The 144179-nt window shown below is 43.1% G+C and overlaps 3 protein-coding genes and 1 long non-coding RNA gene across 6 annotated transcripts in view; 2 read left to right on the top strand and 2 right to left on the bottom strand.

Annotated features, from left to right (window-relative positions):
* LOC140361159 (WW domain-binding protein 4-like) overlaps positions 1-7650 on the top strand; it is a 12406-nt gene extending 4756 nt beyond the window's left edge. The window contains exons 6-10 of the mRNA XM_072446824.1: positions 277-344; positions 3193-3268; positions 3347-3543; positions 6796-7010; positions 7120-7650. Coding sequence (XP_072302925.1) covers positions 277-344; positions 3193-3268; positions 3347-3543; positions 6796-7010; positions 7120-7324 — 761 coding nt within the window. The 3' untranslated portion in view covers positions 7325-7650. The remainder of the gene's footprint in view (positions 1-276; positions 345-3192; positions 3269-3346; positions 3544-6795; positions 7011-7119) is intronic.
* A 26356-nt stretch (positions 7651-34006) lies between these two features.
* On the bottom strand, positions 34007-71704 carry LOC140361161 (TSC22 domain family protein 1-like). Of its 3 annotated transcripts, none has more exons than XM_072446839.1 (3): positions 69582-71704; positions 40934-40985; positions 34007-34680 (listed from the first exon to the last, which is right to left on the bottom strand). In XM_072446839.1, exons 1-3 carry the CDS (start codon positions 71321-71323, stop codon positions 34414-34416), a joined length of 2061 nt encoding a protein of 686 aa, XP_072302940.1. In that variant the 5' UTR covers positions 71324-71704; the 3' UTR covers positions 34007-34413. The 3 variants fall into 3 exon arrangements, with proteins under 3 accessions (XP_072302940.1, XP_072302963.1, XP_072302951.1); XM_072446862.1 differs by lacking the exon at positions 69582-71704 and adding an exon at positions 44461-44753 and having other exon boundaries at positions 34243-34680; XM_072446850.1 differs by lacking the exon at positions 69582-71704 and adding an exon at positions 41263-41548 and having other exon boundaries at positions 34244-34680.
* On the bottom strand, positions 52119-64674 carry LOC140361177 (uncharacterized). The gene is made up of 3 exons (XR_011926955.1): positions 64262-64674; positions 63940-63998; positions 52119-52305 (listed from the first exon to the last, which is right to left on the bottom strand). It is a non-coding gene; the product is annotated as an uncharacterized lncRNA (long non-coding RNA).
* Positions 71705-105489: 33785 nt separating the features above from the next.
* LOC140361155 (transcription factor 15-like) lies at positions 105490-109978 on the top strand. Its single transcript, XM_072446808.1, has one exon. The coding sequence runs from the start codon at positions 105571-105573 to the stop codon at positions 106048-106050; it is 480 nt and encodes a 159-aa protein (XP_072302909.1). The 5' UTR covers positions 105490-105570; the 3' UTR covers positions 106051-109978.
* Positions 109979-144179: the final 34201 nt, after the last annotated feature.

Genomic DNA, 144179 nt, shown 5'->3' with positions numbered 1-144179 from the left:
CTCTGCATTTATCACTCACTCCGAGTAATCTTTCCAAATAATCTCAACAGGGATCTGGGTGGGGAAATTTTCTGAGCACTTCAGTTTCAGGACAATACAGGATTACCGGTACTCAAACATGCAGGAATCAATCAAAATACAACGGTGACTAAACTAATGATTAGAAAACACAGTTGTAACAAGGTTACTAAAGTAGATTTTGCATAATATGTCTCACATTTATAAGCCAATTTGAAATCACTGTACATGTTTTAGTGACCAATTTGTCAATAATAGAGACTCGGTGGGACAAACCAGAAGATCCAGGAGTGGATTCGAGTAGTGCACAGGCTGGAAGCGCTGAGGTGTGTCACTTCTCTTTTCTAGTATATACTAGGTAGTGCAGGGTAAAGTAAATACATTACACCATTATTCATTACTCAGATTCAATATTCTAATTGAGGCATTTTGACCAAACTGTGAAAAGATATATAATGTATACCTGAGGAGACCAGGAGTGGGATAGACCAACTGATTTTAGCAGCGGGAGGTAACTGATCACATTACAAAGACAGTAGACGTGAAAATTGATTCCGTGAGCTGTTTAACGAAAGTCAAAGCAACCAACATGAAAGACACAGTTTCTACCCTGCAGGCTAACGTGGCAGAGCTAACGGGTAGGTTTTTGGAGAATTACAGTTGCAGATGCAATCTGCCATGTGAAACAATCATGTGGTAAGACAAATCTTGAGGTCATGGAAATTATGTCAGAATGTTATAATTGTTGCTTAAAATAAACTATCATTCCTCATAGTCTCATCAGGAGCAACCATAAGAGGGGAGTGGCCATATAGGTCTCTAGCTGAATAACTTTTGAACAGAGTTTTGAACGTAAAGATAAAGATGTTAGATTTGTATTGATTTAAAAGAACATTTATCAAAAATGTGTACGTTCCCCAGGAGGCGACGTCACTTTCTATTCACCTTATTCCGGATGCCCGCCTGGGCGTCACCTATGGATCTATTATATTATCTGGATAGGGTATGGCTAGCCGCAACATGTCGCAAACGGCCCCAGTGGCCAGTTCATCGGTACTGCAGCAAAAGAAATCGTGCTGGTAGAACAGAAGAGGGAGAAGCGTGGTTAATATATATTTATATATATTTATATATATATAAATTAATAATCTCTACCTAGGCCAAAATTATACTCATACACAGAAATTAAAACAAGAATTATAAGAAAACTTTATTAGGCCCGAGCGCCACAAGCTGCCGAGAGGCCTATTAATCTCGTAAGGCCGTGCGAAGCACGGCTGCAAAAGTGCGCACGTAGTGCGCACGAAATCGAGCGCGAAGCGCTCGCCCACTTCCAAACACTCACTAACGCACTCCGTCACTCACGCACGCCCCGTGCATACTAATTAATAGTAGGAAAATGGAACATTACCGTTGTAAACGGGCGAAGCCCGTGCAAAAGTACGCACTAAACGAGCACTTTACATTGGGATGACGACCGCGAAGCGGTCGTCATCCCAATATAAAGCACTCATTTGCCCTAAGTAGCTCACGAATACGTTCCCCATCTCTTGCATGTTCCGTGCATATAAGCATGTAATGCAAAAATTGAACATTATTACTGTATAGAGGGCCAAAAACACAAAGTGGGCGGAGCCCACTCAAAATTAACGAAAGTACCCGTCAGTGACCAGGGACCCACACCATGAGGTAGGAAAGCGCGAGCGCTTTCCGAAAATGTATAGTTTATGATATTTGAAAAATGGGAAACATTGTTTTCGCATCGGAATATTCTTCTTCTTCTTCTTCTTCTCGGGACCAACCCCCCTATTTTTCACCCAGTGAACATTGACGAAAAGTCACAAAAATGTTCACACCTCTAAAAATCGTGCCTCTCTACATTCTGGCTATTTCCCTTTTCTAAAATAAAAAAAATTGGCGCGTCAGCGCCCCCAAATGTACCAAAAATGCATTGAGAGATGGGAAATGACCCACAAAAAATCTGATCGTAGAATCATGAAATTTGGCGCCGAGGTAGATGGTGACAAGAGAAGTAAAAAATATTATTACGGCAACGCCGTCCGCCCAACCAAATGTCGGCCATATTGCTTCAAAAATGGCTAAACATGACTTCGGAGTTTTTCCAAACGTCGTACTTTTACGAACTCCTCCCAGGGCGTTGGCCCTAAAAAGCTGAAATTTGGTGAAAATGCTACTGAGGAGTGGGACATCAAAAGTTATCCAAATTACATTGATACCTCTCACGGTCTCGGTGCGGCGAAGCCGCAAACTGTAGCTAGAATTTCAGAAATCTCCCATATTTAAAATTTCTGCCGTTTGCGCAGATAAAGTCCGAATTGCGTCAAATTAGAATCAGTTGTTAAACTCTTTGCCCTAAACCTACTTGAAGTGAAATAAATTCATTTGGCGCCACAGCGCCCCCTACAGATTTTATATGGAGGTTAAATGTTTAGTTTTGCGAAATTATATGAAATTTGACACACAACTCAATTTTAGCATCCCCATCAAAAAAGTCAATGAGACCCATGTCATAATTGTTATGGCGTTGCCGTAACGATGACCGAAACCTTTCATGTTATTCCAATGGGGAAATCGCCAGAACATGTTTACACTTTAGACTTTCACAAACTCCTCCCAGGGCGTCAGCCCTATTAACCTGAAATTTGGTGAGACTCATCTTCAGGACCATCAAAAGTTATCCACATTTTCATTCAAAGAGTCACGGTGTCTGTGCGGCAAAGCTGCACATTTTGCCAAGAATTCAAAATAAAATAGCTTTTTGATGGTAAAACAAAGGGGAGAAGATGTGACAGCGTCACAGATTCAGCAGTAGGCGTAATAAAAGGACAATTGGGGCGCGTTAGCGCCCCCTCCTCTTGCGGCGTGGCGGCGGTGTGGCGGCGGCGTGGCGAGGGCCGATCATTGCCGCTTGCGGCTATATTTTTGTATTGTATTTTCAACCAGCCTTTAAAATCTATATAAATGTCAAGATTTAAGTCAAATGTAAAAAAAAAGAAATTGTCTTATTGTCCATATTTTGAGGTTGTTTATTTTTTTTGTGATGTGATTATGATTTTCAAATCCATCTAATACAGAAAAATACAGAAACCCTGACAAAATAATTCAAAACAGGAGAAGAGTAACAGGAGATTAATCATAATTTGTCTCTATTAGACTCCTGCAGCATTTGTTTGGACAGAAGCTGTGAGTCCAGACGGATATACATATTACTACAACTCAGTAACAGGAGGTAAGCTAGTTTTTACTCATTCTACAAAAAGACCATTTCAGATTACACTGATTCTACTTTTTTCAATTTAACTTGTAGAATCCATTTGGGAAAAGCCTGCAGACTCCCCCTCCATTGTTGCGCTTGGGTCCAGTGAAAAAAGAGAGGGCCAAGAGGAGCAGGACGCAACTACAGACAAGGAGGAGCAGGACAAAAACGTTGAAGAAACATTGACAGAGGCTGAAGCCACCAAAGCAGCTAACAAAGAGTTTACACTCTCCAAAATGCAATTCAGGGTGCGTAGTCATTATTGGCTCGAGCCATTAGATGGCAAGAGCCATTGTTTTTCGCCAGTTTCTTATTGTGGTTAAAAATTGTTTCCGGGGGCTAGAAAAATGCAAAAATCGAGTTGTAAACAAGGATGGATATGCTTGTGAATGATATGAAAAATTAGTTCTCTGAGTTCTAATTTCATGGTAGAACTCAGTGAGTTCTAATTTCATGGTAGAACTTCGTGAGTTCTAATTTCAATTTTGTGGTAGAACTTTCGTGACTCACGTCAAAAATCAATTACCATGGGCCCAATTTGAAACTGATACGCCTTCGGGTATGGTCATCATGAATTTCAAACAAAATCACAATTTTTTAAAACTTCAAAAAATCTACGTTTCTTAAAAAAATAAACTTTAGTGGAGCATTTGTAAAGATTTTCAAGCTGAACGCAATGGTATGGTACTATGGTACTATGTTTATAGTGACTAGCTAATAAAATGGGTATCAAGTGCCCTCTCCAAATTAGATTTGTGTCATAGGCAGCTGAAAATATTTATAACGGGTTAATTTGTGATCGGGCACAATGCAACAAAATTGCGTTACTCACGCTCGAGTTTTATAGTGGGAAAAAAGTGAGTCAAAATATGACGCTCACACCAAAAAAAAGTTCATGTGAGGACATGTACAAAATTATGTTTTGACCCCGCCGTAAATCATACAGGAAGTCAGCCATATTGGATCAAACACTGGGTTGACAAAAGTGCACCTTGTCACACTTGTGGCATCTCTCTTCTACAGTTTTCATCGAAAACACTTCAAATGAATATTTAACAAAATCGCAAATTTTTGGAAAATTTCCCAAAAATCTATGTTTCTTAAACTCGGAACATCATGTGGAAATAACTCGGAACATCATGTGGAACGGGGTGCACGGTGGCAAAGGCGGTTAGCGCTCTTGCCTCCCAAGAAGGAGATCATGGGTTCGATTCCCGGACCAGACCAACATCACATGATCTCTCTGGGTGGTGTCTGCATGTTCTCCCCGTGTTATCGTGGGTTCTCTCCGGGTTCTCCGGCTTCCTCCCACCGTCCAAAGACATGCATGTGTTAGGTAAAAATTGGTAACTCTAAATTGGCCCTAGTGAATGAATGTGAGCGTGAACTGTCTGTAATGTCTATGTCTCTGTGTTGGCCCTGCGACAAGTTGGCCACTGTCCAGGGTGTACCCCGACTAAGGCCCGAAGTCACTGGGATAGGCTCCAGTCACCCGCGACCCCGAAAGGGAACAAGCGGTAGAAAATTGATGGATCATGTGGAAAACCCATCAGAACTCGGAACATCATGTGGAAAACACATAATTTTGTGGACAAATTAAACATCTCCAAATGGACCCATATGACATATTGGTTTCATTTGATGTCGTGTCCCTTCTCACCTGTATCCCGACATCTGAGGCAGTAGCAGTGGTTAGGACGAGACTGCAGGAAGACGCCACCTTACAGGAAAGGACCAAACTGACACCTCAACACATCTGAAAACTACTAGACACCTGTCTTAACACCACATACTTTCAATTCAGGGGACAATTCATGGATCTGCCATGGGCTTTCCTGTCTCTCCCATGGGCTTTCCTGTCTTTCCCATAGTGGCCAACTTGTATATGGAGCACTTGAAGAAGGAGAAGAAGGCCCTGACCTCCTTTTCAGGCATTGCCCCAAAGCTTTGATATAGCTTTGGTATAGCTTTTTTATGGATGACGCATTTGTAACACTCAAGAAACAAGAGCTGAAAGCCTTCCCAGAAAACATCAATGCTGTGGACCCGCATATCAGGTTTATAAGAGAAGACGCTAAGGAGAACCACTTGGCCTTTCTTGATTGTTCCACTATCAGAGGAGAGGACCGAAAGCTCCAAATAGAAGTATATAGGAAACCGACACACACGGATCAGTACCTGCTCTTTGGCTCTAACCACCCACTACAGCACAAGCTGGGAGTGATCAAAACATTACAACACAGAGCCCAAGAGGTGCCCACCAGCTCAGAGGGCAAGAGGAAAGACACATCCAGAATGCTCTCTCAGCCTGTGGATACTCGGCTTAGACTCTTAACAAAGTGAAGAGAAACAAAAAGCAGGACAAAAGGGAAACAGAACCAAGAAGGAAGGGTGTTTCTATCCCTTATATCAAGGGACTGTCCAAAAAACTGCAAAGAATTTTCACTACACAAAATCCCTGTTTATTTTAAACCAGGTGATGCCTACACAAAAACAGAGCAATGTAGTTTATTCTATCCAATGCAGTGTTGAAAATTGTATGAACATAGGTTAGACTAAACAGCCACTTCACAAGAGGCTTTATCAGCACAGAAGACACGCAAATTCAGGACCACAGAGCACCATGCATCTTCCTCTTAAAGCCACAAACCACTCTATCAAAGACAGTTGGGTGACGATTCTAAGCAGGGAGAAAATATGGTTTTGAAGAGTTAAAGAAGCAATCTTTATTTAAAAAAAAAATTAAAAAAGAGATAGAGAATCCGTCCTTAAACCGACATGGAGGCTTAAGATTCAACCTTCTGGTTGTATATAATAGTGTCTTGAAACCCTTGGGCCTTAGGGCATTCTGATGCTAATCAGGCACTCAGTGAGGAGGGAGCACAAGTTTTCAATAGGAGGTAAATAGATGTAAACAAAGTGTATTTTCAAGTGAATCCAAATACTCCCTTTATCTTGGCAGGGCTCAGAGTAGGGTAAATATCTGAGTTCCCAGACTTGATTTGCAGATTGAGAATGACTCTTGGATGGGAGTCGAAACGAGTCCAGATGACTACAACTAAATCTTTTTCTACAATACGTTTCTTTTCTTTTCTTTTTTCTTTTGGAAATGTTAATGGAGCATTTGTGAAAATTTTGAACCTAAACGCAATGACATGCTAATGTAGTGGTTAGCTAAAAATTGCTCTCTAGCGCCCTCTCCAAACTTGATATTCATATAAATTATATTCATAAAATACAATCTTATTTGTTGTAAACAACCTAAAAAAATTGTAATAGGACAGGCAGTGTATTTTGATTGTCAACCCTTGTAACAGATCTCATGACTAGACAATGAGAACATTACGCGCCACTGACTCATTAATTTTTGACACTCACTGCAAATATTCCGAATGTTGTGATGTCATCTGAATAACTGCCGTACCAAGATGAACAAGGTGGTTTAAATCTATAATAATGCAAAATATTTGACAATTAATTCATTGTGTTTGTGATTCAAGGAAAGCGAGAGGAAAGCAGAAACTGATCTTTCAGACCAGACATGTAACACTCCTGAGCAAGCGCCTAAAGAGAGTCAAGAGAGGCACAAACAGGAAGTAGAGAGTGGAACAGCTGTGTCCGAAGGGGATAAACATGACGAGACCCCGTCTGGAAGATTCAGACCTCCAAATCCCTATGGAACATGGAAGCGAATCAAAGTGCAGAAGGATCCTTAGTAAGTGCTCCTGAACCTAAACCACTCCACAATTCACAAACTTGAAAACCAGATGGTATTTTTTAGCAAATGTCACATGTCCTTTGTAATGATTTCTGTTCTTGTGTAGTGCTAACATAGACTGGCAGCTGCCTCAGGTTCAGGCAGCCGAAGAGATTGCTCCTGTAGAAGTTCCACCTGAGCCAAAGCATAAGTTCAAGACACGAGTGATCACGTCTTTAGGAGACAGTGCCAGCAGCGCTCCAGTCATGTTTAAGAAGAAAACACAGAACGGAAAATCACGAAGACTACGGCAACGGGACGAGGATGACTGAAAAGTGATGGAGAGCATTGTGCAGACTATTTTGGCTTCTATAAAAAAAACAAAAAAACATAATCTCATATTTTTATATATTTGACTTTGGACACAATAAATGCTAATTCAAATGTTTTAGGATTCCAACAACATTGTTTTACCTTCACTTTTCACTGTTACAGTATAAGCATAAAATTATTGTAGTTGTGAAATGTATATTCATCATATGAAATTGATCAATATATACTGTATAAATACTCAAAATGATAGGCACACAGAGTAACACAATAGGTAAGACAATAGGCTGTGTCATTTATGGTGAAAATGAGGGAATGTAAATTCCAGTATTCAGAGCCAGACAGTTCCACCCCCCAATATGTACCAGAATTAGAGAGTAATCTTCTTAAAGGAATTATGGAGGATTTTTTGGCCCCAAATCTGAGTCTCATTTCCTCGTGGCGTCGACAGCCGATTAGTTAATTCACTTGTCAATCATAGGACGCACCTACTGCACACCTGCAGTCTCGTTCTGGCTCGTCCCCAGCATAGCAGCATGTTTCCCTAGCAGTACATGCGTGGTTGATATGCTGGTGTGTGTTTAGCGAGATCCTTCAGGGTACAGTACAAAATGACAACGGAGAAAGACGAGCTGGCTCAAAAGAGACGGAAATCTGCAGAGATGAGAGATGCGATCCGTCACGCTAGTAAACAAACGCAAGTGTTGCAGCGAGGCTGTTGCGTGCTTCTGCATGGGGTGAGTGTGCACATGCGCACTTTTCAAAAAGGTACTAACAGTCGTTTGAGTTCTCAAATTAAATCCAAATGTAATTTTTGCAGTCCAAATTGAATGGAATGACAATGTTAAAAACAGTCTGCTGTGCATTGTTAATTTTTGTCTTAATATTTTTGAGCAGCAGCAGTCCCAAAACATGTGGCTGCCCCAGTCATCATTTCCTACTGAATAATGGGCAGTTTGACATGAAATTATACATTTTTCTAGCAAAATTCCCTCCAAACATATGCATTTGTGGAGATGTACAGTACATACACTTTTCCATTCTTCAAATTAAAATGACACTCTTTCCCATATATTTTAATGTAATTAGTCGAATGGCTGCCTGAATCATCAATACATTTATACAATTTAGATGGTATTCCCCTTGAAAGCTCCAATTTATAAGCTTTAACAAATATTTCAAGCCCCTCCAAATGACTCAACCATTTGTCATTTGCCACTAAGGCCTGAACAGGAACAACGTTACACTCAATATTTTTCCATTAAGCTTCATATCCTATCTTGTATACATCACACCAGTACAGCAAAGCTCTGATTCGATCTGAAATAAAGGCAAGGAAAAGGAGGCAAACCATGCCTCCTTTTCCTTTAGATAGTTGTAGAGTTTTGAACTGGGTTTTTTTTGCCTTGCCCTAGAAATCTTGAGATTTTATTCCAATAATCTAACAGCCGGTTGGGAATGGAAATTGGAACAGATTGAGAAATCTGGACAAAATATTCATTTTTTTTAGAATAAATATTCCTTTGACTTAAACGTATGGGATAAGAGTAATTTTTTGGAGGTCAGTATAACTTTCATACATATTTGGTTCATGAAAAACATTTTTTTACCTGAAGAAGGGAATACAGCTTGAGTGAATAAACAACAATGGTTGTTCACGTCTCATGTCAATGGTTTAATGACCGAGACGGAATCCGTAGCTCTCCGAGTGTCATATTGGCCGCATGTGCTTTCCAAAACGGTGACTTTAAAATAAAGTTATTAAGATAAGACGGCTGCGGGAGTCGCTGACTTTAAGATAAAGTCAATAAGATAAAACGACTGCGGGAGTCGCTGACTGAAAAAAGTCAATCAAGAAAACGACTGCGGGAGTCGCTGACTTTAAGATAAGTCATTGAGATAAAGACAGCTATTGTGGCTGATCGATAAAAACAGCTATGGTGGCTGATAAAGACGATTATGGTGATCGCACTAAGAAACAGCTATGGTGGCTGATAAGAAACAGCTATGGTGGCTGATAAGAAACAGCTATGGTGGCATAAGAAACAGCTATGGTGGCTGATAAGATAAGACGATTTTGGTGATCGCGTGATTTAAAGGCTGTAATAGCCAATAGATAAGGCGACTTTGACAGTTGAGCCAAGAAACACTTGGGTAGCATGAAATAACGGTCAATTTAGCACATAGGTATTAAAAAATAAAAAAAAAAGACTTATAGGTCCCCTTTAAGTTGTAGAAATGACTGTTTCAGCAACGGTGAGGGGAGTTTGCGCGTTCATGTGAGGAGTATGCACGTGCACAGGTTCAGAGCACAAGCTCAGACATTGGGACCATGGAGAGACATGGTTGGCACTAGGTCATATAGGGAATTGGACTGGAGGAAGTGACGACAATGCCCGTGACGACATGGCGAGGACGACATGGCGGGAGCCGGGCGGAAGTAAACAGGTGGTCGACTGTAGTAAACATGGCGAACGGTCCGGCTAATTCTGCTGATCCATCAATAATTTTCACTCTTGGGTCCAAACCTGAAGTTTACGATGCATTTGATGTGTACAAGGACCAAACAATGAGTTCCTGGCGGTGTTATCTTGCTAAAAAACAATTTAAATGGGCGTGCATTGAATGTAAAACAAAGAATTGTGAAAATGTAAATCACATGGGTCTGGGTTTAACCCTAACCCCTAACCCTAACCCCTAAACCTAACCCTAATTTTTAGGTTTACTTCGTTTGGTTAAAACTAGTTTATACTATGACTTTGTATTAGCAAAAGTGTAGCTAACTCATCCCAAAATTTTCTTTTAACTCGAGATAATAAAGCTCCGTGCAAGAGTTGAACCCGCAAAGTCTTTACACTAAATCGTGTCTCTAACCATCGGGCCAGCAAGTCCTTTAACTTGACACTGCGAGACAGTGATTTTATCTCTCTCACCACCATGTGTAGCAAAATGGTGTAGCAAAATGGTGAACCGCAAGTGATTTGGGCCGCAAGAGCGCCGCCATCTTGGAATTCGTCACGTTCTGTCCAATTCCCTATATGACCTAGTGCCAACCGGAGAGGTAGACATGGTAGAGAATGAAGAGAAAAAAGGTGGGGGCTTGGAGGACCCGGAGGGCGGAGCTTAAGACTTCCCTTGAGAGCTAAGAGGAGTCAATGAACAGAATTCGCCCTCAGACTCAACTGTTGTGATTTTGGGCGTTACAAAAATGTATTTAATTTAATTTAATTCACAAACATAGGAACTTGCTTTGATGATTCAGTGCAACATAAAACAATGAACGATGATGAAAACAACAAACCTATGTAAGTCAAAAAGATAAACAATTAAAATACGCTATAGGATAAAAAAGAAATCATGTAATAAAAATTCAAAATAAATGAACAAATAAATTAATGCATAAATAAACAAATAAAACAATCAAACAAACAAATGAAATGAATATACGATTCAAAATAAAACAAACATAAATAATTATTTGATAAAAAAAAAAAAAGATGAAGAATCCCAACTCATGTAAAAAAAAGAATTAAAAAACACAGGGAATGGAGACATGAGATCAATACTTCCGGTAAGTAACATGGGGAAAAGAAATGGAGACATGAGAACAACACTTCAGGTAAGTAAAATTGGGAAGAGAAATGCATTGCACACGAGAAGCTCTGTAGAAACGGAACTTAGACGAGAAGAAGAAGAATGGGAACACTGAAAGGTCGAACATCAAAGGATGTTGAACCAAGAGGAAAAGGACCAAGTCAAAGAAGGAGATGGAAATCGGCTCAAAACGGCTCAAAATACAGAGATGATGAGGAAGGCATAGACACGAGTGAACAAAGATAAAGGAAAGTCAAAGAATGAAAAGCAAAAGTCAGGTCAGATAGAACCAGAACCTACTATGCTCCAAATGCCTTTGATGGTGGACAGAAGTGGATGATTAGGAGGTTTCCAACCATTCCAATTCAAAAATCTATAAAACATAGCTGCTAAACTTCCTCCTCTGTGAGAGGGAGGAACCAAATGGATCGGGCTCTCAATAGTCTAAAAGCCGGACACCAGCTGGCAGCTGGGGACATCAGGGACATAATGGGTCAGTGTTGCAGTAGCTATGAAATCAAACAGCTTGAGAAACGTAGTGGACTACGTGGAGCACCAGATAATGTGCCTTTTGACCTTTGGCCTCAAAGACTTTATACAATAATCAAAGAAACATATCCTGATCCAGCCGTCAGCACTTCTGGCCTCACACCATGGACTCCCACTGATGGACCAGAAGAATGGTACCAGAAGTGTTTAAGTGGACCGACGTGACAGGAAGACACCTAATGAGATATTCAGATGGGAAAATAATATACATGAATGTTAAAGAACATCCTCCTCATTCATCTTGGTGTGGTTACTCCTAGATCAGGGGTGTCAAACTCATTTTGGGCTGCGGGCCGAATTTCAACGCTCAGGCTGGGTCGCGGGCCGAACATAACGTAAAACATAAAATAAACAAAATATATAAGAAATAAATAGCTTTATATAGCCTACGCTGTTTTTGAAGCAATTAATGGATCAATTAAAAGAAACTACAAACACGTTTGTTCTCATAAACTGAAATGTATTAAGAAAAACACTGTGCTTCAGTTTATGTGCATTACAACTTCAGAGTTGATCCTGATCTGTCCAGGTTTGTAGAGGATGTTTTCCTCAGAGCATCATCACAGAAGTTAGTTTTCTTGTTGTTAGCTCCACTTTTAGCACAACTCTAAGATCCACAAAACCGTCTTCTTTCTTTCTTCCACGTGTTTCATAAAGCCACACGTCTCTGTCCTGACTCAGATATCTGCTCTGAGGTGCGTAAGTGCTGTAAAGTGCGCAAACACGTGTCTCTCTGCACTTCTCCCTCCACAGCACACATGGCAGAGGGGCCGCCACCAGCGGCATTGTGGGACGTGTAGTTTTAGCGCTAACAACGGTTACGGATGTAACTACGGTTCTGTGAACAGAAAAAAAAAAAAAATATATATATATATATATATATATATATATATATATATATTCAAAATGTTCGGCGGGCCGGATTAAAACGGTTGGCGGGCCGGATGTTTGACACCCCTGTCCTAGATGAATGAGGAGGATGACAGAATCTAGGAGTGGGGAACTCCTAGATGAATGAGGAGGATGAGAGAATCTAAAGCTAAACGTTCTCATTTATTTAATACAATAAAATCCATAAAACTGTAAACAGATTTATAAACATCACATTAGGATCAGTTGAGCCAGTTCCTAGATTGTGAATTGTTCACTCAAAATGGCAGTAATACTGATTCAGATTCTGAATAACCCAAAGTGTTCTCTTGTGTACTTGAATGAGGACGTGAATGGTCCATTTCAAGTCCAGAAAACATGTCGGAGAGTGAGACTCTGGATATAGAACGTGGTCTGGAACAGATGTTCCACAGAGAAAGTTATATGAAATGCATTCCCAATTAAGTTGATTCCATTATAAAGCTCCCTTTCAGGACTTGACTTACACTGACTCAGTGTAACAAGCCAAGTTGTCTCCTTGAATTTCACTGTGGGAAAAGATAAAAGAAACGGTCTCACTTCTTGGTATACAGTGAAAATATACACAAATAAGGTATACAAAATACATACATATAGTGAAACCTTGTGACTGAAACTGTTGTTCAGATGGTTCATCTCAAGGGCTCAGGGCTGTGGACACCTGAGTCTCATGGAGATTCTACTGTTGGTGTAAGATATTTCTGTCAGTGTTTCAGAATTAAAGTAATCCATTATCAGTGTGTTCAAAATCTGATCTTTAACTGTAGGAGCCAGTGCCACAGTCATCTCTTTTATTACTGAACAATACCGTCTATTTCAAACTGAATTAAAACATTAACATTGTACTTATTTTTGGCCAATGATTGTAGATACAGAAAATAAGCTCATCTCCTATTCAAGGCTGTGGACTCCTTTGATTTTGCAGATTCTATTCTATCTCACAAGCATATCCATCCATCCATCTTCTGCCGCTTTATCCGGGGCCGGGTCGCGGGGGTAGCAGTCTGAGCAAGGACTCCCATACTTCCTCCTCCCCAGACACTTCCTCTAACTCCTCCGGGGGGATCCCGAGGCGTTCCCAGGCCAGCCGAGAGACATAGTCTCTCCAGCGTGTCCTGGGTCTTCCCCGGGGCCTCTTCCCGGTGGGACATGCCTGAAACACCTCCCGAGGGAGGCGCCCAGGAGGCATCCGGAACAGATGCCCGAGCCACCTCAGCTGGCTCCTCTCGATGTGGAGGAGCAGCGGCTCTACTCCGAGCTCCCCCCGTGTGACCGAGCTCCTCACCTTATCTCTAGGGGAGCGCCCAGCCACCCGGCGGAGGAAACTCATTTCGACAGCTTGTATCCGCGATCTTGTTCTTTCGGTCACTACCCAAAGCTAATGACCATAGGTGAGGGTAGGAACGTAGACCGACCGGTAAATAGAGAGCTTTGCCTTTCGGCTCAGCTCCCTCTTCACCACAACGGTCCGATGCAGCGACTGCATCACTGCAGCCACTGCACCGATCCGCCTGTCGATCTCACGCTCCATCCTTCCCTCACTCGTTAACAAGACCCCGAGATACTTGAACTCCTCCACTTGGGGCAAGGACTCCCCACCCACCTGAAGAGGGCAAGCCACCTTTTTCCGGTCGAGAACCATGGCCTCGGATTTGGAGGTGCTGATTCTCATCCCAGCCGCTTCACACTCGGCTGCAAACCGTCCCAGTGCATGTTGCAGGTCCGGGTTTGATGGAGCCATTAGGACAACATCGTCTGCAAACAGCAGAGATGAGATCCTGTGGTCCTCAAACCGGACACCCTCCGACCCCTGACTGCGCCTAGAAATTCTGTCCATAAAAATTATGAACAGAACGGCAGCCCTGGCGGAGTCCAATATGCACTGGGAACAGGTCTGACTTACTGCCGGCAATGCGAACACAGCTCCTGCTCCGGTCATACAGGGAACGGACAGCCCTGAGCAAAAGGCCCCGGACCCCGTACTCCCGGAGCACCCCCCAAAGGACACCCCGAGGGACACGGTCGAAAGCCTTCTCCAGATCCACAAAGCACATGTGGACTGGTTGGGCAAACTCCCGTGAACCCTCGAGCACCCGATGGAGGGTATAGAGCTGGTCCAGTGTTCCACGACCGGGACGAAAACCACTCTGCTCCTCCTGAATCCGAGGTTCGACTATCGGTCGGATTCTCCTCTCCAGTACCTTGGAATAGACCTTACCCGGGAGGCTGAGGAGTGTGATCCCTCTGTAGTTGGAACACACCCTCCGGTCCCCCTTCTTTAACAGAGGGACCACCACCCCGGTCTGCCAGTCCAGAGGCACGGTCCCCGACCGCCACGCGATGTTGCAGAGACGTGTCAACCAAGACAGTCCTACAACATCCAGATACTTTAGGTACTCAGGGCGGATCTCATCCACCCGGAGCCCTGCCACCGAGGAGTTTGCGAACAACCTCAGTGACTTCAGCTTGGGTGATGGATGAGCCAGCCTCCGAGTCTCCGGTCTCTACTTCCTCTTCGGAAGACGTGACTGAGGGATTAAGGAGATCCTCAAAGTATTCCTTCCACCGTCCGACGACATCCCCAGTCGAGGTCAGCAGGCCTGCACCCGCACCGTAAACGGTGTTGGTGAGACACTGCTTCCCCCTCCTGAGGCGCCAGACGGTTTGCCAGAATTTCTTTGGTGCCGACCGATAGTCCTCCTCCATGGCCTCCCCGAACTCCTCCCAGGCCCGGGTTTTTGCCTCTGCGACCGCACGAGCCGCGGCTCGCTTGGCCTGCCGATACCTGTCGATGACCTCCGGAGACCTACAAGCCAGAATGGCCTGATAGGCCTCCTTCTTCAGTCTGACGGCATCCCTTACTTCCGGTGTCCACCACCGGGTTCGGGGGTTGCCGTTTTGCGACCACAGCTCCGAGCAGCCACATCAACAATGGAGGCGGAGAACATGGTCCACTCGGACTCAATGTCCCCAACCTCCCCCGGGACATCGGAGAGGCTCTCCCTGAGGTGCGAGCTGAATACCCTACTGACAGAGGGCTCCACTAGACGTTCCCAACAGACCCTCACAATGCCCTTGAGTCTGCCAAGTCTGTCCGGCTTCCTCCTCCGCCAGCGGATCCAACTCACCACCAGGTGGTGATCGGTTGACAACTCTGCCCCTCTATTCACCCGAGTGTCCAAGACACGCGGCCGGAGGTCAGATGACACGACAACAAAGTCGATCATTGACCTCTGGCCTAGGGTGTCCTGGTGCCTTGTGCACTGATGGACACCCTTGTGCTTGAACATGGTGTTCGTTATGGACAATCCGTGGCTAGCACAGAAGTCCAATAACTGAACACCGCTCGGGTTCAGATTGGGGAAGCCGTTCTTCCCGATCACCCCTCTCCAGGTGTAACTGTCATTTCCCATGTGGGCGTTGAAGTCCCCCAGTAGAACAACGGAGTCCCCGGTCGGTGCACTGTCCAGTACCCCTCCCAAGGACTCCAAGAAGGCCGGGTACTCTGCACTGCTGTTCGGCCAGTAGGCCGCCACAACAGTGAGAGACCTGTCCCCCACCCGAAGGCGGAGGGACGCGACCCTCTCGTTCACTGGGGTAAACTCAAACACGTGGCGGCTGAGCTGAGGGGCTATAAGCAAGCCCACACCAGCCCGCCGCCTCTCCCCGCGGGCAACACCAGAGAAGTGGAGCGTCCAGCCCCTCTCGAGGAGATGGGTTCCAGAGCCCAAACTGTGCGTGGAGGTGAGGCCGACTATATCTAGTCGGTATCGCTCAACCTCCCGCACAAGCTCAGGCTCTTTCCCCTGAGCATATATCATATCATTTTATTAGTAGTAATTAATCATATTCATAATATATTGTGATACAGTACTTTACACAAAATATTGTTGTATTTATACAAACATCTCATGACAGACCACAGACCAGCACAACAAGAGCCCACTGATTAGGACAGTAGAACAATTCACGACAAAATTATTAACACATTGACTTTCAATGATTGAGGTTTTATATCAAACATAGTTCAATTAAATTTTTGTGACTTTGACCCCTCATACATTACGGCCAAAATAAAGCCCCAAACTCTTGAGTCATTGGACTCACACTACACCTTTAACAGCATTGAGGTACCGACTAGGTAGTTAAACGCCAGAGGATAAGCCATCCCTGCAACACTTCAGCCCTGGAGAACGACGGATCTCCCATGTGTCCTACGACCACGGTAAGTTGACTGAAACAGGAACGGTTTAACATAAGCTTGTGGGAAGACGGTTTTCCACCAAGGTTATAGTCTGTCACTTTTGAGTTTGCTCCTCCGTTTGAGGGTGAAAAGGAGCTTTCAAAGGCAAATTTTGGCAGGAGAGTATTTCAGTGAAGTGTTTGTCATCCCCATGTAAAGCATGGCTTAGTCGCTCTTCTTCCACTTCTTCCACTTCCGTAATACTATACTATCCACAACCTGTAATACTATATATATATATATATATATTATATGCTATAATGTAAAATGTAACATTATTATTGTATAGAGGGCCAATAACACACAGTGGGGGGAGCCCACTCAAAAAACATGCTCGTCAGTGACCAGGGACCTACACCATGATGTAGCACTTTCCAAACATGTATATTTTATGATATTTGAAAAATGGGAAACATTGTTTTTGCATCGGAATATTATTAGGCCCGAGTGCCACAAGCTGGTTTGAAAAAAACTTTGTGCGCGTAAATATCGAGCTCGCCCTCTTCCAAACACTCACTAATGCACTCCTCCACTCATGCAAGTCACGTGCATACTTATTACAAGTGGTAAAATTTAACATTATTGTAAACAGGCCAAAGTGTACATAAAGTCCACACTAAACGCGTGCTTTACATGGAAGCGGTTGTCATCCCCATATAAAGTGCTTATTTGCGCTGAGTCGCTCATTAATGCGTTCTCCAACTTATGCAAGTGATGAAAATCCTACCCCACGGAAGCCCGAGACCTTTTGAATTATGTATAATATAGGGTATTATACTTTGCGCATGCATCCTCCTTGATATCGATTCAAGAATTGTTCAAGAAATCAAACATGACTTACTGCAGAAGTGTGGGTATGTTTTATATCATATTTTAAGAGTAAATTAATGCACAAGCCGTATAATTGGCATTTTTAACAACTCTATAATCAGATATCTAAATTAATTAATTAATTAGAAATGAATTTGCTCGTTGATCTAAAGGTTTGTGGGAACGTAACCGTGACATTGACCCCTTTTCTGGAAATGAATGAACACTTAACCAAATGTGGCATATGAAGGTTTAATGAACAAATAATTAAACAGATAAATATGAAGCAGGAATATGCAAATGAGTCGATAACAATGGAAAACACTAGACATGATTGTTCTAGATCTATCTAGGTGTGTGTTAGAGTTAATTATTAAGATAATATTATCAGCCAGCCTGTGAAGTGCATTCATAAGAACGGACCAAGAAGCTGTGAGGAGATGGTCTACGTGGAGTCCAAGAGCCTGTGTGTCGTCCATGTCGCCTGTATGTCGTCCGTGTCACCTCCAGGCCTCAATCAGGGTTCACGCTGGCCAGAGCAGGGCTGCTCTGGAGCTCAGCTCTGTCTGTGTCAGGCCAAAGAAGGACTGGATCGGGCTCTGTGATCTGTGTTCTCCTTGGCTCTGAGGCGTTCCCCAGATGAAAAGGCCGTCGTGCTGATTCACAGAGGAAGCTGGTCTGGAAAGGCTGTGGACTTGAAAAGTTTCAAAAAGGTCTTTTGCTTGATTTTGCATGATGCAGTATCAATCACGTTTAAAAAAACGGCACAGAATACTCCTGGGAGAAGTTAGCTTGTGCATGGAATGTCCCATAGCTCAGCTTAGCTTAGCCTCGCCAAGCCAGAGGCCTTCTCCCCGGGTCCTTTGTCATGGACCTTGCTCCGATGGAAACCGAATGGAACTTCAGATGGAACTGACTGTCTTTCCTGTGTCTTTCTGACTTACCCCTGCAGGGGTTTTGGCGCCGTGGCTTCAGCCAATCAGACGCTGCGTCAGAGCTGATAAGGGAAGAGATATGTAAAGTCATCTGGTGCAATGTGGGCCCTCTTGTTTAGCATTAACATTAGGACACAATAGTTACAAAGGTAAAATTATCCACAAGACAATCTATAAAACAGTTAAATTGACATGTAAAACACGATAACATTCTGTACAGTAAATCCACTTGTGGACAATGTCTTTAACCAGATAGTTGTTTACTAAAACCACTAAAACTGCATAGTCTTTTAGCGTTTAAGCTTTTGTCTTGGGGAAAGGATGACTCTCGTGAGTGTAGGGTAATTATACTCGTTTCTTGCTCACACATTTGTACCAAGATGGAATGTATATTCTCTGGGACTAGCCATTTCATCGTGGACAACACGTGTAGCACTTTAGGTAGTTATTGTTCATATTTATATTTAAAAGGGCACCATCTGAAGCTTGTTCAGCAAAACATTAATATCTACTCAGTCTCATTCTCTGAAGGGGAGTACACGATTCATTGACCGACAATTATAATTCTATAAAGATCAATACAAAGGCTCTATAAACCAGGATGGTTTTGTGTGGTTTAATAAACAAAGATATAAAATCAATTAATGACACATTTGGTTAGACAGGCTGTGCCTGGGCTCAACTTAGTTAGAAGAAATGCTGGTATTAAGAATTAGGTTTTGATTGGTTTTAGGGAATAATTCAAGGTCTTTAAATGCCACTCTGTAATCAGCCACTCTCAGGTCTCTCGTGTCCAAGGAAGGTGTGGAGCGAGGCCTCCCACGTCTCTGCGTTCTCAGAGTCCTTTGCGATCCCTCCATGATCCCTCCATGATCCCTCCATGTTCCCTCCATGTTCCCTCCATGTTCCCTCCAACTTATTCTCAGTTTGGGCAGTTTTAACTCAAACCAGCAAAAATGACATGTGACCATAATAAAATACACAACATTGTCAACAAACACACATCAATAGCAGGTAATGAGAAAGTACATTAAGTACGACATGAACACACTTCAAACCAGTTCTTGTGGCAAACGAAACTAAAACATGATTTAGTCACAAGTCTAGATCACACAGTCTGCATCAAGTTGGTTTAGATGTGAAATATAGTCATTAAGAAACGTAGTCCTGAGGAATGTCTCTTATCAGATTCAGAGGGAGGGGCTCCGGTGAAGACAGTGTCCTCTCCGTGGGGGGTCATTCCTTTACACCCAACACTATGCTTTGATTTCTGCAACTGTGTTGAGCTGTGAAAAGGTATTATCTTTCAAAGGTCTTTTTGGGACCTATGGGTCCCCTACATGAGTTTATTCGAAAGAAGTAATTTGATGGAAACGTTTTCAACATTCAAAGTGTCTCTGTTCACGTTCTCGGCTCCTGCAGAGGGCCATAAAATCTCCACGTGGAAAGGTGTTAGCTGATAACACCTTTAGCCCGCATTCCTGTCACCATGGCAACAGGGGGGTCATCTGCATATCCTACAATAATATGTGGTTGCTGTGGCAACGCCTATGGTATTTTTGCTAAAAATATATATATATATATATATATATATTTTTATTAGGCCCGAGCACCAGAAGCAGACTCATCTTTAGGAGTGAGCCATCAAAAGTTATCAAATACATTTTTTAAAGTGATACGGTCTGTGCGCAGAACATTTAGCCAAGAATTTTAAAAAGATTGCTTTTTGAATGGGAACCAAAAAATTTGGTTCATCCGAAATGTAAAAAATGTTGTACAAAATTATATTTTGGCATGCAGATTGTGATAAAATGTGAATATATGATTATATTTCTGTGATGTATTTTATCTGCATAATAGTGATATATTATCTGCATCATTAGTCTAAGAGAAAAACGGGTGTGTGACAGCATTTGTTTGTGAAGGGGTCGTAAAGATGGAGCAGGGGGATATTTGCCCCAGGGGGGCAACATTTAATGTATAATGTATAATGTATAATTGACATGACAGTAGCTGAAGAAACACAATGGCATATTATACAGCCAGTGTTGTTTGCACTACCTAAGAGTGTCTTTTTTTATCTGCTGCTACAACATAACTACATGCAATGTTAATGAGATTATGAATTGAGATGGGAAATGTACCAGTTCATATGTGTCATAGGTGTTACCGAAGCAAGCAGCGGAAGGAGGTCTCTTAAGAAACCAAGCGAGGACGTATGGTGTGTGGGGACACTTGTGGGACGTTGTGCCTATGTATCCCTTTTGTGGCTAGCCATGGTCATAACAAAGATCAGCATCACCCAGAACCATACCGCAAGGCCAAGGTCGAGAGGTCAGTGGACGGTCTGGTCCCAGTAGCACCTGATACTACGTATTTGATTCTATTGGGGTGTCCAGAGGTCCCTGACGAGTCAAACTGACTGACCGGAGAGCAGCGGGTTTAAGGGCTTTCCGCTTGTACTTCTATATTTTCCATCACACCGCACCAAAATTATTGACAGAATAAATTGTCTGTTTGTCAAATTACAGAGATTGACCAATCTGACTCAAAATTTAGGACAGTAATATAGACATGTAGACATGTTGTGGGCCGAGAGAAAAAAAGTTTGTTCAATGTTGAGAACTGTGCTTAACTTTTTGAGTGTAAAAGTGTCATTTTAACACCTATATGAAAGACATGTTGAAAACTGAAAAGAGTAATGTGTTTGGCATATGAGACAGTAGACTAATGCTTTGATAAACAGGAGGGAAATGTGATAAAATGTGAATATATGATTATATTTCTGTAATGTATTTTATCTGCATAATAGTGATATATTATCTGCATCATTAGTCTAAGAGAAAAACGGGTGTGTGACAGCATTTGTTTGTGAAGGGGTCGTAAAGATGGAGCAGGGGGATGTTTGCCCCAGGGGGGGAGTTGCACCCCCCCTCGCAGGCTTGATCTCTACGGAAAAATACCAACTGTCGTAAAAGACAAGTGCCTTGATGTGAAGCTGACCAATGAGAAATGTGACCCCGCCTATTCCAGAATATCTAATAAAACCAACCTGCATGAGAAAAAACGGTGTGAGACGCAGGAGGGTCACGCAGGCTGCTTACAACAGCCTGCGTGACCGGTCCCTGCGTTTTTCCCATGCATGCCATACAAACGTCTGATGTGTCGTTTCATATTCTAAGTTGAATTGTGTTCTCTGTGTGTTAAGGAATAGCATCGGTGTTTGTCTAATTCCATGACACCGATCAAAAAATCCTTTCAGACCCATGTCATATTTCTTACGGTGTAGTCGTAGCGATGAAAGAAACCTCCCATGTTATTCCAATGGGAAAATTGCCAAATCTCAGAAATTTGAACATGCTTACACGAACTCCAAAAAAAAAAGGTAATCAACATTTTTCTTTTAAAAAGTGCGGCCTTTGTGCAGCGCAGCCGCAAACCTTCGCAAAATATTGACATTTTTAGTACACAATAATGCCCCTATTTTTAAAGCAAAGGGGAGAAAGCGCAATAGCAGCGTGGTGGTGGCTATATTTATAAATATTATATATTTAAGTCTGTTTGCTGTAACCCGAGCCAACATTTTTCAAGTGGGACGGACGGTAGGCAAATTCTTCTTTTTTTTTACTTTTTAGGTAAAAAAAAAGATAGAAATTTTGCCATTTTTTGACTCGGAGTGACCACCAGGGGTCAGGCTTCAACAGTCAATGACAGAAAACGTCTCTATCAACCCGATCAGGAGACTAAATCTCACGATTTTAAGATATTTCAATCGACCTTTTGTACGCCGCTATCCTTTATTTTGGGGAACATGTGGGGGACACGGGCGCCGCCATGTTTGTTGTGATGACACTGCTGGCCGTGTTTCAATCCTAGAATGCATTGCGTAAGACACCCTGATAGAGCCTGGCATGTACTATGGCCACTTCAGTGGCGCCGACAGAGGCAAACTATCATGTCAAAGGCAATTTAAGGACTTTGACATGTGTAATGTTTTGGTACAGATACTCGTGGAGGACCAAATATGAAGTCGCACATGTGTTGCGCAGTGGCAAAAATAATTGAAAAATCAAAGATTTTGATGTTTTTCAACAGATGCTAGTTTCACACCGGGTTGGTCGGGTTATGGCAAACAGACATATTATTTTGCTCAGCCTGAGGCTTCTTTGAGTGAGCGGCGGTAGGTGCGTTTTATGATTGATACGTGGCAGGACTAATTGGCAGTCCACGCCACGAGGAAATGAGACTCAGATTTGGGTCAAAAAAATCGTTCATTCAACCTTTAAGAAGGATTGTTTGAAATCGATGCAAATTTGTTAAAAATTAACAAAAAAGCGCATGTACTGTCGGGGCAGTGCATTTTAAAGGCGTAATGGACGATTTTTCGGCGATTTGAGAAATGAAGCCTGCTTAAGTTCACCTGGAAGACCTAACCTAAATCTGCGTCGGCCGCCATGGAAGGACCCCTCTCCCCAGCTCCATCATCGCACTCAAGCGGGCGTCCGCCTGTCCGTCTGTGAGAGTCAGATCCCTCACTTCACCATGGACTCTTCCAGGTTTCTGCGCTTATCCCAAGAGGTTATGCAGTTTTTCCCGGCCAAGAAGGATGGTAAAAGGTCGGGGGACGTCCGCGTCATGGCCCCTACACCTGCTCCTCATCACCAATCAACGCTCTCAGTCACTCCTCCCCGCTCCAATCAACGCACAGGCGGTGGCATTTAAGCACTTGAAACCCTATCTGCGACTGATATTATGTCAGATTTCAAATCAGATTTAAAATCAGATGACCCTCCACTCAAGGCTCCCCGTCCTTTCAGGGGCCCCCCGGGTCCTCCCGCGGTCCTCCGGCTCGGAAGAGCGCATCCACCTGTCCCGGTGGAAGAGCTGAGCGGCTCGCCGCGTTCTCTCATCACAGGACTCCTCACTTTCGCTCGAAACGCTTCCCATCCACCAGCCGCGCGCCCCGCGGCAGGAACCAGGAAATCATCAGCCGCTCCGCGCACGCCGCGGCACCGCACCGCCTCTCCTCCACATCGAGCGCCGGGACTTCTCCTTCACGCGGCTCCTCCCGCGCCACAGCGTCTCTCCACCGGATCACGCGACACCCGAGTCCAGCTGCATCGCTCAGCAGCTCCAGAACACGCTCCTCTCCACGTCAGGCTCTACCACGCTGTCACCGCTCTCATCCTCTGCTCCAGGAGGCTGGCCCCAGGTTTCGCGGCCCGGTGACGCCCCAGTTGAAATTAAGTATTCCTAAATGTTTTATCTGAGTATATTGCACAAATCACAATCGTAGTGATATTTTCGAGTCTCAACCACGTCGTTTTTCATAGACGACCGGAGTTGTAGAGCCGTGTAGAGGCTTAAACTGTGTCTTCACGTTTGCGGCGCACGTTCCCCTCCCTCTCTTCATGAGCACGGAGCGCACACCTAACACCTGACGGAGCGCACACCTGACAGCGCACCTGACACCTGACGGAGCGCGCACCTGACGGAGCCCACACCTGACGGAGCGCACACGCGTTGGAGCGCGCACACACACACGAGAAGGGAAACACACAGCATACGGGTTCTCTCGTCAGCGCCGTGACGTCACATGGCTTTAGCGCCTCGCGGAGCGACGCCGCAAAACGATCAATGCAAGCACCGCACAAGTCCATGCCATTCATTCAACTCCCCGGCCAAGCTGGCTCCCCCGACACCCCCGCTGCAGCCGTGCGGCCCTAATCGAATGCCCAACGCGCCCCCAGTTGAAATTAAGTATTCTACGTCTTATTTGTCTTTTGGCTATCGCAAGCACACTCTTGGCGATATTTCGGGCATCAGTCTATTCTCATTAGGCGTAAAATCGCTCAGTTTGCTTCAACTGTTTTTCATGTTCGTGGCCGTGTGCTCTCCCTCCCCCAAAAGGCGGAGGAGGGACGGAGCGGCTGCATGTCCCCCTTCCCCCAAAGGCGCGGGGGAAGTGCCAAACGGCGCAGGTTCTCCCTCTTTACGTCTTTTTCTCATTACCTGTCCCCTTGTTTCTAGGCCGCGCTTACCCCGCCTACTCCCCGTCCATCCCAATTTGTAATATCTATACCCGCTGTCCCGCTCCAGTCTACATCCCACAGTCAGCCTCTCCGGCCAGCTCCCGTCTGTGACTCAAGTCCCAGTCATCCCTCGCCTTCCCCGCTGCCCATCTCTGCTGTCCCGCTCCCGTTCATGTCCCACATCTCTCATGCACCCCTCCGTCCGCCTCCCATCTGTGGCCCATGTCCCACAGGCACCCCTCTGTCCGCCTCCCGTCTGTGGCCCATGTCCCACAGGCACCCCTCTGTCCGCCTCCCGTCCGTGGCCCATGTCTCACAGGCAACCCTCTGTCCGCCTCCCGTCTGTGGCCCATGTCCCACAGGCACCCCCCTGTCCGCCTCCCGTCTGTGGCCCATATCCCACAGGCACTTCTCTGTCCGCCTCCCGTCTGTGGCCCATGTCCCACAGGCACCCCCCTGTCCGCCTCCCGTCTGTGGCCCATGTCCCACAGGCACTTCTCTGTCCGCCTCCCGTCTGTGGCCCATGTCCCACAGGCACTTCTCTGTCCGCCTCCCATCTGTGGCCCATGTCCCACAGGCACCCCTCTGTCTGCCTCCCGTCTGTGGCCCATGTCCCACAGGCACTTCTCTGTCCGCCTCCCGTCTGTGGCCCATGTCCCACAGGCACCCCCCTGTCCGCCTCCCGTCTGTGGCCCATGTCCCACAGGCACCCCTCTGTCTGCCTCCCGTCTGTGGCCCATGTCCCACAGACACCCCTCTGTCTGCCTCCCGTCTGTGGCCCATGTCCCACATGCACCCCTCCGTCCGCCTCCCGTCCGTGGCCCATGTCCCACAGGCACCCCTCTGTCTGCCTCCCGTCTGTGGCCCATGTCCCACAGACACCCCTCTGTCTGCCTCCCGTCTGTGGCCCATGTCCCACATGCACCCCTCCGTCCACCTCCCGTCCGTGGCCCATGTCCCACAGCACCCCCTGTCCGCCTCCCGTCCGACCAGAAACAGGTCCGGGGTCAGGTCCGGGGTCAGGTCCGGGGTCAGGTCCGGGGTCAGGTCCAGGGTCAGGTCCGACACGGCACCCCTCTGTCCGCCTCCGTCTGTGGCCCATTTCCCACAGGCACCCACCTGTCCGCCTCCCGTCCGACCAGAATCAGGTAAGAGAGAGGAAGAGAGAGAAAAGAGGAGAGAAAAAGAAAAGAAAGAGATAGATAGAAGAAGAGGAAGAAAAGATAAGAAAAGGAAGAAGAGAAAAAGAGAGGGAAGAGAGATAAAAGAAAAAAAAAGAAAAAAATCCCGACTGCTACCCACGTCTCAGTCGTCCCTCTCCTTCCCCGCTCCTGTCCATGTCCCGCTGCCATCTCCCACATCCCGCTCCCGTCCATGTCCCGCTGCCATCTCCCACATCCTGTTCCCGTCCGCATCTTCTGCTCACCCGCGACCCACGTTCCACAGCTTACCTGCCCCCGCTCGGCTCCCCGCTATCTGCAGGCAAGCCCGATGCTGCACCTCAACGCTCTGCCGTTTGCCGGCGCCTCAACGCTCTGCCGTCTGCCGGCGCCTCAGCGCTCTGCCGTCTGCCGGCGCCTCAACGCTCTGCCGTCTGCCGGCGCCTCAAACGCTCTGCCGTCTGCCGGCGCCTCAAACGCTCTGCCGTCTGCCGGCGCCTCAAACGCTCTGCCGTCTGCCGGCGCCTCAAACGCTCTGCCGTCTGCCGTCGCCTCAACGCTCTGCCGTCTGCTGGCGCCTTCCTGTTCACGCTCTCGCATCTGCCGGCGCTTTCCCCTCTATGCCGTCTGCAGGCACCTCCCCTCTATGCCGTCTGCTAGCACCCCCACGTTCTGCCGTCTGCCAGCGCCTTCCGTTCACGTTCTGCCGTCTGCCGGCACCTCCCCTCTACGCTCCAAGCATCTCAGTCATTCTACACGGCTCGGCCTGGCTAGCGCCGTCCCCTTCCCTTCTCGAAGAGTATTTATTTCTTCATGAAGAATCATCCACTGCGCTTCTACACTTCCGCCTCCTCTGGTTTTGGGGGGGTTATGTTAAATCTACTTTAATCTAAATTTCAAATCTCTTAACGTTAAGGCCCTGCCTCGTCACCGCACGCACACCGGTCTCTCTTGCCGCCCCATTCCTAGTCGTTCCTATGTTCAGAAGGCCAGCCCACGTCAGCACCCCGGTCTTAGAACGCCCTAGGGCCACGTCGTTCCCGCGCATCTGTCCCCTCTACTCCGGGCTCGTTTAGATTAGGAGCCGTTACTTTCGTTGGGCACCCGGGGTACATCGCCCCGATTTGCCTCTAACATCTACAGCCTAAATCCCCTGCACCCCGGTGCAGTCTCAACTCAACAAATACTGGTGGTGGTTCTAGATTTCCTCATTACTGTCCCCCTCGTCTCTTGAGCCACGCTCACGCCGTCCACTCCCGGCCTGTCCTGATTCAGTCCGTGCCCCACGTTCACGGTCGAACTCTGCTGTCCCTGCGCCCGTCCCGCAGTCTACAGTCACTTCCCGTTCCGTCGACACTTCCCTTTCTGCCGTCTGCCTACACCTAGTCCCGCCGCATGCCGGCTTGTCCCGTCCTGCCGTTCTCCTGTCCACGCCTCGCCGTCTGCCGGCTCTCTCCACGCGCTGCCACTGCGGCACCTCCACGTCTGCGTCCGCTGGCATTTCCCTGCTACCCCTGCAACCTTTGACCGTCTTCACTCAATTCCTATCCACTTCCAGGCTTTCCATTTCAGCCGCATCACTCACACTTCGCATCCACAGGGAGTCACCCTCACCTATCCGTCAATACGCTCCCCAGTATCCGCCCCTCCCGGGACACCACTAATCACTGCGTCCTCGCGTCCCTGCCGTCCCCCTCCGTAGTCAGCTTCTATGTCTATTCTTCCGGAGCATCAGCAATAGCACAGCGGCTCAGACCCCGGGCTTTTGGGAAAGGTATCTAATTCAATCAGATCATGGAGTGCCCATGATCGCTACGCCTTCCACCGGGGTCTGAGCGCCAAATAAACTTTGCAATAAAGTTCGCTAAAACATCTTTTCTGCTTTTGTGTCTGAGTCTCTCCAGGGTGAAATGAAGCCTGCGTAAGTTCACCTGGAAGACCTAACCTAAATCTGCGTCGGCCTCCATGGAAGGACCCCTCTCCCCAGCTCCATCATCGCACTCAAGCGGGCGTCCGCCTGTCCGTCTGTGAGAGTCAGATCCCTCACTTTACCATGGACTCTTCCAGGTTTCTGTGCTTATCCCAAGAGGTTATGCAGTTTTTCCCGGCCAAGAAGGATGGTAAAAGGTCGGGGGACGTCCGCGTCATGGCCCCTACACCTGCTCCTCATCCCCAATCAACGCTCTCAGTCACTCCTCCCTGCTCCAATCAACGCACAGGCGGTGGCATTTAAGCGCTCAGGCTGATGGCTCAGTCGCTTCAAACCGTATCTGCGACCCACCACCTCCCCTGCTCCTCCTCTGCATCTATTATTCTCTCTACCTTCTCTCCACATCTACCACCACCAGTCTCCAGGCTCCGGGGGGAAGGTATCTAATTCAATCAGATCATGGAGGGCCCATGATCGCTACGCCTTCCACCGGGGTCTGAGCGCCAAATAAACTTTGCAATAAAGTTCGCTAAAACATCTTTTCTGCTTTTGTGTCTGAGTCTCTCCAGGGTGAACTCAGGCGGACGTGCGCATGCGCACTCCCCCCGTGCGGACTGATACAACACAAACGTGCGTTTGTTTATTAGCACGACGGATCGCATCGCATCTCTCGTCTCCCGTAGATTTCCGTCTTCTTCTGAGTCAGCTCGAACAGTCTTTCTCCGTCTTCATTTTGTCCCATACACTGAGGGAACTATATTATGATAGATCAATGCGCTTAGACACAAGTAAACTGGAGTTGGAGATGTAATTGCTAACTGAGGTTCAGGAGCGGGACCACGCCTCAACCTATACTCAACTAGTAAACACGCCCCACTCTAACCACACCTCTAATTACCCAGAAACCCTATTTATAAGGCCTATTCACAGCATATCTTGTTGTCTCAGCGCTCTCGACAGAGAGAATGTCAGCAGTGCGTTCGCTCAATCAAATCATCAGATTCTGACCTGTTCCCAGTCGAACTTGAGTCGGTCGTGTCTCCAGTCGTACTTTATCCAGAGGACCCGCCAACGCAGGTCCGCTCTCCGCGGCGCACACGCTCGGTAGGCGTGATCCATGCCTCCAACACCACTTCCTCTGCACGTGCTCTCCCGCGGACCCTACCTCCGAGACGTCCACACGCACACCGACCTCTACTCCAGCAACGGGACCCAACGGATCCGCCTCTTACTTCTTGGCCTCAGCTCTCATCAGGTGCGCCCCCATATGCCGCGAGATCCGGCGCCTGGCACCCCGCAAGTTCCGTGCACCGCCTCGCGCGCGCCGCACCGTGCGCGTGCCCAGCCCGCACGGGTCCGAAGTCAAAGGGGGACTTCGTTCCAGACCATGTTCCAGACCTACGAGGATATTAAAAAACGAAACTTTCGCCAGCGTCCGCACTTCCTGGTTCCAGCACGCAGCTGACGACGTCACCATCAGCCCACGGCCGCAGCTCGACCTCTCAGCTCCCCCTGGTGGTGGGAGCCAGCTGCACTCAACTCCCTCCACACGTATTTCTCTATTTCTCCACTACTACTGCCACATTCTACTGCCATTCAATCCAGCTCACAGCGACAGCTCACAGCTCAACTCACAGCTCACAGCTCGACAGCTCACAGCTCGACAGCTCACAGCTCGACAGCTCACAGCTCGACAGCTCACAGCTCAACTCACAGTGACAGGCTCGACAGCTCAAAGCTCAACTCACAGCGACAGCTCACAGCTCGACAGCTCACAGCTCAACTCACAGCGACAGCTCACAGCTCGACAGCTCACAGCTCAACTCACAGCGACAGCTCGACAGCTCAGCTCACAGCTCAGCTCACAGCGACGGCTCACAGCTCAGCTCACAGCTCAGCTCACAGCCCAACTCACAGCGACAGCTCGACAGCTCAACTCACAGCGACAGCTCACAGCTCGACAGCTCACAGCTCAGCTCACAGCTCAACTCACAGCGAGAGCTCACAGCTCGACAGCTCACAGCTCGACAGCTCACAGCTCGACAGCTCAACTCACAGCGACAGCTCGACAGCTCAAAGCTCAACTCACAGCGACAGCTCACAGCTCGACAGCTCAACTTACAGCGACAGCCCGACAGCTCAGCTCACAGCTCAGCTCACAGCTCAGCTCACAGCCCAACTCACAGCGACAGCTCGACAGCTCAACTCACAGCGACAGCTCGACAGCTCACAGCTCGACAGCTCAACAGCTCAACTCACAGCTCGACAGCACACAGCTCGACAGCTCAACTCACAGCGACAGCTCACAGCTCGACAGCTCACAGTTCGACAGCTCGACAGCTCACAGCTCGACAGCTCAACTCACAGCGACAGCTCGAGAGCTCAGCTCACAGCTCAGCTCACAGCGACAGCTCGAGAGCTCAGCTCACAGCTCAGCTCACAGCGACAGCTCAGCTCACAGCTCAGCTCACAGCGACAGCTCAGCTCACAGCGACAGCTCACAGCTCAACTCACAGCGACAGCTCGCAGCTCAACTCACAGCGACAGCTCACAGCACAGCTCACAGCTCAACTCACAGCGACAGCTCACAGCTCAACTCACAGCGACAGCTCACAGCTCGACAGCTCAAAGCTCAACTCACAGCGACAGCTCACAGCTCGACAGCTCAACTCACAGCGACAGCTCGACAGCTCAGCTCACAGCTCAGCTCACAGCGACGGCTCACAGCTCAGCTCACAGCCCAACTCACAGCGACAGCTCGACAGCTCAACTCACAGCGACAGCTCACAGCTCGACAGCTCACAGCTCGACAGCTCACAGCTCGACAGCTCACAGCTCAACTCACAGCGACAGCTCGACAGCTCAGCTCACAGCTCAGCTCACAGCTCAGCTCACAGCGACAGCTCGACAGCTCAGCTCACAGCTCAGCTCACAGCTCAGCTCACAGCAACAGCTCAGCTCACAGCAACAGCTCATCTCACAGCGACAGCTCACAGCTCAACTCACAGCGACAGCTCGCAGCTCAACTCACAGCGACAGCTCGCAGCTCAACTCACAGCGACAGCTCGCAGCTCAACTCACAGCGACAGCTCACAGCTCGACAGCTCACAGCTCAACTCACAGCGACAGCTCAACTCACAGCGACAGCGCGACAGCTCAACTCACAGCGACAGCTCGACAGCTCAATTTACAGCGACCGCTCACAGCTCACAGCTCAACTCACAGCGACCGCTCACAGCTCAACTCACAGCTCAACCCACAGCGACTGCTCACAGCTCACAGCTCAACTCTCAGCGACCGCTCACAGCGACTGCTCACGGCTCAACTCACAGCGACTGCTCACAGCCCAACTCACAGCTTACAGCTACAACCACAGCCACGCTCACAGAGCCCCGCCGGCAGCTACGCTCACGGCAACCACACAAACTCCAAACCACGGCGACAGCCACGCTAGCTCCGAGCACAAACCTCGCCAGCAGCCTCGCTCGCCCCAACCCACGGCAGCCGGCCACATGCTCTCCATGGCGGCAGCAGCCACGGCAGCAGCCACACGCCGGCTCCCTCTCTCAACCACTCATCCCTCCTATCACTCATCCCCTCCCTCAACCACCCCGGCCTAAGCGGCACCGGGATGCCAGGTCGACTTTCTTTCCCCCCATCCCCCCCCCCCCCCCCCCTTCCCCCCCGGCACCGGGATGCCATGTCTCCTCCTTCCTTCCCCCCACCCCACACCCGGGCACCAAGATGCCAAAGCCCCCTTCTCTTCCCCCAACTGGCACCGGGTTGCCAGCTCTCGCACCTTTTTTCCCCCCGGCACCAGGATGCCAGGTCTCATCTCTTTCTCCCCCGGGCACCGAGATGCCAAAGCCCCCTTCTCCTCCCCCAACTGGCACCGGGTTGCCAGCTCTCACACTTTTTTTCCCCCCGGCACCGGGATGCCAGGTCTCATCTCTTTCTCCCCCGGGCACCCCGAGATGCCAGCTAAGGAAAAAAAAAATAAATAAAAAAACTCGCACCGAACCACAGCAGCCGGCCATAAGCTCGTCTCGGCCACTCGGCCACTCGGCAGCGGCCACACGGCAACAGCCACGCCCGCTCCCTCCCTCAACCACTCATCCCAATCATCCCCTCCCTCAATCACCTCGGCCACACGCTCGCACCGAACCACAGCAGCCGGCCACAAGCTCGCCTCGGCCACTCGGCCACACACACTCGGCCACTCGGCGACACACACTCGGCCACTCGGCCACACACACTCGGCCACTCGGCCACACACACTCGGCCACTCGGCCACACACACTCGGCCACTCACACTTGGCAGCGGCCACGCGGCAGCAGCCTCACGCCCACTCCCTCCCTCATCCCCTCCCAACTCGTTTCCTCCACGCCTGTTCGGATTATACCCCACTATCGTTCAGGACATTTTTTTGGGGGGGTTCGACCAGTCAGAAGGCACTCATTCGACAACAAGTCTTCGTAGATCAGTAAGGGATATTCTATCGACGACCCACAAATGCAAAAACGCATTCAAATGCACCAGTACTTGTTTTCGTCTTCGGTAACGGACAGACCGCCTTCATCGCCGAGCTCCATCGCCGAGCTCCATCGTCGTTATCAATAAATATTCTTTCATACTCCATTGTGGCGTGGTCCCTGCTAGTGAAATGGAGTTGGAGATGTAATCGCTAACTGAGGTTCAGGAGCGGGACCACGCCTCACGTGGCAGGACTAATCGGCAGTCCACGGCACGAGGAAATAAGACTCGGCCAAAAACATCGTCTATTCAACCTTTAATATACACACAGAACACACCAGCATACTTGGACACTGGAGGCAAGGTGGGTGAAGTGTCCTTTCCAACGACACAACGACAGTATGTACTTCTGTCCCTGGCGGTCCAGGTACTAACCATGCTAGTCCCTGCTTAGCTTCCTATATCTGATGAGAAGTTGAAATTGCCATACATAAATGTGGAAACAACAGAGCTAGTATTTTCATTTTTATTAGAGGTGCAACTGTCTAGTGCAATTGTAACGTCACATTTGTGATGGGCTCAGGGACATGCATAAAACAATGATCATTATCGTGTTTGGAGCGTTAACTGGCACATTGGCAACAATATTTTTCTTCTTTTTTTTAAAAAAACATTAAGACATTATTCATACAAAAGAAAACATGTAGAACATTTTTTTTAATGGACTTAAGTCCTTGTTGTCACTGCAGGAGAGACATTACATTTTTGTGGAGGTTAAAAATCAACTCTGCTCCCACCCTGAGAAATGACATCACAGGTAGTTTATAAGCTGGTAAACCATAATCGCGACTTGCACACACACAAACAAAATATTTTAAAATCATACAATGTGATTTCGGATTTTTTTATTTTAGATTCTGTCTCTCACAATGGATATGCAACTATGATGAAAAATTCAGATTCTCAGATGTATATACACACATACATTTAAATATATACACATATAAATATATATATATACACAATATACATATATACACACACACACACGTATATATTACAGTGAGCAAAGTACCGTAATTTTCGGACTATACAGTGCTCCTGAATGAAAGCCGCGCCAAAGAAAAAACAATTTTACATAATAAGGGCCGCACCAGAAAATAAGTCGCAGGTACCCACGTTGTAAATTATATTTACACATAGTACACAGTAGTGATGTGCCAGTTGTCTTTTCGTCCGCAGCGGCAAGGGTCTAATTAGACTAATTTCTCAGTGAATAGATGGATAAAACACACAGCATTTTGAAGCTTATACAGGGAGCATGTCTGTGAGCTAATTTAGCTGTGTCTTCACATCTGGTTCAATCTGTTCCAGAACTTGTACTTAGCGAGTGATGTTAAGTTCTAACATGAGATACCTATACAGAAATATGTTCCACAGTAGTTATGCACGGGCTGTCTTAAAGGTCAAGTCGGGCCAAGAAAGTCTCATTTCAATGCACCAGGTTCACAACTGCAGACCGCCGTAAATCGCATGCCCACGCTCGACTTCAGCCTCATCTAGATTCCTTTCCTCAATAGGCTCATTTCTCCGTGAATGAGTCCGATTGTAATAACACACAGCATTTTGAAGCTTAGAATACAGAGAACACGATGTGTCCCCTGGACACTGTCCACTGATGTCATTTTCTAAAGTGTGACGCTTGCGCTTCCTGCTAGGGTGCCCCCCGGTGGCCGTTAGCCAGTAAGAATCTATAAATTGTATGGGCCGCAGGGTTCAAAGCATGGGAAAAAAGTAGTGGCTTAAAACCTGAAAAATGCGGCAAGTATTTGAACACTTAGAAATCTGAATTTTTCATTGTAGGTGCATTTCCATTGTATACATGTATGTGTACACATACGTATTGCAAAATAAAAAACACTAGATATGTATTTATGGTAACATATGTATTTATGGTTACAGACCAGGCACTTGTCACAATTCCTATTTACTCTCTATCCTATATATATTTTTTTAATTATTTTTTAAAGAGATTGGCAGGACATTACCACATAAACCACAGCGCTGGGAAGTCAAGTCAAATGAAAAAATGCTGTGTGGGAATATAAACGTGCTGATGGTTGGTGCGGGGTCAGGAGTGGAGGAGGATGATGGTGCTGACCAGAACACAGCAATGAGTCCAGGGCCCTACAGGCTGAGCCCCCACAAGTTCCCTCCACCTCCGAGGAGCCGAAATTCTGTGACATTTGAAAAAAAAAAATATATATAAAAATCAAAATCAGTTCCTGTTAGTTCCACGCATCCCATACTTGCTTTGGTGCACCGTGATGACAGACGATTGTCTGGAAAAGGTACAGGTTGGAGAAACTGTTGCAACCGTTAAAAGTAATTGCGATGTGCAACAAAACAAAGTAGTTCTCTTCACAGTATGGCAGGACACCTCATTTCCAGTGCATTATGTGGACATTCCAATGTTTTGTGAGGGAGGGAGAGCCGCTTGTGTTCCCACCGAGCCCACCGCAGGCTTGTCCGGCCCAGTGGGAGAGCTCCCAGTCTGGACTTGGGCCTGAAACAGCGCCATCTGCTCTGGGCTGGCCAGGTTCTTAAGCAGGTTGTTCTCCTGCTCCAGTTGAGAGTTACGCTCTATCAGCTCGTTGATCTGCTCCTTCAGCACCTCCACCTCCTCACGCACAGCGTACATCAGGTGGCTCTTCACAAGGTCCTGGACAAATGCAAAGAAGACGAGATCTATTTGGTTAGGCTGCACTCATACTTGAAACATACACAGACACACTGTAGAAGAAGACGTCGGTAGACAGTAGAAGCGCTGTCCACGGGACACGTCGTGTTCTCTAAGCTTCAAACCGCTGTGTGTTCTATTACAATCACACTCATATTCACGGAGTAATTAGTCTAATTAGTATTAGTCCTGCGCAGCAGTGGGTCGCGTGCGTGCCACGAGCCCCCCAGTTCAAAAGACAACTGCCGTGTCACTATTGTGTACTATACTTGTTGGATGTTACAACGTGGGCACCCACGGTTTACTGAAAGGTGCGGCCCGTATATGTACAATTTATATTTCCTTCTTAAATTGCGTGCGGGCGGAATTTACAGGAACGCCGTATAGCCCGAAAACTACGGTAATTGTCAAAAGACAGGCTCTCCCAGCTCAATGTCCCGGACTCCACCTGCAGGTGGATCAATGACTTTCTGACAGATCGGAGGCAGTGCGTGGGCTGGGGAAGAATGTCTCAGACACTCGGACTATCAGCACGACACCACCCTCATAGGGCACCGGGCACATCTCGGACGGGGAGGAGTCTGTCTACAGGAGGGAGGTGGACCGGCTGGTGTCCTGGTGCAGCGATAACAACCTGGAGTTCAACGCCCAGAAGACAGTGGAGATGATAGTGGACTTTGTTTTGGAAAAATATAATTTGTTCCTTACTCTTTGTGACATTAACAGACTTCACATCTCCAGTTCGAACCTGGACCCTAATGTTGGCATATAACTGGTAATCACATGTCTGTGCTGTGATTCTTTTGATCAAAGACTGATTACTCTCTATTCAAGAGAGAAACTCTGGGGGTCCAGGATGGGCCTGTTTGCATAAACACCTGGCCAAATTGTCTTTTTCCTAAGTGTCAGACGGTGAAGATGTAAACGTAACCAACTACCTCTGTTCTTTTGTTCTTGTACCTAGCATTTGTCTCAGAGCCACACTTTCCATGTGATGTGGGTCATGTGACCATCTGTTCAAGTGTAAAACTATATATAGAAGGTATCCCCGCTGAGTCGGATTTTGAGACTAGGAAGGGACGGATACACTTGAATTGAGAAAAGACAATTCTGTTCTATTGTTTTACTTTATTTCTTGATCACCGTGGACTCCCTCCGCTTTCTCGGCACCACCATCACCCAGGACCTCAAGTGGGAGCCCACCATCAGCTCCCTCATCAAGAAGGCCCAGCAGAGGATGTACTTCCTACGGCAGCTGAGGAAAGCCAAGCTGCCAGCGCAGATGATGGTGCAGTTCTACACGGCCATCATTGAGTCCATCCTCACCTCCTCCATCACAGTGTGGTACGCTGGAGCTACAGCCAGGGACAAACAGACTACAGCGCATTGTGCGCTCTGCTGAGAAGGTGATTGGCTGCAGACTTCCCTCGCTGCAGGACTTGTACGTCTCCAGGGCTCTGGGACGTGCAGCCTAAACCTTCTCACCCTGGACTATTTGAGCCACTCCCCTCAGGCAGGAGGCTACGGTCCATCCTAACCAGAACCTCCTGCCCCAAGAACAGTTTCTTTCTGCCGTTGGACTCATGAACACTTCCTAAACACTGTCACTTTAACCATGATTGAATCACTCACCGCATGTTCACTTTCTGCACTACATAAACTCAACTGTAAATTTGTGTACATATTAAGCCCATTTTTTTTTTTTATTCAATTTTTTTTTTATCTTATAACTTATTGTTATTTTTAATCCATAGTAGATTTAAACTGTTTCTCTTTTTGACTTATTCATTGTTTCACGTTGCACCGAATCAGCAAGACAAGTTCCTATGTTTGTGAATGCTGTTCATTGACAATAAAATGGTAATAAACGCTTTCTGATTCTGGTTTCAGTCCAATATTTTTGGGCAACAGGGCATTCCCAGAACACATGATAGTGGTTTGCCTCCTGGCAGCCACAATTTCTCCCCCAGTTGGCATTTCCTTGGGAATAATAGGCACTTTGACGTGCCGTTATGAAATGCGTGACACATAAAAAAAAAAAAAACGCAGTCCTCCACTGGGATGTACACACATTTTCAAACTCTTCATCAAAACAAGATGACCTTCTTTTTCCCCATTTTGAACCAGATTTTTTTTTTTGCCTTGCCATATAAATCTTGGGATTGTTTTGTTCCACTCAAACAGCCAGTTGGGGATGGAAATTTGGAGAGTCTGTAACAGATATAGATATCTGGGCAAGACATTTATAGTAGTAAAGCGAGGGAAATTATATTCTCAAATATTGTCAAAATATATTTATGGAGGACAACAGCCAAATATCTAGTAGATTCAGTTTGCCATTTAAATTGAAAGGTCTTTTTAAAAGGTCAAAGGGTTGCCAGAATGAGATATTTCTTTGTATATTTGACTTGTATCCAGACATTTTTTTTTTTTAACCGCTGCGTAGCAGGCAATATTATGTTCCATCACATTAACTGTAACACTGTGAATTATTTTTGATTGTCTAATAAATTGAGCCAATGGTCCCAAGTGCAAAGCAAACAAGAGGGGGAGGATCAGGCTCAACCCTGTCTCACCCCCCTTACTTGAGTCAATGGGTCCGTCAGGTGACCATTGTGTTGAGCTGTGTCACTCTCATCACTCTAAGAAAAGTCATGTGACCAACACATCTACTGTTTCATTTGGCGTCGCTCATGTTAGAAGCGCCTCTGAAGCTGAAAAGCGAGGCTAGAGTCTTACACTTTGTTTATTTGTTTTGTGGTTCAATTCAATTCATTTTTGTAACGCCCAGCAGCTGTCTAGGAGGGCGGGATAACTGCTGGATCAGTGGTGATAAATATTGTGATCTTTCACAAGAATAACCTCTACAACCCTAATATTTTTGCATTCATTTCGAGTCACTTCTTATATTACAGCCTACTTTATTCTACAATAGGCTGTTATTTGCTTTAATTGTTACGATTGAGTGACCTTCTCACGAAATCATCTCTTATTTGTTGATCATCAGAACACATTCTGATTCAGTGTTAGCATTTTTGAATGAATAATCCCAGTGTCGTGTAAATGTGTCTACTTAAGAAGCAGAAGGTCTACCTTTGTTGGACCACCAGATGGCGCAGTGTCGATATGTGTTTGGAATGTGTAACACACATCTTGACGCATCATCTACCCATCACTACTTTATACATCCGGCCTGTAGGCCTACACAACAGTGAGAGACCTGTCTCCAACATGTGGCGAGCTCCAAGATGTGGGTGAACTCCAACATGTGGCGGCTGAGCATCCAGCCCTTCTCGAGGAGATGGGTTCCAGAGCCCAAACTGTGTGCGGAGGTAAGGCCGACTAGATGCTGCCCAGACCTTTCTGCACTGGCCCCTTATGGGTCATCTTGCAAGTTGTGGGTAGTTGTTCAGCGACAGCCCTGAAACCGGACAGATCTAAAGAAGAGATTTGGGCCAAAATCCCTGCTACAGTGTGGTCAAGAACTACAGGAAACATTTGACCTCTGTAATTGTAAACAAAGGCTTCTGTACCAAATATTAACATTGATTTTGTCAAGTGTTCAAATACTTATTTGCAACAATAACATATACATAATTCAAAAATCATGTGATTTCGGGATGTTTTTGTCTCTCACAATGGAAATTAACCTACAATGAAAATTTCAGACTGCATAATTTCTTTTTTCAAAAAAGATTTTGGGCCCGTAGAATTTATTAGACAGGAAAGAAAACGTGAAATGGGGGATGAGATACAAGGGAGAACATGCAGTAAATATCATTCATATTCTGTGTCACACAAGTAAAGCGCTCTGAACGCTGAAATTAAGTATAGGCTCAGAGTGCATATTTTTCAAGCGCTTTCTTTATAGTGGATTATTGACAGTTCTTTATGGAGGACTACACTTAAATATACTTGGTCCATTCTTTTGGACATAATTTATATGTACACCTTGTATATATGATCCACATTCAGAATAGAGATTGGCCTATATGAGGCGTAGTAAGGTCAATCCTTCCCTTCTTTAGGTATTAAGGATATGATGGCTTCCTTCCAGCTCTGAGGGATCTGAGCTTTTTTAAGGGCCTAGTTAAAAGTTGATAAAAGCAGAGGAGCAGGTGTCTGTTTTAGAGCTTTATACCACTCTGAAGTGAACCCGTCACTCTCCGGACATTCGTTATCGTTTAGTCTTTTAATTCCACATTTCAGTAGCTGTTATTTCAGAACTTATTTTTTTGTTTTTCTCATCGGCCATGGCAGGTACATTGAGATCATCGACATGGAATATTTAGTATTTTTTATTCTTTGTTTCCATATATTTTGGTAAAACAATTTTTGTTGAAGGATTCAAATGATTATTGTATTTTTTCTTGTGTCGTTAACATTGCATTATTCTGCCTATCTTGTATCTAAATCTGTCTGTTATTTTCATTTTCAAAATGTTTAACCACTTTCGTAAAATCTTGTTAAAGTTTGAAGAAGCAGTTTTTTAGTATTATTTCTTGTGTGTCATTAATTTCACCTCTTATCTTTTCAATTTCCTGTAGCATTTGAGGATCCTGGTTTTCAACATGTTTAGCGTCTGACATATAGTTTTCTCGGAGTCTTCACTCATTATTAGATCTCACTGAACTCTAATTTTTGATAGTTTACTTGCATATTTGTTATTGTTTACCATTTGATTTTTGTGTTTTTCCACCAAATTTTACAGTTACAATAGTGCAGACAGTTTGCTGACTTGCACACGCACTATTGTGCAGAGTTGGTGTTGGTAAATTACTTTTTTAGAGTAACGAGTAACTCGTTTGTGCATCCATGTAATCTAGTACTAATTACTTTTTAAAATCAGTTATGCATTAGTTTTGGTTCGGTATCATCTCGTCACTGCAATCCCAGAGCCAAGTTTTTCTCCCAGCCGCAGAGTAGAGAGCAGCAGCAGCAAACACTTGTTTTGGCATGTTGTGAGCATGCGCATTGCTTCATGCCAAAGAGAAGTAAACTTTCAGATGCTCGTTTTGAGAAACTCCTTCTCCTTCGTTATAACTACTGTAATGTTTTGGGCTAAACAGCGCTCCTGTTAAGTGGTAACATAAGATATTTACACATAACTTAACGAGGTAGTGATACGTCTACTTGTGGCGCACCCGAGGTCCGCTGCGCTATCCTAGAAATTAGACTAATTTCCAAGTGAATAGGAATTGGATTGTAATAAAACACACAGCATGTTGAAGCTTAACAAACACATCACAGCTGTCCCTATTGTCCCCTCTGTCCTTGATTACTCTTTTTACCGGTGTCTTCACATCTGGTTCATCTGCTCCTGATGAAGTTTAATTTCAATGCAGCAGGTTCAAAACTGCAGTATTCTTCCTCCCGAGTATTTTTTTCCCTCTGAATGAGACGTCACAATTGTACAAGGGCATGTGAGCGCCGTCTGGTTGCCAAATTGTGTAATTACAAGCATAAAACACTGCAAAATGAAATGGGCCAATTAACCGGGCTAACCGTCATTGCTGGTTAAGCACTTAAGTGACAGTTAATCAGTTAGGTATTAGCACACCCCTACTCTGGTCTGTCTCAGCACATGCCAGCTGTCAAGACTGGCACGTAAAAATGAGAGCAATCCTCTCAAACTAAAAGACATAGTATATTCTTGCTGACTTGTAAATTAAAGTTGATGACATGTTTAGGATCCACGACGAGGGACTGGGAGATGTGTCCTGGATGGGCGCATCCCTGAGTTGGCTGCCCTCCTTCGCCTCCTCTCCACCGTTCACTGCCCCTCCAGCAGAAGGGAACAAAATGTTCAGCACTGTGGTGGATAAGCCAATCACTGTAGGAGTTATTTATACTGAGCGGAAGGGAGGCTGGTGCTTGCCTAGCAACTCAGGGGAAGAGAGAGGACAGTGCATGGCCCACCATCAGGAGGCCTCGAGGCTGCAGGGGCACTTGGTCCCAATCGTCCTAATCATGACAGTGCAAAAGTCACATGAGTTGTTTTTATATGTCCGGGACTGAGAGCGACCTTTTCATATTTTTGTTGTTGTTTAAATAATATTTCACTAGTCTTATCTTAGTCGTCTCAATCTAAGTCATCCACATAGTATAGCTCATGCCATGGCCGTTATCACAGAGATGTCATCTGCACAGGAGTCTATAAGTAGCGCGCCGCAGTTATATAACAGGGATGGCATATAAATGAACATGAGTGGGCGAAAAAAAACACTGCACTTACCATCGCTTGTTCAATTTTGTTGTCGATGGCCACCACACTTGCGGCCGAAGAACTGCAAGACATAGAAAACGCGTGTGAATGGAAAAATCGAGTATTATCCACTTTTTCCGCGGTCAGTGTTTTTGTCTGCAAAGTGAAAGAAAAAGAAGTGCATATAAAAGCAAACATAACCATGGCCTCATAAACCTGCCCCGGCGAAGTTGCTCGTGTAAACAGAACGTTGAAACGGGGCAGAGCGAATGAATGAGCTCTGCTCTGTCCGGTGCGCACACAACATTCTATATACGAACATAAACACGGATACAAGACCGTCAAACACAAACACGCACCTGTCAACGCGGACTGATTCAGTCTCCTTTCCAAGCACGGAGGACAAAAACGATATGGACAAATTCCGCAGTTGACAAACGCCAAGGTCCATCGCCACAGTGTAACACTGAGAGTTCATGCTCCGCGCATTAAAAGCCCTACGGTTGCTCAGTCGGAGCTGCAGACTGGCGCACCAGCGGTACAAAAGTAGAAAAATAAAGCATTATAGGAGGCTGGTGTGGCTGACATCACCAGGCAAAGCTCACGGCTGGTACTGACCACAAAGACTGGGGCCTCTACAGCTCGGCCCACCGGGTACATACAGCAAACAGTCAAGCAGCGCGCTCATTGGCTGAGAGCACAGCTATTCTGACGATTAATGCTGCAGACGAGCTCTGATTGGCTAGAACATGAGCTTATGATCCTTACGCATCTTTGTCTTTGTGCCAGCACGCCGTCCCCTTCAAAGACTGTCTGTGCACCAGACCAGAGACCCAACAACAGAGACCACAGGCCTGAGATAGACACAGACCTAACAACTTTGAGGTTCGACACAGACAGAATCCTACACAGTATATATATATATATATATATATATATATATATATAGTACTGTGTATATATATATACATACATACATACATATATACACATATATATACTATATACATACATGTATACGTGTATATATATATAAATATATATATACACGTATACATGTATGTATACGTGTACAGTACACATACATGTATACGTGTATATATATATATAAATATATATATACACGTATACATGTATGTATACGTGTACAGTACTGTGTGTATATATATATATATATATATATACACATGTATATATGTGTGTATACATATATGTGTGTATACATAGATGTGTGTATATATACATGTGTATACATATATAAATGTGTATATACACACATATATATATATATATAGATGCGCGTACCATAGAAGTACCACACGCCTTGTTTTCCGTGTTTACTTTTTAAAACTGCATCTACAGATGTCTGTGTACAAAGGTCCAAAACAATTCAGAATGAGCTCCTTGACTGTTTGCTGGCTGTAAATAAAACATATATTTGTGATGAAGAGAAAGCGACTGATTCCATATCAGTCCAAGCCGATGAGAATCTGACGTGTCAAACTCCGTAACGTCCTCCGTTACCTTGACTGAAAACACACCCAAGAGGAGTGTTTTTTAAAAAAAAAGTTTATTACCTGGATAAGGCTAACGCTAAGCATTAAGTATCGCTTAACTTCTGTTCATAAATATATGGTTTGGTTATTAGAAAACCCATAAAAGAATGCTATAAATGACATGTCTTTAAGAACAACTTTCCATCTGTCTGTGGTGATTAAATATAAAAATCAGGGTAACTAATGCCACTTAGAAGCTGTTTTATGAAACAAGCACCAACAATTTTTTGTGTTTTTTATATTCTCGTCTTGTAGTAATTGCTACTATGCACAATAAGGTACAGAATCACAGAGATTTTTGTTTTTACAATCTGTTATTACAATTTGATATTTTATAAAGTGTAAAATGTAATTTTATGTCAAGTTAATTTTCTCACAAATGGTATCTGCCTCGAAGTTATTGTATTACCATTATATAGTGGAAATAAAGTGTGTTTACTTAATTCAGTGGTAAATGTGTATTTAAAATATGTATTTATACAGTCTATCTAAAATGTTCAATTTTGGACATAAAAATAAAATAAAAAATAAAACACGGTCATATCAAGTAGCCCCCCCTATATTTTGCATCACCAGCCGCCACTGGGTCCAAACACTTTGCACATAGCGGCTTTCAGAGCTCATAATCATAATCAGAAAAGGTTTATTACCATTGTCAGTTAACAAAATTCACACCCTAACCCTAACAATGAGCAGTAATAAAAACAAGATATATATAATCAAATAGGGTGTGCATTAAAGAAAAATAATTTACATTTACTATGAGATGAAAATGGACTTCCGATTTACACAAAATTTACCATTAGATGAGCAGAAGGTGGTCCGTACTCGGGCAGATTAAACGTGAGCAAGTTTGAGGAGGTTTATCAAAGTTTGTGTTCTATCCGTATGTACACCTTCAGTAAGTATTCCATGCAAAGTTTTATAAATAAGACCCCGGTATACAAGCTGAGGATGAACCTGTGCAAATGTCTCCACCTGCTGGCCGCTCCACAGAACTAAGACAACCCTTCACATACATGTTTTACAGACAATAATCACAGTGTTATTTTAGGCTATAAACAAAACAAAATATCTTGATTCAATCAGTATATCTTTAGTCTGGCCTAAATCTTTGATTAAATGCAACTGTAATTTTTTTTTAGTACACGTCTGACATTTAGTGTTTATTTATTTGTATTAAACAATAAGGTACATTTGGAATAATTATCAGTAATCCTAGTTAAAAGTGTGTCCATCTTGTGAGGTTTCTGAAGGAGGAGGATTTATTTTCACAAATCTGAAATTTGAGAGAGGACATGTTGTTCTAACAGAATCCGGACCACTCCCAAATACATTACGCACTGTCAATAGAAAACCATTATCATTTATGGTTGAATGTCCTGCACATTTTGGGACTTTTCTAACTTAGCAGAGTTTTTTTGTTTTTTGGACATCTGAAACAACTATCACTCAATATGCCCAATTACACAGTTGTTCAGTGGAATAACATAGCTCTAAATTATCTTAACTAAAATTATCTTAAGTTTAAGATCTTAGTAGGTTTGGGTTTTGTGATTTTTTGTGTTTGTTAAGTGCATGAAAGAAATGTGTTGAATAATTAGATCTTATCAGCCTTGTAAAATTATTCAAGCAAAACTAAATAGTAAATACCTTTAAGGATTTTAGTTTTTTTTTTAATTAAACTCGAGAGCATTACTAAAAGTGTGCGTGTTTGCTGGTCAGGACAGTACTGGGGCTTGTACTTTTTGAACTGGCAGCTGCTCTACATTCAGCTGAGTTTTTAACATTTTAACATTTTGAACTTTCAAACAGGTGACAGTAAGAATTTTTTTCACAGCTCAAGCAGGTAAAGTACGTTATATGTGGCAAGTTTTATCAAAACAAAATTTGACACAAAATCAAGACAAAAGCTCCATAATGGCTTTAAGGCCCCCGCTGGACCGCAATCCTCCAAAATACGCGCATCCCTCACCCTAATACAACTGCATTAAAGGTTACCTCTTGAGGTGGTTCTCCAGCTCCCAGAAGAACAGCTGTACAGCCATGGCGTTCCTGCTCTGCCCTGTCCAGTTGCAGGTATACACTTCTCCCACATGGATGCTCTTGTCAGGCTAATCTCATTCTCCGACCAAGGTGGGCCCAAGAACCCAAAAACCAGCAGCACACCTCTCGTCCTCCTGACCTGTCCAGCCCTGCCCTTTGGCCTAGACCCCCCGTCCTGTCAACCGTAAGGGCTTCACATTGGGACACTGACAAACAAAGGGTACATGCTGGGACTGTGTAGACCAGGGTGAAGTAGTGCATGTACGCTCAAGTCGCTATGGCCTGCCCCCTTTACAGGGTCTCAACAACCTACACACTCTAAAATGATTGGGAGAGAACTTTGTGATGTCACCTCCTCCTCCCTGCGCCCATTACGTAAACAGCCAGCAGAGATTAAGGCCATCGGGCCAATTGGAAGAGCGAATATTGACCACACACCAGTCAGCGGCTCGCAAGCCCCTCCCATTTGCATCCTCCCATTCCATGGTCACCATGGCAATTACGCAATAACAATATCTAGAATAATAATAACAATAATAATAATATCCTTCTATAACCCAAACTGCAGTGAACTGTGAACTTTAAGATGCTCTGTTACTCCTCGCAGACTGGATGTACAGCCAGGATTTGCGGTCCCGCTCCTCAATGGCCCTCACGTGTACTCCACGCTGCTCAAGATGGCTCCCACACAGCTACAAACACTACGAACAAAAATGTGCTGAAAAAAACTGCTAAAAAATTGACAATTTTCATAAATGGCACTGGTATTTATTGACTTCATGAGAAATAACCCTAGAGATCCTAAAATTGTGGCGACAGGAGAAGAGTTACTTTGATGTTGAAATGGACCCTGATGAGCCGGGGAATTATTAACCTCATTAGGGAAAGGTCAAATAGTCTATTCTTCTAGTGCTATGGGTTCCTTAGCCTAACTGAAGTTGATGGCGTTTGAAAAGTTTGAGCAGAACATGCACAATACATTAATCATTAGCCTTTTCACGTTAGCTTGATCACTTGCTTAACATTTGAAAATTTAAGTATAGACAAAGAAGCAAGGGATCATGCATGTCCTTATTCTGTGTATCTGTACATCGTGTTCCTTTAGGGTTGTGCGGAGATGCACATGCCCTGGTCAGAACAAAAGAGTGCAGCACGGCGCTTTATGTTTAGCCAATCGCAGACGAAGTGGTCGGATTAGCCAACAGCGAATGACTTTCTTTCGCTGGCGTCACACATGGGCCAGATGGGATGCTGTCATTCATTATATATCAAGCGTGTAGAGTATATGGCACGTACAAAGGAGTGACCTACATTTTACCTAATATATAAGGGAAAGCCAGGCATGGAGATAAACTGGACATGGTTGTCCCTGAGGCCGTAATTCTTATTAAGGCAGCTTAGTTTACATAAAACTTTCTGTTAAATCTGCATTTTAATATCCATCCAGAAACGAATTTATTAACAATATATAAATAAACATAAATAGTACTTTTGCTAACTTATGGAATCAAGTCTCTGCCTACCAGCAACAAACCTATGTGCCTTACGTTGCGTTGTTGAGTTTTATAGACATTGGATGGTTTAGCCCAGGGGTCCCCAACCACCGGGCCGGGGACCGGTACCGGTCCGCAACGCGTTTACTACCGGGCCGTACAAAAACTGGAAATAATCTATCAGTGACAGCGTCTTCTCCGACGTAACTTTGGCCTGTCTCTCATGACACGCTAATGAGCTTGTCTGTGGATATATCATGAAAAGCCTTGCCAATAAAATCCATTAAATATATAAGTATTATTATATCTCTGCTCTTGTCCTGCGTCCATAACTGATACGTGCATTATACATGATACGTCATCGCGGATGCGTCGCATCAAACGTGCTGCCCAAAAGTAGACCCAAAAGCTCGCGAAAATGAGTAAAAAACAAGTCTTTGGAGAGCGTTTTTGCAAAGGGGAAAAGGCCAAGTGAGGAGCAGACGAGGAGCCAGCGCGGATCTTTGAGGACACGTCTCCTGGGTCAGCATTCTGCAACTGCTACGCGATCACCTGTTTTTACTTTTCCAAGAGTTTGAGCGCTACTTCCAGTGCCGTGACGGTAACAAGACAAAACTACGGAGCAGACTGGACTTGGACACACTGCGGGTGTCATTGTCTCCCATCACTCCTAGATGGGACCATCTCATTGCACAGAAACGCGCGCAAGGCTCCCACTGATTCAGCGTGTGGTGAGTCGTAATTTTTATGCACTTAATTTTGCCATATTTATCTGATGAGCATCCACCAGTCAGAAGAACAGTGAGAACACGTGTATATGTATGTTATGTTACTCCAATTCGGATCTTTTGGTATGGCACACTTAATAATGTACAAACACGTCTTTTCCGAGCTGAATCAAAAGGAAGCCTAAGCTCCGCCCACGTCCGAGCAAGTTAACCTGACCGCGACATAATCTGGCACACCGGTCCGTGAAAGTAAAACCTACATTATTCCGGTCCGTGGGGCAAAAAGGTTGGGGACCCCTGGTTTAGCCCGCATGTGTCAAATACAAGGCCCGCGGGCCAAATCCGGCCAGCCAGACGTTTTAATCCGGCCCGCCGAACATTTCAAATTTATATTGAAGAAAAAAAATAGATTCATAGAACCGTAGTTACATCCGTAACCGTTTTTATCGCTAAAACTACGCATCCCACAATGCCGCCGGTGGCCGCCCCTCCCCCACGGGACTCTGCTGCACTGCTGTGTGAGCTGCGAGAAGTGCACTTTAAGCACTTTTGAGCAGAAGTTTAGTGGTGTGTCAGTTCAGGTGTACAAACAACTACACAAATTACACTTGTTTTTCTAAATACATTTCAGTTTATGAGAACAAATGTTTTGTAATTTTTTTTAATCGATCCAGTCTGAGCGTCGAAATTTTCCTCCAAGGGCCATATTCGAATCAAGGCAAGTAGCGGAGGGCCAGCCCGCGATCATTGGTGTGAAATAAATAAATATGAAATATCAAATGAAATATAACTTTTCTGTCAAATATAGCCAATTGAATCTATTATTTCATTCATTTCATGTCATCTTTATTAAGGATACAAAAGCAGACAGATACAGATGTTACAGACAGTTAAAAAATAGAAACCAAAATCTTCTTAGGGGCCAGATCAAAACATGCCAAGGGCCACATCTTGCCCCTGGGGCCACAAATGCCCAGGTCTGGCCTGAGGGCAAAAAATCCCCCAAAAATATATATTTTTTTAATAAATATTACTTGCCATGTTAAGCGGGCCTCCACTTTTTGATCATTTACATGATTAAGTTTTGGGTTCGATTCATATTTTCAGCATGAAGCCTTTTTTGTTTTCTATGTTATCTTTTCAACTGATTACTGTTTCTGTGGTTCTTAGGTTTATTTGTTGTGTTTTGACCAGTCTGAAAGCATTCAGAAATTATCAATGGAAAAATCAATATGATCAATCCAATAGCATTAGAATTTTCAAAAGTAGAATCCTTTAATGTTAACGACATACTAAACCCAATCAAACGATCAAAAATGTTAACAAATGAGAGAACATAACAGATATAATAATTTTACAAGAGACACATTTGAACAATACTGAACATAAAAAACAAACCAACTTATGTTATAAAAATCTTACTATGAAACAAATTAATTTGGTGCGACAGCGCCCCTGCAGAGTAAAATTAAATTTCATATGAAGAGTAAAATGTTAAGTTTGGAAAGTTTCGAAATTTTAAGAAATGTGGCACAAAATTCCATTTTGGCATCCCGAACAAAAAAGTCAATGAGACCCATGTCATTTTTGTTACGGCGTTGAACATACTAACACTTAAACTCTTACGAACTCCTCCTAGGGCGTTAGCCCGATTAACCTGAAATTTGGCGAGTCTAATCTTCAGGGGTGGACCATCAAAAGTTATGGTCTTGCAAGAAGTTAAAAAAATTGCCTTTTGAATGGGGACCACAAAATGTATAGGCCATTTGCCGAAGATAGAAATATAGCAACAAATTCAACCTGGTAGCATTATTGGGAATACTTTCTTTTGGCGTTTTCTTAAAGGCAAATACTTCAGGTAACACGAAAACCGTTACACAAACCAAATCCCTGCAGTTATCAAGATATAGCACGTTGAAGTTCAATAAATAGCAAAAATTATGCCATTTTGGCACTTGAGGCATTTTTACTGGCATTAAAACTCCAGATGCAGGCAAGATGGATATACTAATTTTTGTCTACACATCAAGGAGCAACTGAAGTTTGGATATATAAAACCTCAGACTGATTGGATTAATATTAAGCTTACACCAGTAAGTGTAAAATGTTATCATCATTCATTTAGATTTTATATTTTGATAATTTTCATCAAACCTAAGATAAGATAAGCCTTTATTTGTCCCACAAAGGGGGAAATTCCAGTGTTGCAACACAAAGTAAGCACAGAAGTAAAAAATAAAAAAACACCTGTAGAAAAACTCTTATAAAACTTTTATAAAAAACCTCTTGTATTATATAATAACCATAGTGACACTCTTATTTACAGATGTTATATGGACAGACAATATTGATAAAACAGTATTGCACATGAATATGACAGTATTGCACATGATTATGAAGATGAGTGACACATGCTCAGGGCTAACAGTTTTTACCTGGATCACTTTTCACAAATCCACTTACAATACAAATGCCAACAACACAAATGAAAATCTAATCATGAATTAAAGATATACAAGTTTTAATATGTCAGTGTAGTCCCTCATTCATCCAGGAGAGTTCCATTGTAGAAAAAGGTTCAGTTGTAGTCATCTGGACTCCGTTTTAAATGTAAAATGGTTTGTAATGGAATTTTGAATTCCTGGAGAGGTAGACGTCCAGGGCATTCAGATGCTAATCAGGTACTCAGGGTGAGTAAGCCAGGGACACAAAAACAAAATGGAGACTAATAGCCCATTAAAGGACTGATGGTAAACAAGAGGCTAGCCTGATAAAAAACAAAGAGGGGGAGGTTTCTGTTGAAACAACATTTTTTTATTTTATTTTATTTTTTTCTTCTACTTCAGGAGGGCCCGGTGGGCAAGGCTTACCACAGAATAGAATAAATATCAAAGTTCCCGGTCTAAATTCACATTTGTTTGTGCGACACTTGCAGTTTGAGTTTCAGAACATCTTGAGGGGCTGGACTACCAGACATCCAATTTATGGAAAGTTCATTGTCCTCTATGTTCCAACCATTTAGTGATGGTGATGATGCAGATTTCTGTTGATGTAGTGCCCTACAATGAATTGCAGCTTGGTAGTTTGTTCGTAGTATATGCTGCTTTAGTGACTTAGGAGTTTGCATACCTTGCTTCTCTCGGAGTGAGAATAATAATACCAGCTATAGTTTTTAACTCATGATTCTCTATACAGAGCTGTCCAGTTGTTGCTTTTTCAGGACTACTGGAACCAACATCAGTCTCTGACGATGACAACATCTCACTCTCAGAATGAAGTTTCTCAAATACGTTACCAGCCTGACGAGTTTTGACATACACAAAGTCGCTTGCATTTTGTTGACTTGGTCGATGAAATGATATCTGAGGGAAAAGGAATCATTCAATAAACATCTTGAAAATAGTCACTATTTTGAAACAGCCTGTGAGGAAATGTATACATCTTAAAAAACAACTTTCAAAGTTTAGTTACAAATATTGCTCATAGCGGTTTTAACTTAAGAGTCCACAGGTCATTCATTGTCCATAATTACAATGTAGCTATAGAAATTAGATATAATTCAGGTCATAATGTGATACAATCATCAATAGGTAGAAGCTAAAATGTTCATTGATCACTGTCAGAAAATCAAAACACCACAGGTCAAACTAACACATGCAAATGAGAAACTGCATACAACCAGTGAGAAGATTAAAACATGAATTTATTTGATAGAAATGTACAGATTTGGTTATGTTGTAATGTGGTTTCTAATTTGATTATCATCTGATAATAATTGATATTGTGTTTTAAATTGGTTGTCATAAATACATACCCATATGATGATGCAGCCAAAGATTCAACCATTTTTTTGAATATCTTCAATAACTTGGTCATACACATGACTTCTTGCTCTTACAGAATATTCTTAGTTAGGCGAGAGTTTTTTAATAAGTTGTTTCACTGACTTTCCTTGGCATTTTTTAAGAGAGGAGGACGGAATAAATAAATAAATAAATAAATAAATAAATAAATATATATATATATATATATATATATATTTTCACGTTTATCAAATCACATCTCTACCATCCAGAAGTCGGAGTTGAATTTAAAAATTACATTTTATTCCAAATAAATGTCTTGGATTCTTAGAATATAGGCCCTACTACCACCTCTCTACACTATCTACATAATTATACTTATCGATGCAAGAAATGTAAAATAATGAACAATTTTCTGGAGTAATGATTATTCTTCATTTGAGAACTTTTCATTAAACAGGTTTATTTCAACAAAAACTGGTCATATTAGACAGAGCAACATCGGATGTCTAACAAATTGTCAAACGTATTAGGGATATTAAGCTGCCTTTAATGATCATAAATATTTATGAAAGTTATACCTAAAGAGCTGGGCTCAGGTCTGGTTGCCCACAAGTCTGAAGGTTCACAAGTCTGAAGGTTCACTAGTCCGAAACTGTGAGCCTGGGTTGCGGCTCGTGCGCCAGTTAGGGACCGTCTCTAAAGTACGTAAAGTGTTGGTTTAAAAATGTATTATCTTAAAAAATATCAAACATATAAAAAAAAAAATGGTGATGGTAAGAGACTCAAACTACTATTATAACTTATGGTTGACTATCTAGGTTGGCTGATTTGGGAGCTATTGAAAAGAATCCTTGATTTTTTAAAGACAAATATTCTTTAAAAATCTACAAAGGGTAATTGGATACTTGGGTAATTGGATTTATGCTCAATGTTGTCGTTTTTTAGTATAAATATGTTTGATATTTTTTAAGATAACAAATTTATAAACAAACACTTGTGCAATCGTAATTTAGAGACGGTTCCTAACAGGCGCACCAAGCGGCACTTCAGCGCGCAGCTCCCCGCACCATGCAAGCGAACCTTCGGACTAGAGAACCTTTGAACTCGTGGGGGGTAACCGTCTGAACATCGCGATAGGGTGTAGGGGGCCCACTCTCTGACCAATAATCTCCACCCAGGATTCATTGCGTTCGGAAAAATGGAGGCCTCTTGATCTAGGAAGCTGTTAGTTGCGAGAGTTTTAAAGCTCTCTGAAGTGCTGAAGTGATCTAACTCGGTGTCGGAGTTGCTGGTGCAGAATACATTTTTATTTTTATTGCGGTTTTGGCAAAAATAACTGCGGAAAATCCGCAAAAACAGACAAACTAATTTCATATATTTTTTTGGATCTCCATTTGTTGACGTTGGCGGGCCTGCGAAACAACTTATAAAAAACCTCTCGCCTTATCACACTATAACAAAAGAGCTTGAATGTATGTGCAAAGGGATGTCTGATTTCACTGGAAAAAATAAGAGAACTTTTTCAATTATATCGTACATGAAAATCATTTCTAGAGTAACTTAATTCTGTTTCAACAATTTCTAGGCCTAACAAGAGATATATTTTCTATAAATATCATACCTTACCTTGTGCTCTCATCTTGTTTTCTCACCTTGTGTACTTTTCATAGCAACTGTGATGGTACCTTGCCTCTATTGCCACACAGTCCTTATCCCCAATGTGAACAAGAATTGATTCATCCCGCTTCAGCTCAGCTGCCTCACAAAGTTGTCCTGAAGGAAAATCACAATCATTAACAATAAGCGAGACAAATTATAGATGTGTAAGGTGCATTTTTATTATACAGACATTTTGAAATTGAATATACCAAAGGTTGTTTAAATGTATGTGGTATTAAAGGGGAATTGTGAACTATGATTTAACCTGTTACCATCCGCCTATTTCGCCCTGTGCACAATGGTTGGACATACCCAAATGGCATTGCTTATTAAAAGAGGATCTTACAGCCCACATAGGAGTGTGATGCATCATTAGAAAGCTTAGGCCTTCTAGTTTATGCAGATGTGCATATGAACACTGTCGGGGCTTCAGAACTTACACTACAGAAGCCCAAACATACAAAATACATCCTTTTTTAGTCTTGCTTGAATAGTGTCAATTTGTAAAGGTCCTAAGCAAGACATACTTTGATTGTGTGCTTATGCTGTTCGCTGTTTATCTTGTTGACAACAACTGTGTAAAGTTTCAGATATCTAGGAATAGGCATTTTAGTGTTGTTGTTTAGTTTTCGTGAAATCAAAAGTTGGCTAACCGGTGCTGAATAAAAAGAAAATATTTAAATTCAACTCCGACTTCTGGATGGTAGAGATGTGATTTGTTAACGTGAAAATAACTTTCACATTCTTGGATTAATCCATTTTTATTATGTACTGAATCACCTGTGAATTCCGTTTATCGACAAATGGCAATAAACCCTATTCTGATTCTGATTCTTTGATGCTATTCAGGGCCTTTTGTAATCCAAGTATTTCCATTTTAATATAGTAACTTCTAATTCTGATTCAAGTCCAGTTCAAGTCCTAATGAAAATAACACTATATCAATAACAACACAGCTGTAGGGGGAAGGTGCTGCCAGTGTGACAGGGGGGAGGGCTTATTTCAATGAGATGCAAATGAGCCCCCCTGTGACTCTGGGCTCACTCAGGTGAAAAACTTGCCCCGTTCTCTCAGTGAAAGGTTTTGAGAGTTGTATACATTCAAATGACCACAACTTACTCAAATATTATCAGATGTGCATGAATGAGACATCATTGCATAGCTTTGAATTCACACTTTCAGAATCTGTGAAGAACTCAAAATGTCTCTGGGGAGACTTGTGACTGGTTTTAATCCGGAGGTGAAAAAAAAAAAAAATATATATATATATATATATATATATATATATTTTATTGGTATAATAATACATACATCTAACAAAATGCGTGTCCAAAAGTCTAACAAAATCAGACAATGTGATGCGTAAAATCTTGTCGCCTCTTGTCGAAAAAACTGGCTCTTGACTCCCTTCGCCCATAAGCCTAGTGATCTCTCAGTCTGGCTGTTTCCTAAAAAAATCTAATATATATATATATTGGGTTATAGTAGAAAAAGCTTCAGTTGTAGTCATCTGGACTCAGTTAGAAAAAATAGACGTTTCGACTCTCATCCAAGAGTCATTGTCAATAAAAGAATTTAGATCGAGAACTCCGATATTAATACTGTTCTGTGGTAAGACCCGCCCATTGGGCGGAGCCTTCCTGAAGTAGAAAGAGTTGTTTGTTTCAACAGAAACTCCCCCCTTGTATCTACCGAGCTAGCCTATTCAGAATTTTAATGGGCTATTAGAATCCTCTTTGTCTTTGTGAGACCCTGGCTCAACCACCCTGAGTACCTGATTAGCATCTACATGTCCTGGTCCTGGTCCTCTACCTTTCCAGGGGTTCAGTATACCATTATACTTGATTGTTCCACGATCAGGAGAGGACGGGAAACTCCAAATAGAAGTATATAGGAAACCTACACACACGGAGCAGTATCTGCTCTTTGGTTCCAACCACCCACTACAGCACAAGCTGGGAGTGATCAGAACCTTACAACACAGAGCTCAAGGTGTGCCCACCAGCTCAGAGGGCAAGAAGAAAGAGGAAAAACATGGTCCGAGTGGTTACCCCGCTTGGGCTCTCAACAGAGTGAAGAGAACCAAGAAGCAGGACAAAAGGGAAACTGAACAGAGAAGGAAGGGTGTTTCTATCCCTTATGTGTCTGGCCTGTCGGAAAAACTGCAGAGAATTTTTAGACAACACGAAGTCCCTGTTTATTTTAAACCAGGAAACACTTTAAGACAAAAACTGGTTCATCCTAAGGACAAGTTGCAGACTCAAAAACAGAGCAACGTAGTTTATTCAATCCAATGCAGTGAAGAAAGCTGTAAAGAACGTTACATAGGTGAGACGAAACAGCCTCTACACAAGAGGCTCTATCAGCACAGAAGAAATACAAGTTCAGGACCTCAGAGTGCCGTGCATCTCCATCTTGAAGCCTCTAATCACTCGTTTGAAGACGGTGAGGTGAAGGTTTTAAGCAGGGAGAAAAGTTGGTTTGAAAGCGGAGTCAAGGAAGCTATTTTTGTTAAAAAAGAAAGACCTTCTTTAAACAGAAATGGAGGGCTAAGATTCAATCTGCCTGGTATCTATAATGGTATACTGAACCCCTGGAAAGGTAGAGGACCAGGACCAGGACCAGGACATGTAGATGCTAATCAGGTACTCAGGGTGGTTGAGCCAGGGTCTCACAAAGACAAAGAGGATTCTAATAGCCCATTAAAATTCTGAATAGGCTAGCTCGGTAGATACAAGGGGGGAGTTTCTGTTGAAACAAACAACTTATCTTATCTTAACTCTTTCTACTTCAGGAAGGCTCCGCCCAATGGGCAGGTCTTACCACAGAACAGTATTAATATCAGAGTTCTCGATCTAAATTCTTTTATTGACAATGACTCTTGGATGAGAGTCGAAACGTCTATTTTTTCTAACTGAGTCCAGATGACTACAACTGAAGCTTTTTCTACTATGGAACACGCCTGGACGAATGAGGGATTACACGACATATATTGGGTTATGATAATTTAAATACCGTTGCATGTGTGATATGCATTTAAAACGTCAAAATAAGGATGGGCACAGCTTTAAACAACAACAAATTCAATTTGAACACTTTAAATGATAACAAAATATATCCCAGAAAGTTTGTATAGGGCCCCTTTAAGTTTCTCAGTCTGTAGCCTTTATAAACTCTAGCCCAGAGTTCCGCAGTAGGCCAAAAAGTCAAAGCATAAATCCCTCTGATAGTTGCAACAAAGAAGGCAGTTTTTAAATTCCGCAACCACTCAAAAAATACAAATGTGCGGAGCGTACAGCGGTACGCGTGTCCATGCAGTCACCACTGCGCCGAGCAAACAAAAAAGGAACGCTCTCACCGGTCTCGCCGCTCTGGGTCTGGTCTGTCCAATAAAACTAGGCTCTCGATCACAGCTCCAAAACCCGGGTTATAATCCACAAACAGTTGGCCTGGTGTCCGCGCTAGTCCATGGTTCCAGCTCTCGGCCGCATTGCAATGTGTCCAAAAGAGAGCACGCACACACCTGCGCCCAAATAAATTAACCCCTGACCCCGCATCAGCTGACGAGCGATCAGCTGAGAAAAATAAAAAATAACTACACGCCATTAATAATACAGATCACACAACACAACAATTGACATACATTTATAATTATATGTTGCCTGTGCTACATGTTCAGCTTTGTCCAACTTTCTGCGGCAGATGCACCGCAGCAGCCAATAAGAGATGACGCTCCAGTGACGTGCTACGCACTACCCGGAAAAAGACCTAAAACAAACCCGCAAAAAAAACAAAAAATCCTTAAGACCCTCTTGGAGCAAATAATGATATTGACTAAACGGTTACCCCCCACGAGTCCGAAGGTTCACAAGTCCGAAGGTTTTAAAGGTTCACTAATCCGAAGGTTCGCTAGTCCGAAGGTTCACTGGTCCGAAGGTTCGCTAGTCCTAAGGTTCACTGGTCTGAAGGTTCACTAGTCCGAAAGTTCCTCATAGGTTAAAGTGAAGGTGCATAGACGGCATCGGGATGTCGTCAGTCTGTAAAATGCGCACGAAGCACGAAGACGCGCACTGGGGCTCGTCACAACGTTTTGTGTTCCAGCTGCTTACAGGTGGCACCGCAAGTGTACTGTGTATATAAAAATAACAAGGGAACATCTCAAATCCTCCGTTCTATGCCTTCATTTGATCATAACTATAGAAATAGATCCGATCACCGTAGGATTGGTAGTCAAAAAGGAAATTCAGCTTTTGAAGACCAAAGTGTCTATTTTGCCGCGGCCGAAACTGCTATGCAATTTCGTGCCGCGGCTCCTGAAACTGCTGGGCTATTTGACCGCGCCGCGGCTACTGGAAAAAAAGTTTAATCCCGGAGTTAATTAATTCATTAATAATACGATAAGGAGCTCAGGCTATGCACAGAAACAAGTCGGTTATGGAAAATACGCGAGTTTAATCATAACAAGTGCATCAACACTAGAAAAGTCTTAAAAGCCAGTGTGTAGGGCAAAGGGAGGCGAGGAGAGCAGCGCGGACTCACATCTTTGGTGAGGAGAGCCGCGAGTAGAGCCCGCTGTGCGGACTCACACCTTTGGACTAGCGAACCTTCGGACCAGTGAACCTTCGGACTTGTGAACCTTAAAATTTCGGGGAAATTTCGGACCCGTGAACATTCGGACTAGTGAACCTTAAAATTTTAGAATTTTCGGACTAGTGAACCTTCGGACCAGTGAACCTTTGGACTCGTGGGCAGCCACGACTTCAGCTCTGAAGTATATGCGGGTCCCAGACGGGCCCCGGAGCCCTTCGCCTCCGCTTTTGGACTTTGTAAAGTTAATAAACCAAAGCCATGGTCCGCCATTAAACTCTATTTACACCACGAGAAAAACAAAACAGCACAACCGACTCGGACACACGTCTGCTGTTTAGTGTATTTTACGGACGCGAGTCCGGGGCGTCGAGAACGCGCGTCCGGGGCGTTTTGTCTTCAAATGTACAGGCGTTTAACTTCTGCGTTGGGCGCGAATTTGACGCCGCGGTGTGTACTGAATTGTGGGGGTGTCAGAGGCCAAATTTGAGGTCTTTATTTTGTCTCATTTGTCTTTGTTGTTTAGGGCTAGGCCCAGCTAGCTAAATAACATGTAGTAGCTGTTACAGGTGTTTCATGACTTGAGCTTTTTGTTGCCGTTTTGATTTGTTCAACTGATGGCAAACATTCAAATAGGCCTAATAGATAAATTTATTTCAGACAGAATAATCATTGATTTTATTCTTTGTGCCATTATTAGATTCCAGTAGTGATGAAAATCCAGAAAGAAGGCCTAATAGATAAATTAATTTCAGACAGAATAATCATTTATTTTATTCTGTGTCATTATTAGATTCCAGTAGTGATGGAAATCCAGAATGTATTTCGCCCAAAAGACTCAAATCTACGAGAAGTGGAGCAGAAAAGCCCCAAGGACGAACAATTCTTCCTGCAATTTGTGTCATATGCAAAAAGAAGGACAGCTATATCACAGTGGGAAGAAAACGACTAAAATACAAACTTGCCCAAGCTGAAACTGAATCATGTGGTATGTAAAATCTCATTCAAGAACATTTCATGAAATATTATATAGCAGGCTTGTCAAAATGAATTTTCCAGTGAAATAAATAGATTAGTACTCACTAAAATTGTCATAACAATGATGAATAAAACTAAGTAATTAAGGCCATTGCCCTGGATTGACAGAAGACTCAGCAGATAAAACTGAGTCAAGGAAGTTGACTAATTTTAACGTTTCAGTTTGTGTATCAAAGACTTAATTTAGGCCCAGCAAGCTATTTGCGTCAGTGGGTCCGGTCCGGTCTGCCTCTATTGCATGAATAGAAATATGAACGTTATAATTTTTAATCAGAAACTTATAATTAGAATATTTGAAAGATTTTACTGATGTTATACCAAAACAGCATAATATTATTAATATAGGTACAAGTAACCAAAATATGTGTTACCCCGGTTCTCATTTATTTTTATTTTTTGCAGGAAAATTCAAAAAAGCTGCCGAAATGAAACAGAATGAGTCAATATTACTCCATATTAAAGACAGACTGCATAGCTATAGAAGTGCTATGAATTGTCTGACAACTTGTTAGCTGGTGTTGAGAAATTTGTCTGTAAACTTGATGGGATGTATCATCTGTCAATGATGCCAGATATAGCATGTTTTGTATATCACCTAAGTCACTTGAGCAGAGCCCTCCTCCAACCAGTGATGCTCTTAAACAGCACTCCTTAAGAGCCAATTACCAGGCTTCAGTATTCAGTATCTTAGAGCTCTTCAACAGTGGATATCTGCTCCATCACCTTCCAGTAGAGAAAAAATATCAGGCAATGAATTGTCAATTGCTGGATGACACAAGTTCCTGCGCCAAAGGATGTATTACAGCTGATTAACTGTAAGTGCAAATCTAAGATGTGCACTACAAACCAGTGTTCCTGTAAATCTCCAAAGCTACCATGTACTCTGTGGCTGCAAAAACTGTGAAAATATATCTGACACACCTGAGCCAGAGTCAGAATCAGAATATGAGGACAGTGACTTGGAGTAAATAATATGGGCACAACCTTTGACAGAAAAGTGGATCATGTGCATATTGTTTGTTGTAATAGGCCTATTCTTTTTCTACGGTTTCGACACTTTTTCTACGATTGACACTTTTTCTATGATTTCGACACTTTAGAGATTCAAATTGAAAGTACTGCAAATTGATAGGGGGGGGCTAGTTTTAACACCTCTGAGGTTGAAATATTCATAGTATTCCCAATTTATATAGCCAAATATGATACATTTGTTGTCATGGTTGTTCTCTAACATTCTGATGACATTTTAGGGGCATCAAAGTACATATGGCAACGTCAGTATTTTAACACCCCCTTAAGCTGATGCAATGTCCTACCTGTGTAAATATAGATTTTTCGCATTTTCCATTTATTCCCATTATCAAACCACTTACCTTACAACCTAGATATGTAAATATAGCCAGGAGACTTAAGTATAGGCCTAATAAAATATATATTTTTAACTTAATTGGTTCTTGACTTATAATGTACTAAATATGGCTCCAGAGGGTAAAACGTAAATTTTCCCGCATTTTAGTCTACTTCAAGTTCAGTTTTCTCATAAACTGCAGGGAGTTGGTTTGTGATTTTTTTTCTGTGATACTTTGTGATAGTAGCATTATGAAAATAGAAAAAGTATCTACTCCCCAGCTCAGTGGAACAAAACTTGCTTTCTTGGGCTCCAACAGCTCTCAGCCAATGACCTATTTGGCATAATATAATTGGCGTTTGTTGGTAAATTGTTTATAACACCATGGGTGGAAACTTTGCAAACTTTAGAGCGCCCAAGTATTGCACATCCAAAATATTCAACATACAGTCATCGACGCTTTCCCGTTGAGCGATAACCACTCTTTTGCAATCTTTCAAAACGTGTCCCATCTCACCTTAGTCATAGCACATGTCTTTTAACTACAATTTTCTAAAATGTGCATACAACAGGCAGGCTTTTCAGGTTTTTCTGCAGATGCACGCTGCCACTTTCGCGGATTGGATGCCATGTTTGTTGATAAACATTGGTACAAACTAGGTCAGTGCCTCGTCACTCATCTGCGACAGACAAAAAACAGTTCGACCTTCGATTAGAAATTATGCGAAAACTGCAGGGATTTTCTTTGTGGAAACTCGTGGTTAGATTTATTTGTTCATCGCGTATTGCATAGTAGAGAAATAATTTATACCCCACATTGTTGGAACGGAAATTCATTCTACAGAGTCTGGCGTATGGCCTATTAGTTCTACTTCCATTTTGCACAAAATTCTATTTTGGATGCCAATAAAAAAATCAAAGACACCCAAGTCATATTTGTTACGGCGTAACAGTAGCAAAGACAGAAACCTCCCATGTTATTCCGATGGGAAAATTGCCAAATCTGTGAGATTTGAACATGCTTACACTTTATACTTCTACGAAATCCTCCTTGGGTTTTAGCCCGTTTAACCTGAAATTTAGTGAGACTCATCTTCAGGAGTGGGCCATCAAAAGTTATCCAAATGTTTATTCCAAGTTTGCCAAAAAAAAAATGGGGACCAAAATTTAGTTCTTCCAAAATGGATCAAATTTTACACAAAATTCAATTTTGGCATGCCAATAAAAAAGTTAAAGACACCCATGCCTTATTTGTTACTCATCTTCAGGAGTGGGCCATCAAAAGTTATCCCAAATTCCACTTAAAAAAATCAGACTTTGTGCGGCGCAGCTGCAAACCTTTCCCTTTATATGTAAAGCAAAGGGGAGAAGATGCGATAGCATCAGGGATTCAGCAGTAGGTGTAATAAAAGGGCAGCGTGGCGAGGGCCGATCATTGCAGCTAGCGAATTAATTTCATTTTTAATCATTTAATTTTTTTTGTGCATAAAAAAATGGCACGACAGCGCCACAGACTAAAGTCAAAATACATTGCGCCAATGGGAGACATCCCGACGTCAACTTTGTTGTAGAGCTACGAAATTCAGAAGTGACACGCATTCCTAAATATAATATTAAAGTGGCTACGCCCCCTGACTAACCATATGGCCGCCATCTTGATTTGAAAATGAAAACAAGCTGAGTCAGCAATTTTGTCCCTGCGTGCTCGGGTTTCTCCCGCTGCCTTCAGCTCAGCGGCTACTGCAGCAGATACGGCCGGGGCTATGGCAGCTATCACCTCGGCTCTAAGGGACACCATATCACGCTGCATTTTGCGTCCTATTTCGGACATCCTGAACAATAGCTGATGATTCGTCAATTTCTCTCCCCTTTCCGATGCAAAGAAGTCGCAAGAATCTCCATCTGGGCCGGTGGGACCCCGCGTCTCCGGCAGGAAAGATCTGCGATCTTCTACCTCAAGTTTGCTAGCCATGTTAGAGACAGACACACAGACAAACATTCACTCTCACATTAATTCGGGCCAATTTAGAGTTGCCAATTTTGCCTAAATGCATGCCGTTGAACGATGGGAGGAAGCCAGAGAATCCAGAGAGAACCCACGGTAACACGGGGACATGCGGATTCCAGAGGAATCATGTGATCTTGGTCTAGCGAGAGCACTAACTGTTCTGCCACTGTGCACCGCAAGAAACCATTGCAAGTGACTGCATGGCCATATCCTGTACAGGTGGCATGATAACTGAATGGTGAAAACATGTATGATGACGTCTGTGATGCCCAGTCATGTGACAATATAAAGCATATGCTATTGTTGTTGCTTTTAATGGTGGCTGGCAGCCAACTGCAAAGGTGTATTTACCGCCATAATACCAAAAAGGCGATTGTAGTGCAACAATTATCGTCACATCAAAAGCATTAAATCCCTTTCCGCTTTGAAAATAATTAAACATAAACACAGCAGTGGGGTCGCTCTCTCTCCCCCTCTTTTTTCCTCCCGCTCGCTTTCTCTCCCCCTTCTCTCTCTTTTTCATTCTCTCTTTCTCTCTCCATCCATCCATCATCTTCCACTTATCCGGGGCTGGGTAGCAGGGGCAGCATTCTTAGCAGGGATTCACAGACTTCCCTCTTCCCAGACACTTTCTCCAACTCCTCCGGGGGGGATCCCAAGGCGTTCCCAGGCCAGTCAAGAGACATAGACCCTCCAGCGTGTCCTGCGTCTTTCCCGGGGGCCTCTTCCCGGTGGGACATGCTTGAAACACCTCCCCAGGGAGGTGCCCAGGAGGCATCCGAAAACAGATGCTCAAGCCAACTCAGCTGGCTCCTCTCATTTTCCTTTTAAATACGGTACAGCGTAAAACACATACTTTGAAGATGTACAACAACAGTAGGGGGCGGTAAATGCACCTTTTTCAATTGGTTGCCAATCACCATTAAAAGCAACACAAAAACAACAATAAACACAGTGGTACGAGACCCACAGTGATAAAAGTGGTCACTCTCACTCACTCACTGTTTCGCCATGGAAATTGCTAACTGACAAACTCTGAAATGTAAACTAGTAGGGGAACTATTACATCACAAAAAAAATATCTACAAAAAGACCCTTGAATGATGAAAATCAGACAAGAAATGCGACCTGTGAAATGGTCCAAAAAACAAGTTTCTATAATAACAAAGATCTTCTAGAACTGTTTTTTCAGAATGGCTACTTTGTAGATATAGTTATTGTAACTACTTTGTAATACTCGTAGTTCAATGTGCCATGATCATTGTATGACGAAAACACTAAGTTCAGAGTTTGCAGACAAACAATGTAATAGGGAAATACTTTAAACTTGTTATTCTGAAAAAAACTACAAAACCAACACCAAAATTAATATTACCATAATAATTGAATGATGAGAACACTGCATACGCTATAAGCATCACAAATTATAAAGTAGTTCTAGTAGTTCTGGACAGTTGCTATGATCATTACATGACGAAAACACCACAAGAGTACTAGAAGTTGCTCTAGAACTGACAACTACTACTATTCCACCACTAAAATATAGGAAAAATTGCAACTTTGACGAGAAATCCAGAAAAATACCAAGGAATACTAAAAGTAATAGAAGGAATGACACAAAACATATCTACAAAAAGACAAGAAATTCGACCCGTAAAAAAAACGTGTTTCTATAATAATAAAAACCTTCTAGAACCAATAGTCACTCAATCAGCATTCAAATCCTTCTTCTATAAAAGTTTTTTCAAAGATTCCAGGAAATAATAGAAATTAATTTCATTAAATTTGCCTGTTACGTCAGAAGACCAAATGAAAAATTAGGAGCTGAAAAAGTTCTGGAAATACAAGTCGCAATCAAAAGAAAAAAATTAAATCCATAAAACTGAGTGTCAACAGATTTATAAACATCACATAAGGATCAGTTGAGCCAGTTCCTAGATTGTGAATTGTTCACCGACAATGGCAGTAAAACTGATTCTGAAAAATCCCAAGTGTTCTCAGTGTACTTGAATGAGGAAGTGAATTGTCCATTTCAAGTCCAGAAAACATGTGGGAGAGTGAGACTCATGGATCTACAAGATCATCTGGATAGAGTATGGCAAGCATGTCGCAAAAGGCCCCAGTGGCCAGTCCATTGGTACTGCAGCCTAAGAAATTGCGTGGCCCAGAAAGCTTTTTTCCCCTCAACTTTCAGAAATGTCAGATATAGCGTCAATTTTTACCTATTTTCAGGTCAATGACTTTTTCTCCATTTGAAATTCTTCAGTTGTCTTCAAACATATTTTAAGCTGTTAGCTTCGGCTACGCTCTAGCGCGCCGCTCTAACCCAGCTCGTGCAGGTGCCGTGAACGGGCCGAAGTGCCATGAACGAGCTGCATACGAAATGGATTCCCAATGAAGTCAACTCCCTTATAAAGCTCCCTCATATATATATTTTTAAACTACAAAGGTTAACATATTTCAAGTTTGGAGTAGAACTTGAAAAAGTGGAACTGTCTTACCTGATTCATGTGTGTGGCAGCAGAATCAGTGCATCTTTGAGGTCAGTGACCTCAAAGATGCACTGATTAGCACTGATACATTATTAGATCTATTTAATAAGATCATTCAAAAATATCAAATGATGAAGCTCTGATGGAGGTCAAAGGGAACGAATTGTGTGTTCTCCTTTTATACAGCGTTTAAATTATATTGATCTTTTTGAGTAAAGTATGTAACAAACTTTTAGAATAACTGGTCTATGTTATAAATTCCAATATCTTCTTACATGTATTGCCTGTGGTGCGAGATCCTGGACCAGGGTTGTGGACTGGGCTGGAGATTTCACTGTGGAAAAAGAGAAAAAAAAAAAAGTCACACTTGGTACTTCTCCTAAAATTACATTAGTTTTTCTACATATTGTAAAATTATACACAGTATGGTATAGCATTGTAATAAATACATCCTGTATTACGGAATAAGAATAACCTATTTTCAGTCTGGTCAAAATTTGGTCTTCAACTGTAGGGGCCTGTGCCAACGTTGTCTCCTTTATTACTGAACAATAAAATACCCTCCATTTCAAACTGAATAATAAATATTGTACTTACTTGTGGCCAATCATAGCAGATGTTGAAGTCCATCTCCTAATCAAGGCTGTGGACCCCTCAGTCTGCTGCAGATTCTATTCTATCTCACAAGCATATATCATATAATTTCATTAGTAGTAATGAATTATAGTCATAATATATTCTACGTGATACAGTACTTTACACGAAATATCATTACATTTCATACAAACATCTCGCGACAGACCGCCGACCAGCAAGACTAAGAAGACCCCACTTGTAGGGTCATCTGTAGAGACACTGTTTTAGAGACATTGCACAGTCATTTCTGTCGTGTTTACTCCCTTACGTGATTGTAGAATATGTTCATTAACATTGTCTTTCACAATAACGTGAAAGAAATACCACAATATGACCCTACAGGCCTGTTAAATCGATACATCCATGAGGAACTGTATTTCATACAAAAGCTTTACAATTATTTTGTGGTCATTACAAAAAATCTGAGGCTAGCATTAGCCATTAGCTCAAAGCCTACAGGCAACATTTACTTAAAAGGTTGAATGGATGATTTCTTTTACCCAAATCTGAGTCGTGGACTGCCGATTAGTCCTGCCACGTATCAATCATAAAACGTACCTGCAGCCGCGTGCGGCTCGTCCCCACGAGCAGCACGTTTCCGCGTGTCTAAGCGCATTGATCTATCATAATATAGTTCCCTCAGTGTACGGGACCAAATTAAGACGGAGAAAGACAGTTCGAGCTGACTCAGAAGAAGACGGAAATCTACGGGAGACGAGAGATGCGACGCGATCCGTTGCCAGGCTGCGAAATACACGGTGGCCCGGGGCCCGCAAGCAGTTGAATCTCCAGCGGGCCCGCGGTTTGAAATAGGAGGGGGCACGCCGTGCCCCTCCTTGAAAAAAAATCAAGATTTAACTAGTAATTTGGCCATATTCGGGGCATTTTCATCGCTTAAGTTTCGTTTTGACAGACATGCCCACTTCGCACGTCTTCTCGCTTCTCATTGGCCGAGCGGTCTCCGTGATGTAATATCGATGAAAGCGGGCATCTGATTTGGCTGCTGCGTTCGTGTTGCGTTCACGTGTCCTCGGAAATGCCCGGTCTAACTTTCGGGGCAATATATATATGTTAGTAGTTTATTTTGTAGGACGTGATTTCATATATTCCACAAGATCTCCTTGTGTCAAATGCTGTAAACAGTATTTATTTTGTATATAAGAAACATTATATTGAATTAAACAGTTTTAAAGATCATGATCTCTGGTTTATATGATTCAGTATTTGTGCTCTTCATATCAAATAACAGATAAAAGTACTTTAAATTGTTTTACATGCTAATAACAAGGTTTAAAACAACACATTTATCTTGTTCTTATGACGCCGCGATGCCGCGCACGCTTGGGGGCCCCTAACTTCACAGGCCTCTAACTTTGAAAATCTATTTCTCAGCCTGGTCGCGCTAATAAACAAACGCACGTGTGTGTTGTATCAGTCCGCACAGGGGAGAGCGCATGCGCCAAAGTTTGCCTGAGTTCTCAAATCGCCGAAAAATCGTCCATTACGCTTTTAAAATTACTGGAATGCAAACGACAAATAATGCATTACTGAGAATAGTTTGGACACTTACCAACCAGAGTCCGATTCACTCAGAAGCGGATCCGTGAACTCACTCAGGACTTTTGGACTACAAAAGACGTCGTATTTACGCCACTGCCGTAATCTGGTTTAGTGGAAGTAACAAATATTCACCAGGTGAAGAAGCGAAAGCTCTGATCAGATGACTGGTTGAGATGCGAAAGTTGAATGATAAAAATATTAGGTGATAAAAACTATTCAATTTGATGTCAATTATGTGAAAATGAACCAGGTTTCACATTATAAACATATTTACTTTCAATGATTTAGGTCATCAAACATAGTTCAATTTAATTTGTTACTTTTGCGCTGCCAAACAAACGATTCAAAAAGATTGTCATGGACTTTACCTGCAGCAAACCTGCATGTTGTTATCCCTGTAACGCACAACGCAAATGCAACACTCATCCAAAGGTATAAAAACACAGTCTGTCTGCAATAAATGCAAGGCAATCACCGCTTTTTAGGGATAAAACGGGCTTCTATAGGGACAATATCCTGAATCTCCATATTATGGAGCTGAGAGAATAATGTGAAAGGTTCTCAGCTGTTCTCGGCGCTGGATATGCAGAGGAGGTGAGAATTAATTCTAGGCCTTTTTGTGGATATACAATGTTTTCTTCTCTACTGACGCTAAAATTGTACATTACGCCTGTTTCATGTACTTTTACAATTCCATGTGAACTGAATTCATGCGTTATGTATAAATGGTATATTAATATATTTATAAATGGATGGATAAATTGTGGGTCTGGCTTCTAAAACATTAAATTTGAGCATTCAATCTGTGATATGATCATGGAGACATTTTCTATCATTGCACATAAGTGATATTTTACTGCTCCGGGCTTGGAAACTGACTTAAAAGGGAGTTCTGGCTTATGATAATGAATCACATCTAATTCAGGCCAGTCGCATGTTCAACTCCGTGTTCACATTGATCGACCTGAACTTCCACTGCGCTAATTGCCTCGTCCAGTGTTCTCACTTTGGTGCACTGATTCACCCAATATGGCAAAAACGCATCACGCCTTGAACAGACTTGTCCTAGCTCAGGCCTGGAGCTGAATTCCACCTGAAGCTCCAGATGGACTGGCTGGGTTGATTTTTGCCCCGTCTTGTTCTCAGCAAACGAGCAGCTGACAGAGCAGATATGATAGGTAAAAGCACACACCTGTTATACAGCAAACTGCACATGTCATAGCAGCTAACAATGATCATAAAACTTCAGCTGATAACACTTTGATGCTTGGGGATCCCAAAATAACCATGCAACCAGCTATAAAAAAAATTGAATAGCCATCTGTAATCATTTCAAGTTGTAAACCTTTTAAGTTAATTGTGTTATCTGACCCAATTTCACTAAAACAAAAAAAATAATATTGTAAAACATTGTTAAATTTTTTTATTTACATCTTGAAATCATCACGCGGACCCCTGCTCACGATTCATGCACCAACCCACACTTTGGGATCCACTGCACTAGATAACCACCTTTTCCACACCATAAGGAACAGAGAAAAAAAGAAATGGTAATTAGAGGCTAAATATTGCGATATTTTGACGTCACGCATATTAGTGAGGTTGCATTGTTGCCTTGATTTTAGTTGATGTCCATGTCAATACTGGCAAAAACCATACATGAGCACTTAAAAGATTGTATTTTAAGGATCATTTTAATCCGAAACAGAATGTACACTGTTGAGTTGTGTTATCAAATATCAATACCTCCACTGAGAATCATTCAGTATCAATACCAAAAAGTGTCTATAGATGTGTCTAATGTTATGACTGATCAAAAGAGAAAATAATTGTTTTAATTTATGAAGTTACTAAGTCAAAAGAAAATTGCAATAAATCGCCATTGTCAACAGTATTAACTTTATCGTGAAATATCGAAGTGTGTCATGTGAATTGTGATACGTATCATATCGCCAGATTAGAGGCAACGCACATTCTTAAAAGGTAATGTCTCTGATATTTATGAGACTATGATTAACGCATTTATAATATCACAACCAAACAACTCCGGACAATAGCGCTGAAAGTTTAATCTGATTGGGACTTAACCCAGATCTTGTTCAATGATCATCATCTAGAAATCCAAACCAGCAAATTATTCATTATAAATGTATCCACATGTCTTTCCAAAGAGGAAATTTAAGGTAACCAATACTGCGACTTCTGTTCAGAAAATACCATTGGTGCGGCAATGCAAGAGGTCAGAGTTTAGTTCAAATGAGTTCAATTGCAAATACAGTGGTGTTTAAAAAATTCCGAATTCGAAATGACTAAACTATTTCAATGCAAAAACAAATAAATACCATAAAGCTATTCTTTCTTGATAAAATCCACTGAACTTTAGACTAATATTGAATGTTTAAAAACTAAAACAGCAAGCAGTCCTTAGCACAACTTTCAGAGGACAGAGCAGACATTTGCCGTCCTGGTAATGCTAACAACAACTGGCATGCTAACAGCTCGGCAGCCTTTCTGGTTCGCAGCCAGTAAAAATGCTCTATAATTACAAGTGTTTGGAATATGACAGTAATGATTCACCACAAAGGTTTGTCAAGGCATTTTGAAAGGAAAAAGTATAATAACTCTGTTAGTCTCACCACACTATTGAATTAAATAATGTACTGTGTGAGATGCATATCATGAGTTTATGTGTATGTTGTCTGTATCTGGATGAATGATGTGTCTGTGTCCCATTATGTAAATAGAAGTTAGAAGTATATGCACTATGTAATGTCTGTGCTTGTTTTTTTTATTCCCTGTTTTACGCTGTCATGGAACTACAGATGAAAAAGACATTTGGATAATTCTGGCATATTTACAGAAATGTTTATTAATATGCACTGTCCCTGAAATAAATAAATAAGAATATCATACCAAGACATTTGGATATCATTACATCCCCAGTTTGAAACTTTCCCAAGGCTGTGGTCTAGACTGCTGTCAAGAAGAAAGCTGCTTTTTTTCTCCAGCCAAGACAAACAACATAAATAAACACACAATGTGCTCAGGCGAGTCAACAAAATAGCAGCAAGATGGATGAATCAAACCTGTGTGCAAAAACTCACACTAGTACTTAAGAAGTGGACAAATTACCAAAGTCAGGAAACAGTGGTGGGCTAGCATGAAGGGTACCCGACTCCTCCCCCTCTAACCCTGTGTCTCCTGCGGCCGGCTGTGACCAGATAACTGTCACACATGCCCAGCCAGAGAGCACACCCAACCCCAGGGTGCGGGCTCAGCCACTGAGCACAGCGGCACTAGTGTTTATGTCAACGTCCTGGGCACCTGTAGTCCCTGAGCTGGTTGATGTTATCAAGGCCAACTGAGATATAGCATCTCTTATTCAGGGGAGAGGGGAGCCTATTTTACATGTTTTCAGAAGAAAATTATGCTAACTCCACACAGAAAGAAAATTTCCCAGGGCATTCTTGCTGTGAATTGAGTGGTAACTTGCGCTAACTTGCCGCCGAAGAGGCGGAATCACAGGGAATCAAATGTACCCATCCATTTATTTTTAGACTAATCAGGTCAAAAAATCATTAGTGCAGAAAGAATCAGAGACTTTAAATGGAAAAAAATAATGAAATAAATCATCATTGCAGTATGTTTTCTATAAAGGCTGACTTGTGACATGTGACAGTGTTGAAATTAAATCTGCTGTAGTGCTGTTGCGTGCACTCACCTGTCATTCTCTCCATCAGTATGACTCCTCAGACTGGCAGCAGCAGCCATGAAGGCATTGGCCTCTGCTGACATCCCCATGTGGGCTAGCGCTGCTCCAGCATTTCCCGATTCCATTGCGCCCTCTGCTCCTGGGGCCCCCAGCCTGGGCAAGCCCAACAGACCCTGATGTTGGAACAGCAGCCTATGAGCATCCTCCAGATGAGAGCTCCTCATGTTGGCTGTAGGGGCCAGGAGAGGCTGGAGGTCTGCCTGCAGCGCTGTCAGGGGCAGGACCTGGGCCCCTGAGGGGGGGCCTACAGAGCCCTGTAGGGCAGTTGGTTGTACCAACGACTGTGGATGCAGCTGCAGAGATGGAGCCATGTTGGGGAGGAACGCCTGAGGTGAAGGGCTTCCCAGACTCTGGGCTCCCAGCTGCTTTGTGATACTGACCGATAGCTGTGCTGGGACTGACATGTGGGGCACTCCTGTCGACGTGCAGGCCAAAGGGGGTTGAACCTGGCTCTGAAATGGTGCAGTGGGCTGGATGAAATCAGGCTGCGGGATGTTGGCCGGTGGTAGACTTGTGCTGTGCTGAAGATAGACCCCGAATGGCTTGTGTGGATCCACAGTGTAGGGCAGCTGTTGGGGCAGGATGTTAAACGGTGCTGTGGTGACCAGAGTTTTCTGTACTGGGACATAAGATAGTGCAGCGGTCTGGGGGAGCCCCTGTGGGGGGCTTTTCATGGCTGGTGCACTGCTGATGTCTTGGTTTAGCAGCTGATAGGACTGAAGAGGAGCAGCAGAACTTATGCCAACATTGGCTGCTTCGCTCTCTGCAGACACCTCAACACCTTTGAGTGCCTCTGATGCCAAGTGAGGAAGATCCTTCTCATAAAATTCAGTACAAGTCCATCTGCCTTTTCGAAAGGGCTCAGAGTTTGTGTCTAGTTTGACTACCCTGAAGCGTGAGCCGGGGGTGCCCTGAGTCTGAGGGTATTGGCTCTGGGTGCTGGGGGCTCCTGACTCCACGCCCACATTAGGCTCAGCTGCAGGAGCAACAGAGCTCTGCAGGTCTAAGTCAGGATGGGTGTCCCCTGTAGGTTTACTCTTATTCAACATTGGTGTTCTTTGGGACTGAGAGGTCCCAACTTTGGGAAGGTCCGGACTGGACAGAGTGAATGGTGCAATAGGCAAAAGCACGGCTGCTTCCCGTCCTGGAACACTCTTGTGGAGGTGAGGCTGAGGAGAGACGTGCAGATTCACTGTTCCATTCACTAGAGACACCTGAGGGACATGAGAGTGCACATGCTCGTTGGGGGACACCAGTCCAGGCGTGTCCACTCCATGCAAACTGTTGAGGGTCTCATCAGAGGAGCTCCTCCCAGGAACGCCTGTGTCTGTAGCTCTGGACGCATCCAGCAGGTCACTGGAGGACAGGTCCTCCATGTGTGACTCATCCATGTCATCATAACTCTCAGTATCATCTGCTAAACTATTGTTCCCACTCACATTTATCTGGGCCGAGGTGACACTAGTTATTTGGAAGCCACTTTTCTTCTTAACCTGAGCCCCTGGCCCCTGACACTGCTGGTGAGAAGCCGGTGATGAGAAGCCCGCCTGCGCGCCGCTCTCGTCTACTGTGACGTTGGAGGTTCCGGGTACGCTGCTGCCTCTCCTCTGATGGTAGGCGGACTTCCTCGCCTCAGGCCCGGTGCAAGAGCTGGTACAGGGCAGGTCCTCGGTTAAGTCTTGCTGCTGCATGTCTCCGTGTCTTCCGGTGCACGTACGTGTTGTTGCTAAAGCTAGCTCCCTGAACAGCAGTAGCGCGTCACTAGAGCAGCAGTGACAAGGCTGTAGATTTATGTCTTTAAGAGCTCGACCATGACAAACAAGTGTTTCCCAAGACACCGGAGTCTGCTTAAACAAAATGTCCCCAGCACGAGACAAGTGTCCAGCGTCCAGCTCAGATCAGGTCAACATCCGACTTCATTCAGAGCAAGCTATACAAAGAATCCAGAGCTAGCTGAGGTTAGCCAAAGTGGCTAGCAGCGCTGTTAGCAAACGTCCGTATACATTTCTTTACTTATGACACGTGAAATTGGTACCACATCTGAACAGGTCACTACACGAAGTCCACCGATGCTCAGGCATAAGAAAGAGCCAGATGTGGTGTCGCGAATGCCACAAATAGAAGACACATTCATCTTTCGGACTCTTGTGGAAAGACGCGCAATCCGTGACTAAAGCGGTCTGTGACGCGTGTCTTGTTCGCCCTGCGCTGTTTCACGTCTCACGTCTCAGCCAGGACCTGAGACTGGACCTCACGGCTCTGAGTCTGCCCAGTATTCTCGCCTGTTCCTGCCCGGACCGCACAGGCACTACATTTTTAAACTTTGGGTAATATGTCCAAAATGTTTTTCATTTTTAAATATTATGGCAAAGATAAGGCACTTCCATCAATTATTTATTTGGGTAACCAGAAGTCAGCCTAATGTGGTCCACATACAAAGTGTTAAATATGGCCCATATTTGGCAAACAGACATTGGCCATATTTAACACTGTTTTAAAGCCCAGATGAGCAATGGGGTAAGTACGGACAGAGCGTGAATTTTATTATTTTTTTGAGTTGCAGTTGATTTGGCTGTTATTGCTTGAAAAGCAGATCCCTCCTTGCTGAGCAAGTATCGATTAAATATCTCTTGCACTTTCACAAATTGTCTGAAAATGCTTTTTAAGCAATAAAAACAAAAACAGATATAACTCAAAAATGCATTATGATAGGTTCAAACTTTAAAATACATGTTGTGAGGATGTACAAGCCCTTCTTGCTCAGAAAGTATGGAATAGACATCTCTTGTATTTCCTTCATAACTCACAAATTGTCTGAAAATGCTTTTTAAGCAATTAAAACAAAAACAGCTATAACTCAAAAACCTGGGCAAAGTCTTGGTACCAGCTTGCACCTAAAAGGGCCAAAAAGAATAGGGAAAAGGCCCCAGAGTTTACCCTGAATCAAAGCCCTCCTTTTAGGGCTAAGTCTTTGCACCAATGGCCCCAAAAGGGCAGCCTCTGTGGCCATTTCCCTTGTCCTTTTCTATATTATAAAATAATATATTTGCGAGCAATCCTTTTCAAGGAAGCTGGACATAAGAATTAAGAAAAGGAACAGACTTTGTCGCGAAAATGAAATGAGAGTGGCACTTGCCGAGGTGAACCCGCGCATTTCTGAACTGGTCTCTGAAAGGCAACAGCAGAAGTAACACTGATTTGCAGTAAATATTAATGTTTTTGTTTTTGTGTGAAAATATTGTTTTTTGAACACAGTGATGTTGATGCACGGTTCATTTTGTGCACCAGTAAAAATTCTAATTCAAAACCTATGTTTTGAAACAAATGAGTGATTAGTGAAGATTCCGAGCATCTGTAACCAGAAATTAGGGACACAGGGATCAGTACTCGGTCCAATTCTGTTTACTCTCTATATGCTGCCGTTAGGCAACATTATCAGAAAGCATGGCATTAACTTCCACTGCTATGCAGATGACACTCAGCTGTATTTATCAATGAAACCTGATCAGAGCGATCAAGTAGACAGACTTAGTGCTTGAGTGAAGGATATAAAAACCTGGATGACACTTCTGAAATGATGAAACTATCTGCTTCTTAACCCTGAAAAAAACAAGGTAATTGTGCTTGGCCCTAAGCATCTACGAGACGCTCTATCCAAGCAGATAGTCACACTGGACAATGTCAGTGTAGCCTCCAGTTCTACTGTAAGAAACCTTGGAGTCTTATTTGACAGTCTCATTTAAAGCTCATATAAATCAAGCTTGTAAAACAGCCTATTTCCATTTGTGCAACATAGCCAAAATCAGAAGAAGAATCCTGCCTAAAAGCTATGCTGAAAAACTTATCCATGCATTTGTAACGACTAGATTAGACTACTATAACTCCCTGCTCGCAGCGTGTCCTAAAAGCTCCATAAAAAGCTTTCAACTGGTTCAAAATGGAGCAGCAAGATTACGAACAGGAACTAAAAGAAGAGAGCACATTACGCCAGTGCTGGAGTCTCTTCACTGGCTCCCCGTCGAGTTTAGAATCAAATGTAAAATTCTACTCCTGACCTACAAAGCCATAAATGACATGGCCCCATCCTACCTTAAAGATGCCATAGTACCATATCATCCAAACAGAGCTCTTCGTTCTCAAAATGCTGGCCTTCTGGTGGTCCCAAGAGTCTCTAAAAGCACAGTAGGAGGTAGAGCGTTTAGCTACCAAGCGCCTGTGTTATGGAATCAGCTTCCGGTCCATGTTAAAGATGCCGACACGGTCTCTTCATTTAAGACCAGGCTTAAAACGTTCCTCTTTGAAATCGCTTATGGTCAGACCAGTTAGGAAGAGAAATATAAACCCACAGCTTCAGCTACGCTGCCCTAGGAGCAACTATGCTGGGGGAAGTATGGCAGCTTGAGCACTATCCTCTTCTTCTGACTACTTATTCTATAAAACAATATTTCATTTTTAATTCCACTTGCAAACTGTTCACCGCCTTCTTTTTCTCACTCCTGAGGACCTGCGGACCCAGATGCTCCTCTCCATGTGAAGTGGACCCTGCCCCGTATGGATGGTTCCTCATCTGCCTGAAGAGTGGGTCCAGCTCGACTCCGACGGTCCCTCATCTGCCTGAAGAGTGGGTCCAGCTCCAGTCTCCCTCGCGTCTGTCCGTCTGTGAGAGTCAGATCTCTCCTTCACTCTGGAACTCCTCCAGGTTTCTACTTTTTCCCAAGGAGGTTTTTTGTAGTTTTTCCTGGCCGAGAAGGAGGGTCTAAGGACAGAGGATGCTGGGACATCGTCCCTTTCCACCACAGACATTGCTTGATTAATTTTTCACTGTCGCCCTCAGAGGCAACTGTTGTTGTGATTTTGGGCGTTACAAAAATAAATTTAATTGAATTAACCATTGAAGAATTGAAGAACTGAAACAGAACTTTGTTATACTTAAAGATAATAATTAGAGATTAATTAAGATTATAGTTGTAGGCCCATTACTTTAATAAATAATGAATTGAAAATATGTCGGTGTAATCCCTCATTCGTCCAGGCGTGTTCCATAGTAGAAAAAGCTTCAGTTGTAGTCATCTGGACTCAGTTTGAAAAAATAGACGTTTCGACTCTCATCCAAGAGTCATTGTCAATAAAAGAATTTAGATCGAGAACTCCGATATTAATACTGTTCTGTGGTAAGACCCGCCCATTGGGAGGAGCCTTCCTGAAGTAGAAAGAGTTAAGATAAGATAAGTTGTTTGTTTCAACAGAAACTCCCCCCTTGTATCTACCGAGCTAGCCTATTCAGAATTTTAATGGGCTATTAGAATCCTCTTTGTCTTTGTGAGACCCTGGCTCAACCACCCTGAGTACCTGATTAGCATTTAAATGTCCTGGTCCTGGTCCTCTACCTTTCCAGGGGTTCAGTATTCCATTATAGATACCAGGAACTCTTTCTACTTCAGGAAGGCTCCTCCCAATGGGCGGGTCTTACCACAGAACAGTATTAATATCGGAGTTCTCGATCTAAATTCTTTTATTGACAATGACTCTTGGATGAGAGTCGAAACGTCTATTTTTTCAAACTGAGTCCAGATGACTACAACTGAAGCTTTTTCTACAATGAATTGAAAAATAAAAAACAGAAAAATGTTTGAATGAAATTATTGATGAATGCCGGTCTGGCAATCTGGCTTTATGAGTGGAAGACACATTTGCAATAACATCAGACTAGGGTTTGATATTATAGACTATATTGAATCGTTTAATTTAAATGGTGTGGTTCTCTCTTTTTGTAGTTTTTCCTGGCCGAGAAGGAGAGTCTAAGGACAGAGGACCCTGGGACATCGTCCCTCGCCACCACAGACATTGTCTGACTCCCTCGCCACCACAGACATTGTCTGACTTCATCGCCACCACAGACATTGTTGATTCATTTCTCCCTGTGGCCCTCAGAGGCAACTGTTGTTGTGATTTTGGGCCTTACAAAAATAAATTGATTTGATTTGATCTTTATTGACATGTATTGACATTTGACACTACAGAGCATCCTTTTTTGTTTGAATTACTTGATTTATTTGGTTTTGTGGAATGCTTTCAAAAGGTAATTTGTATTATGAACAAAAACTGTTGCTTCCTACTTGTTCCTTTTAGTAATGCAGGCATTATCCACTTTAATGGATTACACTTTGGAGATTAGAATTAAAAGCAGAACTACTCTCTTTTTACACAAAACAAAATTCATAAAGCTGTTGATTTCCTTAAAGTCTTCTCCAAAGCCTTTGGATTAGAGGTCAACATCAATAAGAGTGAACTGTCAGAGAAGCAATTCTCTTTGACCAAACAGTCTGTTGTATCCCACTAAAATAAAATATCTCTTATCTTGGAGTCAAAATACACCAAAACCAAATAATGAGAGTTGACAGCAACTTTGAACCTCTACTTCAAAAAGTCAAGAATAGATTTAACTTAAATTTTTGTTCCGGAATTTTGGTCAAAAAATAAAAGCCCATATACTTGTGTACCACGCAATGGCATTTGATGCCAAAAACACCATTGGAGCTATAGATAAAGACTTTTTTATTTTTTTTATTTCATCACTTAAACAAAGATTGTGTGACTCAGCGATGGGCTGTCGCCAATGGGCGAATAATTTTGAATGATAATGATGATGAAGCCTTTATTTGTCCACACAATGGGGAAATTCCATTGTTGCAACACAGGTAGGTACAGAAGTAAAAGAACAGATAACTTATAGAAAACTAGAAAAAAACACTCTTAATAGAAAAGCTCTTATAAAAAACTCTTATAAAAAAACTCTTATTTTTGATAAAAAGTAAAATAATAATAATAATAATATAAAAAAATAAAAAATAAAAATAAAATGAAAAAAATGAATAAAATGAATAAAATGAATAATAGTAACCCTCTTATTTACTGCAGTTATATGGATGAAGAATGGATTTTGGTTCATCTAATACCATTCTGAAAGGGAAATGGATTAAACAATACAGACAAAATAAAAATAAACTATGATTCCCAACATGGTTTTCAGAAATTGTGATATTGAATAGTTTAACTATGATCCTGCCCAGGGGCTGTGATGAATTACCATTATTAATAGACTAGTATTATTATTGTAATAATCAGTAATCAGTTGTTGTTGTTGTAATAATAATAATATGCTATTATAAATAGGCCCTAGTAATATTTTAAACATTATAATATAATATAATATTTTTTTTAGAATAAAAAATACAATGTAAATGGTCTTTTTGATCATCTATCTGAGTAATTTTAGTCGAGTTATAATAGTTGACCACTAATATAACCCATGAAAGAATTCTAAATGACATGTCTTTAAGAACAACTTTCCATACAGCAATAATGTCTGTGATGATTAAATATAAAAATGTAAAATGTTACACATGTAGTTCAGGGTAACTAATGCCACTTAGAAGCTGTTTTATGAAACAGGCACCAACAATTGTTTGTGTTTTTATTTCCTCTTAATGTAGTAATTGCTAATATGCACTATAAGGTACAGTATCACTGAGATTTTTGTTTTGCTCTTTGAAATCTTATATTTTATAAAGTGTAAAATGTAATTTTATGTCAAATGTATTTTCTCACAAATGGTATCTGCCTCTAAGTCATTGTATTATCATTACCAAAAGTGGAAATAAAATGTCTTTACTTAATTAATTCAGCTGTAAATGTGTATTTAAAATATGTATCCATACAGTCAATGTTAAATATTCAATTTTGGACAGTTAAAAAAAAAAAAAACACGGTCATATCAAATCACTACATCACCAGCTGCCACTGAACTCTAGAGAGCACCATCAGTGCTATATATAATGTAATATAATATAGTAAATAAAATGTTATGTAGGAAGATCAAGGGGAATATACTTGTAGATATTTGTATCCAAATTATAGATTTGGACCATTTAGAAATGTATGGATAGAAGGGTATAAATTATGCCAATGCCTACAGAGGAGAGACGGACAAAGGTTACAACAGCCAAGATGGAGACAGGAGAGAAGGAGGTTGTATGGATGGACAAAAGTAAAGAGAGAACCAATGAGAGGACCAATACTCACCAAATATGAAATCATCTACTATATCAGCAACATTGGCCATTACATTGACAGCTACACTAGGTACTTCATCAATTACTCCTACAAGTAGGATGACTTTGAAAGCAGGACGAATACAACAGTGGGGGCGAAGTGTTTTGACACCTTTGACATGGGGCTACCACTTTAGAGCATTCAAGAGTAATGACGACTTTAAAATCTTAAGTGACCCCTAAGCAATCTAGAGTGATTAGTAAAGAGACTATGAAGCCACGTTTGGTGAAAAAAAATCCTTGACAAAGTGAGGAGACTCAGACATTAGAGGAGAGAATGGAATCCTAAAGGATTAAGTAAGAGGGAGACTAAGTGGAAGGCATTTGAGTTTGATTCCTCTGCATTATAAATCCCTGATCAATGAGCAGGGAGAAATTTTTATCTACAGTTAACACATGCTGTTAGATCAGCTTGCCCAGATGGATGTCCATGTTTGGTGAAGATCCCATCACCAAGTACATGGTCTTCAATTATGGAGCCATTACAGAGCCATTAAGTTTTAAGTGTCAATCACTGGTGTTGTCATAGATACATTTAAATCAATATGCGAGTAAAAATGTGTGGTTATATTGGAAGAAGTTGTTTCAACCTTCACATGAGTGTTCATGGTTTAGTGAACTCCCATATATGAATTTTCTTGATGTAGATGGGAAGGTAACAATGCAGTGGAGTTAAGATTGTTAAAAGTTGATAATTGTCTTTGAATAACACACAATGGAGTGTTCATGGGGATTTCAGAGTGTGATATATATGGGATGGAGTTCAGAAAAGTCCCTCATGGAGCACTCAGGGATAAATATCCCGTAATGTTTAAGCTGAATAGTGGTGGACAGAGAAGGACATTGTATGTGCAGGAAGCAAACTACACTTAGAAATGTGACCATTAGAACTTCTATATGGATGGACAGACTTTTGTTATTTGGTAAATTTGAAGCTTCCTTATGAAGTCTTGGTTATTCAGAAAGGTCAAGCGTCTAATGGGATGCAACAGGCCATTGTTCCTCATGACAAAGAAAAGAGGGCTAGGTTTCATAACTTAGAATCGTATAATTGGTTTGGGTGAAAAATGGGGAATCGGATGGTTTCCATGGTATGGGGTGACATTTTTAGCCAATCATATAGACTCATATGCATAGTGTCGAAGTTTAGTCTATAACAGACTGCGAGAGGCAAGGATCGTTCTCAAGATCTTTATTTGATGCAAACAGGGAAAACAGGCAGAACAGTAGCATGTTGTTCGTTAGAATATCGTGTCACATATGATAAGTATGACACAGAAATATAATATAAATGCATGACAATAGTTTGGTCAACATTCACAATAGCTTAAAGGGTTTGCTAATGAAACTATAAGAGGATTTAATGTTTTGTAAAATACTCAGCATGGCGCTTGATTATATTTTGGCCAAGCAAGGTGGACTTTGTGTTGCTTTCAATCTAACAGGAGAAACCTGCTATACTTTAATTCTTGATAGTTCAGACAATATGACGAGTGGGATAGAGGCGTTGTTGGTTATAAGAGATGCATTTGGAGCTTCAGAACATTCAATTCAAATCAATTCAATTCAATTTATGTTTGTAACGCCCAAAATCACAACAACTGTTGTCTCTGAGGGCGAACATAGGATAAGATAAGATAATCCTTTATTTTCCCACATGGGGAAATTTCATTGGTGCAACGCAGGAAGATACAGAGGTAGATACAGAAGAACAGATCACTTATAGGAAGTCTGAAAAACACTTTCAGTAGAAGATCTCCTATAAATAAAAACTCCCATAGACAAATAAATAAATACATAAATACCATTGCGTGTGATCACGATAGTAATTGCACATGAATATGTGTCACGACGGCACATGGATTGCACATGAATGAACATGTGGGATGGTCTGCCAATTCTTGGTTCCAGGATATATTAGAAGCTATTGGAGCAGTGGTAGTAGTAGCTATATACATTATGTATTTATTATTCATTTGCTTTCATTTTTATACATATAATGATTTATTTGACTCATTCAATTGTTGTTTTTTGTTAACACTTTATAGATGAAACTATATATATATATTTTTCACATATAAAAGCTATATTCACATTTTAGAGGATGTTTGTTACATTGAGATTTGCAAGATACAGATCAGTATTGTTCCAGGATGACGCTGAAATGCTGCTAAATTGACAATGAACATGGACAATAACTCAAATGGACATGGAGATATATGTGAAGAATGCTTGGACCCACATCTTTAAACACTTTGAGAAACCTCTTCAAAGCATCAAAGTAAAGCACATAGACTGTAAATATCTGTTATTTTCTGGCTTTGGTAGAGCGCAGCAATGGCAAAAGCAAACACCGCCCTCTTGTGTCAAGAATCTAGCACTGCCTAGGATGAGCCTTAATCTGTGAATTGCTTAAATAAAATCAGCACAGTTAAATATCAGTCACACAAAGACAACGTCAAAAAATATTACAATTTATTATTGGTTGAAACCTGAAACAGCATAAAATCCTTCTAGCTCATGCTGGCTAAATATGCTATATGCATTGATTTAATATGTGGCCGAGAGCAACAGAGCGGCTTCTGGACATGACTGGTGAGCTTGGTCTCCCTTGACTGCCGGTTTTATGTAAAAACGTTTTTCCTACAGAATTCCCTCCAAACATGTGATTTTGTGTTTCTTTACTGAGATATACATATATTTCCCCATTCTTCATCAATTAAAATAAAATTACCCTCCCATTCATTTGTTTATGTAATTTGTAGAGTGGCTGCCCAAATACATTTATATAATTGGCTCGAGCCATTCCATGGAATGGAATGCGACGAGTCTTTGTTCTTGCCAGGTTTCTTATTGGAATGGATCGAGACATTGTTCTTGCCATGGTTTCTTATTATTCTTATTATAGTTTTGCATGGTAAAATTTGCCACAACTCGGGCATTTTTGACCCCCTGAACATTGATGAATGTCACACATGGGGACATAGACGCGATCGGCTCGGCCCGAACTCGAATAAAATGGAGGTTGCGAGAACGCCCATCGCAACAGTGCCGACTAGTTCAAAAAAGAAAAAAATAATCTTTGGCCTAGGCACATGAAACTTGGAACAGTGATAAAGCTACCTTTGATGAGTAAATCACACCTGGCATATGATAAACAGGAAATTAGCCATGTTGAATGTTTTTTTTTTTTTTTAATCATACTTGTCCTAGGTTTTTTGTCCGATTGAGCTAAAAACAACACTTTTTGCATCCAAAGTGAAATTTAATAAATATTCAAAAAAAAATTGATATTCCAAAAAAGGCTTAATTTCCTGTTTTTTCGATTACAAGTCACGTCTAATGGAATTGATCTAAGGAGCTCATATTTCACTCACTAATGCGTTTTCATGGTCTGATTGGAAATAATTAATACCCATGTAACAAATTTACTCTATAGCGCCCCCTACCCATTGTGTGAAAAACTCAACATCTGATTTGTTTGAAACTCGAGGGTTATATTCTCCTCAAGACGCCATGAAAAAAAGTAGATATTGTGTATTTTCACAATTGGCCGGCAGGGGCGCAATTAATGCCTTCACTTCCTCTTCTTCTTTTATTTTGATGGAACATTTCCTCTCGTGCCGTGGTCTTAGCATTAGCGTTAGCATCAGCATTAGCGGCGGGTCTCTGTTGCTAGGTGACGCAGGTTCAGGGAGGAGGGGGTTTAGAGAATAAAGTCTAAAGAATAAAGTCTAAAGAATAAAGAATAAAGTCTAAAGTCTAAAGAATAAAGTCTAAAGAATAAAGTCTAAAGAATAAAGAATAAAGTCTAAAGTCTAAAGAATAAAGTCTAAAGAATAAAGTCTAAAGAATAAAGTCTAAAGAATAAAGAATAAAGTCTACCGCGGCATTAATTTTATTATATATTATTCTTTTTGAAATTTCTAATTTTATAAGCTTTAATAAATATTTCAGTCAGGGGATTCTTTAAACATATCAAAGTTATTCTTATTGATAGGTGCAAAACTTTGATCATACGCAAACAAGTTCAAGGTTTTATTTTAAGACGTCATAGTTTGTGGAGGGACCAACTGTCAATATTGTTTGTATCCACAATGACAGGGTCAGCTACCCCATTGCACAAGTAACTGTATAGGTCGGAGGTCTATCTTTTGGTAGGTGTATTGGAGCAGTTACCTTACCTCTCCTTGAATCGACACCTTAACGTGGTAGAGGGGTTTGAGCGCCCGAATGATCCCGGGAGCTATGTTGTTGGGGGCTTCAAGCCCCTGGTAGGGTCTCCCAAGGCAAACAGGTCCTAGGTGACGGGTCAGACAAAGATCGGTTCAGAAGCCCCCTATGATGAGTAAAATGACAAGGCCATTTACGTTGCCCGGATCGGCGTCACCAGGGCCCCATCCTGGAGCCAGGCCTGGGATGGGTGCTCAATGGCGAGCGCCTGGTGGCCGGGTCTTACCCCACGGGGCCCGGCCGGGCACAGCCCGAAAGAGCGACGTGGGGCCGCCCTCCCGTGGGCCCACCACCCGCAGGAGGATCCATAAGGGGCCGGTGCAGAGAGATCTGGGCGGCAGTCGACGGCAGGGGCCTCGGCAACCAGATCTCCAGACACAGAGACTAACTCTGGGGACATGGAATGTCACCTCGCTGGGGGGGATAGAGCCTGAGCTTGAGCGGGAGGTTGAGCGATACCGACTAGATATAGTCGGCCTCACCTCCATGCACAGTTTGGGCTCTGGAACCCATCTCCTCGAGAGGGGCTGGACGCTCCACTTCTCTGGTGTTGCCCGCGGGGAGAGGCGGCGGGCCAGTGTGGGCTTGCTTATAGCCCCTCAGCTCAGCCGCCACGTGTTGGAGTTTACCCCAGTGAACGAGAGGGTCGCGTCCCTCCTCCTTCGGGTGGGGAACAGGTCTCTCACTGTTGTGGCGACCTACGGGCCGAACAGCAGTGCAGAGTACCCGGCCTTCTTGGAGTCCTTGGGAGGAGTACTGGACAGTGCACCGTGACTCCGTTGTTCTACTGGGGGACTTCCCACGTGGGCAATGACAGTGACACCTGGGGAGGGGTGATCGGGAAGAACAGCTTCCCCGATCTGAACCCGAGCGGTGTTCAGTTATTGGACTTCTGTGCTAGCCACGGTTTGTCCATAACGAACACCATGTTCAAGCACAAGGGTGTTCATCAGTGCACATGGCACCAGGACACCCTAGGCCGGAGGTCAATGATCGACTTCGTTGTCGTGTCATCTGACCTCCGGCCGCGTGTCTTGGACATTCGGGTGAAGAGAGGGGCAGAGTTGTCAACCGATCACCACCTGGTGGTGAGTTGGATCCGCTGGCGGAGGAGGAAGCCGGACAGACTTGGCAGACCCAAGCGCATTGTGAGGGTCTGTTGGGAACGTCTTGTGGAGCCCTCTGTCAGTAGGGTATTCAACTCGCGTCTCCGGGAGAGCTTCTCCCATGTCCCGGGGGGGGTTGGGGACATTGAGTCCGAGTGGACCATGTTCTCCGCCTCCATTGTTGATGCGGCTGCTCGGAGCTGTGGTCGCAAGGTCTCCGGTGCCTGTCGTGGCGGCAACCCCCGAACCCGGTGGTGGACACTGGAAGTAAGGGATGCCGTCAGACTGAAGAAGGAGGCCTATCAGGCCACTCTGGCTTGTGGGTCTCCGGAGGTCATCGACAGGTATCGGGAGGCTAAGCGAGCCACGGCTCGTGCTGTCGCAGAGGCAAAGACCCGGGCCTGGGAAGAGTTCGGGGAGGCCATGGAGGAGGACTTTCGGTCGGCACCAAAGAAATTCTGGCAAACCGTCCGGCACTTCAGGAGGGGGAAGCAGTGCCTCACCAACACCGTTTACGGTGCGGGTGGAGGCCTGCTGACCTCGACTGGGGATGTCGTCGGACGGTGGAAGGAATACTTTGAGGATCTCCTTAATCCCTCAGTAACGTCTTCCGAAGAGGAAGTAGAGACCGGGGACTCAGAGGCTGGCTCATCCATCACCCAAGCTGAAGTCACTGAGGTTGTTCGCAAACTCCTCGGTGGCAGGGCTCCGGGGGTGGATGAGATCCGCCCTGAGTACCTAAAGTATCTGGATGTTGTAGGACTGTCTTGGTTGACACGTCTCTGCAACATCACGTGGCGGTCGGGGACCGTGCCTCTGGACTGGCAGACTGGGGTGGTGGTCACTCTGTTTAAGAAGGGGGACCGGAGGGTGTGTTCCAACTACAGAGGGATCACACTCCTCAGCCTCCCGGGTAAGGAGGAGCAGAGTGGTTTTCGCATTGCCGGCAGTAAGTGAGACCTATTCCCAGTGCATGTTGGACTCCGCCAGGGCTGCCCTTTGTCACCGGTTCTGTTCATAATTTTTATGGACAGAATTTCTAGGCGCAGTCAGGGGTCGGAGGGTGTCCGGTTTGAGGACCACAGGATTCCATCTCTGCTGTTTGCAGACGATGTTGTCCTGATGGCTCCATCAAACCCGGACCTGCAACATGCACTGGGACGGTTCTCAGCCGAGTGTGAAGCGGCTGGGATGAGAATCAGCACCTCCAAATCCGAGGCCATGGTTCTCGACCGGAAAAAGGTGGCTTGCCCTCTCCAAGTGGGTGGGGTGTCCTTGCCCCAAATGGAGGAGTTCAAGCATCTCGGGGTCTTGTTCACGAGTGAGGGAAGGATGGAGCGTGAGATCGACAGGCGGATCGGTGCATGCATCGGACCGTTGTGGTAGAGAGGGAGCTGAGCCGAAAGGCAAAGCTCTCGATTTACCGGTCGGTCTGCGTTCCTACCCTCACCTATGGTCATGAGTTTTGGGTAGTGACCGAGAGAACAAGATCGCGGATACAAGCGGTCGAAATGAGTTTCCGCCGCCGTGTGGCTGGGCGCTCCCTTAGAGATAAGGTGAGGAGCTCGGCCACACGGGGGGAGCTCGGAGTAGAGCCGCTGCTCCTCCACGTCGAGAGGAGCCAGCTGAGGTGGCTCGGGCATCTGTTCCGGATGCCTCCTGGGCGCCTCCCTCGGGAGGTGTTTCAGGCATGTCCCACCGGGAAGAGGCCCCGGGGAAGACCCAGGACACGATGGAGAGACTATGTCTCTCGGCTGGCCTGGGAAGGCCTCGGGATCCCCCCGGAGGAGTTAGAAGAAGTGTCTGGGGAGAGGGAAGTCTGTAAGTCCCTGCTCAGACTGCTGCCCCCGCGACCCGGCCCCGGATAAGCGGCAGAAAATGGATGGATGGATACCTTACCAAATTGTATTGGGCCTAGATGTTCCAATACTTCTAGCTAAAGAATATTCTGGAGCTAAGGGTAATTCTAGTGACTGCTTAATGACTGTGACCCGATCTCAAAATCAAACCAAGACCGAGACCGGCGAGGAGTGGGAGAAGAAGAAGAAAAGGCAATGAACAGATTGCAATTGAAATTAAATATTACATTTTTCTATGAGAATTCAGAAGTAGAGGATAGTGCTAAAGCTGCCATACTTCCCCATAGTTGCTCCTAGGCCAGCGTAGCTGGGAAACTTTAGGTTTGTATTTCTGTTCATAACTATCCTGACCATAAACAATTTCAAAGAGGAACATTTTAAGCCTGGTCTTTGGTGAAGAGACTGTGTCGGCCTAATACAGGAGCTTGGTAGCTAAACGCTCTACCTCCTACTGTGCTTTTAGAGACACTTGGGACCACAAGAAGGCCAGCATTTTGAGAGCAAAGAGCTCTTGTTTGGATTATATGGTACTATAGCATCTTTGAGGTAGGCTGGGGCCATGTCATTTCTGGCTTTGTAAGTCAGGAGGAGGATTTTTTATTTGATTCTAAACTCGGCAGGGAGCCAGTGAAGAGACTCAAAAACCGGCGTAACGTGCTCTCTTCTTTTAGTTCCTGTTAGTAATTTTGCCGCTGCATTTGGAACCTGTTGAAAGCTCTTTATGGAGCTTTTAGGACATGCTGTGAACAGGGAGTTACAGTAGTCTAATCTTGACTTTACAGATGCATGGATAAGTCAGCATCGCTTTTAGGCAGGATTTTGGCTATATTGTGCAACTGCAAATAGTGCGTTTTTTCCAGGCTTGATTTATTTGCACTTTAAATGAGAGCTCCTGGTCAAATAAGACTCCAAGGTTTCTTACAGTAGAACTGGAGGCAATACTGACATTGTCCAGTGTGACTATCTGCTCAGATAAAGCGTCTCGTAGATGTTTGAGGCCTAGTACAATGACCTTGGTTTTATCAGGGTTAAGAAGCAGATAATTAATTGTCTTGAAATTGTCTTTATCCTTCACTCAAGCACTAAGTCTCAGGTCTAGAGCTCTGCCTATCCGATAAATAGGATTTAAACCAGTTGAGGGCTGTCCCTCCGACACCTACAACACATTCTAACCTCTGAAGTAGAATGTTGTGGTCGATGGTGTCAAACACTGCGTTGAGTTCCAACCAAAACCAGGTTTAAACCAGTTAAGTCCATTGTCAGCATCTAATAGCAAATAATTTGTGACTTTAACTAGGGCAGTTTCAGTGATGTGGTGGGCTCTGAACCCTGACTTGAACATTTCAAATACGTTATTGTCCCGTAGATGGCGACAAAGCTTTTTAACTACAACTCTTTCAAGGATTTTAGAGACAACGGGAAGAATTGATTTAGGCCTGTAGTTTACCAATAGGTCAGGATCTAGGTCTGGGTTAGGCTTTTTCAAAACAGCATGTTTGAAGGACTGTGGAATATAACCACTTTCTAGTTCATTCATTCATTCCTTTTCTACCGCTTCTTCCCTTTTGGGGTCGCGAGTGACTGGAGCCTATCCCAGTGACTTTGGGCCTTAGGCAGGGTACACCCTGGACAGTGGCCAACTCGTCGCAGGGCCAACACAGAGACATACACATTACAGACAGCCATTCACTCTCACATTCATTCACTTGGGCCAATTTAGAGTTACCAATTTTGCCTAACACATGCATGTCTTTGGACGGTGGGAGGAAGTTGAAGAACCCGGAGAGAACCCACGGTAACACGGGGAGGACATGCAGACTCCACCCAGAGAGATCATAAGATAAGATAAGATATTTCTTTATTGTCCCACATGGGGAAATTTCATTGGTGCAACGCAGGTAGATACAGAGGTAGATACAGAAGAACAGAACAGATCACTTATAGGAAGTCTGAAAAACAATTTCAGTAGAAGATCTCCTATAAATAAATAAAAACTCCCATAGACAAATGAATAAATAAATACATAAATACCATTGCATGTGATCACGACAGTAATTGCACATGAATATGTGTCACGACAGCACATAGATTGCACATGAATTTCATAGTAATTGCACATGAATTGCACATGAATTCCAACAGCAATTGCACATATGACAGAATTGCACATGGTTAGGTCAGTATTGCGAGTGTTCAGTACTAACAGTTTTTGTTATAAAGTCTGACAGCAGCAGGAAGGAAAGACCTACGGAACCTTTCCTTCACACATCGAGGGTGGATCAGTCTCTCACTGAAGCTGCTCTCCAGAGCGGAGAGAGTGTCCTGCAGGGGGTGACACTCATGGTCCAGCATAGATGTGAATCTAGCCAGGACCCTCCTGTCCCCCACCTCCTGCACCGAGTCCAGAGCACAGCCCAGGACGGAGCTGGACTTCTTGATGACTGTCCAGCTTCCTCCTCTCCCTCTCTGTGATGCTGCTGCTCCAGCAGGCCACACCATACAGGAGGGCTGATGCCACCACAGAGTCGTAGAAGGTCTTCAGGAGTGGCCCTGTCACTCCAAAAGACCTGAGTCTCCTCAGGAGGTAGAGCCGACTCTGGCTCTTCCTGTACAGTGTGTCTGTGTTATGAGTCCAGTCCAGTTTGTGGTTCAGATGAACACCCAGGTACTTGTATGAGTCCACTCTCTCAATGTCCCGTCCCTGGATGTTCACTGGTGAGGGGGTAGTGGGGTGGCGTCTGCGGAAATCCACCACCATCTCCTTGGTCTTCCCCGCGTTGATGAGGAGGTGGTTCCGCTGACACCAGTCCACAAAGTCCTGCGCCAGTCCTCTGTACTCCGCGTCATCGTCGTCCGTGATGAGTCCGATGATGGCAGAGTCGTCAGAGAACTTCTGCAGGACACAGCTGTCCGTGTCATGTCTGAAGTCTGCAGTGTAAAGGGTGAATAGAAAGGGCGCGAGGACAGTGCCCTGGGGCGCCCCCACACTGCAGGTCCGAGTGTCAGACACACAGTTCCGGGCTCTCACAAACTGGGGTCGGTCTGTGAGGTAGTCCAGGATCCACTCTGCCAGGTCATACTCCACACCAGCCGTCTCCAGCTTGTCCCTCAGGAGCAGTGGCTGGATGGTGTTGAAGGCGCTGGAAGATCGAAGAACAGAATCCTCACAGAGCTGCCAGGCTTTTCCAGGTGAGAGAGAGAGCGGTGCAGCAGGGAGATGACGGCGTCCTCCACTCCGATGCCAGACCGATATGCAAACTGCAGCGGGTCCATGGCTGAGCTCACGATGGAGCGGAGGTGGTCCAGGACTAGCCGCTCCAGTGTCTTCATCAGGTGGGACGTGAGAGCCACTGGCCTGAAGCTGTTGAGGTCTTTGGGGCGCGGTGTCTTAGGCACAGGTACCAGACAGGAGGTCTTCCAGACCTGTGGTACCACCCTCAGCTTCAGGCTCATGTTGAAGACATGCTCCATAACTCCACACAGTTCATCTGCGCAGGACTTAAGGAGCCTGGGGCTGATGCCATCAGGTCCTGCTGCCTTCCTCACTTTAATCCTCTTCAGCTCACTCCTCACCTGTGCTGCTGTGACAGTCAGTGGTTGGCAGGGGGACCGTGTGCTGGGGGGATGGGTGAGTCCAGGCGAAGTGGGGAGCTGATGGTCCGGGGCAGATAAGCGAAGAGGAACAGATGCAGGGCATTGTCCAGCTGTGGAAGAGGGAGCATGCAGCTGTGCAGGGGGAGGGGCGGGTGACCGATCAAACCTCAAGAAGTGAGCATTTAAATCATTCACCCATTGTAGATCCCCCTCTGTCTGGGCAGGGGGGATTTTGAAGCCCAAGATGGTTTTCAGGCTCCTCCACGCTCCCTGAATGTTCTTTTGCTGCAGCTGCTCCTCCATCCTCCTCTTGTAGCCGGCCTCAGCCTGCCTGATCTTCCTCCTCAGCTCCTTCTGCACAGTCCTCAGCTCCTCCTTGTTCCCTGACCTGAAGGCTCTCTTCTTCTCCTTCAGCAGAGCCTTCAGTTCACGGTTAATCCATGGCTTGTTGTTTGGAAAACACCGCACCGTCCGGGAGGGAACAATGTTCTCAAAACAGAAGTTGATGTAGTCTGTGATGCACTCTGTGATGGTGTTGATGTCCTCCCCATGTGGGTCATAAAGCTCAGTCCAGACAGTGGTGCTGAAGCAGTCCCTCAGAGCCTCCTCGCTCTCAGCAGACCACATCCTCACCTCACGGGACACCACAGGCTGCCTGCGCACGATGGGTTCATACACAGGCCTCAGATGTACAAGGTTGTGGTCCGAGCTGCCCAGGGGAGGGAGGGGGGAAGAAGAATAAGCCTCCTTGGTGTTGGCAAAAAACAAGTCCAATGTTCTATTCTCTCTGGTAGGGCAGGTAACATACTGGGTGTATGTTGGTAGAACAGAAGAGGGAGAAGCGTGGTTAAAGTCACCAGAGATGAGGAAGAGAGCCTGTGGATGCTGTGTTTGCAGCCTACAAGTGCAGGAGAGCAGTGCTTCACAAGCATTTTCAGCATTGGCAGACAAGGCCACATAGACTGCGATCAAAATCACATGTGAGAACTCCCGGGGCAGATAATATGGCCTCATGCCAATAGCCAATAGTTCAATATCCTTGTTACATAGCTGCTCCCTCACTGTGCAGTGTTCGGGTTTGGACCAGCTCGTGTTCACATACACCGCCAGACCTCCACCTCTTTTCTTCAAGCATTCTCTCGTTGTGTCCGCCCGCAGCAGATGAAAATTGTCCAAACCCATGATCTCCTTCTTGGGAGGCAAGAGCGCTAACCGCCTTTGCCACCATGCACCCCTGTTAATTATAGTAACTCCTTATTTGTAAAAACCAGTCGCGGGTCGTGGGTCTAGGGCTTGGGCCTTCAGTGAGGTCCTACACAGCCCCACCCAAATTAATCCACCTCTTATTACCATCATTATGATGCCATAGCTCTAGACACTATACATTCAGAGAGAACCCGAGTTTAACCACCTTGAATTGCAGGGGAAGAGTACAATACAGTACCGTTTAACCAAGTTCAATATGTCCCTATTTTTCTTTACCTTTTCATTGTGCAGCTTCATTGCACTGCGCGCGTCATTGCGGTGCCCCCGTGCCGAGCCTGTGAGCCATTGATTGCGCTCGTAGTTGGAACTTTGAAAGTGGCAAATGAACCCGCCTGTGACAAGGAGCTCAAGAATAATTTTCTCCAAAAACCTTCCTCCTTTCTTTTTTCTCCTTCTTCTATGGCCGCAAGCCTCAAGTCTGGTCGACGTGTTCTGGACTCCAAATCCAGGATCATATTTTTCATATTGTTGTTTTCTGACTCCAGCGTCGTCACCCTGACCCGCAGCACCTCCATCGTGGCCCTTACTGTCTGCAAATCGTCCGCATTATCTGAAACACGTTGCTCGACTTCGTCCACTCATGCTCCGGACACTACTGCTGCTTTCAGCTCAACGGCTACTGCAGTAGATATGACCGGGCCTATGGCAGCTATCACGTGTTGTGACAATCTTTATCTGGGCCGATGGGACCCCGTTTATCTTGTGGGGAGGGACTGCGGTTCTCCACCTCAGGTTTTCTTACCCTGTAAGTATCGTTAGCTTCGTTAGCTTGCGATGCAAGTTGTTGGGTATGGCTCAAAGCATAACCGAAAGTTCAGCGACCTCACTTTATATATCGAAGTTATGGATCTGATTGCAAACCCCTCTAAAGGAACCCTTGTCTGTGGTGGAGACTAGAATGTACATGTTCAGCCTGCATTAGATGTTTAAAAAGCTTTCTGTTTTTCAAGATTTGACCAGAAGATGACCAGAGAAAAAAAAACACACAAAACATGACATCTTACAAGGCACTCATATTTCAAAATAAATGTCCCAAATGGTCCAAAGTCTGTAAAATGTGTCCAATTTAGAGTTGAGTCTAAATGTTATCATCCCCATTTTCCGCATGTATGTTGCAATGTCTGTCCAATCCTTAATCGTCGGTGCGGGTTGGTTCGTCCAATTTTTTGTAATCGCCTTTTTTCTTGCAGCCAGAAGTATGCTCTCAAGATATCCATTTTTCGTGTCCATGGTAGAAGTTTTAAGGCTCAAATACATAGTTCCAAAATCAAATGGAATGGCAACGTAATCTGCAGCTCTTTCTTAATTTCAGTCTAATATTTCTGGACAAGAGGGTAGTCCAAAGAAACATGGAAATGTTTTACCCCCTGGCTGCCACATTTTCTCCAACGGTCTGCATTTCCCTGTGAATAACGGGCACTTTGACATAAAAAAAAAACTCTCTCTTGCGATCTTGTCGCAAGAGAGATTAAACTCCACTGAGATGTACATCCATTCATCCATCCATCCATCCATCCATCTATCTGCTTCAGCACCACTGTCTTGACTGAGCTTTATGACCCACATGGGGAGGACATCAACACCATCACAGAGTGCATCACAGACTACATAAAAGCTTCTGTTTTGAGAACACTATTCCCTCCCGGACGGTGCGGAGGATCAGGCAGGTGGAAGCCGGCGTTAAGAGGAGGATGGAGGAGCAGTTGCAGCAGAAGAACATTCAGGGAGTGTGGAGGAGTGTGGAGGAGCTCCTGTCTGGTACCTGTGCCCAAGACACCGTGCGCCAAAGACCTCAACAGCTTCAGGCCGGTGGCTCTCACGTCCCATCTGATGAAGACACTGGAGCGGCTGGTCCTGGACTATCTCCGCTCCACCGTGAGCTCAGCCATGGACCCGCTGCAGTTCTCATACCGGCCTGGCATCGGAGTGGAGGACAACATCATCTCCCTGCTGCACCACTCTCACTTTCACCTGGAAAAGCCTGGCAGCTCTGTGAGGATCCTGTTCTTCGATCTCTCCAGCGCCTTCAACACCATCCAGCCGCTGCTCCTAAGGGAAAAGCTGGAGACGGCTGGTGTGGAGTACCACCTGGCAGAGTAGATCCTGGACTACCTCACAGACCGACCCCAATTTGTGTGTCTGACACTCGGACCTGCAGTGTGGGGGCGCCCCAGGGCACCGTCCTCGCGCCCTTTCTCTTCACCCTCTACACTGCAGACCTCAGACACGACACGGACAGCTGTGTCCTACGGAAGTTCTCTGACGGCTCTGCCATCATCGGACTCATCACGGACGACGATGATGTGGAGTACAGAGGACTAGCGCAGGACTTTGTGGACTGGTGTCAGCGGAACCACCTCCTCATCAACGTGGGGAAGACCAAGGAGATGGTGGTGGGCTTCCGCAGACGCCACTTCGTTGCCCCCTCACCAGTGAACATCCAGGGAAGGGACATTGAGAGAGTGGACTCATACAAGTACCTGGGTGTTCATCTGAACCACAAACTGGACTGGACTCATAACACAGATGCACTCTACAGGAAGAGCCAGGCTCTACCTACTGAGGAGGCTCTGTTTTTTTGGAGTGACAGTGCCACTCCTAAAGACCTTCTAAGACACTGTGGTGGTATCAGCCCTCCTGTAGGGTGTGGTCTGCTGGAGCAGCAGCATCACAGAGAGGGAGAGGAAGAAGCTGGACAAAGTCATTGTTTTGCCCTTATTACGTTCTGTGTAATTGTTTTGCTAAAGATTGGTTTTAGTGCTTTTCTCCGTCTTTTATTTTGAAGGCTTAGTTTGAGACCGAAAGTTTACACCGGAAGTCGGCCATTTTGTTTTCGCTCATAGCAAACACACAGCTTATCCACTGCCATCCATCATATTGTTCGTGCCTTTGACATCACTGTCTGTAAGTTCAGTTTGTATGCTTAATAATGAATCATTTACATGCGTTAGGTGACCATCTCAAGTGAAAATCCTGCTCAAAGATCTGTCTCGTCAAAGTTTACCAAAAAGAGCATCCACAAGAGGCCGTGAAAATGTATGCAACAAATGTCTAGCCAGGTAACTGTCACCTGGCTAGACATTTGTTGCATACATTTCGATGTGTTCAAGATCAAAGCGGACACGCACTCTTACACCCTAAAAACGTGTGCTGGTCTCACTACGACCTCTGGCAGAAGAGCTACTGGGTTCCTGATTGAAGCAGTTAAAGGTGGCATTAGTCTTTCACTTCCAGAACTAATCGAATGTGATGACTTACCAGACAATCGTGAGGAAATACTCACACCTGAGGCTGCTCTTCACCACCCTCATCTCAAGGATCTTGCCAAAGAAATACCAGTCCTAGACAAAGACACCCAGATCCTTCTTCTCCTTGGCCGCGACGTTCTCCGTGCCCACAAGGTGAGACAGCAGATTAAGGGCCCTGGGGACACACCCTTTGCACAGAGACTTGATCTTGGATGGGTATTAGTTGGTGACATGTGTTTGGGAAAGGTCCATAAGCCCACAGTCCACAGCTACAAAACAAATATACTGGAAGATGGTAGACCCACTCTTTTCCGGCCATGCATGAGCCATGTCCATCTCAAACAAGCAATCAGCCCCAGTCTAGCCAATGGACTCTCACACGGTTGTAACACTACAATGGACAGTGACACTCTTGGCCTCACCGTCTTTGCAAGAACTGTCAATGATTACAAACGTGCCTTTTCCATAGAAGACGGACAGTTTCTGGATGGATGAACAAGTTTTTCAGGACGAGTCCAACAATTGGGTCACTCCTCTCCCTTTCAAGTCTCCCAGACCGCCATTGCCTAACAACCGAGACCAAGCCATGATGCGTCTCTCTTCACTACAACGCACGCTAGAGCGTAAGCCAAAGATGAAAGAACAGTTTGTTGCCTTCATGCAAAAGGTATTCGACAACAACCACGCCGAGCCAGCACCTCCACTGCCAGAAGGAAGCGAGTGCTGGTACTTGCCATCGTTCAGAGTCTATCAACCCAGAAAACCTGAACAAATTAGAGTTGTATTTGACTCCAGCGCGTAATGCAATGGTATCTCCCTCAACAACGTCCTGCTCACTGGACCGGACTTAAACAACAGCCTTTTGGGAGTCATCGTTTCAGAAGAGAAAGAGTAGCTGTCATGGCAGACATCGAACAGATGTTTCATTGTTTCGTTGTAATAGAAGACCACAGAGACTACTTACGTTTCCTCTGGTACCGAGGTAACGACCCCAGCAAAGACATTGTCGAGTATAGGATGAGGGTCCATGTATTTGGCAACAGTCCCTCTCCCGCAGTGGCCACATACTGCCTCAAGAGAGCTGCACAGAACGGAGAACAGCAGTACGGGACGGACACCAAGCATTTTGTGGAGCGTGAGTTCTACGTAGACAACGGACTTGTCTCTACACCCACTGAGCAAGAAGCTATCAATCTGTTGCAGAAAACCCAAGCTTCCCTCTCAGAGTCAAACTTGAGACTTCTCAAGATCACGTCAAACAGCATTGAAGTTTTACAAGCATTTCCCACGGGAGATCACGCCAAAGACGTCAAAGACCTCTATCTAGATGGAGAAACAGTGTCTGCACAGCGAAGCCTTGGTTTGAGCTGGGAAGTCAAAGTGTATACTTTTACCTTTCAAGTCTCCATCAGCGACAAACCATTTACACGTCGAGGAGTCCTCTCCACCATAAACAGTCTTTTTTTTACTTACTCCCAATGACTCCTTACTTTCTTTACTTGATGCTAAGGCACTTATTTTCTGTTTTACAGTTTTACTCTGTTTTGGAAAGACATTAAACCGGAGCTATGGATGCTACTTCCTGACTCTGACACTGTTCATTTCAAAAGGAGTTTGGCTACTGCTATAATTGTGTTTGATACACACAACGAGAGCAGGAAAGTCATTAAGAAGTCCAGCTCCATCCTGGGCTGTGCTCTGGACTCGGTGCAGGAGGTGGGGGACAGAAGGGTCCTGGCTAAACACACACCTATGCTGGACCAGGAGTCTCACCCCCTGCAGGATACTCTGGAGAGCAGCTTCAGTTAGAGACTGATCCACCCTCGTTGTGTGAAGGAGAGGTTCCGCAGGTTTTTCCTTCCTGCTGCTGTCAGACTTTACAACAAACACTGCTAGCCCTGAACATGTGCAATACTGACTGACTTAATCATGTGCAATACCGTCATATTCATGTGCAATTACTGTCATACTCACACGCAATAATGTCATAATCATGTGCAAATAACTGATGTAAATAAGAGTGTTTACTTTAACATTATTATTAGTATTATTTTGTGTTATGCTAGCTATTTTATTTTATCTTTAATAAATCAATAATTTTTTTCCCCTCCATTCCCTATTAAGATATGAGAGGTTCTGTCTACAGGAGTTTTGTTAATAAGAGTTTTTGTTTATAAGAGTTCTTCTATTAAGAGTGTTTTTAAAAAAAACTTCCAATAAGTCATCTGTTCTTTTCCTCTGTATCTACTTGCGTGTAACACCGAAATTGTCCATATGTGGACAATAAAGGCATATCCTATCACTAAAACCGCAGAGCCCAAGTGCCCGCGGTAACTGCATTTTACATTTAATAAAGTTTTGCGCACATGTCCAGCATAATTTAACTGTTTAATGATGAACTATTTCATGATTTCACACCCTCTGTCTTTTGAGAAAACGTTCACCATGTTCTGCCATCAGACTCGGCTCGAAACTCGAGCAAACAAGAGTTTTGTTCCATCCATCCATCCATTTTCTTCCGCTTTGTCCGAGGCTGGGTCGCGGGGGCCGCAGTCTAAGCAGGGACTCCCAGTCTTCCTTCTGCCCAGACACTTCTTCCAACTCCTCTGGGGGTGTTCCCAGGCCAGCCGAAAAAACCCCGAAAACACCTCCCCAGGGAGGCGCCCAGGAGGCATCCAGAACAGATGCCCAAGCCACCTCAGCTGGCTCCTCTTGACGTAGAAGAGCAGCGGCTCTACTCCGAGCTCCCCCCATGTGGCCTAGCTCCTCACCCTATCTCTAAGGGAGCGCCCAGCCACCCGGTGGAAGAAACTCATTACACTTTTGTATCCGCGATCTTGTCCTTTCGGTCATTATCCAAAGCTCATGACCATAGGTGAGGGTAGGAACGTAGATTGACCGGTAAATTGAGAGCTTTGCCTTTCGACTCAGCTCCATTCTTTACCAGTCCGATTCAGCGACTGCATCACTGCAGCCGTTGCATCGATCCTCCTGTCAGTCTCACGTTCCATCCTTCCCTCACTCGTGAACAAGACCCCGAGAAACTTGAACTCCTCCACTTGGTGCGAGGACTCCCCACCCATCTGGAGAAGGCAAACCACCTTTTTCCGGTTGAAAACCATGGCCTCGGATTTGGAGGTGCTGATTCTCATCCCAGCCGCTTCACACTCGGCTGCAAATCGTCCCAGTGCATGCTGCAGGTCCAGGTTTGATGGAGCCATCAAGACAACATCGTCGGCAAACAGCAGAGATGAGATCCTGTGGTCCCCAAACCGGACACCCTCCAACCCTTGATTGTGCCTTGAAATTCTTTCCATAAAAACTATGAAGAGAACCGGGGACAAAGGGCAGCCCTGGGGGAGTCCAACATGCACTGGGAACAAGTCTGACTTACTGCCGGCAATGCAAACACAGCTCCTGCTCCGGTCATACAGGGTCCGGACAGCCCTGAGCAAAGGGCCCCGGACCCTGTACTACTGGAGCACTCCCCAAAGGACACCCCGAGGGACACGGTCGAAAGCCTTCTCCAGAGCCACAAAGCACATGTGGAATGGTTGGGCAAACTCCCATGAACCCTCGAGCACCCGATGGAGAGTATAGAGCTGGTCCAGTGTTCCACGACTTGGACAAAAAACACTCTGCTCCTCTTGAATCCGAGGTTCGACTATCGGTCGGATTCTCCTCTCCAGTACCCTGGAATTGACCTTACCGGGGAGGCTGAGGAGTGTGATCCCTCTGTAGTTGGAACACATCCTCCGGTCCCCTTTCTTGAACACAGGGACCACCACCCCGGTCTGCCAGTCCAGAAGTACTGTCCCCAACTGCCACGCGATGTTGCAGAGACGTGTCTGCTAAGACAGTCCTACAACATCCAGAGACTTTAGGTACTCAGGGTGGATCTCATCCACCCCTGGAGCCCTGCCACTGCTGAGGAGTTTGCGAAACAACCTCCGGAACTCCAGCTTGGGTGATGGACGAGCAAGCCTCTGAGGTGGGATGAAGGAGATCCTCAAAGTATTCCTTCCACCGTCCGACAACATCCCCAGTCGCGGTCAGCAGGTCTCCATCCGCACCGTGAACAGTGTTGGTGAAGCACTGCTTCCCCCTCCTGAGGCGCCGGACGGTTTGCCAGAATTTCTTTGAGGCCGACCGATAGTCCTCCTCCATGATCTCCCCGAACTCCTCCCGGCCCCTGGTTTTTGCCTCTGCGACAGCATAAGCTGCGGCCCGCTTGGCCTGTCGATACCTGTCAATGACCTCAGGAGACCTACAAGCCAGAGTGGCCTGATAGGCCTCCTTCTTCAGCCTGACGACATCCCTTACTTCCGGTGTCCACCACCGGGTTCGGGGGTTGCCGCCACGACAGGCACTGGAGACCTTGCGACCACAGCTCCAAGCAGCCGCATCAACAATGGAGGTGGAGAACATGGTCCACTCGGACTCAATGTCCCCAGCCTCCTCCGGGATATAGGAGAATCTCTCCCAAATTCAGAGACAGGGCTCCGCAAGACGTTCCCAACAGACCCTCAAAATGCGCTTGGGTCTGCCAAATCTGTCCGGCTTCCTCCTCCGCCAGCGGATCCAACTCACCACCAGGTGGTGATCAGTTGACAGCTCTGCCCCTCTCTTCACCCAAGTGTCCAAGACACGCGGCCTGAGGTCAGATGACATGACAACAAAGTCGATCATTGACCTCCGGCCTAGGGTGGTGCATGTGGCACTAGAAGGTGCCACATGCACTGATGGACACCCTTGTGCTTGAACATGGTGTTCATTATGGACAAATGAGGTTCAGATCGGGGAAGCCGTTCTTCCGGATCACCCCTCTCCAAGTTTCACTGTTGTTGAAGTCCTCCAGTAGAACAACGGAGTCCCCGGTCGGTGCACTGTCCAATACCCCTCCCAATGACTCCAAGAAGACTTGTCATTGAAGTGCATTACTATAAATCATGCTACAGAGAATACACAAGATTATTGAGGAAACATCATGGCTCTCAAAGAGGAAGGTGCGTAAAACTTCACAATACATTTTGACATAACCACGAAGCAACCTTTGTTTGGCAATATATAAAAGGTGGTTTTATATTGAATGTGTGAAACTGCATATTTCTGTGTATACTGTCACAATCAATAATTCAAATTACAATGCATCAACATACTGGTACCAACGAATAATATATGATTGCAGAAAAAAACAATATTGTTTTTTTTTTCTCATAGTAATATTGTATAGATTTTGACATCAAGTGTCAGGGACAGATTCACACATGCAGTAGTAAGTGTGTGATTTTTCTGTGCAGCAGGACATGACATTGAAGGGTTTATTTTCTGTGAGGAATTGCGTAATCATGCGTAGTAATGAAATTTCTACCTTTTTTTGGTAATGTGGAAATGTAATACAAACCTTAATCAATTTTATTTTTAATGAATAGGCCATCAAGTGTAATCTCAGAGTTTGGGAGTGCGTATGAAGAATTCTGCAAGACGGTTATTGATGAACAAATAATTGTTAATTAATCAAATTAAAATCCCACAATGAAGGATAAAGTCCAAAGGGAGAAGTGAATATATACAGTTGAATTTATCTTCATCCTATATTCACCTTCTCCCTTCACTGTGGGAATTCTGAAAAGCTTGGAGCTGCTGATATCACTGTTAGTTTGTCTCTGTCATTTGTATCATATGGCTGTCAACTGACCTAGTTTTTTTTCTTTTAATTCCAGGACTGACAACCTGAAGTGTCATCTAAAAAATGATTACCCACAACTGAATTTTCATTACCCTCACCGCCGGAACATCAATGAACTTGTATTAGTGGACACCCTATCCTCTGAGCAGGACCTTCCACCAACCAAAGATGCCCTCAAAGAAGATAAGATAAGATATGCCTTTATTTGTCCACACAATAGGGAAATTCCGGTGTTGCAATGCAAGTAGATACAGAAGAAAAGAACAGATAACTTATAGGAAGTTTTAAGAAACAGTCTTATAAACAAAACTCCTATATACTGAACCTTTCATGTCCTTAGTAAGGAATAGAGGGGGGGGGGAATAAAAAAGAAAAAGATAAAATAAAATAAAAATAAGCTAACATAGACAAAATAATAATAATAATAATAGTGGTAAAGAAAACAGTCTTATTTACAGCAGTTATATGCACATGAATATGATATTATTGCGTATGAGTATTGCACATGAATATGATAAGATAAGATATTCCTTTATTGTCCGCACATGGGGAAATTTCGTTGTTGCAACACAGTTAGATACAGAGGAAAAGGACAGATAACTTATAGGAAGTTTAAAAAACACTCTTAATAGAAGAACCCTTATAAACAAAACTCCTATAGACAGAACCTCTAATTTCTTAATAAGGAATGGAGGGGAAAAAGACTCATGGTTCAGCATCGATGTGAGTTTAGTCAGGACCCTTCTGTCCCCCACCTCCTGCACCGAGTCCAGAGCGCAGCCCAGGACGGAGCTGGACTTCTTAATGACTTTGTCCAGCTTCTTCCTCTCCCTCTCTGTGATGCTGCTGCTCCAGCAGACCACGCCGTACAGGAGGGCTGATGCCACCACAGTGTCGTAGAAGGTCTTCTGGAGTGGCCCTGTCACTCCAAACGAGTCTCCTCAGGATGTAGAGCCGACTCTGGCTCTTCCTGTACAGTGCGCCTGTGTTGTGAGTCCAGTCCAGTTTTTGGTTCAGATGAACACCCAGGTACTTGTATGAGTCCACTCTCTCAATGTCCCTTTCCTGGATGTTCACTGGTGAGGGGGCAGCAGAGTGGCGTCTGCGGAAGTCCACCACCTTCTTCTTAGTCTTCCCCGCGTTGATGAGGAAGTGGTTCCTGATGATGGAAATGAAGCTTCCAATGTAGAGGACATTTACTCTGATGATGGTGACAATGATTTATTCTTGAGACAAAATTGTAGTTTTGGTTTTAATTAATTTCTTGTGTGAAATATTTAAATCTTAAATTCTTTATCCTTAAATTTCTCTTATAAGTATCAAGGTGTAAATGCTGAAAATGTTGAAGCTGTTTATCTTTGATATTGATACAAGTGGAAAAATGCAAAAATGATCATTCCTAACATGCCCAACTTTCAGAAATTATACATTGATATTGAAAGGCAAATTCATAGAAAAAATATGAATATTTTGAGAAATGTGAAATGTGGCAAAAAACTGTTCAAAAGTTTTAATAGCTCTTTTTGAAAATTGGATATAGTTGCACTTATCAGTTTTATTCATGTCCTAAGTAATACAGCTACATTGATGATACTCCTTTTATTAGCAACAATGTGTAAGTGCTGACCGAGTTTGAGATTTCTATCTATTTCAGTTATCTAGTAAGAGTAACTTGAAAATGGCAAATATGCCAAAAAGTCACAAATTTACCCAACTTCAGGCTCTTGTAACTCGCTATTGTGCAAGTTTCAGGTGGAGAACTTTTTTACCCAGTAAGGAACATATATTTGAGATTAAAAAAATGGCAAAATTAGTTGGTGCCCAATTTCTCGGTACGAACCTCTATTTCCGTGCATCTTATGAGGTTGGGGTCACGGTGTTTTGCATATTCTTGAGGAGCACCTCCGCTTTTCCTTATTTTCTGAGCATGTGCATTTTATCTTTGTAAGTCACCAAAAGAGTTGCTGGGAATGTGAAACCATGTCTCGGTTTTCTCCTCTTGACATCCTCACAGATGTGGTGAAAATTTCCTTGCTGTTGACCTCATATGGGATATGCGAAGAAGACGTGCTTGGATCTGTACTGGAGGTCTCTTTTAACTTGTGCAGCCTTAATGATGCATTCCTTCACACGATCGTTCATAATAAGAAACCTGGTCTTGCTCTTTCCCTTTGGATTGTGATGGGAGGGACTTCAACTCCTGAGCCTTCAAGAAGTACATAATTTCCTCCCAAGAACTCTCAGTATCTGCTCCTTCCTCTCTCTCCGAGGTTTGGTCCACGCGCTCTTGACTCCAAATCCAACATCATATTTTTAATATTATTGTTCTCCGTTTACAGAATCATTACCTTGGCCTGCAGTGCCTCCTTCTAGGCCCTCATAATCTACAGCTCATATGTATTGTCTGAAATATGTTGTTTAGCTTCATCCATGCATGCTCCATCGACTCCTGCCTCTTTTATGTCCTTTATATAAGAGACGATATTTTCAATTCAGGCCGTACCAAACGCTGATCTCATTTCTGCCCTCAGCGACGCCATGTCATGCTGCATTTCACTTTTAATTTCATGTATGATAAGGGCCAGTTGGTGTAAAGTGATCTCCTCTCCATCTTCGGACAAGTGCAAGCTTGGGGACACGAGTCTGGAGCTTTGTTTATCGGCTGAGAGCGGGCTGCTAGCTGCTGCTACAGACTTGTTAGCCATGTTAGCCTCGGGCCTGCTAGCTTCATTAGCTTCTGAGAAAGGCTTTTTTAAACCGGAGCCATAGACCGTCAACCTTGTTTGTCCCCATAGCGCCAGCAGGCGCTATGGGGAGTCCTCCGCATTTGCTCATCTCTTGCTCCTTGTTTCTTGTGAATTTGTGTGACATGTAACATGTAACAGTATTTTTAAGAATAAAACTTTTCGCGGTGGAGCGAAAGTGCGGCTCACTCTGACATCAGCAGATCTTATGTATATCATGTATCGACTAGATATAGTCGGCCTCACCTCCACGCACAGTTTGGGCTCTGGAACCCATCTACTCGAGAGGACCTGGACGCTCCACTTCTCTGGTGTTGCCCAGAGAGTCGGCGGGCTGGTGTGGGCTTGCTTATAGTGTGATAAAATGTGAAAATATGATTACATTTCTGTGATGTATTTTATCTTCATAATAGTGATATTTTATCTGCATCATTAATCTAAGAGGAAAACGGGTGTGTGACAAACTGCATTTGTGAAGGGGTCGTAAAGATGGGCCAAAGGATGTTTACCCGAGGGGGGGTGACAGCCCAGAGGAGTTTGGGTAATGTTTACCCAAGGCTTGATCTCTACGGAAAAATACCAAGTGCCTTGATGTGAAGCTGACCAATGAGAAATGTGACCCGCCTATTCCAGAATATCTAATAAAACCAACCAGCATGGGAAAAAACGAGGTGAGACGCAGGAGGGTCAGCCAGGCTCCTTACAACGGCTCATCCCAAGGACATTTTCTGATTCCATGACATATAGCCCCTCACGTGTTGGAGTTCACCCCGTTGGACGAGAGGGTCGCGTCTCTAAGCCTTCGGGTGGGGGACAGGCCTCTCACTGTTGTGTCGGCCAACGGACCGAACAGCTGTGCAGAGTACCCTTCTTGGAGTCTTTGGGAGGGGCACTGGACAGTGCACCGCCCGGGAACTCCGTTGTTCTACTGGGGGACTTCAAGGCCCACGTGGGCAATGGCAGTGACACCTGGAGAGAGGTGATCGGGAAGAACGGCTTCCCCAATCTGAAACCGAGTGGTGTCCAGTTACTGGACTTCTGTGCTAGCCACGGATTGTCAACTCAACGGTATTCAACTCTCATCTCCGGGAGAGTTTTTCCCATATCTCGGGGGAGGCTGGGGATATTGAGTTCGAGTGGACAATGTTCTCCACCTCCATTGTCGAAGCGGCTGCTCGCTCGGAGCTGTGGGACGAACCCGGTGGTGGACACCGGAAGTAAGGGATGTCGTCAGGCTGAAGAAGGAGGACTATCGGGCCCCTCTGGCTTGTAGGTCTCCTGAGGTCAATGACAGGGGGAGGCCATGGAGGAGGACTATTGGTCGGCCCCAAAGAAATTCTGGCAAACCGTCCAGCGCCTCAGGAGGGGGAAGCAGTGCGTCACGAACACCGTTTACGGTGCGGGTGGAGACCTGCTGACCTCGAGGTATCCCCAGTCGACTGGGGATATCGTCGTACGGTGGAAGGAATACTTTGAGGACCTCCTTAATCCCACCGCCACGTTTTCCGAAGAGGAAGCAGAGACTCAGAGGCTGATTCGTCCATCACCCAGGCTGAAGTTACTGAGATTGTTGGAAAACTCCTCAGGGGGTGGATGAGATCCACCCTGAGTACCTAAAATGTCTGGATGTTGTAGGACTGTTTTGCCTGCAACATCGCGTGGAAGTCAGGGACAGTGCCTCTGGACTGGCAGACCGGGGTGGTGGTCCCTCTGTTCAAGAAGGGGGACCGGAGGGTGTGTTCCAACTACAGAGAGATCACACCCCTCAGCCTCCCCGGTAAGGTCTATTCCAGGGTAATGGAGAGGAAAATCCGCCCGATAGTCAAACCTCGGATTCAGGAGGAGCAGAGTGTTTTTTGTCCTGGCCGTGGAACACTGGACCAGCTCTATACTCTCCATCGGGTGCTCGAGGGTTCATGGAAGTTTGCCCAACCAGTCCACATGTGCTATGTGGATCTGGAGAAGGCTTTTGACCGTGTCCCTCAGGGTGTCCTTTGGGGGGTGCTCCAGGAATATGGGGTCACCTTTGCTCAGGGCTGTCCGGTCCCTGTATGACCGGAGCAGGAGCTGTGTTCGCATTGCCAGCAGTGAGTCAGACCTGTTCCCAGTGCATGTTGGACTCCGTCAGGGCTGCCCTTTGTCACTAGTTCTGTTCATAGTTTTTATGGACAGAATTTCTAGGCGCAGTCAAGGGTCGGAAGATGTCCTGTTTGGGGACCATAAGATCTCATCTCTGCTGTTTGCAGACGATGTTGTCCTGATGGCTCCATCAAGCCCGAACCTGCAACATGCACTGGGACGGTTTGCAGCCGAGTGTGAAGCGGCTGGGATGAGAATCAGCACCTCCAAATTCGAGGCCATGGTTCTCAACCGGAAAAATGTGGCTTGCCCTCTCCGGGTGGGTGGGGAATCCTTGCCTCAAGCAGAGGAGTTCAAGTATCTTGGGGTCTTGTTCACGAGTGAGGGAAGGATGGAACGTGAGATTTACAGGCGGATCGGTGCAGCGGCTGCAGTGATGCAGTCGATTTACCGGTCAATCTATGTTCCGACCCTCATGACCTATGGTCATGAGCTTTGGGTAATGACTGAAAGGACAAGATACAAGGGGTCGAAATGAGATTCCTCCGCCGGGTGGCTGGGCGCTCCCTTAGATATAGGTGAGGAGCTCAGTCACATGGGGGGAGCTCGGCGTAGAGTCGCTGCTCCTCCACGTCGAAAGGAGCCAGCTGAGGTGGCTCGGGCATCTGTTCCGGATGCCTCCTGGGCAGTGCTTCACCAACCCAGGACGCATTAGAGGAACTACGTCTCTCAGCTGGCCTGTGAACGCCTCGGAATCCCCCCAGAGGAGTTGGATGAAGTGTCTGGGGAGGAGGAAATCTGGGACTCCCTGCTTAGACTGCTTCCCCCGCGACTTGGCCTCGGATAAGCGGAAGAAAATGGATGGATGGACATAAAATGTATAATTTGAAAAATCATACAATGTGATATCCTCACAGTGGAATACACTGACAATTTCAGACCCCTCCATATTTTTTTAAGTCAGAAAACTTGCTAAATCTCAGGGTGTTCAAATACTTACTTTCCTCACAGTATCTAACAGACATCAGATACATGGAAAAAATCACATTCAGACTTAATTTGGACTATGGACCAAATGTGTGCAATGACATTTTTTTGTTGTTGAATTGATGTTTATTAGTATTTTTATTTTGAAGTTCACTCTCTGGTCATATTAAAGAATCACTGGACTGGCTGTAATGAACATTCATCCTTACATCAACATCAACAGTGAGGAAGTTCACGCTTAAAGGCGTAATGGAAAATCTTCGCAGATTTGAGAACTCAAGCGGAAGTGCGCATGCGCACTCAACCCGTGCGGAAGCAGAGAAAAGCCTCGCAGCTAGACGTGCGTTTGTTTATCAGCGCAACGGATCCCATCTCTCGTCTCCGTAGATTTCCATCTCTTCTCCGTAGATTTCCATCTCTTCTGAGCCAGCTCGAACTGTCGTTCTCCGTCTTAATTTTGTCCTGTACACTGAGGGGACTATATTATGATAGATCCATGCGCTTAGACACAAGGAAACGTGCTGCTCTCCTGGGGAAGAGCCAGAACGAGGCTGCAGGTGAGCAGTAGGTGCGTTCTATGATTGATACGTGGCAGGACTAATCGGCAGTCCACGCCACGAGGAAGTGAGACTCAAAAAACGCAAAAAAAATTATCCATTCCACTTTTAAGCAATTTGATGCAACCATCAGGTAAAGAAATAACTACAGAATGAACACTTTCGTCTTTTTTTTGCTTGTGCTGTTTTTAAGCACAGGCCTGCATTAGTTTTGTGTATACCTTCTGATAAAGTGTGTGTGGACCTGGCTTAATGTAAGCCAGTCTCCTCCTCAACCCCTCCCACCCCCCACTCCACCTGTCCTGCTCCTTCTGCACACTCGGCCATGCCTGTGATATGTGTGCGCGCCTGTGCCGCGTGCACTCCTGGTCACCGGATCAGGAACAGCTGCTGGCCCTGCTACTATTTTGGATGTGAAGATATAGTGATGTGTAGCAGCCGTCACAGAGCGACAAGCGCAGCAGGATGAAGTCCACAGACTGTGGCTCAGACCTGGAGCCGAGCAGCGAAGGCTCAGACGGAAAGGGTTCCCCGCGCGGGGAGCCAGGTGCAATGGCACGGGCTCCGCTCAGACGCAGACGCAGCGGCAGAGGCGCGTCTCTTTCCACCATAAACAAACATAGACAGGCGGCAAATGCGCGGGAAAGGGACAGGACTCACAGCGTCAACACCGCATTCACCGCTCTGCGCACGCTCATTCCCACCGAGCCGACAGACCGGAAACTGTCCAAGATTGAGACACTGCGCCTCGCGTCCAGCTACATCTCACACCTGGCTAACGTGCTGGTGCTGGGAGACGACAGCAGGGATGGACAGCCGTGCGTGCGCTACCAGAGCGTGCTGCTGAGCCCAGGGGCCACCGGGGTCTGCACTGCTACACCGCGGACCATCTGCACCTTCTGTCTCAGCAACCAGAGGAAACTGGTCAGTGCGGACTTTCCTTAGAGCTTTTGGTCACAGTGGCTGTTCAGAGCTGCACATACGTCTGCACATACGTCCATTGCTCAGAGACGGAGGAATGCACTCTGCATGAGAAGCGCTGTGGATGAGATTGTAGAAGACTTTGGGACCTTCCGCACTAAGCTTTGGCTAGGCTGTAACCAATCACTTTCTGTATAGTTGAACCTGACGGGGCTATTTCTGTCTTGTCTTCACGCACTGACACACTTCGGACGGACAGGCCTCTTCAGCCAAACGGAGTGTCCAGTATGGAGTGGTCAAAGGAGGCTCAAGTTCTGAGTCCAACTCAGGAAATACCTTTCACAATGACACAGTGGACTGTCCCCACCAGACCAGCACAGAGCTTTGAGGCCTCTGCAGCACGAGGCCCGAGCTGAGGCTCTTGGTTCACACTCGCACAGGAGCAAAAGTTTAACGTATGGATTCATGGGGTTTTCATATCCTATAAAAACAGTTATTAAGTACATAACATTTACATTTCTGAATAGATAATTGAAGTTGTGTGTACATCTGCAGCAAGGACCTGAAAGTTCTGGAGGACTAATACTCTAGCTGTCAAGAAATTACACACGAATCAATGCTATTACTTAACAGTCAGAGAACATAATTCAACTTATATATTAAACGACACAGAAACGTCATTCTTTTGTGTGGCTTGCAAGGGAGAGGAAGGCTTAGCCGAGTCAAGATGTTGTAAGCAACCTGAACGACTTTCCAAAATCACTCTCAGCGTTCCTCCCTCTTACAATTCATTTTATTAAAATCACACATAAAAAGGAGGCGGGTCACATTTCTCATTGGTCAGCTTCACATCAAGGCACTTGTCTTTTACGACTCTTTGGTATTATCTTTAGAGATAAAAACCTTGGTGAATGTTCTACCCATCTGGTCCCCAGGATGGGAGGAACATTCCTCACGGCTGCTTCTACAACATCTTCACACATGTTATTAGAAATACATGCCTTTCCCTCCCCCCAGGCTAATGATGCAGATAACTTTTAACACACAAATATAATCATATATTTACATTTTATCACACTAGCACAGCACAAAGCTCTAACCTGAGCTGTCATTTTAAACAGCTCTAAAGACAGACTGACTAAATATGCAGGACTCAAAAGGTGACAGTAGTGTTTGTAATGATGTAAATGAACGTCTAGTACTCACTAATGCACAGATCTAGTGGAATTGCACTTGTGAATAGTGTCCAGGAGCTCCCCAGCTGGACATCTCTACCTCACACGGCCTCAACTGAAGAACCCACTTGCACATGCTAAACTATTCTTTGCACATTGGATCCCGAAGCTGCTGCTGCCAACACCAAATTTATTTTTATACAATAAATGTGATGCAATGGATACAAAAGCTTGTTTTTAATGGCCTGCAATGTAAATTATTCACATTTGTCAGGAAAAACCTCACGAATCACAAACATAAACAACAGTGGCTTGAAAAAGTATCCATACCCCTGAAACTATTCCACATTTTTTCATGTCATGGCCAAAAAGTTTAAGAAACTGTATTGGTATTTTTCGTGAAAGAGCAACACAACCTGGCACACAATTATTGTTAAGTAGAAGGCAAATTATACATGCTTTCCAGAAGACAAAAAAATAAAGTTAATGATTAAATAGTCAACTTGAGTTTAATCTAATTTTGGTATAAATGCATCTGTTCTGTGAAGGCCACAGAAGTTTAAGTGAAAGTCAAAGTTGTAGAGAGGTTTAAAGCAGGTTAAGTTATATAAAGTTTTCCAATGCTTTGAATATCATATGGAGCATTGCGCAATCCATCATCTGGAAAGGGAAAGAGTATGGCACAACCAAGACATGGCTATTCACCACAACTTACAGGCCAAACCAGGAGAGCACTGATCAGAGGTGTAGCCAAGAGGCCCATGTTAACTCCGTAGTAGGTGCAGAGATCCACAGCTACACTGCGGGAATCTGTCCACAGGACAATTATTAGTTGTGCACTACACACATCTGGCCTTTATGGAGAAGTGACAAAAATAAGCCATTGTTGACAAACATCCACAATAAATCTCATTTGCTGTTTCCCAGAAACCATAAGGGGGACACAGCAAATATGTTGGCGTTCTGGTCTTATGAGACCAAAAATGAGCTATTTGGCCTAAGGCGAGAGTTTTTTAATTTGTTGTTTCATTGACTTTCCATTGGCATTTTTTAAGAGGGGAGGACGGAATAATTATTAATTTATTTTCACGTTATCAAATCACATCTCTACCATCCAGAAGTTGGAGTTGAATTTAAAAATAAAATTGTATTCTAAATAATTGTCTTGGATTCTTAGAATCCACTACCACCTCTCTACATTATCTACATAATTATAGTTATCAATGTAAGAAATTGAAAATAATAAACAATATTCTGAAGTAATGATTATTCTTTGAGAACTTTTCACTAAACAGGTTTATTTCAACAAAAACTGGTCATATTAGACAGAGCAACATTTTTATTTGCTTTTATTCACACTTATTTTTGAATTTGCCCACCTTTTTCTTTTACTTTGATTGAGAACCCAACCCCTGGAGCTAACAACAGCGTAGCCCCCAGGGCCCAAACTCAGCCTAGCCGGAGGCAAAAGCCGGCAAAAGTGACAATAAAATCACGAAAACTAACACCAAACCACCATAAAACACACCTCGAACGACCAATACAACCCACGGGCCAAGAAATACAGCCGCTGAGAGGCTGAGAACAACAAACAAGGTGCTAGCCTAGCCTAGCTCCCAACTTAGCTCACGGCTAACAGGATCACAAACACAAACGAATAAGGAATACAGACGGTTGCACACATCAGACAACACAAGAAACACAAAAGAAACAAATAAAACTGGACGCTTGCACGCCGGGGCTCCGGCCAGCTCCGCCCAGCAGCAAGTGATCTCGGTGTCGGAGTTGCTGCTGCAGAATACATTTTTGTTTATATTTGTATTGAGGTTTTGGCCAAAATAACTGCGGAAAATCCGTGAAAACATGAAAAATATATATACATATTTTTTTAGAATTGCCGTTTTTGACGTCGATGGACTCGGTGGCAAAACAACTTATTAAAAAACTCTCGCCTAAAAGCAAAACACATGACATGTGGCAGAAAACTAACAAGGCACATCACTCTGAACACACTCCCACTGTCAAACATAGTGATGGCAGCATCATGCTGTGGGGTATTTCTTCAGCAAGGACAGGGAAGTTGCTCAGGCAATCTTGGAAAATAAAGCCATCTGCAAAAGTCTTGAGACTAAGATAGCGGTTTACCTTACAGCAGGATAATGACCCTAATCGTAAAGCCAGAGCTACAATTTAATGGTTTAAAATCAAACATAATCCAGACCTAAATCCAAACGAGAATCTGTGGGAAGAGCCGAAAGCTGCTGTTCACAAAGTTCCAGGGGTACGAATGTATGTTTTTCGGAGAATCACACATTTATACTTTTAAATCGCCCTCAGAAGCAACTGTTGTTGTGATTGTGGGCATTACAAAAATAAATTGAATTGAAATCAAGTTAGAAATCACATCTCTTTCCATTATAAAACACTATTGGCCATTCTTTAAATTAGCGCTCAATTATAGTATTTCAAACAGAGGTGGCAAAAGTACTGTAGTTCATTACTCAAGTAAAGGTAAAGTTACTTGTCTAAAAAAAATACTCCTAAGCAAAAGGTAAAAAGCACATTGTAAATTATGTAATTACATTGAAAAAGTGAAAACATACAGTCGTTGGGGCAGCTAGAATTTTGATCAATTGAATAATGGGAATCATAATCAATTACCATTAAAATTACTTCAATCAAGTGGTAAAACAATATTTGTTACAGATGAGAAATATATATTTATATTTGTTTCTACATTTAGCTTGTTAACTCCTGATGATGAAAATTCAATAAAAAGCCTCTGTGACAACTGCACAAGTATTCTGACTGATTTCCTGTCCCAAAGGTTTTATCTTGAGCAGCCTGAAGCTGCTCCAGTCATTCTTCTGTCTCTGGACTCAGCGCTGAACTTGCACATGGGGTCAGCAGCAAGCGGTCTCTTCAGGTTCTTCTCAAGTTCATGTCCCAGCCTTAGGTTCAAGCTGCTTATATTTCTCCCCACAGTTCCTGCGGACTGCATACTGCAGGATTAAAAGTTTAATGGGGAAAAAAAGCAAACTACACAGTAACATGTTTTGGCAAACTGACACAAATTGTGGATTATAAAAAGGTATATAATTATTATATGGTTTATATAATGGAAGAGTAAAATATACATATGTTAAAAAGTAAGGAGAAGTACAAAATCACCTTAAATGTTATTACTCAATTAAAGTACAGTTACACAAAAAATCTACTTAAGTACTGTAACAAAGTAAAACTACTTTAATTGCCAAGTCTGATTTCTGATGTTTTGTCGTTGCACTTGAATGACTTAAATGAACAGATCAATTATGGTTTAATAAGTTTTATTAATAAAAAGGTCAATTGGTTTCGATATCAGGTTAAAGAAAGTAGAAACTAACCGTAGTGGTGAAGAAGCTCTTCTAAGTGGTTCAACACTGCAGCTTACCAGACTTCGAATTAACAGGGCTGAATGAGACCAAGCTCTTGTTTGACAAGAAGGATTCTCCAGTTGTGGTCTTTTCCAGCCATGGTCACCAAAATCACATGAAATGTTTTCAAACTAATGACTGAAGGCATCATAAGAATAGGGACTTTGCTGTGGCCTTAGTGCCACCCAATGTTCCTTCTAATTCTTCATGTGTCTGAGCAAACTCATAAACTCCCTGAGCGGCCCCTTGGACCACTGTGAGCAACATCAGACGTGTGCACTGTGGTCACGCCAGTATCAAATCCGTCCAAGTTACAAGCCTTGTTCAAATAATCAAAATACAGCAATATTTTCTGTTGGATTACTTTTAATCAAGTGATTTAATCCACTTAAAATGTAAAAGACAAAAATCTTTTTCATGACCTGTGTAGCAGGGGCAGACTCGGTGAAAAAAGGGGCCCAGGAGTTGAAGTAATATTTATTCATGGGAGTCCTAATTCATTGCCAGAAAAAAATAAATCACAAAATAGGGGTAATTTCATGCACTTTGGTGTGTGTGGGTTTTAATCTATTTATTTCACATTGTCCAGAGTATGAAATCCTCCTAAATAATTTCAGCTTGATTCAATAGGTTTGTTGTTTAAAAATTAAAAAGAGCTGAATATTGGTTTATATAGATTTTTAAAATCTATTTCTTCATCAGCACCCATTTTATTATAAGTACTTGAGGCAATAAAAACCCCTTTAACTAGATAAATGAAAGATGGATGCGTTTATATCATACTGTCTAGGCAAATCAAGAACACTTTTATGAGAAAAGGACCCTCAACTAGAAAATGTATATATAGTGCACCTTTAAACATCAAACTGCCTGGTTTCACCTGAGGAGCCAAACGTTCTGTGGGCCTATAGCCATATGTTCTGTGACCCATTTGTGGACCCTCACCCACTGTTTGAGGACCCTCGATCCTTGATTACTCTGTGTGAGCTGATTTACCTGTGTCTTCACATCTGGATCATCTGCTGTTACGTTGTAACATGAGATATTTACACAGAAATATGGTCCTGAGTAATGATGCACATGTTGTCTTAGAAGTCAGGTCTGGCCAAGAAAGTTTCATTTACACAATAGTGACACGCCAGTTGTCTTTTGAACCGGGGGACCATGGCGTGCCCGCGATCCGCTGCTGCGCCTCAGGACTAATTAGACTAATTTATCTGTGAATAGGAGTGTGATTGTACTAAAACATACAGCGTTTTGAAACTAAAAATATAGAGAACACGACATGTCCCCTGGACTGTCCACTGGCGTCTTCTTCTACAGTGTGTCAAACGCTTGCGCTTCCTGCTAAATTGCCCCCGGTGGCCATTTGGTAATCTGATTAGATTAGGTCTATTATTAGATATTAATTAATACGTTTATGGTAAATTTTATTTTCTGCACTAAACAGATTTTCTTATGCACTGAGAATGTGTCTGACACTCGGACCTGCTGTGTGGGGGCGCCCCAGGGCACCGTCCTCGCGCCCTTTCTCTTCACCCTCTACACTGCAGACTTCAGACACGACACGGACTGCTGTGTCCTGCAGAAGTTCTCCGATGACGCTGCCATTATCGGACACATGGACTGGCGCTGGACTTTGTGGACTGGTGTTAGCGGAACCACCTCCTCACCAACGCGGGGAAGACCAAGGAGATGGTGGTGGACTTCCGCAGACACCACTCCACTGCCCCCTCACCAGAACATCCATGAAAGGGGCATTGAGAGAGTGGACTCATACAAGTACCTGGGTGTTCATCTGAACCAAAAACTGGACTGGACTCACAACACAGACGCACCGTACAGGAAGAGCCAGAGTCGGCTCTACCTCCTGAGGAGACTCAGGTCTTTTGGAGTGACAGTGCCACTCCTGAAGACCTTCTAGGACTCTGTGGTGGCATCGGCCCTCCTGTACGGTGTGGTCTACTGGAGCAGCAACATCACAAAGAGGGAGAGGAAGAAGCTGGACAAAGTCCAGCTCCGTCCTGGGCTGCGCTCTGGACTCGTGCAGGAGGTGGGGGACAGAATGGTCCTGGCTAAACTCATGTCTATGCTGGACCATGAGTCTCACCCCCTGCAGGACACTGTCCATTCTGGGGAGCAGCTTCAGTGACAGACTGATCCACCCTCGTTATGTGAAGGAGACGTTTCGCAGGTCTTTCCTTCCTGCTGCTGTTAGACTTTACGACTGATCCGCACACCGTGACTGACCCGCACACCGTGACTAACCCGCACACAGAGCACACCGTGACTGACCCTCACACCGTGACTGACTCGCACACAGAGCACACCGTGACTGACCCGCACACCGTGACTGACCCGCACATAGAGCACACCGTGATTGACCCGCTTCGGTTCCTCCTTCAGCTCCAGCACTGACCAAGATGATCATACTTCTGATTCCCTCTCATCCAGAACGTTCAACAATCCACCATCCCAAATGAAGTATATTTTATTCTTGGCATGTCACGTGACTAAACAAGGACGACACACAAAACGTCCATTTGCCTCCTGAGCCTTCACCAGCTGCTCCTTCAGCGCAGCCAGAATTCATTTAACACGGACCAGGATTTTCTGTCCTTTTCTGTCCTCTAAAGCTTTATCTGGATAAAGAACAGTTCTTCAGGGATATCTTTGTTCTGTTTATAGTTCAGAAATGAAGACGATTGGTTCATTATTTGTGGCTCTGAGTGTTTCACAGCCTCGTGCAGCAGGTCCTGGAGGGTCCACCACCTGCTCATCTTTGTGAAGATGCTTTCGATGGAATATTTCACAAAATGGAATTGAATGTATTGACATGGAAGCAAGAAGGTAACTCCACCAGGCTGCAAGTAAAGGGCCAGATCTGTGGAGAGGCGAGCCCACCCACAGTGAGACTGTATACAGCATTATATATGTTTAATGCCATTCAATTATCTTGACGAAGCAATTTCTATGGAAAAGTTACAAACAAATGAGTTGTAATTGAGTATATTTACACAGTAGATCCTATAGTACCTACTTTATATAGACTACTAAACAAAAGAATCTCCTGTTTTAAAAAACTATCTCGTTCCACAAACAGACAAACTATTCACCACATGGAACAAGATGCATTCAAAAAGAACCTGCAGGACTTTCACAGAAGAATGAGGGACAATCAACACTAAAGCACTTCAGCACACAGAGCACACCGTGACTGACCCGCGCACAGAGCACACCGTGACTGACTCGCACACAGAGCACACCGTGACTGACCCGCACACCGTGACTGACCCGCACACAGAGCACAACGTGACTGACTAGCACACCGTGACTGACCCGCACACAGAGCACACCCCGCAAATAGAGCACACCGTGACTGACCCGCACACCGTGACTGACTCGGACACAGAGCACACCCCGCACATAGAGCACACCGTGACTGACCCGCACACAGAGCACACCGTGACTGACCTGCACACAGAGCACATCGTGACTGACCAGCACACCATGACTGACCCGCACATCGTGACTGACCCGCACTAAAGAGCAAACCGTGACTGACCCGCACACAGAGCACACCGTGACTGACCCACACTCAGAGCACACCGTGACTGACCCGCACAAAGAGCACACCGTGACTGACCCGCACACCGTGACTGACCCACACACAGAGCACACCCCGCACATAGAGCACACCGTGACTGACCCGCACACAGAGCACACCGTGACTGACCCGCACACCGTGACTGACCCGCACACAGAGCACACCCCGCACACAGAGCACACCGTGACTGACCCGCACACAGAGCACACCGTGACTGACCCGCACACAGAGCACACCGTGACTGACCCGCACACAGAACACACCGTGATTGACCCGCACACAGAGCACGCCGTGACTGACCCGCACACCGTGACTGACCCGCACACAGAGCACACCCGCACGCCTCACAGCAGGATGGCTGTGGCTTCAGCTCCCGGGGCGTGTCTATGGGAGGGTTTGGGTGGGTTCCCTCTGGGCTTCGGTTCCTCCTCCAGCTCCAGCACTGACCAAGATGATCATACTTCTGATTCCCTCTCATCCAGAACGTTCAACAATCCACCATCCCAAATGAAGTATATTTTATTCTTGGCGTGTCACGTGACTAAACAAGGACGATACACAAACGTCCATTTGCCTCCTGAGCCTTCAGCAGCTGCTCCTTCAGCGCAGCCAGAATTCATTTAACACGGACCAGAATTTTCTGTCCTTCAACAGCCTCAGAAATCTAAAGCGTTTGTTTTATTTCATGATCAGATGCAAACGTCGCCTCAGATACAGCTCAGCTTTATCTGGATAAAGAACAGTTCTTCAGGGGTATCTTTGTTCTGTTTATAGTTCAGAAATGAAGATGATTGGTTCATTATTTGTGGCTCTGAGTGTTTCACAGCCTCGTGCAGCAGGTCCTGGAGGGTCCACCACCTGCTCGTCTTTGTGAAGATGTGAGAGCTTTGGATGGAATATTTCACAAAATGGAATTGAATGTATTGGAAGAAGGTAACTCCACCAGGCTGCAAGTAACAGGCCAGATCTGTGGAGAGGCGAGCCCACCTACAGTGAGACTGTATACAGAATTATATATGTTTAATGCCATTCAATTATCTTGACGAAGCAATTTCTATGGAAAAGTTAGAAACAGATGAGTTGTAATTGAGTATATTTACACAGTAGATCCTATAGTACCTACTTTAAATAACTGTGTGCTCTGTGTGCGGGTCAGTCACGGTGTGTTCTGTGTGCGGGTCAGTCACGGTGTGCGGTTCAGTCAAAGTGTGCTATGACTGCGGGTCAGTCACGGTGTGCGGGTCAGTCGCGGTGTGCTCTGTGTGCGGGTCAGTCGCGGTGTATTCTGTGTGCGGGTCAGTCCCGGTGTGTTCTGTGTGCGGGTCAGTCACGGTGTGTTCTGTGTGCGGGTCAGTCACGGTGTGCTCTGTGTGCGGGTCAGTCACGGTGTACTCTGTGTGCGGGTCAGTCACGGTGTGCTCTGTGTGCGGGTCAGTCACGGTGTGCTCTGTGTGTGGGTCAGTCACAGTGTGCTCTATGTGCGGGGTGTGCTCTGTGTGCGGGTCAGTCACGGTGTGCGGGTCAGTCACGGTGTGCTCTGTGTGCGGGTCAGTCACTGTGTGCTCTGAGTGCGGGTCAGTCACGGTGTGCTGGTCAGTCACGGTGTGCTCTGTGTGCCGGTCAGTCACGGTGTGCTCTATGTGCGGGGTGTGCTCTCTGTGCGGGTCAGTCACGGTGTACGGGTCAGTCACGGTGTGCTCTGTGTGCGGGTCAGTCACGGTGTGCTCTGTGTTTTGGTCAGTCATGGTGTGCTCTATGTGCGGGATGTGCTCTTTGTGCGGGTCAGTAACGGTGTGCTCTATGTGCGGGGTGTGCGGGTCAGTCACGGTGTGCAGGTCAGTCACAGTGTGCTCTGTGTGCGGGTCAGTCACGGTGTGCTGTGTGTGCGGATCAGTCAGGGTGTGCTCTGTGTGCGGGTCAGTCACGGTGTGCGGGTCAGTCACGGTGTGCTCTGTGTGTGGGTCAGTCACAGTGTGCTCTATGTGCGGGGTGTGCTCTGTGTGCGGGTCAGTCACGGTGTGCGGGTCAGTCACGGTGTGCTCTGTGTGCGGGTCAGTCACTGTGTGCTCTGAGTGCGGGTCAGTCACGGTGTGTTCTGTGTGCGGGTCAGTCACGGTGTGCGGTTCAGTCAAAGTGTGCTATGACTGCGGGTCAGTCACGGTGTGCGGGTCAGTCGCGGTGTGCTCTGTGTGCGGGTCAGTCGCGGTGTATTCTGTGTGCGGGTCAGTCCCGGTGTGTTCTGTGTGCGGGTCAGTCACGGTGTGCTCTCTGTGTGGGTCAGTGACATTGTGCTCTATGTGCGGGGTTTGCTCTGTTTGCGGGTCAGTCACGGTGTTCGGTTCAGTCACGGTGTGCTCTGTGTGCGGGTCAGTCACGGTGTACTCTGTGTGCGTGTCAGTCACGGTGTGCTCTGTGTGCGGGTCAGACACGGTGTGCTCTGTGTGCGGGCCAGTCACGGTGTGCTCTGTGTGCGGGTCAGTCACGGTTTGCGGGTCACTCACGGTGTGCTCTGAGTGCGGGTCAGTCACGGTGTGCTCTGTGTGCGGGTCAGTCACGGTTTGCTCTGTGTGCGGGTCAGTCACGGTGTGCTCTATGTGCGGTGTGTGCTCTGTGTGCGGGTCAGTCACGGTGTGCTCTGTGTGCGGGTCAGTCACGGTTTGCGGGTCATTCACTGTGTGCTCTGTTTGCGGGTCGGTCACGGTGCGCTTTGTGTGCAGGTCAGTCACGGTGTGCTCTGTGTGCGGGTCAGTCACGGTGTGCTCTCTGTGCAGGTCAGTCACGGTGTGCCCTCTTTGCGGGTCAGTCACGGTGTGCTCTGTGTGTGGGTCAGTCACTGTGTGCTCTATGTGCGGGTCAGTCACGTTGTGCTCTGTGTGCGGGGTGTGCTCTGTGTGCGGGTCAGTCACGGTGTGCTGGTCAGTCACGGTGTGCTCTGTGTGCGGGTTGTGCTCTGTGTGTGGGTCAGTCACTGTGTGCTCTATGTGCGGGTCAGTCACGTTGTGCTCTGTGTGCGGGGTGTGCTCTGTTTGCGGGTCAGTCACGGTGTGCGGGTCAGTCACGGTTTGCTCTATGTTCGGGGTGTGCTCTGTGTGCAGGTCAGTCACGGTGTGCGGGTCAGTCACGGTGTGCTCTCTGTGCGGGTCAGTCACGGTGTGCTCTCTGTGTGGGTCAGTGACATTGTGCTCTATGTGCGGGGTTTGCTCTGTTTGCGGGTCAGTCACGGTGTTCGGTTCAGTCACGGTGTGCTCTGTGTGCGGGTCAGTCACGGTGTACTCTGTGTGCGGGTCAGTCACGGTGTGCTCTGTGTGCGGGTCAGACACGGTGTGCTCTGTGTGCGGGCCAGTCACGGTGTGCTCTGTGTGCGGGTCAGTCACGGTTTGCGGGTCACTCACGGTGTGCTCTGAGTGCGGGTCAGTCACGGTGTGCTCTGTGTGCGGGTCAGTCACGGTTTGCTCTGTGTGCGGGTCAGTCACGGTGTGCTCTATGTGCGGTGTGTGCTCTGTGTGCGGGTCAGTCACGGTGTGCTCTGTGTGCGGGTCAGTCACGGTTTGCGGGTCATTCACTGTGTGCTCTGTTTGCGGGTCGGTCACGGTGCGCTTTGTGTGCAGGTCAGTCACGGTGTGCTCTGTGTGCGGGTCAGTCACGGTGTGCTCTCTGTGCAGGTCAGTCACGGTGTGCCCTCTTTGCGGGTCAGTCACGGTGTGCTCTGTGTGTGGGTCAGTCACTGTGTGCTCTATGTGCGGGTCAGTCACGTTGTGCTCTGTGTGCGGGGTGTGCTCTGTGTGCGGGTCAGTCACGGTGTGCTGGTCAGTCACGGTGTGCTCTGTGTGCGGGTTGTGCTCTGTGTGTGGGTCAGTCACTGTGTGTTCTATGTGCGGGTCAGTCACGTTGTGCTCTGTGTGCGGGGTGTGCTCTGTTTGCGGGTCAGTCACGGTGTGCGGGTCAGTCACGGTTTGCTCTATGTTCGGGGTGTGCTCTGTGTGCAGGTCAGTCACGGTGTGCGGGTCAGTCACGGTGTGCTCTCTGTGCGGGTCAGTCACGGTGTGCTCTCTGTGTGGGTCAGTGACATTGTGCTCTATGTGCGGGGTTTGCTCTGTTTGCGGGTCAGTCACGGTGTTCGGTTCAGTCACGGTGTGCTCTGTGTGCGGGTCAGTCACGGTGTACTCTGTGTGCGGGTCAGTCACGGTGTGCTCTGTGTGCGGGTCAGACACGGTGTGCTCTGTGTGCGGGCCAGTCACGGTGTGCTCTGTGTGCGGGTCAGTCACGGTTTGCGGGTCACTCACGGTGTGCTCTGAGTGCGGGTCAGTCACGGTGTGCTCTGTGTGCGGGTCAGTCACGGTTTGCTCTGTGTGCGGGTCAGTCACGGTGTGCTCTATGTGCGGTGTGTGCTCTGTGTGCGGGTCAGTCACGGTGTGCGGGTCAGTCACGGTGTGCTCTCTGTGCAGGTCAGTCACGGTATGCCCTCTGTGCGGGTCAGTCACGGTGTACTCTATGTGCGGTGTGTGCTCTGTGTGCGGGTCAGTCACGGTGTGCGGGTCAGTCACGGTGTGCTCTCTGTGCGGGTCAGTCACGGTGTGCCCTCTGTGCGGGTCAGTCACGGTGTGCTCTGTGTGTGGGTCAGTCACTGTGTGCTCTATGTGCGGGTCAGTCACGTTGTGCTCTGTGTGCGGGGTGTGCTCTGTGTGCGGGTCAGTCACGGTGTGCGGGTCAGTCACGGTGTGCTCTGTGTGCGGGTCAGTCACTGTGTGCTCTGAGTGCGGGTCAGTCAAGGTGTGCTGGTCAGTCACGGTGTGCTCTGTGTGCGGGTCAGTCACGGTGTGCTCTGAGTGCAGGTCAGTCACTGTGTGCTCTATGTGCGGTGTGTGCTCTGTTTGCGGGTCAGTCACGGTGTGCGGGTCAGTCACGGTGTGCTCTCTGTGCGGGTCAGTCAAGGTGTGCTCTCTGTGTGGGTCAGTCACATCGTGCTCTATGTGCGGGGTTTGCTCTGTTTGCGGGTCAGTCACGGTGTTCGGTTCAGTCACGGTGTGCTCTCTGTGCGGGTCAGTCACGGTGTACTCTGTGTGCGGGTCAGTCACGGTGTGCTCTGTGTGCGGGTCAGACACGGTGTGCTCTGTGTGCGGGCCAGTCACGGTGTGCTCTGTGTGCGGGTCAGTCACGGTTTGCGGGTCACTCACGGTGTGCTCTGAGTGCGGGTCAGTCACGGTGTGCTCTGTGTGCGGGTCAGTCACAGTTTGCTCTGTGTATGGGTCAGTCACGGTGTGCTCTATGTGCGGGGTGTGCTCTGTGTGCGGGTCAGTCACGGTGTGCTGGTCAGTCACGGTGTGCTCTCTGTGCGGGTCAGTCACGGTGTGCCCTCTGTGCGGGTCAGTCACGGTGTGCGGGTCAGTCACGGTGTGCGGGTTTGTCACGGTGTGCTCTGTGTGCGGGTCAGTCACGGTGTGCTGGTCAGTCACGGTGTGCTCTGTGTGCGGGTCAGTCACGGTGTGCTCTGAGTGCGGGTCAGTCACGGTATGCTGGTCAGTCACGGTGTGCTCTGTGTGCGGGTCAGTCACGGTGTGCTCTGTGTGCGGGTCAGTCACGGTGTGCTCTGTGTGCGGGTCAGTCACGGTGTGCTGGTCAGTCACGGTGTGCTCTGTGTGCGGGTCAGTCACGGTGTGCTCTGAGTGCGGGTCAGTCACGGTATGCTGGTCAGTCACGGTGTGCTCTGTGTGCGGGTCAGTCACGCTGTGCTCTGAGTGCGGGTCAGTCACGGTGTGCTCTTTGTGCCGGTCAGTCACGGTGTGCGGGTCAGTCATGGTGTGCTCAGATTGCGGGTCAGTCACGGTGTGCTCTGTGTGCGGGTCAGTCACGCTGTGCTCTGAGTGCGGGTCAGTCACGGTGTGCTCTGTGTGCTGGTCAGTCACGGTGTGCGGGTCAGTCACGGTTTGCGTGTCAGTCACGTTGTGCTCTGTGTGCGGGGTGTGCTCTGTGTGCGGGGTGTGCTCTGTGTGCAGGTCAGTCACTGTGTGCTCTGAGTGCGGGTCAGTCACGGTGTACTGGTCAGTCACGGTGTGCTCTGTGTGCGGGTCAGTCACGGTGTGCTCTGTGTGCGGGTCAGTCACGGTGTGCTCTATGTGCGGGGTGTGCTCTCTGTGCGGGTCAGTCACGGTGTGCGGGTCAGTCACGGTGTGCTCTGTGTGCGGGTCAGTCACGGTGTGCTCTATGTGCGGGGTGTGCTCTATGTGCGGGTCAGTCACGGTGTGCTCTGTGTGCTGGTCAGTCACGGTGTGCTCTTTGTGCGGGTCAGTCACGGTGTGTTATGTGTACGGGTCAGTCCCGGTTTGCTTTGAGTGCGGGTCAGTCACGGTGTGCTCTATGTGCGGGTTGTGCTCTCTGTGCGGGTCAGTAACGGTGTGCGGGTCAGTAACGGTGTGCGGGTCAGTCACGGTGTGCTCTGTGTGCGGGTCAGTCACGGTGTGCTCTGTGTACGGATCAGTCACGGTGTGCTCTATGTGCGGGTGTGCTCTGTGTCAGTCAGGTTGTGCGGGTCAGTCACGGTGTGCTCTGTTATTGCTCCAAAAGCCTTTTCAGCCCATGAACAGTTGTTTGTGAGTTCTGAAAAAAGTGCAAGAGCTATTCAAAGCCTATTTGCTGGGCAAGTAGAAGCTGTAAATCTACACAATATATAGTTTAAAGTTTGAGTCTATCATATTAGGTTTAGGAGTTATAGCTGTTTTTTTTATTGCTTCAAAAGCATTTACAGACCATTTTCTGAGTTCATAAGAAAATACAAGAGATATCAAACCCGTGCTTTCTGAGCAAGAAGGGCTTGTACATCTGCACAACATTTCTTTTAAAGTTTGAACCTATCATATAGCCTTTTTGAGTTATAGCAGTCTTTACTGTTTTTATTGCTCCAAAAGCCTTTTCAGCCCATGAACAGTTGTTTGTGAGTTCTGAAAAAAGTGCAAGAGCTATTCAAACCCTATTTGCTGGGCAACTGAACCTGTAAATCTACAAATTATATGGTTTAAAATTTGAGTCTTAGGTTTGAGAGTTATAGCTGTTTTTGTTTTTATTGCTTCAAAAGCTTTTTCAGAACATTTGTGAGTTCTGAAGAAAAAAGTGGAGATATCTAACCCATGCTTTCTGAGCAAGAAGGGCTTGTACATCTGCACAACATATCTTTGAAAGTTTGAACCTATCATATAGCCTTTTTCAGTTATAGCTGTCTTTACTGTTTTTATTGCTCCAAAAGCCTTGTCTGCACAATATAACTTTTAAAGTTGTTTGTGAGTTCTGAAAAAAGTATAAGAGCTATTCAAACCCTATTTGCTGGGCAAGTAGAACCTGTAAATCTACACAATATATAGTTTAAAGTTTGAGTCTATCATATTACGTTTGGGAGTTATAGCTGTTTTTGTTTTTCTTGCTTCAAAAGCATTTTCAGACCATTTGTGAGTTCTGAAGAAAATACAAGAGATATCTAACCCATGCTTTCTGAGCAAGAAGGGCTTGTACATCTGCACAACATATCTTTGAAAGTTTGAACCCATCATATAAGCCTTTTTCAGTTAAAAGGCTTTTGGAGCAATAAAACAGTAAAAACTGCTATAACTCAAAAATGCAATAAGATAGGTTCAAACTTTAAAATACATGTTGTGCAGATGTACAAGCCCCTCTTGCACAGAAAGTATGGGTTAGATATCTCTTGTAGTGTCTTCAGAACACACAAATTATCTGAAAATGCTTTTGAAGCAATAGACACAAAAACAGTTATAAATCCAAAACCTAATATGATAAACTCAAACTTTAAACTATATATTGTGTAGATTTACAGGTCCTAATTGCCCAGCAAAAAGGGTTTGAATAGCTCTTGTACTTTTTTCAGAACTCACAAACAACTGTTCATGGGCTGAAAAGGCTTTTGGAGCAATAAAACAGTAAAAACTGCTATAACTAAAAAATGCAATAAGATAGGTTCAAACTTTAAAAGACATGTTGTGCAGATGTACAAGCCCCTCTTGCACAGAAAGTATGGGTTAGATATCTCTTGTAGTTTCTTCAGAACACACAAATTATCTGAAAATGCTTTTGAAGCAATAGACACAAAAACAGCTATAAATCCCAAACCTAATATGATAGACTCAAACTTTAAACTATATATTGTGTAGATTTACAGGTCCTACTTGCCCAGCAAAAAGGGTTTGAATAGCTCTTGTACTTTTTTCAGAACTCACAAACAACTGTTCATGGGCTGAAAAGGCTTTTGGAGCAATAAAACAGTAAAAACTGCTATAACTCAAAAATGCAATAAGATAGGTTCAAACTTTAAAATACATGTTGTGCAGGTGTACAAGCCCCTCTTGCACAGAAAGTATGGGTTAGATATCTCTTGTAGTTTCTTCAGAACACACAAATTATCTGAAAATGCTTTTGAAGCAATAGACACATAAACAGCTATAAATCCAAAACCTAATATGATAGACTCAAACTTTAAACTATATATTGTGTAGATTTACAGGTCCTACTTGCCCAGCAAAAAGGGTTTGAATAGCTCTTGGGTTTTTTTCAGAACTCACAAACAACTGTTCATGGGCTGAAAAGGCTTTTGGAGCAATAAAACAGTAAAAACTGCTATAACTCAAAAATGCAATAAGATAGGTTCAAACTTTAAAAGACATGTTGTGCAGATGTACAAGCCCCTCTTGCACAGAAAGTATGGGTTAGATATCTCTTGTAGTTTCTTCAGAACACACAAATTATCTGAAAATGCTTTTGAAGCAATAGACACAAAAACAGCTATAAATCCCAAACCTAATATGATAGACTCAAACTTTAAACTATATATTGTGTAGATTTACAGGTCCTACTTGCCCAGCAAAAAGGGTTTGAATAGCTCTTGTACTTTTTTCAGAACTCACAAACAACTGTTCATGGGCTGAAAAGGCTTTTGGAGCAATAAAACAGTAAAAACTGCTATAACTCAAAAATGCAATAAGATAGGTTCAAACTTTAAAATACATGTTGTGCAGATGTACAAGCCCTTCTTGCACAGAAAGTATGGGTTAGATATCTCTTGTAGTTTCTTCAGAACACACAAATTATCTGAAAATGCTTTTGAAGCAATAGACACAAAAACAGCTATAAATCCAAAACCTAATATGATAGACTCAAACTTTAAACTATATATTGTGTAGATTTACAGGTCCTACTTGCCCAGCAAAAAGGGTTCGAATAGCTCTTGCACTTTTTTCGAAACTCACAAACAAATGTTCAATCGGCTGAAAAGGCTTTTGGAGCAATAAAACAGTAAAAACTGCTATAACTCAAAAATGCAATAAAATAGGTTTAAACTTTAAAAGACATGTTGTGCAGATGTACAAGCCCCTCTTGCACAGAAAGTATGGGTTAGATATCTCTTGCAGTTTCTTAAGAACACACAAATTATCTGAAAATGCTTTTGAAGCATTAGACACAAAAACAGTTATAAATCCAAAACCTAATATGATAAACTCAAACTTTAAACTATATATTGTGTAGATTTACAGGTCCTACTTGCCCAGCAAAAAAGGGTTAGAATAGCTCTTGTACTTTTTTCAAAACTCACAAACAACTGTTCATGGGCTGAAAAGGCTTTTGGAGCAATAAAACAGTAAAAACTGCCATAACTCAAAAATGCAATAAGATAGGTTTAAACTTTAAAATACATGTTGTGCAGATGTACAAGTCCCTCTTGCACAGAAAGTATGGGTTAGATATCTCTTTTAGTTTCTTCAGAACACACAAATTATCTGAAAATGCTTTTGAAGCAATAGACACAAAAACAGCTATAAATCCAAAACCTGATATGATAGACTCAAACTTTAAACTATATATTGTGTAGATTTACAGGTCCTACTTGCCCAGCAAAAAGGGTTTGAATAGCTCTTGTACTTTTTTCAGAACTCACAAACAACTGTTCATGGGCTGAAAAGGCTTTTGGAGCAATAAAACAGTAAAAACTGCTATAACTAAAAAATGCAATAAGATAGGTTCAAACTTTAAAATACATGTTGTGCAGATGTACAAGCCCCTCTTGCACAGAAAGTATGGGTTAGATATCTCTTGTAGTTTCTTCAGAACACACAAATTATCTGAAAATGCTTTTGAAGCAATAGACACAAAAACAGCTATAAATCCAAAACCTAATATGATAGACTCAAACTTTAAACTATATATTGTGTAGATTTACATGTCCTACTTGCCCAGCAAAAAGGGTTTGAATAGCTCTTGGGTTTTTTTCAGAACTCACAAACAACTGTTCATGGGCTGAAAAGGCTTTTGGAGCAATAAAACAGTAAAAACTGCTATAACTCAAAAATGCAATAAGATAGGTTCAAACTTTAAAAGACATGTTGTGCAGATGTACAAGCCCCTCTTGCACAGAAAGTATGGGTTAGATATCTCTTGTAGTTTCTTCAGAACACACAAATTATCTGAAAATGCTTTTGAAGCAATAGACACAAAAACAGCTATAAATCCAAAACCTAATATGATAGACTCAAACTTTAAACTATATATTGTGTAGATTTACAGGTCCTACTTGCCCAGCAAAAAGGGTTTGAATAGCTCTTGTACTTTTTTCAGAACTCACAAACAACTGTTCATGGGCTGAAAAGGCTTTTGGAGCAATAAAACAGTAAAAACTGCTATAACTCAAAAATGCAATAAGATAGGTTCAAACTTTAAAATACATGTTGTGCAGATGTACAAGCCCCTCTTGCACAGAAAGTATGGGTTAGATATCTCTTGTAGTTTCTTCAGAACACACAAATTATCTGAAAATGCTTTTGAAGCAATAGACACAAAAACAGCTATAAATCCAAAACCTAATATGATAGACTCAAACTTTAAACTATATATTGTGTAGATTTACATGTCCTACTTGCCCAGCAAAAAGGGTTTGAATAGCTCTTGGGTTTTTTTCAGAACTCACAAACAAATGTTCATGGGCTGAAAAGGCTTTTGGAGCAATAAAACAGTAAAAACTGCTATAACTCAAAAATGCAATAAGATAGGTTCAAACTTTAAAAGACATGTTGTGCAGATGTACAAGCTCCTCTTGCACAGAAAGTATGGGTTAGATATCTCTTGCAGTTTCCTAAGAACACACAAATTATCTGAAAATGCTTTTGAAGCAATAGACACAAAAACAGTTATAAATCCAAAACCTAATATGATAAACTCAAACTTTAAACTATATATTGTGTAGATTTACAGGTCCTACTTGCCCAGCAAAAAGGGTTTGAATAGCTCTTGTACTTTTTTCAAAACTCACAAACAACTGTTCATGGGCTGAAAAGGCTTTTGGAGCAATAAAACAGTAAAAACTGCTATAACTTAAAAATGCAATAAGATAGGTTCAAACTTTAAAATACATGTTGTGCAGATGTACAAGCCCCTCTTGCACAGAAAGTATGGGTTAGATATCTCTTGTAGTTTCTTCAGAACACACAAATTATCTGAAAATGCTTTTGAAGCAATAGACACAAAAACAGCTATAAATCCAAAACCTAATATGATAGACTCAAACTTTAAACTATATATTGTGTAGATTTACAGGTCCTACTTGCCCAGCAAAAAGGGTTTGAATAGCTCTTGGGTTTTTTTCAGAACTCACAAACAACTGTTCATGGGCTGAAAAGGCTTTTGGAGCAATAAAACAGTAAAAACTGCTATAACTCAAAAATGCAATAAGATAGGTTCAAACTTTAAAATACATGTTGTGCAGATGTACAAGCCCCTCTTGCACAGAAAGTATGGGTTAGATATCTCTTGTAGTTTCTTCAGAACACACAAATTATCTGAAAATGCTTTTGAAGCAATAGACATAAAAACAGCTATAAATCCAAAACCTAATATGATAAACTCAAACTTTAAATTATATATTGTGTAGATTTACAGGTCCTACTTACCCAGCAAAAAGGGTTTGAATAGCTCTTGTACTTTTTTCAAAACTCACAAACAACTGTTCATGGGCTGAAAAGGCTTTTGGAGCAATAAAACAGTAAAAACTGCCATAACTCAAAAATGCAATAAGATAGGTTTAAACTTTAAAATACATGTATTGCAGATGTACAAGCCCCTCTTGCACAGAAAGTATGGGTTAGATATCTCTTTTAGTTTCTTCAGAACACACAAATTATCTGAAAATGCTTTTGAAGCAATAGACACAAAAACAGCTATAAATCCAAAACCTAATATGATAGACTCAAACTTTAAACTATATATTGTGTAGATTTACAAGTCCTACTTGCCCAGCAAAAAGGGTTTGAATAGCTCTTGGGTTTTTTTCAGAAATCACAAACAACTGTTCATGGGCTGAAAAGGCTTTTGGAGCAATAAAACAGTAAAAACTGCTATCACTCAAAAATGCAATAAGATAGGTTCAAACTTTAAAAGACATGTTGTGCAGATGTACAAGCCCCTCTTGCACAGAAAGTATGGGTTAGATATCTCTTGTAGTTTCTTCAGAACACACAACTTATCTGAAAATACTTTTGAAGCAATAGACACAAAAAAAGCTATAAATCCCAAACCTAATATGATAGACTCAAACTTTAAACTATATATTGTGTAGATTTACAAGTCCTACTTGCCCAGCAAAAAGGGTTTGAATAGCTCTTGGGTTTTTTTCAGAAATCACAAACAACTGTTCATGGGCTGAAAAGGCTTTTGGAGCAATAAAACAGTAAAAACTGCTATCACTCAAAAATGCAATAAGATAGGTTCAAACTTTAAAATACATGTTGTGCAGATGTACAAGCCCCTCTTGCACAGAAAGTATGGGTTAGATATCTCTTGTAGTTTCTTCAGAACACACAACTTATCTGAAAATACTTTTGAAGCAATAGACACAAAAACAGCTATAAATCCCAAACCTAATATGATAGACTCAAACTTTAAACTATATATTGTGTAGATTTACAGGTCCTACTTGCCCAGCAAAAAGGGTTTGAATAGCTCTTGTACTTTTTTCAGAACTCACAAACAACTGTTAATGGGCTGAAAAGGCTTTTGGAGCAATAAAACAGTAAAAACTGCTATAACTCAAAAATGCAATAAGATAGGTTCAAACTTTAAAATACATGTTGTGCAGATGTACAAGCCCCTCTTGCACAGAAAGTATGGGTTAGATATCTCTTGTAGTTTCTTCAGAACACACAACTTATCTGAAAATACTTTTGAAGCAATAGACACAAAAACAGCTATAAATCCCAAACCTAATATGATAGACTCAAACTTTAAACTATATATTGTGTAGATTTACAGGTCCTACTTGCCCAGCAAAAAGGGTTTGAATAGCTCTTGTACTTTTTTCAGAACTCACAAACAACTGTTCATGGGCTGAAAAGGCTTTTGGAGCAATAAAACAGTAAAAACTGCTATCACTCAAAAATGCAATAAGATAGGTTCAAACTTTAAAAGACATGTTGTGCAGATGTACAAGCCCCTCTTGCACAGAAAGTATGGGTTAGATATCTCTTGCAGTTTCTTCAGAACACACAAATTATCTGAAAATGCTTTTGAAGCAATAGACACAAAAACAGTTATAAATCCAAAACCTAATATGATAAACTCAAACTTTAAACTATATATTGTGTAGATTTACAGGTCCTACTTGCCCAGCAAAAAGGGTTTAAATAGCTCTTGTACTTTTTTCAAAACTCACAAACAACTGTTCATGGGCTGAAAAGGCTTTTGGAGCAATAAAACAGTAAAAACTGCCATAACTAAAAAATGCAATAAGATAGATTTAAACTTTGAAATACATGTTGTGCAGATGTACAAGCCCCTCTTGCACAGAAAGTATGGGTTAGATATCTCTTTTAGTTTCTTCAGAACACACAAATTATCAGAAAATGCTTTTGAAGCAATAGACACAAAAACAGTTATAAATCCAAAACCTAATATGATAAACTCAAACTTTAAACTATATATTGTGTAGATTTACAGGTCCTACTTACCCAGCAAAAAGGGTTTGAATAGCTCTTGTACTTTTTTCAAAACTCACAAACAACTGTTCATGGGCTGAAAAGGCTTTTGGAGCAATAAAACAGTAAAAACTGCTATAACTCAAAAATCCAATAAGATAGGTTCAAACTTTAAAATACATGTTGTGCAGATGTACAAGCCCCTCTTGCACAGAAAGTATGGGTTAGATATCTCTTGCAGTTTCTTCAGAACACACAAATTATCTGAAAATGCTTTTGAAGCAATAGACACAAAAAAAGCTATAAATCCAAAACCTAATATGATAGACTCAAACTTTAAACTATATATTGTGTAGATTTACAGGTCCTACTTGCCCAGCAAAAAGGGTTTGAATAGCTCTTGTACTTTTTTCAGAACTCACAAACAACTGTTCATGGGCTGAAAAGGCTTTTGGAGCAATAAAACAGTAAAAACTGCTATAACTCAAAAATCCAATAAGATAGGTTCAAACTTTAAAATACATGTTGTGCAGATGTACAAGCCCCTCTTGCACAGAAAGTATGGGTTAGATATCTCTTTTAGTTTCTTCAGAACACGCAAATTATCTGAAAATGCTTTTGAAGCAATAGACACAAAAACAGCTATAAATCCAAAACCTAATATGATAGACTCAAACTTTAAACTATATATTGTGTAGATTTACAAGTCCTACTTGCCCAGCAAAAAGGGTTTGAATAGCTCTTGGGTTTTTTTCAGAAATCACAAACAACTGTTCATGGGCTGAAAAGGCTTTTGGAGCAATAAAACAGTAAAAACTGCTATCACTCAAAAATGCAATAAGATAGGTTCAAACTTTAAAAGACATGTTGTGCAGATGTACAAGCCCCTCTTGCACAGAAAGTATGGGTTAGATATCTCTTGTAGTTTCTTCAGAACACACAACTTATCTGAAAATACTTTTGAAGCAATAGACACAAAAACAGCTATAAATCCCAAACCTAATATGATAGACTCAAACTTTAAACTATATATTGTGTAGATTTACAAGTCCTACTTGCCCAGCAAAAAGGGTTTGAATAGCTCTTGGGTTTTTTTCAGAAATCACAAACAACTGTTCATGGGCTGAAAAGGCTTTTGGAGCAATAAAACAGTAAAAACTGCTATCACTCAAAAATGCAATAAGATAGGTTCAAACTTTAAAATACATGTTATGCAGATGTACAAGCCCCTCTTGCACAGAAAGTATGGGTTAGATATCTCTTGTAGTTTCTTCAGAACACACAACTTATCTGAAAATACTTTTGAAGCAATAGACACAAAAACAGCTATAAATCCCAAACCTAATATGATAGACTCAAACTTTAAACTATATATTGTGTAGATTTACAGGTCCTACTTGCCCAGCAAAAAGGGTTTGAATAGCTCTTGTACTTTTTTCAGAACTCACAAACAACTGTTCATGGGCTGAAAAGGCTTTTGGAGCAATAAAACAGTAAAAACTGCTATCACTCAAAAATGCAATAAGATAGGTTCAAACTTTAAAAGACATGTTGTGCAGATGTACAAGCCCCTCTTGCACAGAAAGTATGGGTTAGATATCTCTTGCAGTTTCTTCAGAACACACAAATTATCTGAAAATGCTTTTGAAGCAATAGACACAAAAACAGTTATAAATCCAAAACCTAATATGATAAACTCAAACTTTAAACTATATATTGTGTAGATTTACAGGTCCTACTTGCCCAGCAAAAAGGGTTTAAATAGCTCTTGTACTTTTTTCAAAACTCACAAACAACTGTTCATGGGCTGAAAAGGCTTTTGGAGCAATAAAACAGTAAAAACTGCCATAACTAAAAAATGCAATAAGATAGATTTAAACTTTGAAATACATGTTGTGCAGATGTACAAGCCCCTCTTGCACAGAAAGTATGGGTTAGATATCTCTTGCAGTTTCTTCAGAACACACAAATTATCTGAAAATGCTTTTGAAGCAATAGACACAAAAAAAGCTATAAATCCAAAACCTAATATGATAGACTCAAACTTTAAACTATATATTGTGTAGATTTACAGGTCCTACTTGCCCAGCAAAAAGGGTTTGAATAGCTCTTGTACTTTTTTCAGAACTCACAAACAACTGTTCATGGGCTGAAAAGGCTTTTGGAGCAATAAAACAGTAAAAACTGCTATAACTCAAAAATCCAATAAGATAGGTTCAAACTTTAAAATACATGTTGTGCAGATGTACAAGCCCCTCTTGCACAGAAAGTATGGGTTAGATATCTCTTTTAGTTTCTTCAGAACACGCAAATTATCTGAAAATGCTTTTGAAGCAATAGACACAAAAACAGCTATAAATCCAAAACCTAATATGATAGACTCAAACTTTAAACTATATATTGTGTAGATTTACAAGTCCTACTTGCCCAGCAAAAAGGGTTTGAATAGCTCTTGGGTTTTTTTCAGAAATCACAAACAACTGTTCATGGGCTGAAAAGGCTTTTGGAGCAATAAAACAGTAAAAACTGCTATCACTCAAAAATGCAATAAGATAGGTTCAAACTTTAAAATACATGTTGTGCAGATGTACAAGCCCCTCTTGCACAGAAAGTATGGGTTAGATATCTCTTGTAGTTTCTTCAGAACACACAACTTATCTGAAAATACTTTTGAAGCAATAGACACAAAAACAGCTATAAATCCCAAACCTAATATGATAGACTCAAACTTTAAACTATATATTGTGTAGATTTACAGGTCCTACTTGCCCAGCAAAAAGGGTTTGAATAGCTCTTGTACTTTTTTCAGAACTCACAAACAACTGTTAATGGGCTGAAAAGGCTTTTGGAGCAATAAAACAGTAAAAACTGCTATAACTCAAAAATCCAATAAGATAGGTTCAAACTTTAAAATACATGTTGTGCAGATGTACAAGCCCCTCTTGCACAGAAAGTATGGGTTAGATATCTCTTGCAGTTTCTTCAGAACACACAAATTATCTGAAAATGCTTTTGAAGCAATAGACACAAAAAAAGCTATAAATCCAAAACCTAATATGATAGACTCAAACTTTAAACTATATATTGTGTAGATTTACAGGTCCTACTTGCCCAGCGAAAAGGGTTTGAATAGCTCTTGGGTTTTTTTCAGAAATCACAAACAACTGTTCATGGGCTGGAAAGGCTTTTGGAGCAATAAAACAGTAAAAACTGCTATCACTCAAAAATGCAATAAGATAGGTTCAAACTTTAAAAGACATGTTGTGCAGATGTACAAGCCCCTCTTGCACAGAAAGTATGGGTTAGATATCTCTTGTAGTTTCTTCAGAACACACAACTTATCTGAAAATACTTTTGAAGCAATAGACACAAAAACAGCTATAAATCCCAAACCTAATATGATAGACTCAAACTTTAAACTATATATTGTGTAGATTTACAGGTCCTACTTGCCCAGCAAAAAGGGTTTGAATAGCTCTTGTACTTTTTTCAGAACTCACAAACAACTGTTCATGGGCTGAAAAGGCTTTTGGAGCAATAAAACAGTAAAAACTGCTATCACTCAAAAATCCAATAAGATAGGTTCAAACTTTAAAAGACATGTTGTGCAGATGTACAAGCCCCTCTTGCACAGAAAGTATGGGTTAGATATCTCTTGCAGTTTCTTCAGAACACACAAATTATCTGAAAATGCTTTTGAAGCAATAGACACAAAAACAGTTATAAATCCAAAACCTAATATGATAAACTCAAACTTTAAACTATATATTGTGTAGATTTACAGGTCCTACTTGCCCAGCAAAAAGGGTTTAAATAGCTCTTGTACTTTTTTCAAAACTCACAAACAACTGTTCATGGGCTGAAAAGGCTTTTGGAGCAATAAAACAGTAAAAACTGCCATAACTAAAAAATGCAATAAGATAGATTTAAACTTTGAAATACATGTTGTGCAGATGTACAAGCCCCTCTTGCACAGAAAGTATGGGTTAGATATCTCTTTTAGTTTCTTCAGAACACACAAATTATCAGAAAATGCTTTTGAAGCAATAGACACAAAAACAGTTATAAATCCAAAACCTAATATGATAAACTCAAACTTTAAACTATATATTGTGTAGATTTACAGGTCCTACTTACCCAGCAAAAAGGGTTTGAATAGCTCTTGTACTTTTTTCAAAACTCACAAACAACTGTTCATGGGCTGAAAAGGCTTTTGGAGCAATAAAACAGTAAAAACTGCTATAACTCAAAAATCCAATAAGATAGGTTCAAACTTTAAAATACATGTTGTGCAGATGTACAAGCCCCTCTTGCACAGAAAGTATGGGTTAGATATCTCTTGCAGTTTCTTCAGAACACACAAATTATCTGAAAATGCTTTTGAAGCAATAGACACAAAAAAAGCTATAAATCCAAAACCTAATATGATAGACTCAAACTTTAAACTATATATTGTGTAGATTTACAGGTCTTACTTGCCCAGCAAAAAGGGTTTGAATAGCTCTTGTACTTTTTTCAGAACTCACAAACAACTGTTCATGGGCTGAAAAGGCTTTTGGAGCAATAAAACAGTAAAAACTGCTATAACTCAAAAATCCAATAAGATAGGTTCAAACTTTAAAATACATGTTGTGCAGATGTACAAGCCCCTCTTGCACAGAAAGTATGGGTTAGATATCTCTTTTAGTTTCTTCAGAACACGCAAATTATCTGAAAATGCTTTTGAAGCAATAGACACAAAAACAGCTATAAATCCAAAACCTAATATGATAGACTCAAACTTTAAACTATATATTGTGTAGATTTACAAGTCCTACTTGCCCAGCAAAAAGGGTTTGAATAGCTCTTGGGTTTTTTTCAGAAATCACAAACAACTGTTCATGGGCTGAAAAGGCTTTTGGAGCAATAAAACAGTAAAAACTGCTATCACTCAAAAATGCAATAAGATAGGTTCAAACTTTAAAAGACATGTTGTGCAGATGTACAAGCCCCTCTTGCACAGAAAGTATGGGTTAGATATCTCTTGCAGTGTCTTAAGAACACACAAATTATCTGAAAATGCTTTTGAAGCAATAGACACAAAAACAGTTATAAATCCAAAACCTAATATGATAAACTCAAACTTTAAACTATATATTGTGTAGATTTACAGGTCCTACTTACCCAGCAAAAAGGGTTTGAATAGCTCTTGTACTTTTTTCAAAACTCACAAACAACTGTTCATGGGCTGAAAAGGCTTTTGGAGCAATAAAACAGTAAAAACTGCCATAACTCAAAAATGCAATAAGATAGGTTTAAACTTTAAAATACATGTATTGCAGATGTACAAGCCCCTCTTGCACAGAAAGTATGGGTTAGATATCTCTTTTAGTTTCTTCAGAACACACAAATTATCTGAAAATGCTTTTGAAGCAATAGACACAAAAACAGCTATAAATCCAAAACCTAATATGATAGACTCAAACTTTAAACTATATATTGTGTAGATTTACAAGTCCTACTTGCCCAGCAAAAAGGGTTTGAATAGCTCTTGGGTTTTTTTCAGAAATCACAAACAACTGTTCATGGGCTGAAAAGGCTTTTGGAGCAATAAAACAGTAAAAACTGCTATAACTCAAAAATGCAATAAGATAGGTTCAAACTTTAAAAGACATGTTGTGCAGATGTACAAGCCCCTCTTGCACAGAAAGTATGGGTTAGATATCTCTTGTAGTTTCTTCAGAACACACAACTTATCTGAAAATACTTTTGAAGCAATAGACACAAAAACAGCTATAAATCCCAAACCTAATATGATAGACTCAAACTTTAAACTATATATTGTGTAGATTTACAAGTCCTACTTGCCCAGCAAAAAGGGTTTGAATAGCTCTTGGGTTTTTTTCAGAAATCACAAACAACTGTTCATGGGCTGAAAAGGCTTTTGGAGCAATAAAACAGTAAAAACTGCTATCACTCAAAAATGCAATAAGATAGGTTCAAACTTTAAAATACATGTTGTGCAGATGTACAAGCCCCTCTTGCACAGAAAGTATGGGTTAGATATCTCTTGTAGTTTCTTCAGAACACACAACTTATCTGAAAATACTTTTGAAGCAATAGACACAAAAACAGCTATAAATCCCAAACCTAATATGATAGACTCAAACTTTAAACTATATATTGTGTAGATTTACAGGTCCTACTTGCCCAGCAAAAAGGGTTTGAATAGCTCTTGTACTTTTTTCAGAACTCACAAACAACTGTTAATGGGCTGAAAAGGCTTTTGGAGCAATAAAACAGTAAAAACTGCTATAACTCAAAAATCCAATAAGATAGGTTCAAACTTTAAAATACATGTTGTGCAGATGTACAAGCCCCTCTTGCACAGAAAGTATGGGTTAGATATCTCTTGCAGTTTCTTCAGAACACACAAATTATCTGAAAATGCTTTTGAAGCAATAGACACAAAAAAAGCTATAAATCCAAAACCTAATATGATAGACTCAAACTTTTAACTATATATTGTGTAGATTTACAGGTCCTACTTGCCCAGCGAAAAGGGTTTGAATAGCTCTTGGTTTTTTTTCAGAAATCACAAACAACTGTTCATGGGCTGGAAAGGCTTTTGGAGCAATAAAACAGTAAAAACTGCTATCACTCAAAAATGCAATAAGATAGGTTCAAACTTTAAAAGACATGTTGTGCAGATGTACAAGCCCCTCTTGCACAGAAAGTATGGGTTAGATATCTCTTGTAGTTTCTTCAGAACACACAACTTATCTGAAAATACTTTTGAAGCAATAGACACAAAAACAGCTATAAATCCCAAACCTAATATGATAGACTCAAACTTTAAACTATATATTGTGTAGATTTACAGGTCCTACTTGCCCAGCAAAAAGGGTTTGAATAGCTCTTGTACTTTTTTCAGAACTCACAAACAACTGTTCATGGGCTGAAAAGGCTTTTGGAGCAATAAAACAGTAAAAACTGCTATCACTCAAAAATGCAATAAGATAGGTTCAAACTTTAAAAGACATGTTGTGCAGATGTACAAGCCCCTCTTGCACAGAAAGTATGGGTTAGATATCTCTTGCAGTTTCTTCAGAACACACAAATTATCTGAAAATGCTTTTGAAGCAATAGACACAAAAACAGTTATAAATCCAAAACCTAATATGATAAACTCAAACATTAAACTATATATTGTGTAGATTTACAGGTCCTACTTGCCCAGCAAAAAGGGTTTAAATAGCTCTTGTACTTTTTTCAAAACTCACAAACAACTGTTCATGGGCTGAAAAGGCTTTTGGAGCAATAAAACAGTAAAAACTGCCATAACTAAAAAATGCAATAAGATAGATTTAAACTTTGAAATACATGTTGTGCAGATGTACAAGCCCCTCTTGCACAGAAAGTATGGGTTAGATATCTCTTTTAGTTTCTTCAGAACACACAAATTATCAGAAAATGCTTTTGAAGCAATAGACACAAAAACAGTTATAAATCCAAAACCTAATATGATAAACTCAAACTTTAAACTATATATTGTGTAGATTTACAGGTCCTACTTACCCAGCAAAAAGGGTTTGAATAGCTCTTGTACTTTTTTCAAAACTCACAAACAACTGTTCATGGGCTGAAAAGGCTTTTGGAGCAATAAAACAGTAAAAACTGCTATAACTCAAAAATCCAATAAGATAGGTTCAAACTTTAAAATACATGTTGTGCAGATGTACAAGCCCCTCTTGCACAGAAAGTATGGGTTAGATATCTCTTGTAGTTTCTTCAGAACACACAACTTATCTGAAAATACTTTTGAAGCAATAGACACAAAAACAGCTATAAATCCCAAACCTAATATGATAGACTCAAACTTTAAACTATATATTGTGTAGATTTACAGGTCCTACTTGCCCAGCAAAAAGGGTTTGAATAGCTCTTGTACTTTTTTCAGAACTCACAAACAACTGTTAATGGGCTGAAAAGGCTTTTGGAGCAATAAAACAGTAAAAACTGCTATAACTCAAAAATCCAATAAGATAGGTTCAAACTTTAAAATACATGTTGTGCAGATGTACAAGCCCCTCTTGCACAGAAAGTATGGGTTAGATATCTCTTGCAGTTTCTTCAGAACACACAAATTATCTGAAAATGCTTTTGAAGCAATAGACACAAAAAAAGCTATAAATCCAAAACCTAATATGATAGACTCAAACTTTAAACTATATATTGTGTAGATTTACAGGTCCTACTTGCCCAGCGAAAAGGGTTTGAATAGCTCTTGGTTTTTTTTCAGAAATCACAAACAACTGTTCATGGGCTGGAAAGGCTTTTGGAGCAATAAAACAGTAAAAACTGCTATCACTCAAAAATGCAATAAGATAGGTTCAAACTTTAAAAGACATGTTGTGCAGATGTACAAGCCCCTCTTGCACAGAAAGTATGGGTTAGATATCTCTTGTAGTTTCTTCAGAACACACAACTTATCTGAAAATACTTTTGAAGCAATAGACACAAAAACAGCTATAAATCCCAAACCTAATATGATAGACTCAAACTTTAAACTATATATTGTGTAGATTTACAGGTCCTACTTGCCCAGCAAAAAGGGTTTGAATAGCTCTTGTACTTTTTTCAGAACTCACAAACAACTGTTCATGGGCTGAAAAGGCTTTTGGAGCAATAAAACAGTAAAAACTGCTATCACTCAAAAATGCAATAAGATAGGTTCAAACTTTAAAAGACATGTTGTGCAGATGTACAAGCCCCTCTTGCACAGAAAGTATGGGTTAGATATCTCTTGCAGTTTCTTCAGAACACACAAATTATCTGAAAATGCTTTTGAAGCAATAGACACAAAAACAGTTATAAATCCAAAACCTAATATGATAAACTCAAACTTTAAACTATATATTGTGTAGATTTACAGGTCCTACTTGCCCAGCAAAAAGGGTTTAAATAGCTCTTGTACTTTTTTCAAAACTCACAAACAACTGTTCATGGGCTGAAAAGGCTTTTGGAGCAATAAAACAGTAAAAACTGCCATAACTAAAAAATGCAATAAGATAGATTTAAACTTTGAAATACATGTTGTGCAGATGTACAAGCCCCTCTTGCACAGAAAGTATGGGTTAGATATCTCTTTTAGTTTCTTCAGAACACACAAATTATCAGAAAATGCTTTTGAAGCAATAGACACAAAAACAGTTATAAATCCAAAACCTAATATGATAAACTCAAACTTTAAACTATATATTGTGTAGATTTACAGGTCCTACTTACCCAGCAAAAAGGGTTTGAATAGCTCTTGTACTTTTTTCAAAACTCACAAACAACTGTTCATGGGCTGAAAAGGCTTTTGGAGCAATAAAACAGTAAAAACTGCTATAACTCAAAAATCCAATAAGATAGGTTCAAACTTTAAAATACATGTTGTGCAGATGTACAAGCCCCTCTTGCACAGAAAGTATGGGTTAGATATCTCTTGCAGTTTCTTCAGAACACACAAATTATCTGAAAATGCTTTTGAAGCAATAGACACAAAAAAGCTATAAATCCAAAACCTAATATGATAGACTCAAACTTTAAACTATATATTGTGTAGATTTACAGGTCCTACTTGCCCAGCGAAAAGGGTTTGAATAGCTCTTGGGTTTTTTTCAGAAATCACAAACAACTGTTCATGGGCTGAAAAGGCTTTTGGAGCAATAAAACAGTAAAAACTGCTATCACTCAAAAATGCAATAAGATAGGTTCAAACTTTAAAAGACATGTTGTGCAGATGTACAAGCCCCTCTTGCACAGAAAGTATGGGTTAGATATCTCTTGTAGTTTCTTCAGAACACACAACTTATCTGAAAATACTTTTGAAGCAATAGACACAAAAACAGCTATAAATCCCAAACCTAATATGATAGACTCAAACTTTAAACTATATATTGTGTAGATTTACAGGTCCTACTTGCCCAGCAAAAAGGGTTTGAATAGCTCTTGTACTTTTTTCAGAACTCACAAACAACTGTTAATGGGCTGAAAAGGCTTTTGGAGCAATAAAACAGTAAAAACTGCTATAACTCAAAAATCCAATAAGATAGGTTCAAACTTTAAAATACATGTTGTGCAGATGTACAAGCCCCTCTTGCACAGAAAGTATGGGTTAGATATCTCTTGCAGTTTCTTCAGAACACACAAATTATCTGAAAATGCTTTTGAAGCAATAGAAACAAAAAAAGCTATAAATCCAAAACCTAATATGATAGACTCAAACTTTAAACTATATATTGTGTAGATTTACAGGTCCTACTTGCCCAGCGAAAAGGGTTTGAATAGCTCTTGCGTTTTTTTCAGAACTCACAAACAAATGTTCATGGGCTGAAAAGGCTTTTGGAGCAATAAAACAGTAAAAACTGCCATAACTCAAAAATGCAATAAGATAGGTTTAAACTTTAAAAGACATGTTGTGCAGATGTACAAGCCCCTCTTGCACAGAAAGTATGGGTTAGATATCTCTTTTAGTTTCTTCAGAACACGCAAATTATCTGAAAATGCTTTTGAAGCAATAGACACAAAAACAGCTATAAATCCAAAACCTAATATGATAGACTCAAACTTTAAACTATATATTGTGTAGATTTACAAGTCCTACTTGCCCAGCAAAAAGGGTTTGAATAGCTCTTGGGTTTTTTTCAGAAATCACAAACAACTGTTCATGGGCTGAAAAGGCTTTTGGAGCAATAAAACAGTAAAAACTGCTATCACTCAAAAATGCAATAAGATAGGTTCAAACTTTAAAAGACATGTTGTGCAGATGTACAAGCCCCTCTTGCACAGAAAGTATGGGTTAGATATCTCTTGCAGTTTCTTAAGAACACACAAATTATCTGAAAATGCTTTTGAAGCAATAGACACAAAAACAGTTATAAATCCAAAACCTAATATGATAAACTCAAACTTTAAACTATATATTGTGTAGATTTACAAGTCCTACTTGCCCAGCAAAAAGGGTTTGAATAGCTCTTGGGTTTTTTTCAGAAATCACAAACAACTGTTCATGGGCTGAAAAGGCTTTTGGAGCAATAAAACAGTAAAAACTGCTATCACTCAAAAATGCAATAAGATAGGTTCAAACTTTAAAATACATGTTGTGCAGATGTACAAGCCCCTCTTGCACAGAAAGTATGGGTTAGATATCTCTTGTAGTTTCTTCAGAACACACAACTTATCTGAAAATACTTTTGAAGCAATAGACACAAAAACAGCTATAAATCCCAAACCTAATATGATAGACTCAAACTTTAAACTATATATTGTGTAGATTTACAGGTCCTACTTGCCCAGCAAAAAGGGTTTGAATAGCTCTTGTACTTTTTTCAGAACTCACAAACAACTGTTAATGGGCTGAAAAGGCTTTTGGAGCAATAAAACAGTAAAAACTGCTATAACTCAAAAATCCAATAAGATAGGTTCAAACTTTAAAATACATGTTGTGCAGATGTACAAGCCCCTCTTGCACAGAAAGTATGGGTTAGATATCTCTTGCAGTTTCTTCAGAACACACAAATTATCTGAAAATGCTTTTGAAGCAATAGACACAAAAAAAGCTATAAATCCAAAACCTAATATGATAGACTCAAACTTTAAACTATATATTGTGTAGATTTACAGGTCCTACTTGCCCAGCGAAAAGGGTTTGAATAGCTCTTGGGTTTTTTTCAGAAATCACAAACAACTGTTCATGGGCTGGAAAGGCTTTTGGAGCAATAAAACAGTAAAAACTGCTATCACTCAAAAATGCAATAAGATAGGTTCAAACTTTAAAAGACATGTTGTGCAGATGTACAAGCCCCTCTTGCACAGAAAGTATGGGTTAGATATCTCTTGTAGTTTCTTCAGAACACACAACTTATCTGAAAATACTTTTGAAGCAATAGACACAAAAACAGCTATAAATCCCAAACCTAATATGATAGACTCAAACTTTAAACTATATATTGTGTAGATTTACAGGTCCTACTTGCCCAGCAAAAAGGGTTTGAATAGCTCTTGTACTTTTTTCAGAACTCACAAACAACTGTTCATGGGCTGAAAAGGCTTTTGGAGCAATAAAACAGTAAAAACTGCTATCACTCAAAAATGCAATAAGATAGGTTCAAACTTTAAAAGACATGTTGTGCAGATGTACAAGCCCCTCTTGCACAGAAAGTATGGGTTAGATATCTCTTGCAGTTTCTTCAGAACACACAAATTATCTGAAAATGCTTTTGAAGCAATAGACACAAAAACAGTTATAAATCCAAAACCTAATATGATAAACTCAAACTTTAAACTATATATTGTGTAGATTTACAGGTCCTACTTGCCCAGCAAAAAGGGTTTAAATAGCTCTTGTACTTTTTTCAAAACTCACAAACAACTGTTCATGGGCTGAAAAGGCTTTTGGAGCAATAAAACAGTAAAAACTGCCATAACTAAAAAATGCAATAAGATAGATTTAAACTTTGAAATACATGTTGTGCAGATGTACAAGCCCCTCTTGCACAGAAAGTATGGGTTAGATATCTCTTTTAGTTTCTTCAGAACACACAAATTATCAGAAAATGCTTTTGAAGCAATAGACACAAAAACAGTTATAAATCCAAAACCTAATATGATAAACTCAAACTTTAAAATATATATTGTGTAGATTTACAGGTCCTACTTACCCAGCAAAAAGGGTTTGAATAGCTCTTGTACTTTTTTCAAAACTCACAAACAACTGTTCATGGGCTGAAAAGGCTTTTGGAGCAATAAAACAGTAAAAACTGCTATAACTCAAAAATCCAATAAGATAGGTTCAAACTTTAAAATACATGTTGTGCAGATGTACAAGCCCCTCTTGCACAGAAAGTATGGGTTAGATATCTCTTGCAGTTTCTTCAGAACACACAAATTATCTGAAAATGCTTTTGAAGCAATAGACACAAAAAAGCTATAAATCCAAAACCTAATATGATAGACTCAAACTTTAAACTATATATTGTGTAGATTTACAGGTCCTACTTGCCCAGCGAAAAGGGTTTGAATAGCTCTTGGGTTTTTTTCAGAAATCACAAACAACTGTTCATGGGCTGAAAAGGCTTTTGGAGCAATAAAACAGTAAAAACTGCTATCACTCAAAAATGCAATAAGATAGGTTCAAACTTTAAAAGACATGTTGTGCAGATGTACAAGCCCCTCTTGCACAGAAAGTATGGGTTAGATATCTCTTGTAGTTTCTTCAGAACACACAACTTATCTGAAAATACTTTTGAAGCAATAGACACAAAAACAGCTATAAATCCCAAACCTAATATGATAGACTCAAACTTTAAACTATATATTGTGTAGATTTACAGGTCCTACTTGCCCAGCAAAAAGGGTTTGAATAGCTCTTGTACTTTTTTCAGAACTCACAAACAACTGTTAATGGGCTGAAAAGGCTTTTGGAGCAATAAAACAGTAAAAACTGCTATAACTCAAAAATCCAATAAGATAGGTTCAAACTTTAAAATACATGTTGTGCAGATGTACAAGCCCCTCTTGCACAGAAAGTATGGGTTAGATATCTCTTGCAGTTTCTTCAGAACACACAAATTATCTGAAAATGCTTTTGAAGCAATAGAAACAAAAAAAGCTATAAATCCAAAACCTAATATGATAGACTCAAACTTTAAACTATATATTGTGTAGATTTACAGGTCCTACTTGCCCAGCGAAAAGGGTTTGAATAGCTCTTGCGTTTTTTTCAGAACTCACAAACAAATGTTCATGGGCTGAAAAGGCTTTTGGAGCAATAAAACAGTAAAAACTGCCATAACTCAAAAATGCAATAAGATAGGTTTAAACTTTAAAAGACATGTTGTGCAGATGTACAAGCCCCTCTTGCACAGAAAGTATGGGTTAGATATCTCTTTTAGTTTCTTCAGAACACGCAAATTATCTGAAAATGCTTTTGAAGCAATAGACACAAAAACAGCTATAAATCCAAAACCTAATATGATAGACTCAAACTTTAAACTATATATTGTGTAGATTTACAAGTCCTACTTGCCCAGCAAAAAGGGTTTGAATAGCTCTTGGGTTTTTTTCAGAAATCACAAACAACTGTTCATGGGCTGAAAAGGCTTTTGGAGCAATAAAACAGTAAAAACTGCTATCACTCAAAAATGCAATAAGATAGGTTCAAACTTTAAAAGACATGTTGTGCAGATGTACAAGCCCCTCTTGCACAGAAAGTATGGGTTAGATATCTCTTGCAGTTTCTTAAGAACACACAAATTATCTGAAAATGCTTTTGAAGCAATAGACACAAAAACAGTTATAAATCCAAAACCTAATATGATAAACTCAAACTTTAAACTATATATTGTGTAGATTTACAAGTCCTACTTGCCCAGCAAAAAGGGTTTGAATAGCTCTTGGGTTTTTTTCAGAAATCACAAACAACTGTTCATGGGCTGAAAAGGCTTTTGGAGCAATAAAACAGTAAAAACTGCTATCACTCAAAAATGCAATAAGATAGGTTCAAACTTTAAAATACATGTTGTGCAGATGTACAAGCCCCTCTTGCACAGAAAGTATGGGTTAGATATCTCTTGTAGTTTCTTCAGAACACACAACTTATCTGAAAATACTTTTGAAGCAATAGACACAAAAACAGCTATAAATCCCAAACCTAATATGATAGACTCAAACTTTAAACTATATATTGTGTAGATTTACAGGTCCTACTTGCCCAGCAAAAAGGGTTTGAATAGCTCTTGTACTTTTTTCAGAACTCACAAACAACTGTTAATGGGCTGAAAAGGCTTTTGGAGCAATAAAACAGTAAAAACTGCTATAACTCAAAAATCCAATAAGATAGGTTCAAACTTTAAAATACATGTTGTGCAGATGTACAAGCCCCTCTTGCACAGAAAGTATGGGTTAGATATCTCTTGCAGTTTCTTCAGAACACACAAATTATCTGAAAATGCTTTTGAAGCAATAGACACAAAAAAAGCTATAAATCCAAAACCTAATATGATAGACTCAAACTTTAAACTATATATTGTGTAGATTTACAGGTCCTACTTGCCCAGCGAAAAGGGTTTGAATAGCTCTTGGGTTTTTTTCAGAAATCACAAACAACTGTTCATGGGCTGGAAAGGCTTTTGGAGCAATAAAACAGTAAAAACTGCCATAACTAAAAAATGCAATAAGATAGATTTAAACTTTGAAATACATGTTGTGCAGATGTACAAGCCCCTCTTGCACAGAAAGTATGGGTTAGATATCTCTTTTAGTTTCTTCAGAACACACAAATTATCAGAAAATGCTTTTGAAGCAATAGACACAAAAACAGTTATAAATCCAAAACCTAATATGATAAACTCAAACTTTAAACTATATATTGTGTAGATTTACAGGTCCTACTTACCCAGCAAAAAGGGTTTGAATAGCTCTTGTACTTTTTTCAAAACTCACAAACAACTGTTCATGGGCTGAAAAGGCTTTTGGAGCAATAAAACAGTAAAAACTGCTATAACTCAAAAATCCAATAAGATAGGTTCAAACTTTAAAATACATGTTGTGCAGATGTACAAGCCCCTCTTGCACAGAAAGTATGGGTTAGATATCTCTTGCAGTTTCTTCAGAACACACAAATTATCTGAAAATGCTTTTGAAGCAATAGACACAAAAAAAGCTATAAATCCAAAACCTAATATGATAGACTCAAACTTTAAACTATATATTGTGTAGATTTACAGGTCCTACTTGCCCAGCAAAAAGGGTTTGAATAGCTCTTGTACTTTTTTCAGAACTCACAAACAACTGTTCATGGGCTGAAAAGGCTTTTGGAGCAATAAAACAGTAAAAACTGCTATAACTCAAAAATCCAATAAGATAGGTTCAAACTTTAAAATACATGTTGTGCAGATGTACAAGCCCCTCTTGCACAGAAAGTATGGGTTAGATATCTCTTTTAGTTTCTTCAGAACACGCAAATTATCTGAAA

This window comes from Eucyclogobius newberryi, unplaced genomic scaffold (assembly GCF_026437365.1).
Source record: "Eucyclogobius newberryi isolate DKJ021-1_F unplaced genomic scaffold, fEucNew1.0.hap1 SCAF_1, whole genome shotgun sequence".
Classification (NCBI taxonomy): Eukaryota; Metazoa; Chordata; class Actinopteri; order Gobiiformes; family Gobiidae; genus Eucyclogobius; species Eucyclogobius newberryi.
The sequence above is the reverse complement of the archived record's forward strand: the minus strand, read 5'-3'. Positions and strand labels throughout refer to the sequence as shown.

Coding starts and splice junctions, on each gene's coding strand:
- LOC140361161 (XM_072446839.1), bottom strand. CDS start 71,323: ATGCAGCAGCAAGACTTAACCGAGGACCTGCCCTGTACCAGCTCTTGC. Junction 40,986..69,581: donor ACTGATGGAGAGAATGACAG/GTGAGTGCACGC, acceptor TATGTCTTGCAG/TTCTTCGGCCGCAAGTGTGG. Junction 34,681..40,933: donor ACAAAATTGAACAAGCGATG/GTAAGTGCAGTG, acceptor GCATTTGTCCAG/GACCTTGTGAAGAGCCACCT.
- LOC140361155 (XM_072446808.1), top strand. CDS start 105,571: ATGAAGTCCACAGACTGTGGCTCAGACCTGGAGCCGAGCAGCGAAGGC.